The 132,332-nt window shown below is 44.2% G+C and overlaps 3 protein-coding genes, 1 long non-coding RNA gene and 2 other non-coding genes across 8 annotated transcripts; 1 reads left to right on the top strand and 5 right to left on the bottom strand.

Moving 5' to 3' along the window:
• Positions 1-25,280: 25,280 nt before the first annotated feature.
• Positions 25,281-46,931, top strand: TUBB (tubulin beta class I). The gene is made up of 4 exons (XM_070936670.1): positions 25,281-25,486; positions 41,001-41,109; positions 42,287-42,397; positions 44,171-46,931. The coding sequence occupies exons 1-4, from the start codon at positions 25,430-25,432 to the stop codon at positions 45,226-45,228; spliced, it is 1,335 nt and encodes a 444-aa protein (XP_070792771.1). The 5' UTR covers positions 25,281-25,429; the 3' UTR covers positions 45,229-46,931.
• Positions 46,932-56,723: 9,792 nt separating this feature from the next.
• On the bottom strand, positions 56,724-56,811 carry TRNAY-GUA (transfer RNA tyrosine (anticodon GUA)). Its single transcript is given in 2 exon segments — positions 56,724-56,759; positions 56,775-56,811. It is a non-coding gene; the product is annotated as a tRNA-Tyr (tRNA).
• A 7,697-nt stretch (positions 56,812-64,508) lies between these two features.
• On the bottom strand, positions 64,509-89,900 carry FLOT1 (flotillin 1). 3 transcript variants are annotated; one of them, XM_070936667.1, is made up of 13 exons: positions 89,884-89,900; positions 85,715-85,774; positions 83,134-83,209; positions 82,488-82,578; positions 78,988-79,131; positions 77,999-78,118; positions 76,329-76,424; positions 75,377-75,529; positions 74,393-74,574; positions 71,045-71,090; positions 70,811-70,948; positions 67,130-67,294; positions 64,509-66,049 (listed from the first exon to the last, which is right to left on the bottom strand). In XM_070936667.1, the coding sequence occupies exons 2-13, from the start codon at positions 85,755-85,757 to the stop codon at positions 66,014-66,016; spliced, it is 1,290 nt and encodes a 429-aa protein (XP_070792768.1). In that variant the 5' UTR covers positions 85,758-85,774; positions 89,884-89,900; the 3' UTR covers positions 64,509-66,013. The 3 variants fall into 3 exon arrangements, with proteins under 3 accessions (XP_070792768.1, XP_070792770.1, XP_070792769.1); XM_070936669.1 differs by having other exon boundaries at positions 64,509-66,046; XM_070936668.1 differs by lacking the exon at positions 89,884-89,900 and adding an exon at positions 88,986-89,024.
• A 1,816-nt stretch (positions 89,901-91,716) lies between these two features.
• TRNAV-AAC (transfer RNA valine (anticodon AAC)) lies at positions 91,717-91,789 on the bottom strand. The gene has a single exon. It is a non-coding gene; the product is annotated as a tRNA-Val (tRNA).
• A 9,809-nt stretch (positions 91,790-101,598) lies between these two features.
• Positions 101,599-103,037, bottom strand: LOC139309380 (uncharacterized). The gene is made up of 3 exons (XR_011599860.1): positions 102,961-103,037; positions 102,607-102,812; positions 101,599-101,677 (listed from the first exon to the last, which is right to left on the bottom strand). It is a non-coding gene; the product is annotated as an uncharacterized lncRNA (long non-coding RNA).
• Positions 103,038-121,852: 18,815 nt separating this feature from the next.
• Positions 121,853-124,518, bottom strand: IER3 (immediate early response 3). Its single transcript, XM_070933442.1, has 2 exons — positions 124,308-124,518; positions 121,853-123,039 (listed from the first exon to the last, which is right to left on the bottom strand). The coding sequence occupies exons 1-2, from the start codon at positions 124,497-124,499 to the stop codon at positions 122,710-122,712; spliced, it is 522 nt and encodes a 173-aa protein (XP_070789543.1). The 5' UTR covers positions 124,500-124,518; the 3' UTR covers positions 121,853-122,709.
• Positions 124,519-132,332: the final 7,814 nt, after the last annotated feature.

Raw genomic sequence — 132,332 nt, 5'->3', positions numbered from 1 at the left:
TAATAATCCTCATTAAGTTGACAGGGTTAGAGATGAAGTTGTACATACGCATATAATTACAGGAATGCATTTTTTCCATTTGCAGTGATTCCTTCCACCGATCCTTCCTTCCGCCACCTACCTGAAATTTATGACTCTCGGCAGCTAACAATATTAAAAGAAAATATAAAGTATATATATAAAAAAACTATAGACAAAAAACAACAGCAGAGGTAAAAACAATTCAACAATCATAAATTAACATAACCAATATATTGACTCAGCCACAGCGCCTAAGCCCTAGGTCTGGTTATCTCTTGAACTTCTATCATAAACTTTAAAGAACTTAGAAATTTACATACAATACAATCCACTTTTACTTGCTTCCAGTTGTGTGGAAGACAAAACAATTGTGGGAAGAAATTTCCCTGGTTCCTTCCCAGCTGGGAAACAGTCACAGATGCTGAGAAGAAATAGGCATGGAAGCAGCTGCCAGAAAAGGGATCCTTTTAATTCAGGAAGGCAAAAAGGGTGGTGACAAGCTCAAGGGTTCCTGGGTTGCAAGTAGAGTGGCCTGATAAGTGTATGGATTTTTATACCCATCTTCCCTTTGAAGTTGGTTGTGATTTGATGAGATTTTGTATGTGCCTTTAGTTAAGGTGATTGCCTGGATCCTGTCTTCCTGCCTTAATGGGTTAATCCTGTTCCCTGGAGCTTTGTCTTTCCTATCCTGGGGGTTAATTCTGCCAGGAAAGAGGAAAAGCGGAGTTCCAGGTGAGCCTGATTCCCCTTATTTTAAAGGCTCTACTTAAGTATTTCTATTGTCAGCTCTGTTAGCAGGGCTGCTCTGTATTTTTTCTTTCAGCTGGTGCTTCTTGGTTTTTTTAAAGGGGGAAGGGCTGGTTTGAGTCTCTTGGCACTGTTTTCTGAGGTTTCTGGTTCTATGAGATCCCTGGCACTGTCCCCCTGGGGTACACTTCCCACACCCACTTCCCACACTTCCCATATACAGTACAGGTAATCCTCGACTTACAACAGTTTGTTTAGTGACCGTTCAAAGTTACAATGGCACTGAAAAAAGTGATTTATGACTGTTTCTCACTGTTGCAACATCCCTAATGTCACATGATCAAAATTCAGATGCCTGGTTCGTATTTATGACAGTTGCAGCATCCTGGGGTCATCCTGATGCCCTTTAGACCAGGGGTCTCCAACCTTGACAAGAATTCTGGGAGTTGAAGTCCACAAGTCTTAAAGTTGCCAAGGTTGGAGACCCCTGCTTTAGACAACCTTCTGACAAGCAAAGTCAATGGAGAAGCCAGATAGACTTGACAACTGTTTTATTAACTTAATAAGAGCAGTTATTCGCTTAACAACTGTGGCAAGAAAAGTTGTAAAAGGGGGCAAAATTTGTTTAACAACTGTCTCACTTAGCAAGAGAAATGTGAGGCTCAATTGTGGCCGTAAATCGAGGATTACCTGCACTAATCCTTTCAGATGTTGTGTGAGAGCCAGTTTGGAGTTGGAGTTAAGGCCTCAAGCTAGAAACTGGGAGACCATGAGTTCTACTCCCACCTTGGGCAGAACTCCAGCTGGGTGACCTTGGGTCAGTCACTTAGCTCTAGGAAGGAGACAATTGTAAACCACTTCTGATAAACTTTGCCAAGAAAATCTGCAGGGACTTGTTCAGTCTTGACGCACAGCCCTGGGCTGATGGGAGGCTCGGACAGGCTACAAAGTGAGGTAGTTTAGAGAACAAATCTCTTAAGCCTTGGTTGCGCAGCAGACTAAAGCACTGTTAAGTAACACCAGCTGCCTGAAATTACTGCAAGTTCAAATCTCACCAGGCTCAAGGTTGACTCAGCCTTCCATCCTTTCCAGGTAGGTAAAATGAGGACCCGGTTTGTGGGGGCAATAAGCTGACTTTGTATAAAAAGAACACCGCTTGGGGGGGCCAAAAAGCCCTACTAAGCAGGGATATACAAAAGTATGAAGGCTATTGCTTAACGCATTGTAAGCCCCCCTGAGTCTCCGGAAAAGGGCGGCATATAAATCGAACCAATAAATAAATAAATAAAATCAACTACAGTCCAGATTACAGTATTCCCCCCACTTTCTGGGAGTTTGACTATGAAGTCCTTAGCTATTTCCTCCCAAAGCTAGGTTGGCTCAGCCACTTGCTATAACATTCCCAGGGTCTTCCCTGGTCTCTGATTCATGGAAGCACACAGAGCGCAACTTTTTACATAGCTCTCTCTGACCTTTTTCATGCCTGGCCACCAGAATTGCCGTTTGGTCAGGTGTAAGGTTTTTAGTAGCCCAAAGTGGCTTAGCATTGTGACTTCATTGCAAGACTTTAATCCATAGAGTTTCAGGAACATAGAGTTTGTCCCCCTTCCAGGCCATCCCCACTCCCTCAAAGGCACCATCTCCAAGGATCAAGTTTAACAGAAGGAAAAAAACTGTGTTTGATATGCTATGAGAATAAACCATTTGTGTTTTCTAGAATCATCCAACTTTGGTTAAATTTACACAACACAGGCCATAAGCCAAGCCAACCATATAAAGGCTTAGCATATTCTTGAGTATCCAGCTATTATTTTGAATTCCTGCTCAAAATGAGGTATTTTGAAGAACTGGAGCCATGATGGAAAATATGTAACATCCATCCTGTTTTGATTTAGAAAACCACTGGTGTTATAAACTGTAGTGTAATGTCAAATGTGAACCCCACCCTTTTGAATCTGAGAGGGAAGCAACAGTATATGCCTTTTGGCATATAAATATGCCTTTTTTTAAAATAAAAAGAATTCCATAAGAATTTATCTCTCATATATCAATCAAAAATAGTTTTATTTTATATTCAGGTTAGACATGCTACATTTCATTTGTTGCAGTCATAAGTGTGAAAAATAGTCATAAATCACTTGTTTCAGTGGCATTGTACTTTTTTTTTGCAAAAAGTTTTTTATTTTTTAAAACAAAAACAACATAAAAACATCATCCTTCCAAACAATTACAGACAGTGTTTCGATCGGTTAAAATCATTTCGTGCTCTCAAAATTTTCAAAATTTGTCATCTCATATATTGAGATGACAAATGTTCTTTCCTCTAACAAAAAACAAGTGTTTACCCATTTAATCCAAATTTCATTTCATATATAGTATTTCATCTCCATGCTTTGTTATCTATCCATTGATAAAATAGCTCCCATATCAAATAATATTGTTTATCTTTCTGTTCTCTTATTTCAAATGTCAATCTACTCATTTCAGCACAATCCAACATTTTGTTAATAATTTCTTCATCAGTAATTATCTTCTCTCCTTTCCAATTTTTAGCAAATACAATTCTAGCCGCTGTCAAAATATTCACAATTAAATATTGCAATTCTTTATTGAATGTCTCTGGTAAGATCCCTAATAAAAATATCTCTGGTTTAAGGTCAATATGTCTCTTCTTCATTTTTTCCAACCACGTGTGTATCTTAGTCCAAAATCTCCTTGCTTCTACGCATGTCCACCACATATGGTAATAAGATCCTGGAGTCTGATGACACTTCCAACACTTCAGTGGCATTGTACTTTTGAAAGGTCACTAAATGAAGACTTGTAAGACTACCTGTATTTTTCTAATCCTTACATAGAAAAGGGATAACCAACTAATCTTGTATTCTCAGAAAATGTTTTGAAATAATATAAATGCATAATCTGTTCTGCAGTTTTTCTGTTAAATTTCCAAACCACTGACATATACTGTAAATAAAAGAATGGGAATAAATCTAATAATAAGTCTTCCAGAATAAAATCAATATGGATAAAATAATGCCTGTCCTGAATGGAGCACATGACTACATTCTTTGAACTTCTATTGCTTTTTGTTCACTCGAAGGGTTAACTAAAATTGTCAATTTCTCCTTTAAAAAAACATAGTGGTGTCCAATAATCGGAAGGAAAGGGAAGGGGAAGGGAAGACAGAATGGTTATGCATATGCAGCCTTGGGTTTTCAGCAATGGCGCCAATCTCGGGTGTCTCAGGGTTCTACACACTCTCCGCTTTAAATCCATATGCAGGTTGCTTAGTAAGATCATGAGTTGGTACTGCTTAAAGTATCATCAGTATTATCAGTTCTCAAGGTAGGCTGAGTCAAGAAAAGGATTCCAGCAATTCTATGTTATTGTTATAGGACAATGATGGCTAACCTTTTAGCCATCACGTGCCAAGAGCGGGCGGGGGGGTCGCGTACGCATGTGCCCACACGCATAATTCTATGCGTGACACCCCCCTGCTCCCCCCGCTCCTGGCTCACAGTGGAAAACTGTTACAAGGAATGGTGGATCAGGCCCAATAAAGAGACTTGAGTCATCAAGTAAAATATCTCTCCTTTATTTGCAGGTTCATCATATCATCACTCGGTTACATTAGGATCTGAGGAACAAGGAGGAGCGTGCACACCTTTTATATCTGTGGGCGGGGATTCAGGTAAGGAGGGGTCTATGGGAGGAGCTGGCCAGGTGGGTGTCTGGGTTAACCCCTGCACTACTGAGCTATAGCTGATCCTAGGCACGGGTAGGGCATTTATACCTGACAAATCCCCCTCTAAATGCCTGACCTGTGTCTGTAAACCTGACTGACTGTTTGGTACCCTGAGGCGAATGTTGAGCTTAGAAACTAAGTGTGAGTGTTGTTTGCCTTGTAGAGGTTTTGTAAGTATGTCTGCGGTCTGTTCTTCTGTGTCGCAGTGTATGGCCTTTATGAAGCCGATTCTGGAGAGCTGTCTCACGTGTTTATATTTTATGTCTATGTGCCTTGACCTTTGCCCTACAGCGTCGGACATGGATATTTCTATGGCGGCCTTGTTATCCTCGTAGGTATTTATTGGGTAAGCTGGTTCTCTCCACACGCTGGCGAGTAGGTCGTCGAACCAGATGAGATTGTTGGCAGCTTTGGAGAGGCATATGTATTCGGCCTCAGTGGTCGAGGTTGCCACCAAGATTTGTTTGCCTGTGTACCAGTACACGGGACTGTTATTTAAGTAGAATATGTACCCAGACGTGCTTTTCCGCCCTTTGGCATCTCCGGCCCAGTCAGCATCAGCGTAGCAGGAGAGGATGGGTTCGCTGGATTTTTCAGGCTCTAGGGTTAGGCATGCATTGGCGCTTTGTTTCAGGTATCTTAGCACTCTCTTCACCGCGTCCCAGTGGTATGTGGTGGGTTTGCTCACGTGCCTGGACAGTAAATTAACGGATAGAGCAATGTCCGGTCTTGTCCAGTTAGCGATATACAGGAGGGACCCTATGACTGACCTGTACAGCGTGTTGTCTCCAAATTCGGGTGATTCATCATGCATGTTTTTTAGGAAGTCCGCCTGCATGGGTGAATCACATCCCTTGGCGTCTGCCATGTTGCACTTATGGAGTAACTCTTCTATTTTCTCTTTCTGTGACAGTTGGAAACCTTTTGGTGTTTGGTTGACTTGTACTCCCAGGTACCGGTTTATCCTTCCAAGGTATTTTAGGGTGAAATGCTCGCTCAGCCTGCTGGCGAAGGTGTTGCGGTTGGCTTCGTGTTTGCTGATGTATAAAATGTCATCCACGTAAACTAGGATGTATTCTGGTGAGTCCCCCTCTTTCCTGGTGAAGAAACAGTTGTCAGCTATGGTCGCCGTGAATCCCATAGACTTCAGGGCCTCTACCAGGCATTCGTACCAGCGTTTGCCTGATTGCTTTAGTCCGTACAGGCTCTTATGAAGTAACCAGGTGTCCCCTCTGTTGGTTTCTTTGCTGTGGGGGGGTCTGATGTATATCTCTTTGTCCAATTTGGCGTGCAGGTAGGCGGTCTGCACATCGAACTGGTGCACCTCCAGCCCTAGCAAGGATGCGATGACCAAGGCGCTTTTGACGCTCTCTGTTCTTACGGTGGGCGAATAGGTGTCTGTGTAGTCCTCCGGAAACCTTTGAGCAAAACCCTGGGCAACTAACCTTGCTTTGTATAGGCTTTGGCCGCCCTCTAAGTTCTTGACTTTGAAGATCCATCGGGTGCCTATTGTGTTCTTGCCCTCTGGGACTTTGGTGGGGGTGTATACCTCCAGCTTCCTCAGGCTGTCCAGTTCTTTGGCCATGGCTAACTCCCACTTTGCCCTCTCCCCCTGGGGTAGTCTCAGTACCTCTTCGTAGGAGTTTGGCATAACGTGGTTCGTATGCACGTGCATCACGTAATCATTTAGCCTTTTTGGCAGCTGGTTTCTGGTTGACCTGACTGGTCTGGTTGCTGTCTGCTCAGTGTCATGCAGATATCTGGCCTCTCTTTGTGTCAGTGATTCGACACTTATCTTGGGATGATTCTCTTTCCATCCCTCAACCTTGATGCCTTGGAGGTCGGGCTTGGGCCTGCTCCCTTCCTGTCTACCCACTGTCTCGTTTCTGTTTTGAGTTTGCTTGGTTGGGCTATCCTCCCGTTCGGTGGGTACCTCATTTAAGTGTATTCTGGACCAGTTGGCTTGCTCATGGAATGCCGCTGTTCTAGAGATCACAAACCTATTATTACTGTCCACAAACCTGAAGCCCTTGGTTCCTGGCTCGTATCCCATAAACCTGAGCCTTCTGGATACCTTATCCCCTTTCTTGTGCAACTGCTTGGGTATGTGTACATCAGCAGTTACACCGAACACATGTAGGTGTGCTATCTGTGGCTTCTTGTTATACATGATCTCGTATGGTGTTTTGTCTATCACACTGGACCATGTTCTATTTAGAGTGTAGTTGGAGTAGACCAGGGCTTCAGACCAGAAATGTTGGCCAATGCCCGCGTCCTCTAAGGCGCACCTGATCATCGTTTGCAGCGTGGAATTCCGTCGTTCTACGACCCCGTTCTGAAAGGCGGAAAACGGGGATGACGTAAAATGAATCACGCCTTTGGACCTGAGCCAATGTGAGAAGTCCTTGGATAGAAACTCAGACCCTCTGTCGGTCATGATTTGTTTGATCTGTTTGTTGTTTTGGATTTCTACTCTTTTATAAAACTCTTTGAATTTTTGGAAGGCCTCATCCTTTTTTCTTAAGGTATAGACGAAGCCATATCGACTATAGTCATCCACTATGGTGAGGAAGTACTTTTTCTTATAATTTATGGATGGCCTTAGTGGCCCTACCAGGTCCATGTGCACTAAGTCGAATATTTGTTTGGCGGCACGTAACGACTTCTTGGGTCTGGGTTTTACCTTTAATTTTGAACACTTGCACACCGAGCACTCGAGGTAGTTTTCACAGTTTTTTATTATGACACCCTCGGTACAATTGGCCATTTTCTGTATCACGGGAAAACTGGCGTGTCCAAGCTTCCGGTGCAGCAGATGGGCACAGTTGTCATGCATTGGTTTGCCTATTGAGGGCCTCTTTTGGGTGTGTTTGTTGTGTTGTGTTTCTGGTGTCGTGTTATCATCGTTGTCTATCTCTCCCCCGCCTACCTGTTCACCCTCAGTTCTGCTTTGGTCAGTGTCTTCTGCGTTCTCTGAACTGGTGTTTATGCTGTGGGTGCAATCCTCATAGAAAGTTATGTAAGGTAACCCTTGGTTAACAGTTACTCTTCCTACATCTTCCCCGTCCTTGCTAACTTTGACATTTCCTTTTGTGAATATCACCTCAACCCCTGATTCCTTGCTAAGCTTTACTGCGGCCAGGATGTTGTGGGGTATCTCCGGGACTAGCAGTACCCCCTCTATTTTCCCTACGCCTGGTAATGTAATTGTCCCTTTGCCTGTTACTTTAACCTGGTTTTGGTCTGCAACTTTGATCGAAAAATCCTCCCTCTTGAATGATGAGAGTAGTTTCTGGTTGTATGTGGTGTGGTTGGAGGCTCCCGAGTCCAGGAGCCATGAGCTGGTGTCTTTGTCGTGGTGTGTGGTGTGTGTGTGCTCCCCTATCCCATATAGGGACCCTGTCCTGCTGTCGCGTGAGCTGTCCCTGTTCCCCCTCTTATCCCTGGGAATGGGTGAGTCTCTACGCCTATACCTTTCTTCGGATGTGTGCCTTTCTGTTTGTCTGTACCTATGCTCTGGCCTGCCTCTCTCCCTATAGTTCTTGGGGCAGTCCCTTTTTATGTGTCCCCTTGACCCGCAGATGTAGCACTCGGGTGTGTTGTGTAGTTTCTCTTGGAAGACTACTCTCTTCTCACTCTTGTGTTCTCTGGGAGGGCCGGGGCAGTTCCTCCTCAGATTATCTTCTGCGATAAGCTTGTTGGATAGCTTCTCCACAGATAGCATCCCTAGACTAATGGTGTCTAAGTGTGTCAAGAAGTTATTCCATGAGTGGTCTAAAGAGTTGATCATCACGCTTTTCATGATCTGATCGGAAATAACTTCCCCCCTAAGGTGTAGCTCTGCTCTGGTACCGCTCAATGACACTAGGTGCTCACTCATGGGGGTCCCTGGTTTTAGCCTGGTGGAAAAGAAGTCTTTGGAAATTTGGGTAGTGGTGGACACACTCTCACTGTAAAACAACCCAAACATTTTCCCTATAATTTCTGAAACCGTGAGGTTATGGCCTATACAGTGGTAAATTGTGGGAGATATGCTGGCAATCAAAAGATAGAATGCCCTATGGTGCATGCAATCCAGCTCTAAAGTCCATGGTCTCTCTGGGGGGTCATTAATAAAATGAGACATATTTTCTTTCAGGAATACTACCTGGAGCTGCTGTGACCACTCTAGGATATTACCCCCATCCATCCTCAACTTGGGGAAGTCAACAGGTAAGTTCCCAGCACCATTAGTAAAATTACTTACTGCTGGTTGCTGTCCATGGTTCCTTATGTGCCTATAGCAGCAGTAAGGCATGGGAACGCTTGCCGGTAGTTTAAAAGTCCCGCTTTGTAATTTTTTTCTTTTTTCTTCCTCTAGGCAGAAGAGCGCATGCGCGAAGTTCATTTCAGCTTCGCCGTCGCCGAGGAAGGACCTGTTCATCGCGGCTCCGCTGTAGAGGCCTCTGCCGGTCGGGTAGGCCTCGGCTTCGGCCTTGGGGGTCCAGGTGTGCTCCGGAAGGCGTCGTCCAGCAGCTGCTTCTCCGAAATGAAGATCCTGGCGGTGCTGGGGCTCCGGCGATGGATGTAAGTAGCTGCCCCAATCCATGCGGTCCGGGGTGCGCGGCCTGGGCGATCGGAGGCGCGGTGTCCCTGGGGTGCGAAGGTGGGCTGGCGAATCGTCACGGGCGTCGGTGGCTCTCAGGTGGGTGCTTCGTTGCCCCTCTCCTCGTCTTCCCTTTTGTTTTGGCCTCTCCGGCCTCTCCTTGGTGATTTTGAGGCCTGGGCCGAAGGCGGTGGCAAGGGTCTTCATGGCCCTATCCACTTGCCGCTCGCTGGGGGTGTACCAGGGGTCAGAGTCGGATTCAGTCCCCTCTCCCCGGTCACTTTCATCATTGTTTATGGTCCGGCATTTTTCGCGCGCCGGCCATTTTGAATTCTGTTCTCTGATTGGTTGGGGGTCGGCCATCTTGTCCGAGCACATGGACAAAGATGGCCACCGTTTCAAATTTTGAGCGGGGCTTTGGGGCTCGGTGGCCGTTGGAGGTGTCCTTTTGGGCGATCCACTCACCGAGTCCAGCTCCTCGAGTTCTGAGTCCGAGCCCTCTTCGCTCCTTGCCACCTCGCGGTCGATTATGAAGCTCCGCAGGTCGGCAAGGAGGTTCTTGTCGCCGGCTCGCTCTTTCAATAGCTGCAGGACGTCGAGTCGCAGCTTCTCTTCCTCTTGATCGTAGTGGTGGGCCCTTTTCCCTTTCTCGATCTCCCCCCTTTCCTCCGTCGCGGTGGCTTTGGGGGTGGTTGAGATCCCTGCCTTCCCTGGCGAGTCCGATGAGTTGCTTTCCCGTTGCTTCGGGGGTGTCGCCATTCTGCAGGTAGGTATGGGTCCTTGTCTTGTGGCTTGGGATCTCTGGGCCTTACCAACCATCCTCTGCTACCATTTTGTTACAAGGAATGGTGGATCAGGCCCAATAAAGAGACTTGAGTCATCAAGTAAAATATCTCTCCTTTATTTGCAGGTTCATCATATCATCACTCGGTTACATTAGGATCTGAGGAACAAGGAGGAGCGTGCACACCTTTTATATCTGTGGGCGGGGATTCAGGTAAGGAGGGGTCTATGGGAGGATCTGGCCAGGCGGGTGTCTGGGTTAACCCCTGCACTACTGAGCTATAGCTGATCCTAGGCACGGGTAGGGCATTTATACCTGACAAAAACGGGTAGGCCTGTTTTTCTCTCTCACCAGGTTCCAGAGCCTTTCTAGGAGTCTGGGGAAGGCGAAAGTGGCCTTCCCCACCTCCACCCCCCGGAGGCTCTCTGGAGGCCGGAAACGGCCCATTTGCCAACTTCCAGTGGGACTGGAAAGCCTGTTTTTTACTGTCCCCATGCTCCAGAGCCTCTCTAGTAGTCTGGGGAGGGCGAAAATGGCCTTCCGCACACACACCCCTGGAGACCTTCCGGAGGCCGAAAACACCGTCACGGTTATAGGATATATTAGTACTATAGGGACGCTGTGGCTCAGTGGCTAAGATGCTGAGTTTGTCAATCGAAAGGTCGTCAGTTCAGTTATTCGAATCCCTAGTGCTGCGTAACGGGGTGAGCTCCCGATATTTGTTCCAGCTTCTGCCAACCTAGCAGTTCGAAAGCACATAAAAAATGCAAGTAGGGGAGCATCTTTGGTGGGAAGGTAACAGCGCTCCGGGCACCTTTGGCGTTTAGTCATGCCGGCCACATGACCACAGAGATGTCTTCGGACAGCGCTGGCTCTTTGGCTTTGAAACAGAGATAAGCACTGACCCCTAGAGTCGGGAACGACTAGCACATATCTGCGAGAGATGATCCAAGATGGGGGATGATCCAAGATGGCACCACCGAAGGCAAAATGCTAATGGTTTTTTTCATTTTTTATTATTCTCTGCGACTCACTACAGATTTCATACTCACGAGACCATCTGCTAAGAATTAAGCAACGTTTCTTTAAGGAGCAGCTTTCTGTGATCTCACCCCTCCCTCTGTCTTTTTGATTGCTTATTTGTGCCCTATGAAGTGTTGTACCTTATGATTCTTGATGAACGTATCTTTTTTTTAATGCACACTGAGAGCATATGCACCAAGACAAATTCCTTATGTGTCCAATCACATTTGGCCAATAAAAAATTCTATTCTATCTATTCTATTCTATTCTTGATCTTTATATTAGTACTAGAAACACTCTCCAAATTCACAACAGCACTGTTTAAGGACACCAATGTTGTGGTGGGGCTTGCTCTGGGGGTCTCTTTCTCATCTTTCTATCTTTTCTATCTTGCCATGGCTGTGCTAATTGTTTTCCCTCTTCCCCTTCTTCCTCCAGGCAGAACTAAATCCCTCCTTTAACTAGATTAATGATAACCAGATGCATATTTTCAGCCTAAAGCAGGCCAAGTGACCTTGTCAAATTCCTTTCCAAGTGTCTGGAGTTTATGGCAACCTGGAACAGGCATGAACTGCTTAGGGCATCTCTGAACTTGGAACTGGAGATTTGGTACCGTTGGTTCTGAAGCGGGGGAGGGGGGTTATTCCCACTCAGAACCAAGGCACAATAAATACAACAAATTTTATTTATTTTAAAATAATTAATTAATTAATTAAAATAAAATAAATAATAATAAAATCTTATGGTATTTCTGGACTCCTGCATAAATTGATAGCTGCTTTCCTGTCAAACAGGCAATAAGTGGTCAAAATAGGAAGCGCTCTGTCAAATCCTGTACCTGTTAACAGTGGTGTCCCCCAAGGCAGCGTTTTAGGACCCATACTCTTTATACTTTACATAAATGACCTTTGTGATCATATTAAAAGCAGTTGCTTTCTCTTCGCTGATGATGTAAAACTATTCAACACCACCGACAATGCTACTACCCTTCAAAAAGACCTTGACTATGTGTCAGATTGGTCAAACAAGTGGCAACTTCAAATCTCAGCCAACAAATGCTCTGTTTTAGACATTGTCCCTTTTTATTTGTATCCATTTCACGTATTCATAATCAATTCGATGAATTGGCCTTTTTAGTCACACTAGAGGCTGTTTTAGGACCACTTGCCAGAGCACGATACCATAGTCTCTTGAGACTGAAGGATGCCAGTGATTCATAATCATGTTTATACTTTTATCTGTTATCTTATATATGGGCTTGACAAACAAACAAAATAAATAAACAAATATTAAAGAAAAAAACAATTTGGTGCCTTGTGCTGTGCCCCTGGTGTCACAGCTTTTGCTCCTCAATTTTGGTTGCTATTGTAAAGTTATTACAGACAGTCTTTGACTTACAACCACAATTGAGCCCAAAATTTCTGTTGTCAATTGAGACATTTGTTAGGGGAATTTTGCTCCATTTTATGACCTTTCTTGCCACAGTTGTTAAGTGAATCACTGCAGTGGATAAGTTAGTAACCCACTTGTTAAGTGAATCTGGCTTCCTTATTGACTTTGCTTGGCAAACGTTTGCAAAGGTGATCACATGACCTTGGGACGTAGCAATGGTCATAAGTATGAACCAGTTGCCAAGTGTCTGGATTTTGATCATGTGACCACAGGGATGTTGCAATGATCATAAGTGTGAAAAATGGTCATAAATCATTTTTTTCAGTGCGGTTGTAAGTTTGAGCCATCACTAAATGAAGTCGAGGACTCCCTGTACTATATTTTTTAAAAATTTGAGGTACACTGCTTATAATCTGTATGACAAAATTGCTCAGATTCGTGAACAGCTAGACTCTGACTGGATTGATCCAGAGGAGATGACAGGGGCAGGTCCTGAGAATATTATTTGGGAAGAGTTTGATCCTGTGACTCCCGAAAACATGGACAGGATACTGAACAGACTAAATGCGACCACATGTTTATTGGACCCGTGTCCATCCTGGTTGGTACTGGCCTCCCGGGAGGTGACGCGAGGCTGGCTCCAGGAGATTATAAATGCTTCTTTGAGTGAGGGTGTCTTTCCCACTGTCTTGAAAGAGGCGGTGGTGAGGCCCCTCCTCAAGAAGCCCTCCCTGGATCTAGCTGTATTAGCAAATTATCGTCCTGTCTCCAACCTTCGCTTTGTTGCAAAGGTTGTTGAGAGTGTGGTTGCACGACAACTGCCTCAGTACCTGGATGAATCGAATTATCTAGATCCGTTCCAGTCAGGATTCAGGCCCGGGTACAGCACAGAGACAGCATTGGTCGCATTGATTGATGATCTCTGGAGGGCTCGGGACAGGGGTTGCTCCTCTGTCCTGGTCCTACTAGACCTCTCAGCGGCTTTTGATACCATCGATCATGATATCATGCTGCACCGGTTGGAAGGGTTGGGGGTGGGGGGCACTGTTCTACAGTGGTTCTCCTCCTTTCTCTCTGACCGGTCGCAGTCTGTGTTGACAGGGGGGCAAAGGTCGACCCCGAGGCCCCTTATATGTGGGGTGCCACAAGGATCGGTCCTCTCGCCCCTTCTATTCAACATTTATGTGAAGCCGCTGGGTGAGATCATCCGTGGTTTTGGGGTGAAGTACCATCAGTATGCTGATGACACCCAGCTGTACATCTCCACCCCAGACCACCCCAATGATGCCCTCGAGGTGATGTCCCGGTGCCTGGAGGCCGTACGGATCTGGATGGGGAGGAACAAACTGAGACTCAACCCATCCAAGACCGAGTGGCTGTGGTTTCCGTCGTCCCGATATAGTCAGTTGGCGCCATCTCTGACTATTGGGGGCGAGTCGTTGGCCCCCACAGATAGGGTTCGCAACTTGGGCATCCTCCTGGACTCACGGCTGTCTTTTGAAGAGCATATGACGGCCGTAGCCAGGAGGACTTTTTATCAGGTTCGCCTGATTCGCCAATTGCATCCCTTTCTGGATCGGGACTCGTTACGCATGGTCACTCACGCCCTGTCACCTCACGCCTGGATTATTGTAATGCTCTCTACATGGGGCTCCCCTTGAGAAGCACCCGAAGGCTCCAACTGGTACAGAATGCGGCCGCGCGGGTAGTAATGGGAGCAATGTGGCGCTCTCATGTAGCCCCCCTCCTGCGCGAGCTGCACTGGCTCCCAGTGGTCTTCCGGGTGCGCTTCAAGGTTTTGGTTACTATCTTTAGAGCGCTCCATAGCTCAGGACCAGGATACTTATGAGACCGCCTCCTGCCACCAATAGCCTCTCACCGACCAGTTCGCTCCCATAGAGAGGGACTCCTCAGGGTGCCGTCAGCCAAACAATGTCGACTGACGGCCCCCAGGGGGAGAGCCTTTTCTGTGGGGGCACCTACCATCTGGAACGGGCTTCCCCCGGAGTTACGAAACATCCAAGACTTACGCATTTTCTGCCGAGCCCTGAAAACATTTCTGTTCCAACAAGCTGGTCTGGCCTAACTCTCCCTTTTTAATTGGCTTTTAAACTGGCTTTTAAATTGGGTTTTAAACCTCTTTAGATAAATTTGGATGTTTTTAATCTTTGAGCCTAAATTACTTAATCTGTTTCTTAATAGTTTTTAACTTCTATATGTATTTGTATTTATTATGGCTGTTCACCGCCCTGAGTCCTTCGGGAGTAGGGCGGTATACAAATATGAAAAATAAATAAATAAATAAATAAAATAATTATCATTGAGTTCAGCAGCTCCCTCCATCTTCCAAACCAGTGTTTCTAACCTTTATTATTTAAATATGTATGGATTTCAACTCCCAAAGTTCTCCAGTGAACATGCTGGCTGGGGAATTCTGGGAATTGAAGTCCACACATCTTTAAATTGCCAACACTGAGAAACACCGTTTAAATAATTCACAGGAAGGTATATGTTTCCTGCTCTGAGAGGCTAACATGTAAAACAGAAAACTTCTCTACCTTTGAAAGATGTGTTTAAAAAACCTTCAAAATTTCATTTAAATTGCACAACTCCTTCACCATTTAATACACAGCTAAGCTATCTCTCTTTTTTATAAACCAGAGACAGCAAAAGATATTTAAATAAAAGTTTGGATGGCTCCTTGAAGGCTGGCCTTGAAGGCAAAAGTTTGGAGCTTCACTCAAATAAAATAAAGAGGGGAGTTTTCAATACAGTGAAAAATCAAATAATGATCCTTATAATGATACCGCATAGTCTGGTAAACCCATTATGTCTAGAAACCAACATTGCTTAAGTGCATTAGTAGAAGGCCTACATCACTCTTTCTCGTATGCAAGCTCTGAAGATGGCATGTGAATCCATTTCAGAGAGGATCAAATTCCAACAATAATGAAAACCAACCTTCCAGCAGAACAAATGATACGTATCCAAAGCTATGTTCTGGAAGGAGGCCAAATGGATACACATCCTAAGTGCTTTTAAAAGCGCAGAGGAACAAAATGGACATTGCTGGGTGCCTAAATTATTCAGAGGTAAAGTACATAAATGCCCCCGATGTCAGCTTGCATTCGGATATAAAAAAAAAAAATCTCAGTGAGAGCTGCCTTTCATTGATCTGACCTCTGTTTCGCTCCCACAGATGACACATCTCAACTTCTGAAACCCATTTCTTGAGCGAAAGAAAAACTTTCTAACCTGCCCTTTTAATGTTCAGCATCCCTCTCAGCAGTTGACTGTGAATTAAAACATTTAAAGCATTTTTGAGAGCCTTTGGGGAACGAACCGGAGAAGTTTCCCCTGCAGTCTGGCATTGTTTGTATGGAGGGAGAGAGAAGCAGTGGTGGGATTCAATTTTTTTTACTACTGGTTCTGTGGGCGTGGCTTGGTGGGCATGGCTGGGGAAGGATACTGTAAAATCTCCATTCCCACCCCACTCCAGGGGAAGGATACTGTAAAATCTCCATTTCCTCCCGATCAGCTGGGAACTCAGGAGGCAGAGAATAGATGGGGACGGGGCCAGTCAGAGGTGGTATTTGCTGGTTCGCCGAACTACTCGAAATTTCCGCTATCAGTTCTCCAGAACTGGTCAGAACCTGCTGAATACCACCTCTGGAGAGTAGCCAATTTGATCTAGGGCTTAAGGCATCAAGCTAGAAACCAGGAGACCATGAGTTCAAATTCCACCTGAGCCATGAAAGCCAGTTGGATGACCTTGGACCAGACACCCTTTCTCAGCCCAATTCACCTCACAGGGTTTTTGTTGTTATGGGGAAAATAGGAGGAGGAAGGAGTATTAAGTGTGTTTGTGTTATGTGTATAAACAATAAAGCCAGGATATAAATAAATTAATTAAAAGCATTTAGTGTGAAGGAAGTTAGCACCCACCCCTCTCCTAGAAGAATGAAATATTTTAGGAAATATTAAAAAGGCAGAATATTATATTTTCCTGGATGAGAAATAAACATGTTTTTTTAGGCAGGAAGCAGACCCACCCTCCTCAATAGCCCACAGCAGATGTCAGCATTTAAGAGATAAAGAGATAGCTAGGTCTATTCATAGGCAAATGCCCTCACCCAAGATCCAATAAAAGTAGAATTAGCCCTCTACCTATCTAGCAACAGAACTCACCACTTGGCACCTGGGAAGATTACATCTCCCAGCAAGACTCAACCAACCTTGGGACTAAAAAACACAGCCTATAGAGTTGCTCCTGCATGGCCCCCTGGGAGTCTGACAACCAATCAGAATACAAGCTCAAATTCAATGCATAAAACTCAGGCACTCTCAGCATCTCTGCCCTTTTTCTTCTTCACCCAAGAATTTCAAGGCATGTGATCCTGTCCACCATTTCCAAACAGCCACCATGTTTCGTGTCTTTCTCCCCACTTGGAACTGAGCCCAGAAGGATATTTCTTCCAACTACAGCTTAAAACTTTACAATGCTGCCACATTGTAAAATAATGTATCAGATCAAGTTAACTGTAGGAAGTTAGCACCCACCCCTTTCCTAGAAGAATGAAATATTTTGGGAAATATTAAAAAGGCATAATATTATGTTTCCCTGGATAAGAAATGGAGAAGCATGTTTTAAAGACAAAGCAGCTCCCACCTTCCTGCCCACCACCCTTTATTAATGGGCCAGAGGCAGAAACCCAATCCTTTGTCAAAGGATATCTGCAACACAATGGGGCCCATCTAGCAGCAGAAACTCACCACATGACACCTGGGAAGATTACATTAGCCAACAAGGCTAGCTAAGATCCCCACTCCCTGGGAGTCTAATAACCAATCAGGATACTCTTTCGGGGGCCCAGGAAGTTCAAAGCCAGAGAGAGCATAAAACCCGGGGACTCGCTGTATCTCGGCCCTTTTCTGTTCAGGAACTCAAGCCATATGATCCTGTCCACCATTAAACCATCTTTCCAAGCAGTCTCCATGTTTCTAGTGTCTTTTTCCCCACTTGGAGCTGAACCCAGAAGGATATTTCTTCCTACACAACTATGGACATTGTTGTAGTTGCAAGAAATATTAAGTTTGGGTTAATAAAAGAGCTGGGGTTTATAATTTTTGTTCCATAATTTCTCCCCTTTATCTAATTCAATATTGTATCTGAATTTTTTTGCCCAAATTATCATATTTTCTTTAACTACCTCCTCTTCCAATTTGTATCTTAATAAATAATTGTAATTTTTTTTTGATCAATTTATCTTCTGTACCTTGGAGGATTTTACCTAATTCATATACTTTTCTTTGGAATCCGTATTGTGTCAAATCTGTTTTATATCTCAATTTTATTTGCATATAAGGCCACCAATCAATGTCTGCACCAGGCTCAAGGTTGACTCAGCCTTCCATCCTTACAAGGTCGGTAAAATGAGGACTCAGATTGTTTGTGGGGGCAATATGCTGACTCTAAACTGCTTAGAGAGAGCTCTGAAGCGGTATATAAGTCTAAGTGCTATTGCTGCACATGGCACTTACCTGCTCCAAAATAGGTTGTGTATTTCCACGATATGGTCACTTTTGGCTCAGTTGTCACACATTTCAAGTTGCTACATCAGCTGATTTTTTTTTTTTTTTTAAGATGCTGTGGATGAGATGCTTTGTCCAAATTTGAGGGAGCGGATGACTAACCTCCCAATGGCTTTTTACAGCAACTGCATATATATTCCTCGATTGATTACATCCGTTTGTTTAGGGACCATTCAAAGTTACAAATGGCATCGAAAGAAGTGAGTTACAGCTGGTCCTCGCACTTACAACGGTTGCAACCATGATCAAAACTCAGCGACTTTTCTTTACAAAACTCAGCATGTATTTACGATGCTTGCAGCATCCCAGGGTCATGTGATCACCATTTGAATAGAATAGAATTGGAAGGGATCTTGAAGGTCTTCTAGTCCAGCCCCTCCTGAAGCAGAAGAACCTATCAAAGTCAATGGAGGAATCTGGATTTGTTTAACAACTGCATGACTCACAACTGCAGTGATTCACTTAACAACTGTAGCAAAAAAAAAAAGTCATAAAATTGCACACAACTCAACAACTGCCTTGTTTAACAATGGAATATCTTGTCGCAATTTAATACAGATGGCCACATCAGATCAGATTATAAGGCCCATGCAAAAGAGTTTTCAACAGATCAAGGAGGGGATTTACAGTATATTACTTGCTTTTAACACGCAGATTGTGGCAAACTGCTCCAGAGAGACTGGAGAATGGAACAGATGACAGTCGGGAAGTGGCCAAATGTATAGATAATGCCATCTTAATCAACATTATGTATAACTCTTTAACTAAAGAGTTTCAGTGTTATCCAGATCTGGACTGGCAGTCATTTTAAATTTACTGAATCGGGCAGCTGTAATCTAGGCTTCTGTAGTGGGTACGGGAGGTATCTAGTGAGAGAGACTGACTGGCTCAAAATATATGCAACAGATTGTTGGAAGAAATGTCCCCCTGGGTTCAGTTCCAAGTGGGGAAAAAGACACTGGAAACCATTGGAAAGATGGTTTTAATGGATCACATGTCTTGAAGATGTTGGGTGAAGGGGGAGAAAAAGGGAGATGATCAGGGGTGGGTTCTAATTTTTTTTACTACTGGTTCTGTGGGCGTGGCTTATTTTGTGGGCGTGGCTTGATGGTCATGTGACAATTCTTTAGGATTTAGCAGAGGTACCAGGCTTTTAACTGCTTGCAGAGCTGTACCGGTCTACTCATTTGTTTTTGGAGGCACTGGTCTACCCATTTATTTTTGCAGGCACTGATCTACTCATGTATTTTTGCAGGGACCAGTCTACCACCAAATTGCCTTTTACCACTGATCAGCTGTAGGGCGGCCCTTGGAAGCCCCGCAGCAAGAGTTTAAACAGTTTTTTTCCTTATAGCCCATCAGCTGGGACTCAGGAGGCAGCAATAGATTGGGGGTGGGGCCAAATAAAAGGTAAGAATAACGAGGGCGGGGGGCCGGAATCGGTTCGGTGACGTCATATCGTCACCGCTACCAGCTCGGCGGAACTGGGAGGAACCCACCACTGGAGGAGATGCTGAGAGTCTCTGGCTTTTATACCCTCTCTGGCTCTGAACTTCCTGGAGCACAGGAAGAGTATCCTGATTGGTTGCTGTCAGAGGTCATAGCTAGCCTTTCACCTTGTCTGTGTGCTAAGTTTGGTTGAAACTTGGTGGGTGGTGCAATGAAGGGCAATTAAATGGCTCTGCCTGCAGGAGGTAAATCTTTGTTATGTAGAATGGACTGGCCCAGGCCTTAATGGCCTTTTGACAAAGGTGTGGGGGAGCTGAGTTTCTGCTTCTCTAAGTTTCTTCCTCCCTTTTAGGGGAAATATTCTGCCCTTTTAGTATATCCTAAAATATTTCATATTTCTAGGAGAGGGGTAGATTTTAACTTCCAACAAGATAAAGCTTAATTAATGTTAAATAAAATATTACAAATGTTGAAAACCAATATAATAGAGATTAAGAATTAGCTCTCTGTTTGTGCTTTAACAGTAACAGAGTTGGAAGGGACCTTGGAGGTCATCTAGTCCAACCCTCTGCTCACCCAGTAGACCTGTATTAGGGATTTGAAACTGCCAAACTGCCAACCTTTCTGATTGACAAGCTCAGTGTCTTAGCCACTGAGCCACCAAAATGCTTGTTTAGGCCAAAATGTCCTAGTTAAAAAAGAAATCAGAACATGTGTTGTGATTTCCCTATTCTTTTGTTTTAAGCCATCTTCCATCTGTTTCAGTGCTAGGTACAGCCAGAGGTGCAGGGGTGAGGAATGAGAACACAAAAGACATCAAAAGTTCTAATTATACGACTTTTCTTCCTGTGATATTAAGGTTTATTTCAGGAAAGAAAAGATCCCTTATCACAATGTTATGATTTGCTTTGATTTTGTTTGTAGGGTATAATAAGCAAAAGGGATGTGAACATGGATACACCCAGGCCTTGGTGCCTGATGAAAGCCACCACAAGGGCAAGATAATAAGAGCTTTTGATTTTCCTTTTTCCTCTGACCCGTATGATCCAGAGAGCAAAATTCAGGGCTCTTTGGAACTTCAGCAGTAAAAATGCCACTGTCATTCAGCATGGGAACTGGCAAGAAACTGTGCCAGCTTAAAGAAATGCTGACCTCAATTTCAACTCTTACAGCTAAGCAGATGGGATGTGTGTGTGTGTGTGTGAGAGAGAGAGAGAGAGGGAGAGAGAGGGAGGGAGAGGGAGAGAAAGAATAGTATTGCTGTCTGAAAAAGAAGGAATGTGTCAGGCGCAAGGAATCAAGAACCACATCTCGAATTGCTGAGTAGTTTCTTTTCTGCTGTTCACTCCTAGGCAGGAATCTTGCCGGTCTAAAGCACATTTTGCAAAATTATCAGATATATTAAGGTTTAGGGAGGATTCCTCCTCCTGGCCCTCCTTCTGCACACCAAGGGCCTGGTGGCTCAGCAGACTAAAAAAGCATTGTGATTAACACCAGCTGTCTGCAATTACTGTAAGTTCGAATCTCACCAGGCTCAAGGTTGACTCAGCCTTCCATCCTTTCTAAGGTAGGTAAAATGAGGACCCAGTTTGTGGGGGCAATAAGCTGACTTTGTATAATATACAAAAGTATGAAGGCTATTGCTTAACGCATGTAAGCCGCCCTGAGTCTCCGGAGAAGGGCGGCATATAAAAATAAATTTTAAAAAAAGAAAAAAAAAAGGACAAGACTAATTTGTCTCTTAGCACCTTGGGAAAGACACCCCACCCCCACCCACCTCCTCCTGCAACTCACAGTCAGATTCCATCACAAATGAGAGTGGAAAACACCTCTTTTGGTGACAGTCACTTACAGCAGCAGATACAAAGGTGCCAGGACTGCCACTTGAAAAGTCTTCCTCCTCTTCCTGCTTCTCCTGACATTCAGGGTGGTCAGAGAATTGAAGACATAGCCTTGTGGCCCAGTAGAAAAACCCAGTTCTCCCATTTCCCAAAGACAAATGGCCCTGAAAGTCAGTGGCCAGGAGCCAGAGGGTTGGCAGGCTCAGGTTGGTAGCCCCTGGAAGCAAAGGGGTTTATCACAGCGCACTCTTGTCAGAAGCATTAAGAGTTGTTAACCTAATCTTGCGTAGCTTCTTCTCCGGTAATATTGAACTGCAAACTAGGGCATACAAAACATTTGCTAGACCAATTCTTGAATACAGCTCATCTGTCTGGAACCCGCACTGCATGCCGGACATTAATAGAATTGAGAGAGTCCAGAGGTATTTCATGGGAAGAGTCCTCCACTCCTCTGCTCGCAACAAAATACCTTATGCCACCAGGCTTGAGATTTTGGCCTTAGACAACTTAGAACTTCGCCGCCTTCGGTCTGACTTAAGGGTAGTACACAAAATTATCTGCTACAATGTCCTACCTGTCAATGACTGCTTCAGCTTCAACCACAACAATACACGAGCATACAATAGATACAGACTCAAGGTAAACCGTTCCAAACTTGATTGCAGGAAATACGACTTCAGCAACAGAGTGGTCAATGCCTGGAATGCACTACCTGACTCTGTGGTTTCTTCCCCAAACCCCCAAACTTTAACCTTAGACTGTCTACTGTTGACCTCACCCCATTCCTAAGAGGTCTTTAAGGGCCGTGCATAAGTGCACCAGCGTGCTTACTGTCCCTGTCCTAATGTTTTCTATTATTTATATCCTTTTCATGTATTCATAAACATGTTTATACTTATATCTGCTATCTAATGCATGCTTGATGAAATAAAATAAATATCTCCAAATATCAAATACCAGTTGTAGAGGAACAAGAGTGTTGATTGGTCCTTCCCCTTGCACATATGTGCTAGTTGTTCCCGACTCTAGGGGGTGGTGCTCATCTCCGTTTCAAAGCTGAAGAGCCAGCGCTGTCCAAAAATGTCTCCATGGTCATGTGGCCGGCATGACTAAATGCCAAAGGCGCACAGAATGCTGTTACCTTCCCACCAAAGGTGGTCCCTATTTTTCTACTTGCATTTTTTATGTGCTTTCGAACTGCTAGGTTGGCAGAAGCGGGGACTAATAACAGGAGCTCAACCTGTTACGCGGCGCTAGGGATTTGAACTGAACTGCCGACCTTTCGATTGACAAGCTCAGTGTCTTAGCCACTGAGCCACCATGTCCCTTAAGTTCCTTGACTTACAACCATTCATTTAATGACTGAAGTTACAAAGGCACTGAAAAAAGTGACTTATGACCATTTTTCACACTTACGACCATTGCAACATCCCCGGGGTCACGTGATTTACATTTGGATGCTTGACAACCGGTTCACATGTATGATGGTTGCAGTGTCCCGGAGTCACGAGATCTGACAAGCCAAGTCAGTGGGGAAGCCATATTCACTTAACAACGGTGTTACTAACTTAACAACGGCAGCGATGCACTTAACAATGGTGGCAAGAAAGGTCATAAAATGGGGCTTAATATATTTTTCACTTAGCAACATCAATTTTGGACTCAAGTGTGGTCATTAAATTGAGGACTACCTGTATATTGACTGAGATGGGCTTTCATTATCCAGCAGGCTTATGCATCTTTCCCCCCAAAAAAACTATGGGGAATGGAGCAAGGACAGGCATATGTATAAAAATAGAGAAAGCTCAAAGTAAGTGATGAGTCAGGAAAGATGAGCTTAACATGTGCAGAAGGAAACTGCTGCAAAAAAAAAAAAACATAAAACCACTGCAGGTAGTAACTTAGGGACTTTAAAAGAAAAAGCAATTTAGAAGCTTGGAAAAAGAACATGCCATGAAAATTTATGGGCTGAGGAAACAAAGAGAAATTTGAGCAGAGAGGAAGAAGCTCCTGGGGGAAATCAACAGAGAAATTCTTTTGATAGCTGAGGGAATTGGTTGGTCTTCTAAGGTAGGCAGCCTCACAAATCAAGAATTAGTGTCTGAATGGTAAGCTATTTCTTCCTTAATGGTTTGACTGTTTAGGGAAGGGGCTGCATCTGAACTGTTTGGGGACCTCCCGCTCTACTTGGCTTAGTTCTATTGTACATCATCAGGTATATACTGTGAAAAATAACAAAGAAAAATCCTTCCTCTCAGGAGTAAGTGGAAGCAATGTAAAACCTCATATATGGTGACATAGTGGAATGTCAGATTTCTTTCTTTCTAAAAGCTTAAGAGAAACTAGAAAAGATTAAGACCCCCCAAAAAAAGTAAACCCAGAAATAAACAAGATTCCTCACTATACAAAAACACTGTACAAAACATGAATTGCTAATCTTGCATGTTAAAAATTAGTGTACACCAAGGAAAAGTGTAACATTTTGATTTTGCTTCTGAAATGTGTTTCTTTTTGCTGGCCTCTCTCTCTCTCCCCCCCCACTAGATTTTATTAAAAGATATAATGTTTCAAGGAGCTACAGTTCACTCTAACATTTTTTAAATAATATAGGTAGGTCTAAAAAGTCACTACCGTCTCCTTGATTTTTGGCTAACCTAGACTATTGCAGCTCTCCTCCTGCAGTTTTCCCCAACTGCATTTTCGATCTTATTTTGGGGAGGAATCATAAATAAGCGTCAATCTGTATTAATTAAATCCCGCCCAATCTTTTCCCCATAATACTATTACTGGTTCATTGTCAGCAACCTTATCTCTTTTACACATTGTCCCTTCCTTAGCAAGATATGCCCTCAAGGGTCCATATTAAAATACAATGCATTAATGCAAAAAACTATGACATTTCCAAAATAATTAATGCAATTAGCAGTACATATTGCACAATTCACATTAGTAGTATAAAACATTTTATTGTTCACCATAAGTGGCACCTAGCTAAATATTATCCTGCTACCCCAAAACCAATTTCTTAACACTTTTTTTTCTCTCAGGGCTCCTGCTCATTTTTAAAGATTATGGGTAAAGAGCCTTAGAGCCTTTTGTCGGTAAGGGTGATATTTATAAATATTTCCTGTCTAAAATTAACATTGACACATTCACAGTCACAACTGCATCTCAGGATTGTTTGATGGGATTTTAATATATTATTTTTTCAACATTGGCTGGCAAATACTTTTGATGGCAGAGGGGTGGGTGGGTCCTAGGACCACACTGTAGAAAATTAGAGTACTTTAGTACTCTACACTACTGCATTAAGCCCAACTTTACAGCAGTAATACAAAAGAGAGGGTAAACAGCATGAAAATAAGAAATTAGGTAAAGCCAGGAATAAGATCATTGTATAAAGAGGTTAACTCCTAATCTTTCATGGTAACCCTTAGTACCAAGGAATAATGCATTTTTGCAGGTTAAATAAATACTTTGATTGGGGGGACCCACCATCCAACTATATTCTTTCTGCCACCTCCGTTTTCAAACGCTGAAAAGACCCCTCCCTATTCCTGATAGGTATAAGCAACACGCCACAAAGGAAGGGCATTTCGCTAGCTAGGCATTTTGAGAGACCACGAAGCCTTTTAAAAATGCAGTCATTACAGCAAATGCGTTTTGCACTCATATTATGGCCGAAACTCTTTAAAACAGAGGGCGGAAAGAATCACCCATTGAAACGTAACACAAAAGCGGACGAGATCTCGTGGCGTATTACTGTAATGCGGAGGACGCACGATGCTGTTTTTTGTTTTTTTTATCATTTCTCGCCCATTAGACAAGCCTTCCAACGCCCCTTCCCATTTTATCACCGCCACAAAAAGAAAAGGGAGGAAAAAATCGCATTTTTCTCCCCGACTCCCTCCTGTCACCGACCACACCCCAACTCTGCCTTCTCCCCCCTCCCTTTTTTTACCACGTGGCTCCTTCGGGCCCCCCCTCCGCCCTATCAGCGCGCGCTCCTGATCCCTTTCGACCAATCAGAGCGCGAGCCGACCGCCAGTTTATAAAAGCTTTGTCTGGTTCTCCGCAGGCTACCTTCCTTAGAACGTTTCGCTGTTGCCGCCGCGTTCGGAGAAGAGAACCTTGAGCTCCGCAACGTTCTATAATATACTTAAAGGAGCAGCGGCGTCCGGCTAGCGCAATCTTTTTTATATATATATATTAACACCAGAAGTGCGGGCGAGGCACTAAGAAGCAAAATGAGGGAAATCGTACACATTCAAGCTGGGCAATGTGGTAACCAGATCGGAGCAAAGGTGAGGATGGCAATTTTTCTCTCTTTCCTCCCCCCCCCCACCCCAGTCCACGCGGGTTCCAGCGTTAAACTTTATAATATAGCCAAGATGAAAAACAGCGGGAGGTGGAACGGCTCGGTTTAAACGCTTTGCCATGCTGCTCCTTCTCATCCATTGCCACGGTGGCAAAACGGAAGTGCTCCCGCGGCGAGAAGCACGTGGCTGCGTTAAATTTTGAAATTTATAAGGGCTGCGGGGCAAACCTTTTGTTCGATCGCCGTTGCAAAAAAAAAAAAAAAAAAAAACCAAACAAACCCGGTGTGATCGCTATCAAACCCGGTTACAGCGGTGCTTTCCTTTTTATATATATATCTAATAAATATATACACATATAAATATATGTACCGTATATAAAGGGATCGCCTCTAGATTAACGCCATTATCCGAGGAGAAAAGATGGGGACAAGAGGCTCCCCCTTATCTTCTCCCCCCCCCCGCTAAAACCATCTTAACTTAATTTTCCTTCTAAAGCGAGGGGCCCTTGCCTTTGTTCGTCCTTCCCTTTTAATCCTGTGATTTAGAAATGAATGGGATTAGAAGATCCTTAATGGCAGAGGACTGTCCGTGGACACCACTCTAGTCGGGGGGAGGGGAGGGGAGGGGGGCGGAGGAGAGGGGGAGTCAAATGCCCGCCAGATATAATCCGCCGTAGGCTGTAAATTCTAGCGCCAAAGCGGCCGAGGAAAGGAAGTGCAATTTCGAAAGAGATCCGAATCGAGTGACAAAACGAGAACAAAAGCGCCGAGATGGGAAGGGCGGCTGTGTGTGCGCGTGTGTAGCCGACATATATATATATATATATATATATATATATATAGAGAGAGAGAGAGAGAGAGAGAGAGAGAGAGAGAGAGAGAGAGAGAGCTGGGTCAAGTGGGCTTGAAATTGAACTCAACCGGAGGAAGAAAAAAAAAGACGGGAGGATTCGAACACAGGGTTCGAAACCCCCCGTCCCCGTCTAAATCCAACGACGCCGTATCGGTTTTGTGTGTGTGTGTGTGTGTGTGTGTGTGTGTGTGTGTGTGTGTTTTGCGACTAGCGAATCCCGGTTTCTTCTGAACCGATTTAAATTCCTTGGGATCGACTGTGTCCACGCGGTCGATCCCTCCTTTTTTTAATCCGAGCCCCACCCCGCTTTCCTGATCCGTTAGAGATGGGATCGAGGCAAAAGGAGAGAAGGATCCAAAAGGGGCTTTCGGCCAAGAGGCGCGGCTCACCGATTTAGGAGACTAAATTGAATCCCTTTCCGTAGTAAAGCACGGTTGGGGGTTGCAAGGCGTGTAAACCAAACTCCGGGTAGGTTTACTCGGGAGTAAATCCCACGAAGCGCTCTTCCCGTTTTAAAATTTAGCCCCTCCCCTCCGGATATGTTTTGAAAGAGGTGTAAATGCCTTGAAACGCGTTTAAAAAGCAAATCCTTTTATTTCCGTAAATAAAACTTCCAAAATCTCCACAAACGGAATTCAGTTTGAATATTTTCTCCCACCAAGACCCCGTTTTTGTTAGGATTTAATAAAACAGCATTTAAATTAGGGGGAAATCCTCCCCCCCCTTTTTTTTTAATTTAGGAAAGGTCCTAAATTTATTTATTTATATTTAATATATTTATTTAGGAGTGTTTAGAGGCTCCGTGGCTTCTACGTCCCTATTTGACATTTAGATCCCGGCTTGAAATTAAATCCTCCTTAACGCCATCCCGCACCAAACCGCGGGAGCTGCACCTCTTTAGTATAATAACCTCGGATTAAGCCAGGAGAAAGAAAAGAAAAGAAAAAAAAAACCGCGGCCTCCAGTAATTTTGTTGCAACCCCGAGGCCTGAAAATGTTACAAAAGGGGGGGAAAAGGTTGCTTTGGAAAGGGAAATCCTAGTGTAAAAAAAAAAAAAAAACTTGTAACGAGTTTTCAGACCTCTTGGGCTTCTTTCCCTCGTCCCTTATAGGCAAACATGCTTGAGAGGGTGTTTGTGGGTGTGGATGATGGGAGCTGGAGTCGACAGTATTGGTGGGGGCGCCAAGTTGAGGGAAAGCTTGGCTTGCAAAGCTCGATCAGTACAATAGTTTTTTTTTTTTTTAAATCGACTTCCTCTACTGCAGAACGGATGCCATTACTGGCGCCAAATCTTCCTTCCCCCACCATTTTTTTTTAAAAAACCCGCCCACCATTTCAAGCCGTCTTTGTCTGCAGTCGGGGAAGCACATGGCCGCCGGGCGCGCTCGCGTCTCTCTCTTTCTCTCCCTTTCACTCTTTCCCTCCTTTCTTCCTTCCTTCCTTCCCTCCCTCCATCCTCTTCCTGTCTATCTGGCCCAGCTCTCCTTCCAACCCCAATGGTCGCGTTTCTGCCCGGCTGCAGCAGCAGCTGCACACACGGGGTTTTGTGGGCGCGTGTAATGGCCGCTGTAATGGCCGGGTGGGTCTCTCAAAGCAGGGAAAAAAAGGGGTGGGTGGGAGAGAAACAACGCCCCGGTGGGGGGCGGAGATGGCACCAAGGCGTTTTTCTAGCAGCAGTGTGGTTGAAGTGGAGATTTCGCAGGGAAACTGTTAAATTTTACATAGCAGATCGGTCTTTTTATTCAGCACACATTTTAACTTTTTTATGGGGTTCACGTGCAGTAAATCCCGATTATAGGAAAAAAGCCTTCCACAAAGCTGTTGACATCGTCCCAGTTGCTCTCTCCCTTGAATTAGCCTGTAGAAAGGAATAAAATAAAAACCTTGAGTTGCATTTCAGTTTAGCAGGCTTTAAAAAAGACTGGGAGATCAGAACTAGAGACAATGGCAGATAGTCAGTGCCCACCCATCTCCCAGCGTAGATGCCCTCCATCTTTCTGTGGGACACTCAAACGGGATGAACCATCAAAGGGCTTCTGAAAGCAGCATAAAAACTTTAAAAAAAAAAAAGAACGACCTTTTTAAAAAAATCCTTGCTTTCTTAAATCTCTCTGGATGTGTGAGAAATTCTGATTGCCTGCCTCAGCCAGGGGTTGGACTCCAAACCTCCAAGATCCCTTCCAACTGCTCTACATCCATGTTGAAAAGGCAGAAAGGATGCCCAGCCAGGCCTTCAGAGAAAAAAGCCTTTTTGAGAAGGTCAAACTTTTTAACAGTTGTGTGTTCCTACACTTCAGAAGCTTCTTGGTTATGCTCTACTCCACATCCTCAGTGAAACTGGGTTTTTGCCACATGTTAAGCCCACCCCCCTTAACATTGGGACATTGTACCAAGCAGACAATGGGGTATATCCATTGTGATGGTAGTCAGTTTTTTCTCCATTGTGCTACTTGCATCCAAAGACTGGAGAGGAATATTCACCTGTATCCTTAGGGCAGGAGCTAAAATTGGCTTTCCTATCTTGGAGATTGTCCCCTGACCTAGATCATGCTATAATTTTAGACATTATGGAATAGGGGATTGCCAGTGGATTTAGGAGTAGTAAAAATAATCCAGCACCTGCACTTGTGTTTGTGGTAAACGATAGCGATGCAATGAGAAAGCAGAATCCTACAGTGTGTAGAATTGGCTTCTGGACCTATATGCTTTGTTCTCTTTCTGGTACACTCTCTTCTGTGGTGCATTTGATGTTGGGGGGGGGGGAGCAAAATCAAGATCATTATTCATTTTCCAAAATGCTGCATTGTTCCTAGAAGGCTGTTGTAAGCTTTTAAGACGGTATTCCGGGATCCATCGGTACTAATCCAGTGTCTGCTCCTTCCCAGCTGCCCCACCCTGATCACCTCTACATGACCTATGTTGCGGTATACGCATCCACTTCGGCATGCGTGAGGGTGTGTCTGCAGCTTTTTGCTGGCACCTGATGAATTAAAAGCAGACTAACTGAGCTGCAGGCTTTCTCAATTAGATAAAGAGCAGCAGCATTTTTGAAAGAAAAGAAAGAAAAAAAAAGAATCCCCACTCATGATACTTTAGAACAATATCTTCCCACTGGAACGCTAGAATTCCTACCTTTGGAATCCATGCACATTCCAATGGTTTGCATTGGCTTTTTTGGACCACTGCATGCAGTCTCCCCCGATTAGATCTGCAGTCAGGGTGGGGCTAGACCCAATTCCCCACCTTCCTCCCCACTAGTGTATTTAAAAATTTATGTATCTGCAATGCCTTGGGTGTGTTTGGCCAGCAAGTAAGGAGAGCCTGGGAGCCAAGGTTTTTTCCCCCCCCCTTCAAATACTGCCTGTAAAAACATCTGAAATTGAAGACAAAGTGATTTATATTGGGAAGAATATTGTGGGAAGAACAAGCCCATTGGAAGCAATCATCTCTTAGGCACAGATTACAACAATTTTGTTCTGTGCTTTGTCAGCAGTCTTTGCCCACAAACTACGAAGGAACTTTACTTATCTGTGGGTTATGTCTCTTGCGTTTCTTATAAAAATGATACCATTATTATCTGTCGGGGGAGGGAGGAGAGAATATATCCCTATGAAGGCAAAATTGTGCTTCTAAAACTACAACACACAATTCTTCCTAATTGAAGCTCATATAACTGAATGAGGATTTTTAAAATCGGTATACAACCAATAGAAACTTTTTTAAAAAAAATTATTAATTGAACACAAACAATCTTTATAAAAAGTTATATAGAAATTGGGGAGGGGGGAAAAACCTAACAGAAAACTACAAAAAGAAAGAAATGCCTACAGGGCATATATTCATACATAAATATACATGAGCAAAATGTTATAAGCATTACAATGAATGAAAGCTATATTTCATTATAATCCTTAATATGTATATATATGTAAATGCAGCCAGTGGGCCACACCCCCTCATTCATTGCTCCTGCCAGTGACAGGCTTATGCTAGAAGCTGGATAACTATAAATGGGCTATTGATTCAGCTACCCACAAGGAAGACATTTGAAGCCAAGTCTGCTTCTTGGAAGTATCTACTCTGTTCTTCCCACATCGCTATGAAAAGAGCACATTCCTTTTTGATGCTTTGGGGAACACCATTTATCATGTTTGACTCTGAGCTTTCTTTCTCCACTGCTTTGGAAGTTACTAGACCAAAGAAAATCTGAGAAGAACATGGGTAAGAGTCATGATTACCTTTGGCTGCTCCCAACTTTACATTTTCCTAGTTCTGGGGGCTATAGGGTGAGATTAGCTTATTGCAACAGAAGGCAAGACAAGAAACAATGGATGGAAATGAATCAAGGAGGGAAGCAACCTAGAACTCGGGAGAAATTTCCTAACAGTGAGAACAATTAACCAGTGGAACAACTGGCCTCCAGAAGTGGGTGCTCCATCACTGGAAGCTTTTAAAAAGAGATTGGACTGCCACTTGTCTGGAATAGTATAGGGTCTCCTGCTTCAACAGGAGGTTGGACTAGAAGACCTCCAAGGTCCCTTCCAACTCTGATATTCTGTTAACTTATTTGACTTGCCAAGCTCCAAATGGGATTTTGAACCTGAAGGAGAAGTGGCCACCTAAATGCTCCCCTTTATTCAGGACTACTAGGAACTGAACTTAGAGTGGTATTTCATTTCCTTGCAAAGAACTGGAAACTAGGAAAACAAGGGGGGGTGTTATTCATAGGCTTCTGAGCGTCTTGAACTTTTTAAAAAATTGGTGGGAGGTTATGAAGAGCCAGTGTGAAGTTGAAATAAATAATTTAAGTTAAATGCTGGGCTAGAAATGGGGACATCCAGGTTTCCAGTATGAAAGATAGTCCAGTCATTCACCCTTGGCAGTCTTTAGTTTTTCAAGAAATTGAAAAGACATTTACATCCTAACCCAAATTGGTGGATTTCAATGGAAATCATCAATGGAAAGATTCTGGAGTGAATTGATTTGGCCTGGTGGTACTAGTAATCAGTGTTTCTCAGACTTGGCACCTTTAAGACATGTAGACTTCAACTCCCAGAATTCCCCAGCCCGGGAATTGAAATCCACACATCTCAAAAGAGGTTCAAGGTTGATAAACACTAGTAGCAGTGAGGATAATTATGACGATAATGGTCACAATGAAAAACTTCTTATTCATTTTAAAATGTTCACAATGGATCCTGACGATACCTCTTTAAAGCAATGGTGGGGATACTGTGGGTATTTCCTAATGATACAGGATGGCAAATCTGAAAATGTTCCTTTTTTAGTCTCTACACAATAATGTAAACTGGAGTGGGAAGATGTAGGATTTACAGTAAAAGAAAACTTTGGCAGAGAATGTTAATGATAAGCCTGTAACCTAAAACCCTGATGTCAGCACTTCAACCTGCATTTACTCTAGTGCTGACATAAGGAGAAGAGGGGGCAGCTGGCAAGAGGACGCTTGACATTTCACATACTTATTTTCTTTGAAGATAATATCCCCTAGGAGATGAGAGGGAGGGATGACATTCCTGGGAGCTTAAGTAGTAGATATGGGGAGAGTGATTTGGAAGAAGGCCAATGAGACGCAGAGATTTGGGGAACAGAAAGGGAGGGTTTGGGGTCAGGAAGTCAGAGTTGGCTACGCCACAATCGGGGGCAGATTGTCATGCTTAATAAAATGAAAGATTTCTTCAAAGACTATCTGTTTGGAAATGCAATTTATTTTATTTGAGACGATATCGAAACCTGACATCTGAATGTTAAGGATATGCAGAATTCATTGATCCAAGATAGGAACGTTCTGGACCTGCAGTTTTTGTCCAGACTTCTTCCTGAACTGTACCATTTTGGGACCAGATAAGGAGTTTCTGACAGTAAATGATTCCCGGTTGGGAGCGTCTACTTCTGAAAACCATCAAAATGCACCTGCAACAGACTGTGTTTTTTATTTTAATTTTGATTTATATGCCGCCCTTCTCCGGAGACTCAGGGTGGCTTACAATGCGTTAAGCAATAGCCTTCATACTTTTGTATATTTATACAAAGTCAGCTTATTGCCCCCACAAACTGGGTCCTCAATTTACCTACCTTAGAAAGGATGGAAGGCTGAGTCAACCTTGAGCCTGGTGAGGTTCGAACTTACAGTAATTGCAGACAGCTGGTGTTAATCACAATGCTTTTAGTCTGCTGAGCTACCAGGCCCGTTTTGAAGGTAAAAAAAAATATTTCTAACTTCTCTGGTACATTCTTAACTTGGATCCATGAATGTTGCACTTCCGTACTAAATACTGTCTTGAATTGCTGTCCGCGTAGTAGCCACAGTCAACCCCATCACTAGCCTTATTCACCACATTGTAACTGTCTCGATTGTCTGCTCCCATAGCAACACTGTCAATGAAAGAAAGTTATTGTGCCAGGCTGTACGGTGCCTTAGATTGGATTCCAAAATGGTGTTTTTGGAATAAGGGGAGTGGGCTATGAGTCTAGCTCCTTTGTGCAGCTCTTTAAAGCAGCTGTATCCATGTCCAGAAGTGATCGCAAAGGCTGTCATGCATAATCCCAGGGAAATGTGAGGCTGTTTTAAAAGAATTACTAATGGATGCAGCACACACATTTTCCAAATTTCCAGGTAAGTGCTAGGTTTTGCAAAGAGGAGCATTTCACGTTATTCCAAGCTCTCTGTTTTGAGATGTAAAGTCTGCTTGAAGAGTATATACTGTAATGACGGTTCGCAGTTAAGAATTCCTCAGAAAAAGTGCTTTATGGCCCATAATGCACTTCCAGTCTTCCGGAAATGTCACATACCCCTGGCAATCCAACTTTTGTGACCTGTCACATACAGTCAATGGAGAAGCCAGATTTACTTAACCGTGTTACAATTTCTGTGATTCACTTAACATGGCAAGAAATGTTAAGTGGGACAAAACTCACTTAACAAGTGTCATGTTTAGCAGCTGAAATTTTGGGATCAATTATGGTCTTAAATCGAGGTCTACATGTACTCTTCTCTCATACCTCTTAAATTACCATTCTAAAACACTTTATACTTTGGATCCCCACATTTTAACGTCATAGAAAAAGACAATTTTCTGATCATTTGTCCTGACTAGATGGCTCAGAGGCTAAGACACTGAGTTTGTCAATTAGAAAGGTTTGGCGGTTTGAAACCCTAGTATAGGTCTCCTGTGTGAGAAGGGGGTTGGACTAGATGACCTCCAAGGTCCCTTCCAACTCTGTTACATGTTACAATTCGACCTTTGTCACAGTCCCCCCTTTGCCTGAGAGGACTTGGGAACCTCTAAGATGAAGTTTTCTGGGTCCAAATAATTATTGGAAGAACACATGAAAATTAACTTATAATTCACACAAGATAACTGAATTCTCCTAGGAATAATTGTCTACACACATTGGTAATTTATGTTAACTATTAACCAACATGACATTACTCTAGAGATGACGTATGCGTAATGCGAGTTTCAAGAATTTGGAAGACCCATGCAAAGAAAAGAATAGTTGATTGGATTGTCTCTTGCCTGTATTGTCTCAAAAATCTAACCTTACCTGGGGTTGGAATATTATTGGGGCTAGACTTAGTGAATTCATAGATAATAAACCTAATAAATTCCTGGCCTGTTAAGTAGATTAGAAAGTTGGGGGGAAAAAAACCTCAAATAATATACCGCTCCATAGTGCTTTTACAGCCCTCTCTAAGGTTTATAGAGTCAGTATATTGCCTCTAACAATCAAGAGTCCTCATTTTACTGACCTTGGAAGGATGGAAGCCTGAGTTAACCTAGAGCTAGTCAGAATCGAACTGCTGGCAGTGGGCAGAGTTAGCCTTCAATACTGCATTCTAACCACTGCGCCACTATGGCTCTTGAAGTGAGTGGCACCTAATTTTATGAAATTGTGGTATGGTCATTTTTTTAAAAAAAAAAATCATATGGTTGTTAAGCAAATCCTGCTTCCTCCATTGTCTTGGCTTGTCAGAAATCCTGGGAAAAGTCACAAGTGACCTCAGGATGTTACAACCACCATAAATATATTGGCAAGTGCCTGAATTTTGATTACGTAACTGTAGTGGTCATAAGTGCGAGAACCAGTTTTAAGTCACTTTTCTCAGTGCTGTCATAACAGCTCCTAAATAAATGGTCATAAGTCAAGGACTGATTGTAAAAAAATTCTATATTGTCAGCCACAAAATTACATGGGCATATTCATGAAATGGCCAAGAGTCAACTTACATTGAAGGAGACTTTATCTTTTATTCTTTAAAAACTTTGTGGGATAGCTTGGTTTTATTAATCCTTACATTTAGAGAGAAGGAAGACAGGTGCCATCTCCTTAAGAGGGAGCTGGACTGGGTTAGAGCTGCATTTGTATGAATCTCTTCTTACATTTTCCTGAATAGATAGATTAGTGCAGCTTTTATACCAGTCTGTCATTTGGGGATTGACAAATTTCCTGAATTTGGGGAATTGAAAGTCTCATTTATCTGAAAAAAACATTGGGTTGGGGATCTCTAAAGGAGGATTTTTGATTATGAGACTTCTAAGAATTTGTGGGAAGGAACACATTGGATTTGCTTGTGGCCTTTTAATAGAATTTTCCGCTTTTACTTCTTCATTGATTTGCTTACTGACCCCTTCTGTACAATCTGTAGTTCAAAGGTTTCTGGATTTGCTTAAATACTTCCTCCTTTTACTGTTTGGCTTCATGGATGAAGTGATTTCAGAGAAGGACACAGCAATTTATTTGAGGAAGAGGAATTTCTGCCCAGAGAGCAAGGCATATCTTGAGAGCATTATAGTGCCGATAAATCTTTCTGCTGGGGCCTACATGTTTCCTCCTCCCAGCTAGTTCTGCATTTTATGCTCTGGATTCTTTTAATGAAAATTAATTGGTTGTCAACCAAGTGTTTCTGGCAGCTTTATTTTCAAAAAGATTTTGGTATATCACACCATCCCAAGGGACATTTATAGAAAATAAAAATGTTGGATGGAAACAGTACAGTGCAAACATTATGTGTCTGTCTGTCCAGAAATGCAAAAAAAGTGAAGAATATCTCCAAAGGGTTCTGGGGAACAAATTCACCTGTTTGCCTTCTGATAAATGGGTGTTTTGGGACAAAGATGCTTGCTATGGCAGCCATTTTGTGAATAGACACAACCATGGCAGGCATTTTGAGAAAGTATTGGATCAACGTGGTCTGAACATTCCAAATTGTCTACAAACCCTAAGACAGGACTCCAACGTTGGCAATTTTAAGGCTTGTGGACTTCAACTCCCAGAAGTCATCAGCCAGCCATTTTAAAATCCAGAAGTCTTAAAGTTGCCAAGGTTGGAGTCCCCTGCCTTAAAACGGGTGTCAAACTTGCATCGTCATGTGATGTATCGTGACTTTTCCCCCTTCCACTAAAAAGTAGGTGGGCGTGGCCAACGTTTGACGCATCCGGCCTGCAGGCTGCGAGTTTGACACTCCTATCCTAAGAGGTTTTGTGCCCCTTTGTATGCTCTTATAAGGAGGAACTTTGCATATATTAAGAGTGGAGAAAGTAGGTTGGAGTCTGAAGACATGCTATGAACTAGTATGGAAGCCTTCAAGCTTAGGCTGGTCTCCTGGACCGATGGATTTTTCTGTACACTTAGAAGACACCAGACTTGGGAAGGTCCCCATAGCATTGTCTGAAATTCGTATCTTTTTTTGAAAAGATTGTCTGGGCAGGTACTTCATTAAGGAGCTAGATTTTGCACAGGTCAATAATTACAGGCTAAAACATGTTAGCCATGTTGTTTTGCAAGGTTAAGTTAAAGTTTGCACGAACCTTGTAAGACTGTTTTGACATCTCGAGAGACAGGACATTCCACTGGACATTATTAAGCAAGTTTTGCCTTTCAGATGCTGCAGGATGATTCTTTGCCCTTTCAGATGCAAGAAGCAAAAACAATCCCTCCAGAAAGTGTGTCTTTCCTTCCAAGTCTTTGTAAAATGTTCCTTCGAGGGACATAAGGGCAGGGATGAATGGAGGCTGTTCATGGGGCCCAGTGTCTTTTAAATCAACCATTACTAGTTTTAGAAAAATGCTTGGAATGTTTCTTTTCCTCACCACTGGCTCCCTTGGCCAAGAAATGGAGATAAGCACCATGCTCTAGAGACAGTCGGACACAACTGGACAAATGATGAACAGCAACTTTTTCCTTTTGGATCCAATTGCTTTAGTGTTACCTAAAAGAAAATTTAGAAGTGAGGGAATCTGGGCTTTACACTTAAGCGGACACTAGGTAATACCATCTAATCATAGTTGGGTAGTGACACATCTACAAGAAAACAACCAAGCTTGAGGAGCATCAAGGACCCCACAACCAGCGTGGCTGATTGTTTAGCTAATATGTCATTGCCAACTCTTGCTCTACACTCCCTACTTTGCCCCAGTAGAGCCAGCTTAGATGAGGTGACTCATCTTTAAATAGATAGGACAGGACACTTAGGAGAAGTATGAGACAGTCCTTAATAATCCATGAGTTAATCTATGGATACAATATAGGAAATAGCACACAAATACAGATACGTTACACTTTAATGCAAATGAGTTGCAAATAACCTGCAATTTCATTGTGGGATTGGAAAACAGTCCAATGCTTAGAAGATGCTTCTGTATTGTTAGCATTTTTGTCAGCTACACACCCATCTTTGCCATTGATGTTGAATTGTTGCAGAATTAGATTCTCCCCACGCTCTTCGGGGGAATTGGAACATCAAGACTATTTTCTCTTCATGCTATAATTATAATTTCCAGCCAATAGAGAGGCACTAAATTGGAAATGGGTATTTTTAGTTCTTTAATTATCCCCTATTCTATCAAAGCAGGCATACAGATGTATGATAAATTCCAAGTCTGTAATTTCCAGAGGTTGTCTCTTAAAGAGAAGCTTCTTAAATAGAAGCGGCATATAAATTGAACTAATTAAATTAAATCAAATTAAATTCTGGCTGTTGGCCTGTTTCAGTCTCATAAGATGCCTCATCACTCTGCTCTTTCTTTCTCTTGCTGTGGACCTTGGGTATTTGGGTTAATCAAAACATTAACAATGCCTTGCAGAGAATTTATCTCCGGAGATACAGATAAAAGCCGTCTATGGAATAAAAGCTGGTAAGCTAATGAGAACCATCTCTCTTCCCAATCTCCAAAGAGAGGAGGTATTTAAAGGGCATGTTTCCTGCCAGGTTAAGAAATGTGTTTATTGTGGGTTTAATGCGCACAAGTAGACTGGCGTGGGGAATGACTCTTAAGCCAAAATGTGATTTATTTGGGGTTAGCGTTAGATAAATGCTGTCATTTAAAAAAAAAAATAATAGTGGGCATCTAGCAAAAAAAAAAAAAAATCTCTATGGCCCAAAGGAAGGACACTTCCTTGTTCTCTACCTGGTAGTCCTTGACTTACGACCACCATGGAACCCCAATATTTCTGCTGTTAAGCGAGACATTTGTTAAAGTGAACTTTGCCCCATTTTACAATCTTCCTTGCCACAGTTAAGTGAATCTGGCTTTTCCATTGACTTTGTCAGAAGGTCTCAAAAGGGCATCACATGACACAGGGACTCTGTAACCGTCATAAATATGAGTCAGTTGCCAAGCATCTGAATTTTGATCATGTGACCATGGGGATGCTGCAATGGTCATAAGTGTAAAAGTGTCAGTTACTTTTCAGTGCTGTTGTAACTTTGGTCACTAAACGAACGATTGTAAGTCGAGGATTACCTGTTATATGGATTCATTCATGTAATCTTTCTAACTTTAGCATATCATGGTACATGTTAAGCCAGGTTTATTAAAAACTGGAGCTGGGCTTGCACGACATACGAAGCCAAACATAACGTTAAATTAATAACTAACTGCATTAAACTAATAATAACTAGCTGGCTTGTAACACGTCTTCCTAAGAAACATACCACCCATTATGATGGACCGTTAGCCAATTTAGTTTTATTGCTGTAGTTGGGTTAATTGACTGAAATATTATATGTGAGTGTTGGTGAATATTCGAAGGTTTGGGATTTATTTTACTAAGCGGTGAAACCGATTAGTAAATCAAACCTGTTTGAGCCGAGGCTGTGGAAAAAGGACAGAAAGAGTGAGAATCCTGGACTGTTGAGCAGAGCTTATACAATCTTAAAACCTTCCTTAGAAATGCCCATACAGTTTCTGAAGGGAGAAGATTACACTCGATGGGCAATCTGCCCTAAGAGACCATCCCTTCTCTGAAATATGTCATCTCTTAGGATTGTTCTAAGGCTGGTATTCCCCAGCCTGACGTCCACGAAGATCTTCTCCATCATAACCAAAAAATAGAGTATAGGCATTAGCATTCATTTAATGCCCCTGGGTAGTGGGATGAAATGCTGAGCTCAATCCTTGCTTGCTACCCACCCTTTCTAGGAATTTCCGCCAAAACTTGGCAGTGAATTGTACGCCCCTGTCCGATATTATTTGCTGAGGAATGCCATGCAGCCTATATACATGTATAATAAATAATTTCGCCAGTCTCCTAGCTGATGGTAGGCCGGGGCAGGCGATGAAATGTGCCTGCTTAGAGAAGAGTTATTAGGGCACCCTCCAGAGATAAGATGTCTATAGCTCCTAAGACTCATGACCTCTCCCCCAAGAAAGGGGATGGGGCGAGGCTAAGATTAAAATGGATGAAGATGTGGTTCAAAACACTAGAAGCGCCAATTTGTATTGTTTTGTGATGGATCACCATATAAATGGCAGCCATTTTGTGAAGGCAACTTATTTTCTGCCCTCAGAATCGCACATTTTTCCTTTCTAGCATCAGCCAAAGGCTGGGGCCTCTTCCAAGTCTGCCTTCTGGGTACTTGGAGCTAAATCAGCTTTGAATCCTCCTGAATCCTGTTGTAAGCTGAGATGCAAACTATTGAGAAATTCTGCCCAGAATACCTCCTTAAGATTGAAGGCATTATTTTTTTTTCCAGTGAAAACAACGCAGAACAAACGGAATCAATGAAAACAAGCTGTAAGCTAATTTAGGGAAGTCTTTTTGCTAATGACAAAGCACCCTGCAGAAAAGGGCAGTCTTCAAGACATTCTTAAGGACCTCAGCTCATATACTTCATAGGAGATAGTGATAAGAGACCATTTCAAACTGAAGGTTTGGTCCTGCTTAGGAATTCTGGCAGGTCCATCAGATCTTCTAGTACTGGGATCTCCAACCTTGGCAACTTTAAGACTTATGGAGTCTTAAGAATTAAGAATTCTGGGAGTTGAAGTCCACAAGTCTTAAAGTTGCCAAGGTTGGAGACCCCTTTTCTAGGAGGTGGAAGAAGCCCTCTGATGAATAAGCAAGGAAAAGTTGTTTTCTAAAGAGGGGATGTTGGGAGATGTAGTCCGCACCTGTAAAATGGATTGGGGGGGGGGAGAGAGAGAAAGCTAACAGACATGATTACACTGCAGCTAAGAGCTACTTTATGAAGCCTGGCCTTCAGGAGAACAAAGCAGAGCTTGTATGTCTGTTGCAGCTGCTTAGTCAACTCCTCTGTCCTTTGAGAGGGAAGTTTTGTTGCTGCTTTAAAAAAGGGGGGGACTGTGATTAATGTGAAGATCATTGGTGCCTTAGGATGGTTGGGCCTTTTGAAATTGGCATAAATCCTTCTCACTTGCATTCATGTTGTTTTCCCCCATAATGGCATGTCCAAGCCTGGATGGGAGTGGAGCCCTGAAGTCTGCCCAGATTCCAGCTTGGAACTGTAAAGGGATAGCAATGAATTCTAACCATATCTTGAATTCACTCATCTTGCCTTTGAGGACGGAGAGCTTCAGGCTCAAAGGTGCTGCAGCCAATTAGGTCTATGCAAAAATACATGATTTGGTTCAGTGTCAGTGCCAGAGATTCTTGTATTTTCTCCCACCCTATCCTCTAAGAAGACCTCTCTTGGGGGTTCTTTGATGGTCTGTTGTTCTCCAGATGGTTTATCATCCTCAGAATTCCTTACCAATAGCACTGTGCTGACTAGAGATCCCATCCCAGCTGGGCACCAGATTAGGGAAGAGGGGGGTAGTTTCTAATTAGGGTAGAGATTTTGTGGACTTTGTTCCTTCTTTCATACTGGAGATAGATATCAAGCATTTAAAGGGGGTCTTCCGAATAGAAAACATGTATGGCATCTCTTCACAGCTTCCTTACTCTGTGTCCAAAATGTTTGGGCCCTGTATAGAACTAAGCAGCTCATAAATTGGCTAGTAGCACAGGATGTATAAAATGTTGAGAGGTTCTCTAAGATAATGACATTTCTGTGGAGAAACCCATCAGCCTCAGCCGGTGTTGCTGTGGGGGAGGTATATGGGGAGTTGTAGTCTACCGCAGAAGAGACTACCAAGTTTGGGGAAAACTTGGGACTTTTTAAGGGTGTGTCTCTCAGTGTTGGGCAGATTAATTTCTTGACAGATTGTTCTAAGAATGTATGTCTCTTAGTCTAAGAATGGAAAATTGGCATATAACCTGGAAAGGGAGGGGAAAAAAATCATACTTCCTTTTGTAAATAAGTTGGAATGTGCTGCTGGATATACAGCTTCCCCCTGCCCCCATCCTAACCCAAATCTTTCTCTTTTTATTTATCTTTGGAAGTTCTGGGAAGTGATCAGTGATGAACATGGAATCGACCCAACTGGAACCTACCATGGTGACAGTGATCTACAACTGGATCGCATCAGTGTTTACTACAATGAGGCCACTGGTAAGCCTTCCTCTCCTTCTCTTCTTCCTCGTCCCTCACTGTATTGGCATTATTTGATCCAAATGTTTTCCAACAAATAAATATGAACCCTTGTGGAGTTTCCTCATTGTTTCCTCTAGAATCCTTCCTTCTATTATGTCCTTGTATATTAAAATTGAATATCAGAGGAATGTAGAAATAAGTATATGGGCAGGAAGTTATAGTCTGAGCTTGCTAAGAATTTCAATATTCGTTTCATGAACTTAAAAGTAAGCTTCTAAGAGTTAAAAGGGGACTTATGACCCAGATCCAAAACTCGGCTTTCCTGTGGTGACGTGACCACTGCATTTGGCAACACAGCTGCATTTAAGACTTTGCAGCATCTCATAGTCGTGTGGTTGCATTTTATGACAGTTTTGCTGAAAATTTGGTAGTTCCGATTTTTGGCAAAACCACGCCTCCATAGCAAACCCTGGGTTTGCTTAATGACCATGGCATTTGCTTTACGACTGCCCTATTCACTTAACAACTGTTGCAAAAAGTTTGTTAAATTGGGTCCATTATGTGATATAAAACTAGTTGTAGAACCTGTGACCATAATGGGCGGGCTCCATTACGGCTGTAATTTGAGGACTACCTGTATTAAATGAAAAGGCCTGGCTCAGGATTAAATCTCATTTTACCCTACAAAGATAGTCTAATAAATTGGATTGAGAAAGGTGTATGCCAACAAATATTGGAAAGATGACTATTTTGTAATATTTTTAATACCATATGGAAATGCCTCTTTTTTTCTCTCTTCCTCTTTTTTGTACCTCTGATATCCGCTTCTGTGTTCACTTCCTCCCATCCTATATATTGAGGATCTCCAAACTTGGCAACTTTAAAGCTTCTGCACTTCAACTCCCAGAGTTCCTCAGCTAGCCATATTGTGTTGGCTGTGGAATTCTGGGAGTTGAAGTCCACAAAGTTGCCATGTTTGGAGATCCCTGCTATAGATAATGTCTGACATCCTTTAATTCATTGACTGCCTTACCAACGCTCAGCCTCTCCTCTGAAATCTTAACAACTAGGCAAAAGCAAGATGCTTGATAGCTAGAACTCAACTGTAATTTGGTTTTTCATCAGAGGAACCTTAGTTTGCTACTGCAATGGCAATGGACTTTCTGTTACACCTGTTTTTTGTTTCGTTCTCTAGGTGGCAAATATGTCCCTCGTGCCATCTTGGTTGATTTAGAGCCAGGAACTATGGACTCCGTGCGTTCTGGACCTTTTGGACAGATATTTCGACCAGATAACTTTGTTTTTGGTAAGAATCTTACCTCTTTCCCTGCACCCTTTTACTACTTGTAACTACATTTGATGGGGGAAAATATAGGAGGACTAGATTAGGTTTGAACAACCAGCGTCTTTCGTCAAATTGGGAATGTGTCTTGATAATTTATGTTGCTATTGAAGAAGGAAGAGAAGAAGACTTTGCAGAGCATTGACACAATGGGAGGGGCAAGAATAGATAAGTGATTTCAGAGCAAGCTGGAATAGCTATTTCTTCTGGAATGTTCGGTTTTTGCCTTCCAGGTTTTGGATCTCTCTGCTTGTGTGGACTTCAACTCCCAGAATTCCTGAGCTGGCACAAAAAGGATTCTGGGAATTGAAGCCCACCCAATTTTCAGGGGACCATTGCAGTTCACTGATGCCTAAACTGCTGGTGCCCTCCAGATGTGCTAGGACAGGGGTCTCCAACCTAAGCAACTTTTAAGACTTGTGGACTTTCAACTCCCAGAATTCCTCAGTCAGCTTTGGCTTAGAGTGGGTGTCTGTGGCTCCAGATCCACATACGGTTCTTTGGGCTCTCTGCTGTGGCTCCCTATCGTGTGATCCCACCACTGGCTGGCCCCGCCCCTTGCCCTCCCTTCCCAGTCACTCCTCAGCTGGCGTGAGAAGGTAAGAGGAACGGTGGGGGATGGAGAAGCAGCCGGGGCAGAGAAAGAGAGATGTGGGGGAGAGACATAGAGAGATAGAGGAGGGAGAGATGTCGAAAGGATTTTGTGCTTCCCGGTGTTTTTTAACAACTGCTTCTCTGCCCTAATGACCGGCTGGGTAGGCGTGGCTATGGGGTTAATGTTACTGGTGGAAGTGAGTGACATTGAGTTGGCCATGCCCACCCAGGTCTTGTGGCTCCCAGTGTTTTCTTTTCTGTGGGAAACGGGTCCAAATGGCTCTTTGAGTGTTTAAGGTTGCAGACCCCTGGCTTAGAATCTGCAGTGGACGAGTCTGGTATGATAAACCAAACAAAGGTTGCTGTCAGGTTTTGAGGTCGTCTCAAATAAATTGCATTTCAAACAAAGTCTTTGAAGAAAAACTCCTATTTATTAAGCATGACATTCTAAAACCTGACTCCGTTCCCCACTCCCCTGCACTCATTGGCCATCTTCCAAGTCATTCTACCCCTAATCTACCGCTCCAGCTCAAAGGAATTTCCCCCCTCCCATCCCATCTCCTAGGGGATATTATCTCCAGGGAAAATAAGTAGGTAAAAAGTCAAACGTCCCTTTCCAGACGACTCCACTTCTTCTTATGTCAGCACTAGAGTAAATGCAGCTTGAAGTGCTGACAGTTGCATTGTCATCACCCAGAGCCCCTCTAAGAGAAAGATAGGCAGTTAAGAAAAGTTTCAGAAGAAAACAGAACGTTTAATTCAACTACATATGCTAGTTTTGTGGCTGCTCAGGAAATAGTCAGACACAGGAAGGGTTTTGTGGCTCCCGGTGTTTTCTTTCGGAAATGGGTCCAAATGACTCTGAGTGTTTAAGGTTGCCGACCCCTGACCTATACTATTTCAGATAAGTGGCTGTTCATTGTCCTCACTGTTAGGAAGTTTTCTCTTATGAGTGTGAAGAGTTTGAAGGTTCCTTCTATGGTGAGTTTGAAGAATAGTGGTTGCACGTTCAAGAAAATCATCTGTATAAATCTGATGGGAAAAGGCCAGGAAAGTAGAAGTACAGCTAGCAGTCTAAAGGGAAAGGTGGCTTCCTAACCCAATTTAATGATTTTATCTCCCATCTTCTTCTGTACCTTTCAGGCCAGAGTGGAGCTGGTAACAACTGGGCCAAAGGTCATTACACAGAAGGAGCCGAGCTGGTGGATTCAGTCCTAGATGTTGTGAGGAAGGAAGCCGAGAGTTGTGACTGCCTGCAAGGATTCCAGCTGACCCATTCTCTAGGGGGTGGAACCGGTTCTGGAATGGGCACCTTACTGATCAGCAAGATCCGTGAAGAGTACCCTGACCGTATCATGAATACCTTCAGCGTGGTGCCCTCTCCCAAGGTCTCAGATACCGTGGTGGAGCCTTACAATGCTACCCTCTCCGTCCACCAGCTGGTGGAGAACACAGATGAGACCTACTGCATCGACAACGAAGCCCTCTACGACATCTGTTTCCGCACCCTCAAGCTGACCACTCCAACCTACGGGGATCTTAACCACCTGGTCTCTGCCACCATGAGTGGTGTCACGACCTGTCTCCGCTTTCCCGGACAGCTGAACGCCGATCTCCGCAAGCTTGCTGTAAACATGGTTCCGTTCCCTCGGCTCCACTTTTTCATGCCTGGTTTCGCTCCCTTGACCAGCCGTGGCAGCCAACAATACCGGGCTCTAACAGTCCCCGAGTTAACACAGCAAGTTTTCGATGCCAAGAACATGATGGCAGCCTGCGATCCCCGCCATGGACGCTACCTCACGGTGGCCGCCGTCTTCCGAGGCCGTATGTCCATGAAGGAGGTGGACGAGCAGATGCTGAACGTGCAGAACAAGAATAGCAGCTACTTCGTTGAATGGATCCCCAACAACGTCAAGACAGCCGTGTGCGACATCCCTCCCCGTGGCTTGAAAATGGCGGTCACCTTCATCGGCAACAGCACGGCCATCCAGGAGCTCTTCAAGCGCATCTCCGAGCAGTTCACAGCCATGTTCCGCCGTAAAGCTTTCCTGCATTGGTACACAGGCGAGGGCATGGACGAGATGGAGTTCACGGAAGCGGAGAGCAACATGAATGACCTCGTCTCTGAATATCAACAATACCAGGATGCCACGGCTGAGGAAGAGGAGGATTTTGGAGAAGAGGCGGAGGAAGAAGCTTGAGGTTAAAACCTCATGCCCTTTCGACTCCTGTTCAATAAGTCCTCACAAAATAAAAATTTTAAAAAAATTGCATCTCCACCCTCTGTTTCCTTCTCCTTCTTCTCAAAACCTAACCTGTCAGCTCTCTTTTCTCAGACTTTTCTTACAGGGCAGCCTCTAATGATGGTTTAAAGTTGGCTTGGCTTTTATGTGTAGTACATTTTTTCTTTTTTAAGTTGTGGCAGGTACCCAGTAAAATCAGGTCAAGGGAGGCTGTGTGAGACACTGGGAAAAGATATGCAGTTCCTTCCTTGCCTATAATTCTTACTGTATTTATTATTCCCCAACCTTCAATATCTCTTATTGCCAACTTAAGTGAAACTGCAGCTTCAAGGGGTCTCCAGCTATGACAAGGAAGTAAGGCAGTTTGGAGCAGACTTATTTTTAGGGGGAAACCCGATACCTTTAAAATGGAACCACTTCCTTGTTCTGCCAAATGCTCCTTTTCATCTTCCTGGCTTTGCCTTAAAGGCATTCGTCCTTTTGATATCTGTAACGGAAAAATCCTTGCCTGGCCTGGGTTGGATTTGGCTCCTTTTTTCTTTCATCAGTGTTCATATCCCATCTGTCCACCCCACTCGGATTATTCCACTCGGGGTTGACATGTTTCAAATCTCTTGACTAAATCTAAGGATATTTATCACAGCTTCGGGTCTTGCCAAAACTTAAAACAAACAAACAAAAAAACAGCCTAGCCTCAAAGTACTATTTTGCTCCCTAAAGTGGGCATTCGTTCAGACTTTAGCTTTAATCTTAACTCCTAATCTTAGTTGAATTATTAATTGAACATTGCTAACCTCTCTTCTTTTGATTACAATTCCACCCACGTTCCAAAGAAGTGTCCCATTTGCAAATTGTCCTAAACATTTGAGACTTGTCTTAGTAATGAAGGCAGAAAAGCTAAAGGCCTTTCTAAGGGACAGTGTCGGTTTTGGACCATAAAGGTACATGCATGTTTTAAGAATGAATTTTCACATAGGAGGGCATAAGATGCACTAAAAAGGAAGCTCACTTCCACCTCATTCAAATTAGGTGCTTGTAAAAAAAAAGATACATCTCTTGATTGCTGCTCAAAGAAGCAATTCTATTAAATCTGAAGGAGGGAAGGTGCCATGTTAAGTTCTAATGATTTAAATTTGTTTTAGGGAGAGCTGTAGAGATAGATGTGTTGAGGGGTACGTCTGCTCCAAAAGAAATATGAAGGAAGTTCAAATGTTCCAGGATGTGCAAAGGGGCAATGCATGATGGGATGGATCTTTTTACCTATTCAAATATTTGCTTCAGGTTTACTTAATAATACATGACTTGCCATCTTGTTGCAAATGTAGTATGTAAGTGGTAGCAAGCATCAAATATAGGGAGGCCATTTAGTTAGTGTGGCTAAGTGGAAGAGCATAAAGCACATTCGCTCTTTGCCCCCAAATACTAGATGGAGTATTTTTGGCTAGATGGGTTACCCCTAGAAAGATTGCCTTATATCAGTATTTCTCAACTCGGCAACCTCCAAGATGCGTGGACTCTGTCCTGCTTTTCTCTTGCTTGTTGATCCAACTTTTTTCTCACCTGTTCCACTCCTTTGCCTTCTTTGCTTTTTCTTCTAAAAAAAATCCCTGTTCATATTTGAAAAGTCCTGTGAACAAATAAAAGTTTTTGTTAAAAATGTTTTCTTTGCGTTGAGTGAATCTGATCGTTCACCTTGTGGGGAAAGCCTCATTTCATCCATTAAAAAATTTCCTAACTGGTTAGATCTGGAAATCTGATCAGCAAAGACTGACTGGAAAATATATTACCAGCTAAAAAGGTAAAGGTTCCCCTCACACATGTGTGCTAGTCGTTCCTGACTCTAGGGGGCGGTGCTCATCTCTGTTTCAAAGCTGAAGAGCCAGCACTGTCCGAAGACGTCTCCGTGGTCATGTGGCCAGCATGACTAAACGCCAAAGGTGCACGGAACGCTGTTTATCTTCCCACCAAAGGTGGTCCCTATTTTTCTACTTGCATTTTATACGTGCTTTGAACTGCTAGGTTGGCAGAAGCTGGGACAAGTAATGGGAGCTCACCCCGTTAACACGGCACTAGGGATTCGAATCGCTGAACTAGCTGACCTTTCGCTTGACAAGCTCAGCATCTGAGCCACCACGTCCCCACCATGTTACCAGCTACAGAAGTGTAAATTATTTATATGGGAAAATGCCAGAAAGGAGGGAATGCGGTCCTTTTATTACAGAAAAGACCACAGTACTGTCTGTTCTTAGTCACCCACCACTTGGGAGACAATATTGGGAAAAAATTTTTTTTAAACAAAACATAAAAATAATCATCATCCATTACAATCACAGAAAGTATCAATCGGTTACAATTCTTTTGTGCTTAATCTCATATCCAAAATTTTACAAATTATTTATCACATTATTATATCTCATATTATTCTCTTTAACATTTCTTTAACAATGGCATTTATCTTCATATATTTTTGGGGAGACAATATTGATGCACTAAACAATACACCGTAATTTATTCTCATTTCATTCAGCAGCCTTGTTCCCTATTCCTTGCCTTGTTAGATCAATTTTGTTGGCCAGCTGAGGTGACCCATCATGAGTGGTAGAACTTTCTAGAAGCAATTTATCAGAAGCTGTTGGCTTAATGGGCCTCTGCCCTGATTAACTCCACTGACATTTTCATTAATATTACATTGGTATTTTAGATAATATTCACATATTTTTTATTGAGTCACTATCTGCTTCCCCTGTGCTGGCAGAAACCTAGATTTCAGGAGGAAAAAAAAATTTTTTTTAATGCACTGGTGTGAGACTTAAAATTCCCAGATGAACTACTCGGGAGACTCCATGAACAATACAGATTGGACACACAAGGAATTTGTCTTGGTGCATACGCTCTCAGAGTACATCAGCCAAGATTTATTCATTTTTATCCCATCTTCATTACTTTATAAGTAACTCAAAGCAGCAAACATACCTAATACGCCCTGAGTCCCGCAGGAGAAGGGCGGTATAGAAATAAAATAAAATAAATAAATACTCCTTCCTCTGATTTTCCAAAAAAAACGATGGTGGATTGGCTTGAGAGAGAGAGTAACTGGCCCAAATTCACCCAATGGGCTTGCTTTCATGCCTAAGGCAGGACTTGAACTCACAGCCTCCTGGTTTCTAAGCCAGCCCCTTTTAATTACTATACCAAACATGCACTCTCTTCAATACAATTTTGAATGCCCTCCAAACATCTCCGATTGCAATTCCACTTATAACCAAACCATGAAAAAGAGCCTAGCACATATGGAAGACATCAGTTAAGGTGTCAAATGAACTGTGACAAGATTGGCACCATGTCAAAACGGACTGCTTTCTGGGTTTGCTGAGGGGTATAGTGGGGAAAAACACACTATATTTCCTTCTGGTGTACACTTTTTTCCCCTCTTTGTAAACAAAGGCTGTAAAAAGCAGACGGAGGAAGTGCTAAGCAGGCTGTTTCATGTGGCCAGATGAGAAAGAGGCTGCCAGAGAAGGAAGGGAGATGGGGTTGGGCTCAGCCTTTCTATACATGGTAGCAGCCAGGCTCCAGTGCGTCATGCTGTGTGTGGAGCTATCATATTTCCTGTGTGCTTCACCAGATTTATTTTCTAACCACATGACTGGAGAGGCCGGCTCTCTCTTGCTTGCAGGAGCAACTAATAGATTGAGAATGGAAAGGAAGGCAAGACAAAGAAACAACGGATGGAAACTCCATCAAGGAGAGAAGCAACCTGGAATTAAGGAAAAACTTCCTAACTGAGGATGATTAACCAGCGCAGGGGTGAAATCCAGCAGGTTCTGACAGGTTCTGGAGAACCGGTAGCGGACATTTTGAGCAGTTCGGAGAACCGGCAAATACCACCTCTGGCTGGCCCCAGAGTGGGGCGGGAATGGAGATTTTGCAATATCCTTCCCCCAGGAGTGGGGAGGGAATGGGGATTTTGCAGTATCCTTCCCCTGCCACGCCCACCCAAGCCACCAAGCCACGCCCACAGAATCGGTAGTGAAAAAATTTGGATTTCACCACTATGTCAAACTCAAGGCCAGCGGGCCAGATTCAGCCCGCAGGGTGCTTAGATCTGGCCTTCAGGGATGGATGGCCTGGAAACAGCAAAGGACCAGCCTGTGGTGCCTCTGCTAGCGAAAACGGGGCACAGGGGGCCCACACGCGCTCCCCTGCACCACATTTTGGCTGTCAGGATGCTGCAGGAACCTGTCCAGGCTGAGAATGGGGTGTGTGGGGGTCTCAGGGAAGTCCTGCCTTAGCACTTGGCCACCACAGGTGCCCCCCCGACACGAGTGCCGTGTCACACCCACCATGGCCACACCCACCATGACCCCCCTTGGCCCTCTGAGGTCAAACACAACCTGATGCGGCCCTCAATGAAATCGAGTTTGACACCCCTGAATCAGTGGGACAGATTGCCTTCAGAAGTTGTGGGCGCTCCATCACTGAAGGTTTTTAAGAAAAGACTGGGCAACCACCTATCTGAAATGGTATAGGGGGTCTCCTTCTTGAGCAGGGGGTTGGATTGGAAAACCTCCAAGGTCCCTTCCAGCTCTATTCTGATTTATACTTCCAATTTGCTGAGGAGATCAAAAAGCTAAGACTGTACACAGGGGTGGGTTCTAAAAATTTTTACTGCTGGTTCTGTGACTGTGGCTTATTTTGTGGGCGTGGCTTGATGGTCATGTGACAATTCTTTAGGCTTTAGCAGAGGTACTGGTCTACCAGGCTTTTAACTGCTTTCAGAGCTGTACCAGTCTACCCATTTATTTTTGCAGGCACTGATCTACTCATGTATTTTTGCAGGCACTGGTTTACCCATTTATTTTTGCAGGCACTGGTCTATTCATGTATCTTTGTAGACATTGATCTATTCATGTATTTTTGCAGGCACTAGTCTATCCATTTATTTTTGCAGGTATTAATCTACTCATGTATTTTTGCAGGCACTGGTCTACTCATGTATCTTTGCAGGCATTGATCTACTCATGTACCTTTGCAGACATTGATCTATTCATGTATTTTTGCAGGCACTAGTGTACCCATTTATTTTTGCAGGTATTAATCTACTCATGTATTTTTGCAGGCACTGATCTACCCATTTATTTTTGCAGGCACTGGTCTACTCATTTGTTTTCTTTTAACACTGATCAGCTGTAGGGCGGCCCTTTGAAGCCCCACATTTAAACAGTTTTTTTCCCTCTAGCCATCAGCTGGGACTCAGGAGGCAGCAATAAATTGGGGGTGGGGCCAAATAAAAGGTAAGAATAACGCGGGGGGTGGGTGGGTGGGGGTGGGGAGTGGGGGAGGTGGGTGGGAGCCGGGGGGGGCAGAACCGGTTCGGTGACATCATATTGTCACCGCTACCGGCTCGGGAGAACCGGGCTGAACCAGGAGGAACCCACCACTGGCTGTACAGCAGCATCCTTTCGCCTGCCATAGCACATGTGCTACATACTGGCTCACTTCTCCGGATCTTGGTCTTGGCTCTTGTATAATGAATAGGTCACCAACCTTTCGGACCTTAGGGACTACTAAATTCATAATTTTAAATCCCATGGACCACTAATAAGATCTGCCTAATGACCGGCTGGGTGGGCGTGGCTAGGTGGTCATGTGACTTGGTGGGCATGGCCAACTCGATGGCCAACTCAATGTCACTCACATCAAGGAGTGCCATGCTGGCCTCTACTCACCCCTCCCCTGCCAGCCACTCCTCGCCTCCCCATCCGGGCTCCTTAGGGCCCCAACAGGAAGCAGTTGTTGGAGCTAAGCAGCCACCATGAGAAAGAGTTGGCAAAACAGCTGGCTCTGTTCAAATTGGATCTGACCGAGGAGGCTCAGCAGAAGCACCTCACTGAGGACTAGGAGCATAGGCTTTCCAAGCAGAGGGAAGACCCGCAGGAGTGCAAGGCCAGGTACTGGCGCCGGGAGGCTCAGCGGGCTGAGATGGTCAGCCAGTTCCAGGCCATGATGCAGTCCCACTGGAACGAGGCCCTCCGTCTCCTTACCACCAGTGGCACTTCCCTTCAGCCTTCAGCCTTCGCCCAAAGCCCCACACCAGGAGGCCGAAGCAGACCCCAAGTCGGAATTTCTGCCCCCCTCTGCCCCACACAAAAAGACCCCAAAGGGGGAGACTCTCTGCAGCAACACAAACGTTCATTGCACGTATCCCACCCAGGGGCCGTAGTTTGAGGACCCCTGATTTAGTTCAATATAAAAAAAATGCAAATAATTTTTCTGCGGACCACCAACATTTTCTCACGGACCACCAGTTGGTGACCGCTGCTCCATATACAACAATTCATTTAGAGACCCTTCGAAGTTACATGAAAAAATGACTTATGACTATTTTTCACAAACTCTTGCAGCATCCCCATGGTCACAGGATCAGACTTCAGAGGCTTGGCAACTGGTTCCTATTTATGACGGTCGCAGTGCCCCTGGGGTCATGTGATCAACTTTTGTGACTTTCTGACAAGCCGAGTCCATGGGGAAACGAGAATCACTTAGCTGAGTTACAGGTAGTTCTTGACTTACGATCACAATTGAACCCAGAATTTATGTTGCTAAGTGAGAAATTTTGTCCCATTTTACGACTTTTCTTGCCATATTTGTTAAGGGACTCACTGCACTTGTTAAAAGTTAGTAACACGGTTGTTAAGTGAATCTGTCTTCCCCATTGATTTTGCTCGTCAGACGGTCGCAAAAGATGGTCACATGACCCCCTCCCCAAGGACACGGCAATCGTCATAAGCATGAACAAGTTGTCAAGCATCCAAATGTAAATCACGTGACCATGGGGATGCTGCAACGGTCGTAAGTGTGAAAAATGGTCATATGTCACTTTTTTCAATGCTGTAACTTTGAACGGTCACTAAGCGAACTGTTGTAAGTTGAGGACTATCTGTGCTAACTTTATAACTGCTGTGATTCACTTAACAACTGTGTCAAGAAAGGTCATAAAATAGGGCAAAACCAGGGTTGAAATCCAGCAGGTTCTGACAGGTTCTGGAGAACCAGTAGCGGATATTTTGAGTAGTTCGGAGAACAGGCAAATACCACTTCTGGCTGGTCCCAGAGTGGGGTGGGAATGGAGATTTTGCAATATCCTTCCCCCAGGAGTGGGGAGGGAATGGGGATTTTGCAGTATCCTTCCCCTGGAGTGGGCAGGGAATGGGGATTTGGCAGTATCCTTCCCCTGGAGTGGGCAGGGAATGGGGATTTGGCAGTATCCTTCCCCTGGAGTGGGGAGGGAATGGGGATTTGGCAGTATTCTTCCTCTGCCATGTCCACCAAGCCACGCCCACCAAGCCACACCATGCCCACCAAGCCACACCCATAAAACCAGTAGTAAAAAAATTTGAATTTCACCACTGGGCAAAACTCACTTAACTGTCTCACTTAGCAACAGAAATTTTGGACTCAACTGTGGTCATATTTTGAGGATTACCTGTATATTGGTTAAATCTTTGCTAGAGAACTGGGGAGTCAGTGGAGAGCCCCACACGACTTACATACCTTCCATGCCACAAATGTTGAATTTCCCTGCTTGCAACTGCATAATCTTAGCATTTCTTCTACCGGAACAAGCTGGTGAAGTCGTATCTTTGGAACTGACCCTCTCTAGACAGATGCTAAAGCAAAAATCCCAGCCAGGAGGGTGTGTTAAGAGGGGAGTGAAGCTAATTCATATTACTAAGAGGCTGGAATGCAATGAACAGTTTGTGTCATATAAGGCAGCCCTAATTCTTTTGGTATTAGCGAGCCATTTCATATGCTTCTAGTGTTGAGATGTTGAGACTCTGGAAAGAGTGCAGAAGAGAATGGCAAAGATTATTAGAGGGTTGGAGGCTAAAACATATGAAAAATGGTTGCAGGAATTGGCTATGTCTAGTGAAAAGAAAAACTAGAGATGACATGATAGCAGTGTTCCAATATTTGAGGGGCTGCCACAAAGAAGAGGGAGTCAAGCTATTCTCCAAAGCACCAGAAGGCAGGACAAGAAACAACGAATGGAAACTGATCAAGGAGAGAACCAACCTAAAACTAAGGAGAACTTTCCTGACAGTGAGAACAAGTAACCAGTGGAATCGCTTGCCTTCAGAAGTCATGGATGCTTCATCACTGGAGGCTTTTAAGAAGAGATTGGACAACCATTTGTCTGAAATAGTATAAGGTCTCCTGCTTGAACAGGGAGTTGGACTAGAAGACGTCCCTTCCAATTATGTTATTTTGTTATGTATTTTTCAACCTTGATAACTTTAAGATAGGTGGACATCACCTTAAATATGGATCTATTTAAGGCACATATCCTGGTCTATGTTTTTTTTAAATCAAAATGATTAATCAATAGAGCCTTCGAATGTGGGATGACATGATAGCAGTATTCCAGTATTTGAGAGGCTTCCACAAAGAAGAGTGAGGGTCAAATTATTCTCAAAAGCACCAGAGGGCAAGACAAGAAATAATGGTTGGAGACTAATCAAAGAGAGAAGCAACCTGAAATTAAGGAGGAACTTCCTAACAGAGAGGACAATTAACCAGTGGAACAACCTGCCTCCAGAAATTGTGGGTGCTCCATCACTGGAGGTTTTTAAGAAGAGACTGGACAGTCACTTGTCTGAAATGGTATAGGTTCTCCTGGTTCGGCAGGGGGCTGGACTAGAAGACCTCCAAGGTCCCTTCCAGCTCTATTCTATTCAAAATGAAGGTAAATGGCAAACATCTGTAAGCATAAATAAAGCTTTGCCATTTAAATATTTCATTTTAAACTTGGGGAAATTTGATTGCATAGTCTTGGTCCAAGTAGGCTCAGTGTGTTGGAAAATGCAAAGAAAGCTTTATTTTGACATAATTCGGTTAATGGATTGCAGAATCAACTCTGCTGACCCATGCCTTTTCATGCTAAGAAATGCTTTACAGAACTTTGGAGTCTGTCTATGGAGATTCTCAATCATCCAGGTCATGGTTGTCCCAAAGGTGCTTTTTCCAAAAGGCAACTGGATTTTCTTGATTTTTTTTTCCCCCTTGAAAATATTTCGCTTCTCATCCAAGAAGCTGGCTGGGAGAATTCTGGGAGTTGAAAAGTCCACGTCTCTTAAACTTGCCAAGTTTAAAAAAACTGGGTCAGATTATCTTCCCAGTGGTCTAGAAAAAGGACATGTTGCATATTTAATTTGACATAGAAATAAAGTTCATAGTGTCCTGAATACTACTGCTTTGCATAGAAAGATAGATTCCACTTTACAGAAAGAAGGAGGAAAGGGGGGAAGCCCTATAGGATGTGTTAGGATAGGTTACTGCAATGGCCCCCAATCTTTTGGGCACCAGAGACCAGTTCTGTGGAGAGAAGTTTTTCCGTGGCGTGGTTTCATGTGCTATGGCAGCGTTCCGAGTAACACACCCATTGAAAGCAGAACTCCGAGGCAGGTAGATTCCTCAAAGAACATGTTTATTGGATACATCATATCGGCACAGCCAGTGAAAACCAACTCTGATAGTTCCTGCAGTTTTCACCTAATTAAAAGAGTAAAATCCCTCCTCCCAGGTATCATCGGTCACATAGTCCAATTAGGATGGATGGCAGGCTCGTCTCCTCCTCCAACCAGCCACCTGTTACAATGATCTTGGTTCCCACAGGAAACTTTTTGTTTTGACTGTTAACTGAGCTATCTACTTTCCCCCTCCCTTCCCCCTCTCATGCTTCGTGGCAACTATGAGGCAGCACAAGATGGCTTCAGCCAGGTTCGCTTCAGAGTTGACATGCTGCCTGCATCCCACGGATGGGGTTTCGCTTGTTTGCGCGGAAACATTTCTAGCATGTCGCGGACCAGTGTTGGTCCATGGACTGGGGGTTGGGAATCCCTGGGTTAGTTTAAAAAAATAATCAATGTATGCATGTTCGACCACTTCAATACTTTGATCAACTTTATCATGTATACAGGTAATCCTCAATGTACAACCCACCTTTGAGCCCAAAATTTATTAAGTGAGTTTTGCCCCATTTTTACGACTTTTTTTGCCACATTTTTAAAGCCAAGCACTGCAGTTGTTAAATCAGTAAAATGGTTGTTAAGTGAATCTGGCTTTCCCCGTTGACTTTTTTTATTATTATTTATATGCCGCCCTTCTCCGGAGACTCAGGGCGGCTTACAATGCGTTAAGCAATAGCCTTCATACTTTCGTATATTTATACAAAGTCAGTTTATTGCCCCCACAATCCGGGTCCTCATTTTACCTACTTTAGAAAGGATGGAAGGCTGAGTCAACCTTGAGCCTGGTGAGATTTGAACTTACAGTAATTTCAGGCAGCTGATGTTAATAACAGTGCTTTAGTCTGCTGCGCCACCAGGGCTCTTTGCTTGTCAGAAGGTTGCAAAAGGGGATTACATGACCCAGGGACTCTGCAACCATCGTAAATGTGAGTCAAATGTCAACCATCTGAAGGTAAACCATGTGGCCGATGAAAAAATGTCTTTTAGGGAAGAAGGTTCAACTTAATTGAGTCATCTGGCAGCATCGGAGCTACCGGACTTTACTTCTATATTAAAGACAGTATTCTCGAATTTGATTCTTTGTTTGTATCCTGCCTTTATTTTTACTAATCACTTGCCAAAGATTTATTTAATTTATTTGTGTTTCACATTTCTGAACCGCCCTTCTCCCTCCTATCCAACACACCTTCCTCCTCCTATTTTCCCTAGAACAACCAGGGGTGGGCTCCTGGGGGTTCACAGGGGTTCGGGAGAACCTCTAGCTAAGATTCTGTGCAGTTCGGAGAACCCCCAAATCCCATTCCTAGCTGGCCCTGCCCACCCAACCCCACCCCTCCCAGGAGTCTCCACGCGGCCCGTTTTGGATGCAGGAAAGTGCCGGGCGCGCGCAGAGTCTTGAGGAGGGCAAAAAAATGGGCCTACTGCAAGTTTGGGAAGGCCGGCCTCCAGAGGGCCGCTGGAGCCTGGAGAGGCCATTTTCGTCCTCCCAGAGGCTTGAGAAAAGCCTCCGGAGCCCGGGGAGGACAAAACCACCACCCCTTGTGGTGCAGGAGGCTGACTACTAGGCCATGCCCACATGGCCACGCCCACCCAGCAACCGGGCAGAGAACCCCTTGCTAACATTTTTGAAGCCCACCCCTGACAATAACCCTATGAGGTAGGTTGGGCTGAGAGACAGTGGTTGGCCCAAAGTCATCCAGCTGGCTTTGTGCCTAATGCAGAACTAGAACTCACTGATTATTTATTTTATTTTATTTTATTTTATTTATTAAATTTTTATACCGCCCCCTCTCCCGAAGGACTCGGGGCGGTGAACAGCCAAAATTAAAAACACACAATACAAATATTAAAATACATTAAAACGTTTCCTGTTTTCCAGACAGGTGCCTTAACCACGAGAACAAAATGGCTCCAAAAACAATTTCCTTCGAGCCGGAATCGAACCAGCGACCTAAGGATGACTCAAGCAGGCTTCTACAGTCCTCCGCTCTACCAGCTGAGCTATCGAAGGAAAGCTGCCTGTTCTTGTTCTCTCTCTCTCTCTCTCTTTTTGTTTCTTTTGATAGATAAGATTATCTGTTGATGCCAACAGTATAATATGAGCTGGTTTTGCATTCCTTGAAATAGCCTGGAGTGAGTTCTACGCAGGTGCAACACGAGAGGTGCTGTGACTTATGGAAACTGTGATTAGACCCGAACTAGGCCAAGTGCCAGAGAGCAGCATAAGGAACAGAATTCTGATGATCCTAGATGGGCGGGAATTTAGAAAGTTTACTTTCAAGAATGATTAAACGGAAGCACATCGCTTTCTAATCTGGATTCCCCCCTCTCTCCCCCCCCCCCCCCGTTCCCCTCACAGACTGGGAAAAAAAATAATTTCATGCAGGCTAAATAGCTAATGGCAAGCAGCCAACTCTGCACTTAAGCCTGATGGATTTTTGTCCCTTTGCAGGCAGGATGTGTGAGTCTCGCGTCATCCTGGAGAGGAAACGGCCCTGAGTCATAGGAAGGGGGGCCCAGCAGACGTTCCTTTTGTTCTCTGCCATTCTTTTGCCAACCAGGCATCTGTCACGTCGTGTCTCACAGGGCTGCTGTGAAATCCGCTGCCCCTTGCAGCTGGCGTTTTCAGTGTTGAATTGTACTCACACACAGCTGCACAGCCTCGGATCAGCTCACTTCATTTCCCCACTTAAATCAACACACGGGGATTGGAGTTCGGGAAGGGCTGCTTAGTGTCTGGATCCAATAAATTTTGTGAGAATATTGGGGGTGGGGAGGATTAAAAAACCTGCTGAATTAAATGAGAAGCCCGTTTCAGCTGCAGCCTGTTAAAAGAGTGGGAAAGGAGGGAATCAAAACCAAGACATAATCCTATCCAGAAGGAGTCATGAACAGAATAGCAGAGTTGGACGCAACCTTGGAGATTATCTATCTATCTATCTATCTATCTATCTATCTATCTATCTATCTATCTATCAAGAAAGTATTAGGTAATAAGTATAAATATGGATTGGATACATAAAATAGATACAAATAGAGCAGGGGTGAAATCTAAAATTTGTTACTACCGGTTCTGTGGGCATGGCTTGGTGGTGGTGGGGTAATGTGACTGGGTGGGCGTGGCCAATTTTTTTTTTTAACTTTTAAAACCATTTTTTCTACAACCTCTTCAGGGAAGAGGTTGTAAAAAAATGCTTTCAAAAGGCTCTGACGATCCCAGCTGAGTTGCCTGATCGGCAGAGGCTTTTTTTTTCTTTTAAATGCCTCTGACGATCAGGCAACTCAGCTTGGATTGTCAGAGGCATTTAAAAGAAAAAAAAAAGGTTTTTTTTCTTTTAAAAGCCTTTGATTATCCCAGCTGAGCCGCGCGATCATCAGAGGCTTTTTTTTTTTTTACTTTTAAAAGCATTTTTTCAGCCGAAGAGGTTGTAGAAAAAATGTTTTTAAAAGTAAAAAAAAATCCTCTGATGATTGTGCGGCTCAGCTGGGCATGAGGGGGGGGCAGGGATTTTTGCTACCGGTTCTCCAAACCACCCGCCTCCGTCGCTAACGGATCAGGCGATCCAGTCTGAACCTGGAGCTTTCACCCCTGAAATAGAGGAAACAATAGGTAGGACAGGGATGGTAAGCATACTGGTGCTCTTATGCACGCCCCTTACAGATCTCTTAGCAATGGGGTGAGGTCAACAGTAGACAGTCTTAGGTTAAAATTTTGGGGGTTTGGGATGAAACCACAGAGTCAGGTAGTGCATTCCAGGCACTGACACTCTGTTGTCAACGCCCTCTGCTCAAGCAGGAAACACTATACCAGTGATAGCTAACCTTTTCCGGACCGAGTGACCAAAGCGCACACACACCCAAAATGCAATGCACCCCAGCCCCCCTGCACATCTTCACGTACCCACACATGCCCACCCCCTCTCCGCATGTACACGGGCCCCTGCACATGCCCGCCCCCATGCGTGTGCAGCAGAGACCCGAAGACCAGGTGGCTGGCGGGAGGCACGCATGCATGCGCAGCAGAGCTGAACTGGGGCTTGCGTGCCATCAGAGTGAGTGCTGTGTGCCACCTCTGGCACGCATGCTATAGGTTCGCCATCACGGCGCTATACCATTTCTGTTGTGACTCCAACCCCCGAGCCCGTCTTATCGGAGGGAGAAGACTCCGAAAGTGAAGGAGAGGAGTTGGCAAGGCCTCCCTCTCCAGGACCCTCCTCTCTGGCAATGCCTCAGGTGTCTTCCGAAGGAGAAAAGATAGGCCAGGAGCCAGGCATTTCCGAGCAGCCGCAGTTAGACAGCGACAGAGATAAGTCTTGGCTGGATCCCCGACAGTATCGGAAAGACAAGCGTGCGCAGCAGAGAAGGAGGCGTGCCAGAGATTAAGCTGAGTCACTGGACCACACCCCACAGGGGATAAAAGGGGGTGTGGTGGCCATTCAGGCTTTGTGACGGACAAAACTGAAAGCTAGCAAGTCATTCTGCATTTCTGGAACTTTGTTATATGCTCTGCTTGGACTGATTTTTTGGACTGGACTTGACTATTCTTTGGGCTTTTTGTCAAAGTTTGTGGACTTTGATGTTTTCGGTCGGAGGAGATAAACCTCCCTTTGTAAGTAAAAACTGTTGACAAGCAGCCACCGGGTTGCCACCAATTCTGTTATCAAAGGAAATTCTTGTCTGCTGGTTTATTTTAACTCTTGGTCGACTGCTGGTGTGCGTGTGTGAGACGGGGACAGAACAATGGTCATCCAATCTCTTTTTAAAAACCTCCAGTGTTTTGTTTCACTGGTTAACCCTCTTCACTGTCAGGAAATTTCTCTTTAGTTCTAGGTTGGTTCTCTCCTTGATAAGCTTCCATCCGTTACTTCTTGTCCTGCCTTCAGGGCTTTGGAGAACAATCTGTCCCCTTCTTTGCATTAGCTAACCTCTCAAATATTGGAAGACTGCTATCGGACCTGGTATCCCTAATCCTTCTCTCCTTCCAAACCCTGTATCTGTTGTGGTCTGCCAGCAACCTGTGGAACTGGCAACGGAGTCGGACAGTGAGGAGGCTGTGGAGGACCATGGGCCAGTCCTGGACTCAGGGGAAGGCCCAGACAAGGGCTCTGCATGGAGGCAGAGAAAGGGCCAGGGCAATCTGGGAGTGATGCACGGACTCTGGAGCCTCCAGAGGCAGATAGCAGAGAGGCAGAGGAACAGGAGGAGCCTGTTCCTAGTGCGGGGGTCAGCAACCCGCTGCTCCGGAGCCGCATGCGACTCTTTCACCCTTCACCTGTGGCTCTCTGTCGCACCCACCGGTAGTTAACTTTTTCACCAGTAGTACCGGCTGATTTCATCCATCCATTCATCCCGGGCCCAGTGACTCCTCGCGTGGCTTGAGAAGAGACTTGCTCCCCACCCAGTCACTCCTCACGTGGTTGGCCCCGCCTGTCGCCCCAGTCACTCCTCACGTGGCTTGAGAAAAGAAGAGACTGCTCACCTGGTTGGCCCCGTCTGTCCCCCACTCCTCCTCCCTTCACCGGATAAGAGAAGGAAGAAGAGAGTCCCAGTCACTCCTTGCCTTGCTATTCAGGAAGTCACTGCTACTCGGTGAGAAGCTAAGTAAGAGATTCGCTCCGTGCACAGCCGAAAGGGGTGGGGGGGAACCTCCCAAATGCAAGCCAAACTGCTCGGCCGAAGAAATTGTAAATGCTTTTAAAAGCCTCTGAGATCCCAGCTGAGTTGCCTGATCGTCAGAGGCTTTTAAAAGCATTTTTTTCTGCAACCTCTTTGACCAATAAAGAATTCTATTCTATTCTATTCTATTTTTTATTTAGTTTGACAGCTGACTGCATCCTACCCTCCAATTCACACGTTCGAAATGTTTTGTGGCTGGGTGGGAGTGATGCTGAGTTGGCCATGCCCACCAGGCGTGGCGGGGGGGGTGTCATGTGACCAGGGGGAGTGTCAAGTTGGCCACGCCCACCCAGGCATTGCGGCTCCCAGTGTTTTGTTTTCTGTGGGAAACGGGTCCAAGTGGCTCTTTGAGTATTAAAGGTTGCAGACCCCTGTCCTAGTGCATGCATGCGAAGAGCTGTCAGAAGGCAAGACTAGCTAAAGCAAAAAGGACAACTTGGGAGTAAGGCCAGGAGATGATTGGCCTTCTCCCAGCAAAGGCTCTTTGTAGGAAAGCAACGTTGCTACATTTGTTTCTTGTCAGAGTCTCTTGCTTCTGAACTTCATGGAGTTTTGCCAAGAAAAGCCTTTGGCGGGGTGCCAAAGAAGACAAAGGTTGGTGATAAGGCCGAAGGACAGTTTATGAAGGATTTGTTTTGGAATTAATTTGGACTAAGCTGAGAATGAAGTAAGCTGTTCTAATAAAATATGTTCGTTTAGGACTGATTGTGTCAGGTAATAACTACTTGGGCCTAGGTCACAACAGTTTCTTGTGTCTCAACATCCTTTGTGTATCGCGGTGAAATCCAGATGCAATATTCCAAGGGTGACCTTACCAGTGCAGTATAAAGCAATACTAACGCTTCTCGTGATCTTGATACTATCCCTCTGTTGAAATACAATCCTTGCATATGCATCAATATTTTGAAAACTTCTTGGCCACTAGACCAACTGTAATCAACTATCTACGTATCTATGGAGAATCTCAGTCATCCAGTTCATGGTTGTCCCAAAAGTGCTTTTTCAAGAGGCAATTGGACTCAACAGAAGGGGCAGGATGCATCATCTATCTCCAATCTACAACACAGTCCTTTCAACAGTTCCAAGAAAGCTCCACACCCATTTGCACCACTCAGGTGACCCTGAGGACACAGGTAAACCTCCAGGTAGCCTTAACAACTTGCTGAAATGCAAATGGCCAGCTGTCTGCAAGGAGTATAAATCCTTCCCTTCTCCTCCATCCAGTCAGAGCTGAAGAAGCTTCTTAGATGAGAGGCGAAATGTCTTCAAAGAAAAAACCAGAAAGTCCAGTTGCCTCTTGAAAAAAGCACCTTTGGGACTATCTGTGTATCATGGATTGGCAGGCATTGTGAAATCATACATTATTTGCCCCCTTTGGGGCAGGAAACTAATATTTCAAGCCGGTTGAAAGCTTCTTAGGTTCTTATGGAGACAGCACCCACCTTGTTACAGAGAATAAAAGGATAAATGAGTTCATTGGGATTTTATTTCGCTAGTCGTTGCCGACTATAGGGGCTGGTACCCATTCTCCGTTTCAAGGCCATTGAACCAGTGCTATCCGAAGAAATTTCCATCGTCATGCGGCCACATGACGTCACAGAGTGCTGTTACCTTCCCAACGAAGTGGTACCTATTTATCTACTTGCATTTGTATGCTTTCAAACTGCTAGGTTGGCAGAGCTGAGGTGAGGATGGGAGCTCGCCCCATCGTGTGGCGCTCGGGTCTCAAACGTGTCTCAGCGTCTTACCCGCTGAGCCATCTCGTTGCCCGCTTGTTACAGAGAATACTCTGAAATAAAATGCGACAAGAAGAAATCCACTTGGAGTCCTCTAATGCAAATCGTTCCCAAGAGGGCACCTTCCAACTGTGTGGAGGCCTCGAGAACAGGGGTCCCCGACCCCTGGTCCATGGACAGGCACCAGGCAGCGGCATGCCAGAAACCCGGCTGCGCAAACAAGCGAGGCCCCATCCATGGGATGCAGGCAGCACACCAAACCTCATCCCCTCCTGTCTATGGAAAAAACTCTCTCTATGGAACCAGTCCCTGGTGCCCAAAAGGTTGGGGGCCACTGTTCCAGAACATTCAGTGCCATCAAATGTGGAAGCTGTAATCTCAACTCACCAGCATGAACAAAATTGCTTTTTAAACAACCAGATTCAGACTGCAACTTTAGACCGAGAATTTGGTTATGTATGCATCAACAGTTTGGGACGTTTGGATGAAGTTGGATGAAGCTGGTAAGCATCCCCATTTGTGTCCAATGCCTTGTATTTCTATTTAAATCAGTTGTGCGCTCTGAATTTGCATTGTGCTTGGAAAGGTGCCCTTCTGTCTCCTCTTTTGGAGTTACACAGCAAGGTGTAAACGGCCCACTTGCTAGATGGAGTATTTTTGGCTAGATGGGTCACCCATAGAAGGTTGCCTTATTCCAGCTATGCTGGCTGGGTTATTCTGGGGGTTGAAGTCCAGACATCTTGAAGTTGCTGAGGTTCAACACTGCCTTGTACCAAGCCCAGCTGCATTTATGGATCACGCAAAACCAAGGTTTATTTTAATGGCTTAAATCTATATATTTTGCCATACACTTTGATTTACAAACAAGGAACTGGGTTCATACATACTGAACAAAAAGCAAATGAAGCAATACGTATTATGCCTCCACAGAATATGTGAAACCATCCACTAAATTAGCTGTATGATCTCTTTATTATCCACAGTAAAAATTCCTGACAGCTCAAACCTCTCTTTACATAGCAGCTTGCATGGCTTTGACCAGGGGTGTCAAATTCGTGACGTCATCATGTGACATATCACAACTTTCCCCCCCTTTGCTAAAATGGGGTTGGGGATGGCCAACGCATGATGCATCCGGCCCGCGGACCACAAGTTTGACACCCCTGGCTTAGACACTGAGAGAAATACAATTTGGGGCTCCTAGATACTCATGGTTAGAACCAGTTTGGTGTAGTGGTTATGATGCTGGCCTGGAAGCCAAGAAACGGTGAGTTCCAATCCTGTCTTAGGCACGAAAGGCGGCTGGGTGATTTTGGGGCCAGTGACTCTCTCTTAGCCCAACCCTCCTCACAGGATTGTTGTTATGGGGAATATAAAAAGCAGGAGTATTACATAGGTTCTCTCCCTTGCATTGACCATCAACGTGTGATATAATAACAACAACAATCTCAAGCAACGTTGAACATCATTGGCATTGACAAAAATCGCTATCGGTCAATTGCAAAAGGCAGCTTTACTTGGAACAGCTTACATTCTGTGATGATAAATTTAATATTCCACAACAATGTGTGCCTATCTCAGGTCTTTGGGAGGAACTTGATAGGTGGATTAAAAAAATGCCAACCTCAGCCTAATCATCTGGATGACTGTGTAACCAACCATAATAAATAATCACTCCAACTGCAATCCAAAGGAATGTTAGAGATTATGCAGACAAAATTCGTATTATATCTATACTGATAAAGCAGGATCGCATGTGAAAACAGAAGAAATGCAGCTTGCGCCATGTATTTTCTATACAGGTAGTCCTCGACTTACAACAGTTCATTTAGTGACTGTTCAAAGTTACAACGGGACTGAAAAAAGTGACTTGTGACCATTTTTCACACTTACGACCATTACAGTGACACAGAGCACACTGCAGTGACTTAGTGCACATAGTCACGTGATTTACGTTCAGATGCTTGACAACTGACTCACATTTATGACGGTTGCAATGTCCCGGGGGTGGTGGTGATCATGTGATCCCCTTTTGCAAACTCCCAACAAGCCAAGTCAGTGGGAAAACCAGATTCGCTTAACAAATGTGTTACTAACTGCAGTGATTCACTTAAGAAATGTGGCAAGAAAAATTGTAAAATAGGGGCAAAACTCACTTAACGAATTCCTCATTTAGCAACAGAAATGTTGGGCTCAACTGTGGTCGTAAGTTGAGGACTACCTGTACTCAAGCAAGTTTCAAATATTAGATGGTGAAAACATGGACCAGAAAGTAGAAATGGATACACAGAAGGCATTAATTAATCTTGGCCTTTATTCTTAGTAGTATGAAGAATGGACTGTCCTTCTCTTCAGACGAACATAGACAAGGCACCATGCTGAGGCCATAACACACAAGCAAGCAAGTAGGCCAAACACGGCATATGTGAATCCAAAAGCACAGGTCCAGGGGTGATAGTTAAGCCACTGTAGAAGGGCTACCGTCTGACTGAGTGTGCTTCGTGAAGATATGAGCAGGTGGCCTCCTTTAACAATTTGGGACAACAAGCATCAGCAGTTACCGTACAAAACTGAAAAGCTTCAGGGAGCGTTCAAAAACTTGGGGCAGAGATAATAATAACTAGACAGTGAAAATGAGGGCCTTTTATATTTTCCCTTTTAGGGAAATGATGATATATATATCTAATCCGTTAGTTCAAACAGATATAAGGCACATTCAGATGACAATTTTAAAAGGAAATGAACATGCAGGCAGAAGAGAGGCCTATTAGAACATTCATATCCTGAGGGAGTCTCTTGTTGCCGTGTGGATTGTCTTCTTGGCAGGGAGAGCTTTCTGATTTAACACAGGAAAGCTGCTATGGACACAGGCTCCCCCTCCAAAAGTGAGATTAAGGACTGGGAAGGTGGTGGCGAGGCGAGGACAGAAGAAAAAGACAAAAGACCCAAAAGGAAAAAGTTTGCTAAGTTGAGGAATCTTAGCTACAAGTAGCACCAAACACTATGGCACACACATGGAGATGTTGATATATGAAGCAAGTTGGGAAGGGTTAGATCAGGGGTGGGGAAAGATGGCCTCTTTTAGGACTTGTGGACTTCAACTCCCAGAATTCATGCGCCAGCATGGCTGAACTCAGCATGGCTGGCTCAGGAATTCTGGGAGTTGAAGTCCACAAGTCCTAAAAGGGGCCATCGTTTCCCACCCTTGGTTTAGATCAACAGAACTGGGCTACCCACCCATCACTAGGTTTGATAAGAACTGTAAAACCGAATTCCTCTCTGTACATAGGCGGCAACTCTTTAGGGAAACGACTGAACAAAACCCTAAATTACCTCACCTTGCTAGAAATCCCTGTCACCCACCTGGCCTTTAAAAAGAACAGATCTTGGGTTTCAACCTTCATCCTTACTCCATCCTTATATCCTTCCCAGCCTTTTTAGAACTAGACCCATTGTTAGATCCTTGAGGATAGCTTGCTTATAGGAAAAAGGTATCTAGTGACCAGCAGGCTCAGGTAGCAAAAACAGTATCAAGGAAAGGAACAACAGGATCCTGTTTTACGGTGGAAATCAGTATACACAGGTCCACCCTGCGACATCACCAGCTATCCCGGTGCTACAGCAGAGTAACAAGACCTCAACATTTGCAGATACTGGTCGACATGCAACAATCTTGTCCATAAGAAAGGTTTGGCATTCACAGGAGGGCACCGATAGGAGGAATGCTAAATATGGGTGCATATTGATGATGATTCATGGGTGTTCACCCTCAAGACGACTTTTCCTTCTCCTTCTGAGCCGTCAGTTCATCCGTCCTGGTTTCCTCTGATTCATCTGCTGGAGAGACAGCGCCCACCCCAAAAATTAAATTTCAGTCATCACTTCCAGGAACATGGACACTTTCCCCACTGAAATATGAATTAAAGCCGCGGTGGCGCAGTGGTTAGAGTGCAGTACACTTCTGCTGACTTGCCAGCTGACTGCAATTTGGCAGTTCGAATCTCACCAGGCTCAAGGTTGGACTCAGCCTTCCATCCTTCTGAGGTGGGTAAAATGAAGACCCAGATTGTTTGGGGGCAATAGGCTGACTCTGTAAACCGCTTAGAGAGGGCTGTAAAAGCACTGTGAAGCGGTACATATGTCTAAGTGCTATTGCTATTAGGTGTTTTGCTTCTTCATCCCCAAGAGATCTCAATAATACTCATGCTCGCTGGGGAATTCTGGAAATTAAAGAGCTCTCATCTGGAAGATGTTTAGATTGGGCAAGGTTGATTGAGACGAAACAGCTGCTAGAACAGAGAAGTTCTCCACTGGCATAGGGCATAGGCAATCTGTGGCACACTAAATTTTTATTTTATTTTTATTTTTATTTTTATTTATATGCCGCCCTTCTCCGGAGACTCAGGGTGGCTTACAATGCGTTAAGCAATAGCCTTCATCCTTTTGTATATTTATACAAAGTCAGCTTATTGCCCCCACAAACTGGGTCCTCATTTTACCCACCTTAGAAAGGATGGAAGGCTGAGTCAACCTTGAGCCTGGGGAGATTCGAACTTGCAGTAATTGCAGGCAGCTGAATGTTAATAACAGGCTATTAGTCTGCTGCGCCACCAGGCTCCTGTTGAAAAATTACAACTCCCAGCATTCCTAGCAAGCACACTCATTAAAAGTATCTCAGCCTACCTACGTCCAGATGAAACCTAGAAATAACAACAAGGTATTGCTCATCTTTGTCTCCAACCAATTATTATTCCTCCTTCCATACAGCTCAAATTTTGGGTTCTATTTAATCCACTAAATATGGAATGGAAGCTAGGATAGGTAACTACATATTTACTCTAGCTAGTTTCTACTGAGAAGGGCTTTATATTTGCTCCACCCCTTCCTCCCCACAGCTCAGCAATCCTTGAGCGATACCTGAGAGATGCTAACACCGGTCAGTTTCTCAACAGTGTCAGGCAGTTTATTCATGATTTCCAGGACTTCCCCAGTCATCTTCGCGGCACCCACATCTCCGTTCCCGCTCGACACCATGGTGATCTTACTCACGGAAGCCAATGGTTTGCTGATCTCGTCGGCTATCTGTGAAGGGAAGGTCAAAGACAGAGGGTAGCCTAATGATTTAAGATAGCAAACGGGAATATAGAAATGATGATGATGATGATGATGATGATGATTATTATTATTATTATTATTATTATTATTATTATTATTATTATTATTATTATTTATTCAATTTATATACCGCCCTTCTCCTATTGGACTCAGGGCGGTGCACAGCCAAGGATAAAAACATACCAATACAAAATTTAAAGTCAATTAAAAGAATTATACAGCTTTGGCCCAGAATTTAAAACAATCCAATTAAAACCCAATTTACACTTAAAAAGCTAAAAAGAGCTAAAAAAAATTAAATAAAAAAAATTGCCGTTCAAGTCAGGAGAGCGGGAGGAGATGACTTTGGTCTTCTCTCTCTGATCAATCTACCTTACAAGGTTCTTGGGGTGGGGAAAAAAAAATTAGGGAAAGTTCTAATTGAAGACTTTTCCAGCGCAAAATAGCATATGAAAGCAAAATATTATTACCATCAAAGGGACCATTTAGACCAGGGGTGTCAAACTCAATTTCATTGAGGGCTGAATCAGGGTGATGTTTGATTTTGGGGCAGCTGGGGGGCATGGCCGTGGTGGCCGTGTGTGGCCATCTCGATGTCACTCGTGCCGGTGGTGCACCAGTGGTGGCCAAGTGCTAAGGCAAGACTTCCCTCAGACCCTTCCTCACTCTCATTATAGTCTCTCTCTCCTTCCTTCCTTCCTTCCTTCCTTCCTTCCTTCCTTCCTTCCTTCCTTCCTTCCTTCCTTCCCTTTTCTTTTTCCTTCCCTCTTCATTCTACTTTCTTCTTCCTTCCCCCCTTTCCTTATTTTTCCTTCCTTGCTTTCTTCCCATCTTCCTCTTTGTCTTTCCTCTTTCCCTTTCTCCTTTCCTGTCCCTTCTTGCATGCTCAAATGCAAACATTTCTTCTTTTGTTTTTAGTTTGTTTTGCTAGCCCTTTGCCAGCGAAAACAGAGCTGGGGGGAGGCCGGGCCCCATTTTCGCTGGCAGAGGCACCGCAGGCTGGTTCTTTGCTGTTTCCAGGGCAGCCTTGCAGGCCATATCTAAGCATCCCGCAGGCCAAATCTGGCCTGCAGGCCTTGAATTTGACACCTCTGACTTAGATTACGGATATCTGCAAAAGGCCTGCGGCCCACAACCATATCCACCAGTCAAATGGCAGGCCGCATCTGGTTCTCCCGAATTACAGGTAGTCCTTGACTTACATTTGAACTTACAACACCGCTGAAAAAAGTGACTTATGACCATTTCTTACGACCGTTGTAGCATCCCCATGGTTCATGGGATCAAAATTCAGATGCTTGGCAACTGGTTCATACTTATGACGGTTGCGGTGTCCCGGGGTCATGTGATTATCTTTTGTGACCTTCTAACCAGCAAAGTCAATGGGGGAAGCCAGATTCACTTAACAACCATGTTGCTAAGTGAACAACTGCAGCGGTTGACTTAACGGACGGTGGCAAGAGAGGTTGTAAAATGGGTCAAAATTCACTTAACAACTGTCTCGCTTAGCAACAGAAATTTTGGGCTCAATAAGTCGAAGACTGTCTGTACAGTTAGTCCTCACCTTATGATGGCAATTGCAAGCAGACATTACATGACCACATTGCTCAGTAACAGCAATCCTGGGCAATGCTGGTTGCTGTTGTAAACCAGGACACGTGGGTCATTAAGCAGGAAGAGGCAGAAATCCTAAATCAGGGGTGTGAAGCAGCGGTGAAATCCAAATTTTTTTACTACTGGTTCTGTGGCGTGGCTTGGTAGGCATGGCAGGGGAAGGATACTGCAAAATCTCCATTCCCACACCACTTTGGGGCCAGCCAGAGATGGTGTTTGCTGGTTCTCCAAACTGCTCAAAATTTCTGCTACCGGTTCTCCAGAACCTGTCAGAACCTGCTGGATTTCACCCCTGGTGTGAAGGTGCCCTGAGGGGCAGCCTGAGGGATAGCTTGGGAGAGCCAGTGGAGGCTGAATGTAGGTAAGGGATGGGCTGTGGGCTGGAGAAAAAGTGGGAATGACTTTCTGGAGCAACTTGCAACTTTTCCTGCTGGCTTCCCCACTGAATTTGTTTCTGTGAAGCCGCCAAAAAGATAATAAATGATGATAACATGACAACGGTTTTCCGAGATATCAAAATTATAAGTTGGGTACACGAGCAGCCAGTTCGCAATCGTCTTGACTGCAGGAATGCTGTGATGGCTGAAACTTTTAAGGACTGGTTAATAGGTCCATTTTTTCCCCCCAACACTGCTATAACTTTGAACTGTCGCTGAACAAATGGACGTAAGCCGAGGACTATCTGTAAAAGGACAATTCTGGGATGTGGAGTCACAAATGTGTGCCAAAGTCAGAAGGAATCAGTATGGAGAACGAACTCCATAAATATGTGTTTGTTTTGGGGTTCCTAGGGAAAGCTTTTGGAAACATCACTTTTCATATTTTTTTTTAAAAAAAATATTATTTACAAACATTACAGAACATAACCAGGACCAAATTTCAAAGTTCTGATAATGCTAGCACCCTCCTCTTACGATTTCATTTTGGGACGCTTGGCAACCAACCCGCGTTTACAGCTGTTTCCAACATCCTCTGGTCATGTGACTGTGATTTTTGGCATTTTTTTGCTGGTTTTTGCCATATTCTTCTGGTTTCCAGCAAAAAAAAACATCCATTGGATAAAATTGGTCATGTGTTAACCGCTTAACAACTGCGATGACTTACAACCGTAATTCCAGACTTAATTATTAAGTCATAAGCCGAGGACTAACTGCACTAGAAGTGAGGAGGTCCTTGGTGCTTTCCGAGTCTGGTTGTTTTGTTGCATGTTACCTAATTTGGGTAATGAAATGTCTTCAAGAAAACCACCAGACTCGGAAAGCACCAAAGACCCCCTCACTTCAACCCTGAAATGCAAATATTCTCCTTTATCTATACTAGAAGTTAGTTGGCAGCTTTGTCCAATTAACATATCCCACGGTGATTTTGTGGTGATTTTGTTCAGATGTCGATAGTACCATTCTTTTATGTCAAGGCCTTCAAGCCTTGAGGCACAAAGAAACTACAATTAGTGACTTAATAGCCAGCCAGCACTTGGAGGTTTGTGTGTGTCCTCAGACTTTTAGCTAAACAATTTGGGATGAACACTAATTTGGGTGTGGGAGTAGGAATGGATTTCCAGAGGAAAAAAAAAAAATGCAGATTACAGGAATCAGGAGCACTACTCAGGTGACCCTGAGGACACAAATAAACCTCCAAGTGCTTCAAGGACCCTCTAAAAGGATGAAAATGTCCAGCTGTCTGCAAGGAATATAAATCCTTCCATTCCCCACTGTCCTGTCAGAGCTGAAGAAGCTTCTTGGATAAGAAGTGAAACGTCTTCAAAAGAAGAAAAAAATAAGAAAGTCCAGTTGCCTCCTGAAAAAGCACCTTTGGGACTTTCATCTCCCTTCTTTTCTCCTTGGGATTACACAGGGAGGACGTGCTTACCTCTGGAAGCTTCTCCAAAAGCATGTCCACCATGGCAACTTCTTGATACTGCTTAAAAGCTTCTGCCTTCTTAGACATCTGCTCAGCATCAGCCCGAGCTTTGGCCTCAACTGCGTACGCCTGAGCCTCGCCCTTCACCTAAAAAACGAAAACAGGATTTCACGATAAGCTAAGTTCTCATCCACCTCTTCCTGCTCTTCATTCCCATGAGGTAGAGAAGAAGAAATGGCTCACCCGGATGGCTTCGGCCTCCGCCTCCGCCTGCATGATGAGCTGAGTCCTGTTTGGGAAGAAAACAGGGACATGGTCTGCCCAGCATCCAACAGTCAAAGGCCACTTTTGGCCTCCCAAAATGGAGGGGAAGGCCAGGAATTGAATTGAATACTTTACTGTCATTGCACCTCGTACAACGAAATTAAATGCTATCTTCAGTGTACATTATACATAAAAAAGACTATAAAAATAAAACAAGAACACACATTCTTCATATTCTATACAATTAGCACAAGCAGCTGATTGGCAGATGGATCTACCTCCTGGAATACCGCTTATCAGCTGTTCCAGGCTGCGAGGATCGCCACCGCCCATCACCTCTGCCACCTATCGCCACCTCTGCACATCCCATTTTTGGCCTCCGCACGTCCCGTTTTCAGCCTCCGCGCGTCCCGATTTCAGCCTCCACGCGCCCCATTTTCAGCCTCCACACGTCCCATTTTTGGCCGGTTCCCGACGGCAGGGATAGGCAGCAGTGGCAATCCCTGCTGCCTGGAATGGGCCAAAATGGGATGCAGAGAGGCCGAAAATGGGGCCCACGGAGGTGGTGATAGGCGGCAGTGGCAATGGGCACAACGGTAGCGATCCCCGCAGCCTGGAACAGCTGATAGGCAGTATTGCAGGAGGCAGATCCAACCGCTAACCAGCTGCTCATGCTAAATCAGGCTGTGCTGAAGCTGACCAGGCTGTTTGCTATTTGCTGCAAGGCGACAAATTGCTGGGAGGCAGAGGCAGATTTTTTTTTTCCTTTTTCCTCCCCAAAAGCTAGGTGCGTCCTATAGTCCGAAAAATACGGTAAATTGAAAACCCCCGATATTGCATTAGTGTCACACTATAAAGTAGAATTCAATATAGTTATTGCCCTGGGATAGAAGCTGTTTTTCAGCCTATTTGTCTGTTTTTATTGTCCTGTACCGTCTGCCAGATGGTAATAGTTCAAAATAAGGGTGCCCAGGATGAGATGGATTTTTAAGGATGTTTTGAACTTTCTTAAGGCAGCGGGAGCTATAAAGCTCTTCCAAGGAGGGGAGAAGGCCTCTGGGCGATGACATTAACCCTTTGGAGTGCTGTCCTATCTGCCACTGTGCAATTGGCAAACCATACACAGGTGCAGTAAGTTAAAATATGACAAGGTTTGAAAAACGACAGGGTTTGACAGCAGTTTGAGGTGACAAACCTGGAGCAAGAAAACAGGCTTATTATTCTAGGGCCCGGCATGGTAATCCTGGTTTGCAACTGGAGAGTTAGTTGCAGGAAATCAAAAAGGATTATATGCGTGGAAGCCATGCTGGGAAGTCTTTTCTGCATCAAACAGCAAAGGCTAAAGAATGCCTGTGGAGATTCTCAGTCATCTACAATTGTCTCAAAGATGCTTTTTCAAAAGGCAACTGGACTCGTTTTTTTTTTTTTTTTTCTTCAGAAACAAAAATAACTGTCTTTCTCCAGGAAAAAAACAACCATTCAGTTGCCTTTTGAGGCAAAAGGATGGGAAATTTATGGGCTGACAATTGCAAAATGGGACTGAACGGTGTTCCAAAGGATGAAAGTTAGACCTCTTTGAAGTTAGAAAAAAATAGCAGCCTGGTAGTTTAGTGGTGAAGGCGCTCGCCTCCCACTCGGAAGGTTGTGAGTTCAATCCCAGGTAGTGGCAGATGTTTCTCTCCTAGGTTGCGGAGAAAATATATATCTGCTGGGAATAAATAGTTCACTTATGGTGTGTGAGAAGAGCATCTGGCCTGTAAACAGTCAATATATTCAATCACCCTGACTCTATCCCAAATAGGGAAGGGAAGGAATAAACAGAGTTTGAAGTAACCTTGGAGGTCTTGTAGTCCAACCCCCTGCTCCAAGGCTACAGGGTTCTAAAAAGAGTTTTGAAGTTAGAAAAAGTATCTCAACTGTGATAACTGTCTTCCTGACACAATGCATTGCTGGGCAGGAATCCCGAGACATGTGATTGAAAATTAAGCATTCAGCCACGCAAACCATCCTTAAATGAATTCTCAAATGGTGCAGTCCAAGGAGTTTTGCCACAGGTCAGTTCTCTGCATAGCCCAGATACATCAGCGCCTAGTATGATGAGTTATTTTTGGATTTTACTATTTCAGATTACGCATCGTATGTGACAGTGGTGAGTTTCAAATTTTTTTTACTACTGGTTCTGTGGGCGTGGCATGGCTTGGTGGGCGTGGCTTGATGGGCGTGCCAGGGGAAAGATATACTGCAAAATCTCCATTCCCTCCCCAATCCAGGGGAAGGCTACTGCAAAATCCCCATTTCCTCCCGATCAGCTGGGACTTGGGAGGCAGAGAATAGATGGGGGCGGGGCCAGTCAGAGGTGGTATTTACCGGTTCTCCGAACTATTCAAAAGTTCCGCTACCGGTTCTCCAGAACTGGTCAGAACCTGCTGAAACCCATCTCTGGTATGTGAGTGGGGAGTACAGGTAGTCCTCGACTTATGACCAGTCGCTTAGTGGCTTGGACAGACCTATCTGTGGGATACCTACCACCCGGATTTGAAATTCTGACAGTTGCCCATCGCCACCTTCTACAGTTACGTGACTGGCATGTAGCATTCAAGTCACATTTATAGCAGTTTGAAGTGTCCTGACTCCATTATACTAGTTTTGCCCCCCAAAAGAGGGAATTTACTTTGGGCTTTTGGCAAAAACAGCCCCCGTTGCATACCACTGGTTTGCTTAATGACCAGACAGGTTCCATTATGGTCATAACTCAAGGACTATCAGTATTATTTTTGTGGAGATTCATTCCATTATTTGACCCTTCAGCTTTACAGGTAGTCCTCAACTTACAACATTTCACTTAGGGACTGTTCAAAGTTACAACGGCACTGAAAAAAAGTGACTTGTGACCGTTTTTCGCACTTACAACGGTTGCAGCATCCCCATGATCAAAATTCAGATGCTTAGCAACTGACTCATATTTATGATGGTTGCAGCGTCACGGGGAGTCATGCGATCACATTTTATGACCTTCTGACAAGCAAAATCAATGGGGGAAGCCAGATTCACTTAACAACCGTGGCAAGAAAGGTCGTAAAATGGGTCGCAAAATTCACTTAGCAAACATTTCACTTAGCAACAGGAATTTTGGGCTCAATTATGGCCATAAGTCAAGGATTCCCTGTACTCTAAAGGGGTATAGCCAGCATCAGTTTCCTCCTTGAAAAATGCTTTTCTATGATGAATAACAGCAGATTCTGGATAGAAAGGAAAAAAGAGGGGGATAGGAGCAGATTCTGGACAGGAAGGAAAAAAGAGGGGGATATGGGAGTCTAATGCCTGTACCTTTCAGCCTCGGCTAATTTCTCCAACCGGTAACGTTCTGCTTCGGCTGGTTTCTTGACCTGGGCCTCCAGCTCCCGTTCCTTACGGATCATCTCCTGCTCCTGGATCTGAATCTGCTGAGTTCGCTCCACAACCAAGACTTGCATCTTCTCCTCTTCAATTTTCTGCTTGGTCTTGGCCACCTGCGTGAAGGATACAGAAAAACACTCTGAAACAGTGGTGGAATTCAGCCGGTTCGGGTAAACCTGTAGTTAAATTGCTGGCTGGCTCCACCCCTCCCCTCTCCTCCCAGGAGTCTCCATGTGCCCGATTTTGGCTCTCAGGTAAGTGTCAGGAGGCCTACTAGGACCAAAATGGGGCGTGGGAGTGTGTGGTGCGCCCCCGCCCCCCCGTGGCCGGTTTCATGACCCGGAGGCTTCAGAGAGGCCTCCTAGGCCCAAAACCAGAGTGGCCGCTCCCACGGCCCATTTTTGCTTCCAGGAGGCTGCAGGGAGGCCTCCTAGGCCCAAAAAAGGGGCGCGGGGGGGCGCATCTCCCCCATGGGCCATTTTTGCTCCCAGGGGGGTGCAGGGAGCTGAGTGCTGCCTGTCACATAACCTGGCCACGCCCACCCAGCTGGTCATTAGGAGAAAGAACCAATTGTTAAATTATTTGAATCCCACCACTGCTCTGAAGTGTTCAGAAACTTCCTCGTGAAGCTTGTTCACGGTTCAATATGTCAACATCCAGCAAATTTAGAGATGATGATGCTCTAGATCAGGGCTGTCGAACCTTGCTGGCTGGGGAATTCTGGGAGTTGAAGTCCACAGGTCTTAAGGTTGCCATGGTTGGACAGAGACCTGCTCTAAATGAAGGATGTGACCAGGGGCAGGAATCACAAACATTTTTCTGCACATGTTTCATTTGAGAATAAAATAGGCTATGACTTATTCCGTCTCTGCCATCTGCCAATCCCTTTGACTGGCTACGCGGTGGGTAGCTCACCTGGAGCTGATAGGCCAAGTCCGATTCTGCTTTCCGTGTGTTCACCTCGATGTCGTAAGCAGCCTTCTTCAGCTCGAAATCTCGGTGGGCTTTGGCCATCTCAATATCGTTCATAAACTGAGCCGACAATTTCTCTTGCTTGGCCTTGGCTTCCTAGAGGCGGAAAGATGGGAGAACTCAAGAGGCAGTGCCCAATGGGAAGAGAGAGGCAAGAGCTCAGAGATAGTGCAAAAGCTATGAGCATCAAAGAAGTTTTGATTAAAAAGATTCTCAAGTTTTTGTTTGACTCCTGGTGAGTTCATGGGAAAGTCTATTTGGTTGTTGATAATCGTTGGGCAGTCACGGCCTTCCTTTCTACAGCTCTGGGGTTTCCAAGTGGTCTCCCATCCAATTAATATCCAGATCTGAACCTGCTTAGAATCATAGTGCATGAAGGGACCTTAGAGGTCTTCTGGTCCAACCCCCTGCCCAAGTCAGACCACCTTATTCCATGCCAGAGAAATGGCTGTCCAATCATTCCTTAAAAACCTCTAGAAGTTCTTCAAAGTTCCATTTTATTAGAGATGTCATATTGGCACATCTGGGAAAACCCGAATCTGAAAGCTTCCAGGTTTTCCCCACCCATAGAGAAGTCCAAGTCCCTGCCCAGCACCCATATGTCCATCAAAGCACCGTCCAATCAAAGCACCGTCCCAACTGGAGATGCCTCCCAGTTCCAGCCCTCCAGGTGCAGAGCAAGATGTCCTTGACTTTCTGAGAAAAGAATGTTATTATGGCTAGATATCTCCCCTACGCCATACAATCCCCCCTCCCAGTTTCCAACAGTAGTAGATGTGGCAGGCCTGAAGATCCAATGCAAAAGATGGTTTCCAGGCCTGACACTCCAGCAATCTCTAAAACCAGGTAGATAGTCACATAGGCAAAGACCTTCCACAATTGCCCAAGAGCTCACCTTGATGCCAGCATCCCTTTTGGCTTCAGCTTCTCCAATCCTGGCATCCTTCTGTACCTGAGCAGTTCGGGCTTTTCCCAGAGAATGAAGATAATCCTACAATTGACAAAAGGGGACAATGATGGTCAGAAAAAGCAATCCAGAATACAGAAAATACTCATTGTGCAAATAAAATCTGGTAATGCCTGAATTAAGGGATGTGGTGGCTCAGTGGCTAAGACACTGAGCTTGTCGATCGAAAGGTCGGCAGTTCAGCGGTTCGAATCCCTAGTGCCGCGTAACGGGGTGAGCTCCGTTACTTGTCCCAGCTTCTGCCAACCTAGCAGTTTGAAAGCACATGAAAAATGCAAGTAGAAAAATAGGGACCACTTTTGGTGGGAAGGTAACAGCGTTCCGTGCGCTCTTGGCATTTAGTCTTGCCGGTCACATGACCATGGAGACGTCTTCGGACAGTGTTGGCTCTTTGGCTTTGAAACGGAGATGAGCACCACCCCCTAGAGTCGGGAACGACTAGCACATACTGTATGTGTGAGGGGAACCTTTACGTTTTAATGCCTGAATTCTGACTTTTTTTTCTTGGGTGACTGAACAACTGCAGAATGGACAGGCTCTAATCCTGTCCCAGATGAGGAAACCCAGGTTCTAATCCTCTCCCTGAAGTACTTTGAACTCATCATTCTCTCTCAACCCAACCTATGTCATAAGATTGTTGTGGAGAAAAATAGGAAGAGAGTAATATGTATGCTACCTTAAAATGTCCTTGGAGAAACAATGTGGAAATGATTGTTGCAACAACAAAACACGTTAACCCCAGGAAACTGTGAAAAAAATTCATTTTGGTTCCACCTTAATTCACTATAGGAACACTTTCAAGATTTTGTTACTGTAGCCTACAACCAGGGGTGAAATGTTCCCGGTTCGGACCGGATCACCCGATCCGGTAGCGATGGCGGCGGGTGGTTCGGAGAACTGGTAGCATAAATCCCTGCGCCCCCCCCCACTATGCCCAGCTGAGCCGCGGGATCATCAGAGGCTTTTTTTTTTTTTTACTTTTAAAAGAAAGCCTCTGCAGTTCAGACAGGTCAGCTGTGATCGTCAGAGGCTTTAAAAAAAGAAAGAAAGCCTCTGCCAATCAGGCAAGTCAGCTGGGATTGTCAGAGGCTTTTCAAAGCATTTTTTCTGCAACCTCTTCGGCCGAAAAGGTTGTAGAAAAAATGCTTTGAAAAATTAAAAAAAAAAAAAAAAGTTGGCCACGCCCACCGTCACATTACCCCCCCCTCACCAAGCCACGCCCACAGAACCGATAGTAACAAATTTTACATTTCACCCCTGCCTACAACCATAGTTCCGATCAAACTTAATATAATTATTTCTTGACTTGGCCGATGTTGGAAGGACTGACAAATATAAATCCAATCAATCAATCAATACGTTCAGCCCAAAACTTGATTGTCAGTATCAGAAAGAACCTCGTATCATTTTTTCATTAGGAAAAAAAAAACCAATCAAGTAATTCTATTTTATGTTGGGACAGGTTGATGCTGGTTTTCTATTTCTATTGCTGAATCAGACATCCTTGGTAATCTCTTGCGTAAAATATCTCTGTGATTGAACTTTCTCAGTGACATGGAAAATGGTTTGCATCGATACAAAACAGCACATATGTGCACCTGGTCATCGTGAATGTCCTTGAGGGTATAACTGACCACACTGATCCCCATGTTGACCAAGTCAGACGAGGCAACTTTGAAGACCTGCTCTGAAAACTTCTGGCGGTCCTTGTAGATTTCCTGTTTAACAAAGAGAGGTAACTATGTCAGTAAACAAGCACAGATTCTGTTCACCAGTTTTTAAGCCCATCTAGAAGCAGCATCAGCTAGAGTGGTGGTGCAGTAGCCTAGAGGTGGAGCTCTCGTCTCACAATCAGGAAGCTGTGAGTTCGAGCCTAGATAAGAGGCTGATATTTCTCTCTTTGGGCACAGTGAGAATATATCTGCTGAAAAAACCTCCACATTGGTGACAGGAAGGGCATCCGGCTAGTAAACACTCAGCTCCATTCAGTAGCCCAGATTCCACCCCGCAAGGGATTATGGGGTCATTAAAAGATGATGATAAAAGCAGCACAAACTCTTCTTTTTATCCTATAGCCTAGGGCAGGGATGGACAAATGTGGCTCTTTTACAATCTATGGACTTCAACTCCCAGAATTCCTGAGACAGCCAAGCTGCTCAGGAATTCTGGGAGTTGAAGTCCATAGGGCAGTGATGGCTAACCTTTTTGCCGTTGTGTGCCAAAAGGGGGGGTTGCGGGGGGGGGGGATCACGGGTGTATGTGCCCACACCCAAATTCATTGCCCCCCCGCGCTTCTCCCACCTTTGGCCTGCGACAGCAAAAAGGTTACTGGTAGGCCCAGTAGGCACATTTTTCACCCTCCCCAGGCTCCAGAGGCTTTCTTGGAGCCTGTGGAGGGCAAAAATGGCCTCCCCCCCCCCCCATCCAGAGGCCCTCTGGAGGCCAGAAACGGCCCCTTTCCCGACTTCCAGAAGGCTCGAAAATTAGCTGGCCGGCGTGCACATGCGCGCTGGAGCTGAGCTAGGGCAACACTTGCGTGCCCACAGATATGGCTCCGTGTGCCACGGAGAGCGGTAGAGAGCCTTACCTCTACTGTCATATGGGCCATGATGGCTCTCTGATGCCCTTCCAAGGTCTCCAGAGCAATATGTGTAATTTCTGCTTCAGACTTGCCCAGGAACATTTGACAAGCAGCTGCCAGCATCTCCTTGTTCTGGCCCTGGATCTTCACCTAGGTGGGAAAAAATGGTGTAGATTAGAAAGTGAAAGAAGGAAGGATGGGAAGCGCTTCCTGCTCATATCTGATCTCCCCTCCCTCCATATGGGGTTTGTCAGACTAAGGTGGTTTTTTTTCTCTAAGCAACTAGTGATTGTACTCTCCGTCTCAAAAGAGAGTTCCATCACATCAAATCAAGCAACGCTTCATTTGTCAGAATTATGAGAATTCTGTCCTAGGTTGAAGGCTGAAAACCTCTTAAGGTCCCCCCAACATTAAACAGGTAAAGGTAAAGGTTCCCCTCACACATATGTGCTAGTCGTTCCCAACTCTAAGGGGCAGTGCTCATCTCTGTTTCAAAGCTGAAGAGCCAGCGCTGTCCAAAGATGCTGGCATGACTAAAGGCCAAAGGCGCACGGAAAGCTGTTACCTTCCCACCAAAGGTGGTTCCTATTTTTCTACTTGCATTTTTTACGTGCTTTCGAACTGCTAGGTTGCCAGAAGCTGGGACAAGTAACGGGAGCTCACCCCGTTACATGGCACTGGGGATTCAAACCGATTAACTGCCGACTTTCGATCAACAAGCTCAGCATCTTAGCCACTGAGCGACGGCATCCCTTCATTAAACAGGTAGTGGTCGACTTATGACCAGTCACTTAGCAATCATTAAGGTTCTGACATATCTATCTTGGGGTTACAGACTTAAAATAACTTTAGACTTAGAATAACTTTATTGTCACTTTGAATGTACACTGATCGGCATACATTAAAATGAAATTTCGTTGCATGCAATTCTCAAAGGGTCACCACTTCCAATATATACTACATAAACATGACAAAATAAATAAATACAAAATTTTGCATATACCCAAATAAATTATATGACATAGAGAAACAACAGTCTAGTTCCAATGTATACATGACTTATAACTACAACTGAGCCCAGAACGTATGTTGCTAAGTGAAACAATTGTTAAGTGAGTTTTGCCCCATTTTACAACAGTTTTTGCCATAGTTGTTAAGTGAATCACTGCAGTTGTTAAATTAGTAACACGGTTGTTAAGAGTGTCGAGCCCGAAATTGACATATGTGTAGCCATTTTTGTTAGCTTTATATTACATTCATTTATTCCTTTTCTTTCTCTGTTTTATAAGTTTTTTTTCGGGCTTGCCACATTCTTAAGGTGGAAGGAGGGAATAGATAGTGAGCATTATTTTGGCTAGGTGATCTTCTTTCCCGTGGGAACTTTGGCTGTCCTTGCTGAGAGCTGAAGGTGGAGTTTGAAGAGACTGGGCAATGTTGATTTTACTTTTATTGGGGAGTGTGACTTTTGTGGGATGTTTCTAATTTTCAATATTATGTGGTGTAATTCCGGTTTGTGTCAGATCCGGAATTACAACAGTCTTTGCCAATTTGATGCCTACCTAAATAAAAGAAATTTGTTTTGGAAGATGGACTTTGCCTATTTCTTTTCTGAATGGGGTTCATCACTTGGAAACCTGACATTGGGAATCTGGCTGCCCCATTGACTTTGTTTGTCCTAAGGTCACAAATGGGGATCACATGACCCCAAGACATTGCAAACGTCATAAATATGAACCCAGTTGCCAAGGAGCTGGATTTTGATCCTGGGGATGCTGCAGTGGTCGTAAGCAGTGGTGGGATTCAGCCAGTTCGCACTACTTCGGGAGAACCGGTTGTTAACTTTCTGAGCAATTTGGAAAACTGGTTGTTGGAAGAAATCATTAGGGCAGAGAACCGGTTGTTAAATTACTTGAATCCCATCACTGGTTGTAAGTGTGAAAAAGGGCCATTATAACTTTGAACCGCCACTAAATAAAGGGTTGTAAGTTGAGGACTACCTGTACTTAAAATCAGGATTCAAAGCTCTGAATCCTGTCCTCACGCCCCCCCCCCAAATCAGCTGACTGCACTTCAGCTGCTTGGCAACCAGGCCAAAACTACGGTGTCCTATATTCATATGATCAGTTTACAATTTTGCCCAACCTGGCATTGAGTCCTGCTTTTGGGCAAAACCATGTCCATAGTGAACAAATGGTTCATTTGACGATTCGCTTAACGACATCCACTAAAAAAAGGTTGTAAAATTGGGTCAGGCACAGGACCAACCCACTTTAGAATAATTAGAACTGCAGAAAAAACAATTGCTACCAACCTGCCTTCCATTGAGGACCTGTATACTGCACGAGTCAAAAAGAGGGCTGTAAAAATATTTACAGACCTCTCGCATCCTGGACATAAACTGTTTCAACTCCTACCCTCAAAACAACGCTCTAGAGCACTGCACACCAGAACAACTAGACACAAGAACAATTTTTCCCGAACGCCATCACTCTGCTAAACAAATAATTCCCTCACACTGTCAAACTATTTATTAAGTCTGCACTACTATTAATCTTCTCATCTTCTCATCGTCCCCATCACTTATCTCCTCCTACTTATGACTGTAACCTTGTTGCTGGTATCCTTATGATTTATATTGATATTGTTTCCTGATTGCTTATTTGTAACCTATGACTATCGTTAAGTGTTGTACCTTATGATTCTTGATGAACATATCTTTTATTTTATGTACTCCGAGAGCGTATGCACCAGAACAAATTCCTTGTGTGTCCAATCGCACTTGGCCAATAAAAAATCTATTCTATTCTATTCTATTCTATTCTATTCTATTCTATTCTATTCTATTCTATTCTATTCTATTCTATTCTATTCTATTCTATTCTATTCTATTCTATTCTATTCTATTCTATTCTATTCTATTCTTTACAACTGTCCTGATTTACAACCATGATGGGCAAGACTCTATTACCATCGTTTGTAATTTGAGGACTACCTGTATTCGATGATTTTAACGCTGGGCACAACTGAGGCCCAGTTGGATGCATTTTGCACAAGGAAGCAAGTGGAAGATAATACATCATTTCAGGGATGGCCGAAACGTTACCTAAAAATCCACCAGAGGAATAGGAAAATAAAATGAATTCAGTTGGGATTGTAGTCTGCTTTTCCCCAGTGGTTAGGTTGTTTCTCAGAACAGAACAGAATAACAGAGTTGGAAGGGGCCTTGGAGATCTTCTAGTCCAACCACTTGTTCAAGCAGGAAACCCTATACCATTTCAGACAAGGGACTGTCCAGTCTCTTCTTAAAAACCTCCAGTGCTGGAGCACCACAATTTCTGGAGGCAGGTTGTTCCACTGGTTAATTGTCCTCACTGTCAGGAAATTTCTCTTTAGTTCTAGGTTGCTTCTCTCCTTGATTAGTTTCCACCCATTGCTTCTTGCCCTGCCTTCAGGTGTTTTGATATTCCCACGATATCCTTCAGTGTCCTGCTGAATAAAAATATTACCTGTGCGATGCCAGTGACTGAAATGGGGACTCCATGCCGGGTGTAAACTTTCTCACTCTTCACATTCAGGGTCAGAGTGTTAAGTGAAATCCTGTAAGAGGGGAAAGAAAAGGGTTAAAACACATACAAACAACCAGGGCCAGATTTTCCTATAGGCTAACTAGGCTTCAGCCTAGGGCCTCAAGATCAAGAGGGGGCCTCAAGATCAAGAGGGGCCTACATTCAAATTGTTAGCAAAATTAAAATTACACTTGCACTATAGGTGAAAGGGCCTCATAAGTGGAATAGCCTAGGGCCTCTTTTCATCTAAATCCAGCCCTGCAAACAACACATCCATGAAGTTTTAGATCTAACAAACATGTCACCTGGTGTTTCTATCTATTGAGAGCAAAATAGGGCAAACTTGAATTCCACTTGTAATCCACAACACCCTATAAGATTAATGTTTTAAAGATGCCAGCATGGCTGAATGCCTCAGCATCCTACCAACCCTGACTGTTCTCAGAAGCTAAGCAAGGTCAGCCCTGGTTAGTTTTTGGATGGGCAACTATGAAACCAACAGGATACCATTGCTCATTGAAAAGACTAGTCCAACTTTGGTGAGATCCTGGATATCTTTAAATAGAGCCTCCACAGAAAGATTTACCTCTGGATCTGTTGTACGCACGGTACCACAAACACCCGGCCCCCAGCGATCATCACTGGGGGACTGCGGCAGAAACCTGGGGAAAGAGATAAAACAGTGCAGAATCTACCCAAGACAATCAGATCCCTCAATCAGCCCAGTCAATCAGATTCCTCGGTCAACTGTTCATTTTGGGTTTTTTTTTTTTTTGAAAACTGATAATAAAAAACAAAAGGAGCTCAACAGAAAACCGTTTCGGAGGCACAGAAACTGGTCATTTCTTTGGGAAAATGAAGAAATATGGCCAATTAATGCAGGGGTCTCCAAACTTGGGAACTTTTAAGACTTACGGACTTCAACTCCCAGAATTCCATGTTGGCTGGGAAATTCTCAGAGTTGAAGTCCGTAAGTCTTAAAAGTTGCCAAGTTTGGAGATCCCTGAATTAAAGGAATAGGAAACTGATTGTAATACAAGTAGTCCTCGATTTACAACTATTGGTTTAGTGACCGTTTTGAAGTTACAACGGCACTGGAAAAAGAGTGATCTAGAATAGAATAGTATAACAGAGTTGGAAGGGTCCTTGGAGGTCTTCTAGTCCAACCCTCTGCTTAGGCAGGAAACGCAATACCCTTTCAGACAAGTGGCTGTCCAGTCTCTTCTTAAAGACTCCCAATGTTGGCGCATTTACAACTTCTGGAGGCAAGTTGTTCCACTGGTTAATTATTCCGTCAGGGAATTTCTCCTTAGTTCTAGGCTGCTTCTCTCCTTGATTAGTTTCCACCCATTGCTTCTTGTCCTGCCCTCAGGTGCTTTGGAGAATAGCTTGACTCCCTCTTCTTTGTGGCAGCCCCTGAGATACTGGAACACTGCTATCATGTCACCCCAGTCCTTCTTTTCATGAAACTAGGCATACCCAATTCCAGCAACCATTCTTTATATGTTTTAGCCTCCAGTCTCCATCTATGACTGATCCTCACAGTTACGACCGTTGCAGTATCCCCATGGTCATGTGATCAAAATTCAGGCACTTTGCAAGTGGCATGTAATTATGACAGTCGCAGCCTCCCAGAGGCTGACCTTCCCAGCCAGCTTCCAACAAGCAAAGTCAATGAGGGAAGCCGGATTTGCTTCATGACCACGTGATTCATTTAACAACTGCAGTTATTTGCTTAATAACTGCGGCATAAAAATTAGGCACAAGTCACATAAGAACAACCTCGCTTGTGTCAGCGTCTCAGCGCTGACATAGAAGAGGGAGATAAAGCCTGAACTTTTGCCTGCTAAATCCCTTTGAAGCTCGGTCTCCTTGGAAATGAAGAGGGGGGGAAACATTCCTGTGAACTGACGAGAAAAGAAGTCAGGAAAGTGACTTGGAAGATAGCCAATGAAAAGCAGAGAATTGGGGATCGGAAAGGGAGGGATTGGGGGGCAAAGGTCAGTCCTGACCGCACAAGCCATGATCCGGTTGCTGTACTCGAATAAAGAGAAAATTTCCTTAAAGATTGGCAGTTCGGAAATTCATTTATTTTGAGATAGCATCGAAGTCTGACAGCTTGGCAATGAGAATTCTGGTCCCTTTTGTGATCATAAGTCAAGGACTCCCTGTATTCTACAAAGAAGCACGGGGATTGGTGATCAAGACTATCCAATAGGGTATGATTTTGTTATAGATTTCCTTCATAAACTATTCCAAAGGAATAGTTTATGAAGTGAAGCACTTTGGCTTCTGTTCCAAAAATCTGCTTTAGAAATGATCTTTAACACTCTTCAATAACTCTTTAAAGCAGCTGTGTCTTTTCCTAGGACTATACAGTTGCCCTATGCTGCACAGCCCTATTAATAAAAAGTTTGAGCCTGTGCTTGTGCAGCCAAAATATGATTGTTAGGAAACGGGAAGCCGGCACAACCAGAGGGACAGCCCTTGATGGAAGAAATCCACTTTGTGAAAATAAAAGCACTGAATAGTTAAAAAGAGGAGAAAACGGTTTCTCCAAACGAAATCCTAAAGAGCCAACTTCATCTGAACAGCCCAAAGATGGTTGAATGTACAAAGCGATCCATGCGTTCTGGAACAGAGCAATCTGAAAGAAATCATGGCTAGCTTGAACAAAGGTGTCAGGCCTGGAAGCCAACTTTTGCATTGGGCCTTCAGGCCTGCCACAATTACTACTGTGGGAAACTGGGAGGGGGGATTGTATGGAGCAAGGGTGATATGTAGTCATAATAACATTCTTTTCTCAGAGAGTCAAGGACATCTTGCCCTGCACCTGGAGGGGAGTGGCTGGGAGGCATCTCCAGCTGGGATGGTGCTTTGATTGGACCATGTGATGGATTTGTGGGTGCTGGGCAGGGGCTTGGACTTTCCTTTGGGTGGGGAAAACCTGGAAACTTTCAGATTCGGGTTTTCCCAGATGTACCAATATGACATCTCTAATAAAATGGAACTTTGAGGAAACTCAAGCCTCGGAGTCTTCTTTCGTTGGGGGGGGGGTTACTTGGAACCCTGACATTAAGCATACTGCCACATTTTGTGGCCACCCTGAAGGCTGATCCAATTGGATAAGAAAGCTAAGAAAAAGGAACAAGAAATGGAGCACTTACCCGAGACAACCATAGCTTCATTGGGGCCACAGGTAAAGAACATCTTGACGGCTAGAGAGTCTGGAAAAGAAAAAGGAAACTGGATATTTCAGAATAGCAGGGCTGGAAGCAGGCTGGAGCTCTTCTAATCCAACCCCTTGCTCAAACTGGAGACCTTATATCATTTCAGACAAATGGTTGTCCAACCTCTTAAAAATCTCCAGTGTTGGAGCACCTGTAACTTTTGAAGGCAAGCTGTTCCACTGATTAATTGTGCTCGCTGTAAGAAAATTTCTCTTTATTTCTAGGTTTGTTCTCTCGGATAAGTTCCCACCCATTGCTTCTTGTCCCGCCTTCAGATGCTTTGGAGAATAAGTTGACTCCCTCTTCTTTGTGGCAGCCCCTGAGATATTGGATGGCTGCTATCATGTCACCCCTAGTCCTTCTTTTCATTAAACCAGACATACCCAATTCCAGCAACCATTCTTTATATGTTTTAGCCTCCAGTCCCCTAATCTTCTTTGCTGCTCTTGTTTCATATCTTATTTCATATCTGGCCTTTCTGTTTCCCCTGTTGTGATAGGGGAATGAGGTCCCGGTTTGTGGGGGCAATAAGCTGACTTTGTATAAAACAGAACACCGCTCGGGGGGGCCAAAAAGCCCTACTAAGCAGGTATATACAAAAGTATGAAGGCTATTGCTTAATGCATTGTAAGCTGCCCTGAGTCTCCGGAGAAGGGTGGCATATATAAATCAATCAATCAATCAATCAATCAAACAAACAAACAAATAAATAAATACATCCTGCTTGCATCAGGGTAGAACAATGTGAAGCCCTCCAGATGTTGCTGGATAGTGGGAGATGGCCAATAGTGGGAGATATAGTTCACTCCAGAACTAGAAGTTTTTTCATCCTCACTCAGAATTAAAATACACTACACCAGGGGTGAAATCTAAAATTTGTTACTACTGGTTCAGTGAGCATGGCTTGGTGAGGAGGGGGGGGGGGAATGTGACTGGGTGGGCTTGGCCAACTTTTTTTTTTTTTTTACTTTTAAAAGCATTTTTTCTACAACCTCTTCGGCCGAAGAGGTTGCAGAAAAAAATGCTTTTAGAAGCCTCTGACGATCAGGCAACTCAGCTGGGATCGCCAGAGGCTTTTAAAGGCATTTTTTTTCTTACAACCTCTTCGGCTGAAGAGGTTGCAGAAAAAATGCTTTTAGAAGCTTCTGACGATCCCAGCTGAGTCGCGCAATCATCAGAGGCTGTTAAGGAATTCGCAGAGCAACCCTAGAGTAGCAAGGGTATGCACATGAAAGCGACTGAGAGCAGTTGCGAATAACTACAACCAACACACAGATACACTGAGTTGTGTTTACTTTTAGGAAATAGTAATAAAGCACAGTCTAATAAACAGTCCAGGTCATACACAGATAAAGCAATAGATAGTAAAACAATAGTCCAGGGATATTCCAATAACAAAGTCTTCTTACTAGTCGTCATAGTCAACCCAGGAATTTTGGCAAGTTCCAAATATATGGATTCCATCTCCTGGAATTTCACACAGTCCACACATCTGGAAGTTGTCAAGATTGGGAAATCCTGGTGTAGCCGAAGCTGCTCATTTCTATGAACATTCACACGGCACCTTCCTTAACCTGGTGCTCTCCAGATGTGCTAGAGTCCATTCCCACAGTTTCTACATGAACTGGAGATGGAGGTCAAAAGATGGAGGTCAGAAACTCCCAACACACCTGAAAGGCACCTAATCCAGAGAATCTCCTAGATCACAAATCTGGCAACTTTTGAGTTCTGCTACTTAGGCATGTCTCTGGAATCCTCAGAGCTGAAATAACCAATTTTTTAAAAACAAAGCACAAGCAAGTGGATCAGAGTTTGTCCACTGCTCCTAAACTTCTATTGCAGGGATCTCCAAATTTGGCAACTTTATAAGATTTTTGGATCTCAACTCCCAGAATTTCTCAGCCATGCTTGTGTTTCCTTAGTTGCCAAAGACTTCTCAGATGTGGAGATGCTTGGAACTTGACTTTGATCAATATGAAAAGGGACATATATACAAATTCCAAGTCTTACAGAGCTTTGAAGTTCATGATTGATTGATTGATTGATTGATTGATTTGTTTGTTTGTTTGTTTGTTCGATTTATATGCCGCCCTTCTCCGGAAACTCAGGGTGGCTTACAATGCATTAAGCAATAGCCTTCATACTTTTGTTTAGTAGGGCTTTTTGGCCCCTCCTGAGCGGTGTTCTATTTTATACAAAGTCAGCTTATTGCCCCCACAAACCGGGGTCCTCATTTTACCTACCTCGAAAGGATGGAAGGCTGAGTCAACCTTGAGCCTGATGAGAATTGAACTCGCAGTAATTGCAGGCAGCTGGCAGCTAAGTGCTACTTTTAACAGTAGTTTAGTCCACTGCGCCACCAAGGCTCCTATGATTGACTTTTGGATTCATCTCCAAGACAGGGCAAGGAAGTTATATAGCTATTTCAGAACTGGTGAGTGATCTCCACCCCAGGTCTGGTTAATTAAGTTTGCCTTTGAATTATCTAAACTTTCCAGAACACTTTTGAAGGCAGCCACACCTTCGACACCTTCCAGCCAATTACACATCCTGACACAAAACTATGACAAAAGTCACAACGCATGTGCTTGGATGAAGAACATCATTCTACAAGAGCACTTGTTAATTGTTAACACAATAGATACTTGCGTCTAACACATAACCAAAGAGCAGTGATTCTCAACCTTCCTAACTTTTAAGATATGGACTTCAACTCCCAGAATTTCCCCAGCCAGCATGGCCATTGATTGCTAAGAATTCTGAGAGTTGAAGTCCACATATCTTAAGGTTGAGAAACCCTAATCTAAGATTGTTTTGAAGGTCAGAAGGTTATTTTAGAATGTTGGATGGTTTTAGAATGTTGAATGTTACATAAAATACAGGTAGTCCTTGACTTACAACCATTCATTTAGTGACCGTTCAAAGTTACAGTAGCAATGAAAAAAGTCACTTATAACCGGTTTTCACATTTACAACCATTGTATATCCCCATGGACACATGATCAAAATTTGGGTGCTGGGCAACTGGCATGTATTTCTGATAGTTGCACTATCCCCAAGTCATGTGATCAGCATGTCACCTTCCCACCTGGCTTCCGACGAAGAGAGCGGGGAAGCCAGGTTCGCTTAATGACGGCGTGATTCATTGAATAACTGCAGTAATTCACTTAACAGGGGCAAAAAGGTAATGAAATGGGCCACAACTCACTTCTTACTCAGCAACCAAAATCTTGGGCTCCATTATGGTCGTACGTTGAGGACTATCTGTAATGTAAATTGCCCGGAGCTTTTGCAATGGGTGACATGCATTTATACATAAAAATGGAAGGGATCAAAGAGGTCACCTAGTCCAACCCCTTCTCAGGACAAGGTTCTGTGAAAGGAATCCATCCAGCACTATTATTCTAAGCAGAGCATTTCAATGCTCAATAATGCCAATTCTTCCTAATTACTGATATTCATCCCTTTTAATTGCCACCCTCTGCTCCCCATCAAGTCTTGCTTCTGGCTGTATATTTTTTCTAAGTACAATGTACATCAATCAATGGCAGAGACTATATTTTCCCCTCCCTCTGGCAAAACCCAACCCTGGAGCCATTTCCCACAGAAAGATTAAATTCTTTAAGCAGTGCATTTAGCCACGGGGTGTTTAGATCAAAAGCAGAGCTTTTCTAAGGCGGGTAGAATCATGAGGACTAGTGAGTTATCTGTAATTCAAAATAAGCACCCACCCACACCCAAGGAGGAAGATGATCCGGGAAATTTCCACACTACAGGATGACAACCTCACATCCTGTAGTGTGGAAATCTTCTACGGTAATACGAAGCTTTTTTAAAAAAAATTCCTAGGGGTTTATTAGCCCCGCGACGGTTTAATTAGGCTAACAATTTCTCTGAGGATACAAGCGCCGCTCTCTGAAAAAAAAGCAGCAGCCCAGGCCTGTTTTTATTATTCGTGTGTATTTTGCAAAAAGCGCAAAGGGGGAAAAGGATACGCTCCCCAACGGGAGTTGCGTGCAATCTTGAAACTGCCCGCTTCTCATCAGCCCGCTGCTCGTTGGCGCAAGGCACCCTCCCCGCCCGGGTCCCCGACGCCCAGGCCCTACCTGCCTTCCCAGGACCCGCTGCCTTCTGCTCCGAACAGGCACACACCCTTCCTGCCGACGCCTTTCCCGGCAGCCCTCGCTGGCTGCTCACTTTCGCTTTTCCACAAGCGCAGCCCCTGCTGGAGGCGGCCGGGCGGCACAGGGGCGGCTAATGGCGGGAATTGGGGAGCAACGCCGCTACCGCCGCCTCGCCCGCGCTCGCTTTGGGCCGGCCGGCAGAATGGCTGCGTTCTCCGTCGGTCCTCACCTGGAGATCCATCTGGTGGCCGCCAAGAACAGGGGAGGCTGAGGGAGGCTGAAAAAGCGGGATGGGATGGAAGGAGAGGAGAGGAGAGAGGAAGGAAAGAAGGAACGCAGAAGGGGAAGAAAAGAAAGGGAGGGAGTAAAGAAGGGAGGAAGGGAGGGGGGAAGAAAGGCAGAAGGGGAATAGAATAGAATAGAATAGAATAGAATAGAATAGAATAGAATAATAAAAATAATGAATAGAATAGAAAAGAATGAACAGAATAGAATAATAAAAATAATGAATTGAATAGAATAGAATGAATAGAATAGAATAAAAATAATGAATAGAATAGAATAGAATAGAAAAGAATGAATAGAAAAGAATAAAAAATAATGAATAGAATAGAATAGAATTCTTTATTGGCCAAGTGTGATTGAACACACAAAGAATTTGTCTTGGTGCCTATGCTCTTGGTGTACATAAAAGACAAGATAGGTTGGTCAAGAATCATAAGGTACAACACTTAATGATAGTCAGAGGGAACAAATAAGCAATCAAATCCTATTAGGAAACAGTCAATATAAATCTTAAGGATACCAGCAACAAGGTTACAGTCATACGGTCATAAGTGGGAGGAGAAGGAAAGAAGGGAGGGACTAAAGGGAGGGAGGGAGGAAGAAAGGAAGGCAGAAAGAGAAGGAAGGGAGGGAGGCAGAAGGGAGTAAAGAAGGGAGGAAGGCAGAAGGAAGAAAAGGGAGGGAGGGAGGCAGAAGGAAGGAAAGGGAGGGAGGGAGTAAAGAAGGGAGGAAGGAGAAGGAAAGAAGGGAGGGAGTAAAGGAAGGGAGGAAGGAGAAGGAAAGAAGGGAGGGAGTAAAGGGAGGGAGGAAGAAAGGAAGGCAGAAAGGGAAGGAAAGAAGGGAGGGAGGGAAGCAGAAGGGGAAGAAAAGGGAGGGAGGGAGAAAGGCAGAAGGAAGGAAAGAAAGAAGGGAGGAAGGAAGGGAGATGGAAAATGGAGTAAAGAAAGGGAAGAAGGAAAAGGAAAAGAGCTGGAGGAGGAACGGAAAGAAAAGAAAGGAGTTAGAGGAAGAAGGAAGGAAGGAGAAAGGAAGGGTGGAAAAGAGAAAACAGCTCGAGAGGAAAGGAAATGAGGGAGATGGAGATGGAGATGGAAGGAGGGAGAGAGAGAGAGAGAGAGAGAGAGGAGAAGGGAAAAGAGATGAAGAAAGGAGCTTAAAGAATGCAAATGACCAGCTGTCTGCAAGGAATATAAATCCTTCCATTCCCCACCATCCAGTCAGAGCTGAAGAAGCTTCTTGGATGAGAAGTGAAACGTCTTCAAAGAAAAAACCAGAAAGTCCAGTTGCCTCTTGAGATAGCACCTTTGGGACACAATGCAAAAATGTCCTTATTTTCTCCATCATCCCCAGGTCGTGTCCTCTCCAACCCACGAGTGGTACCTTTTGGTCATTGATAGCTGCAAGGTAAAAATGTAAAAATTGTCTCCCCTCCCCACCACTTACTCCTGCACTGTTGAAGGACAGTCCCCAGATGTTTTCAATCTCTGGGGCTTTGAATGACTGGGGAATTCTTGAAAAAGACCAAAGAGCTGTTTCTGCCTGGTTTCGAACCAGGGACCTTTCGCGTGTTAGGCGAACGTGATAACCACTACACTACAGAAACTCCTTTGAAAGGAAAAGTCACTCCCTGACCAGGAATTGAATCCAGCTGTGGGCGGTGCAGTGCTGAATCCTTAACCACTAGACCACCAGGGAACCCTATGTTAGACCAATTGCCATAATTTCCAACAGGGGTAAGGAATTACTGAGATTGAATTTCATTGCAATCTGGGAAATGCTACTTTGAACGTGTTCAACGTTTGCAAAATGCTTTGCAAACAGCGTTTCTTTTTAAAATCCAGAGGCAGGTGACAACGCACTTTGCAGCCAGTAGATGGCGCGCACAGATCAGCTAAGGCAGATGGGAGCACATATAATAGTACACCACCTGGTGATTGTAAAGTATATGGTGACCTATCAACCAATCAGAATAGAGCTGAAATAGAGCTTGGAAGTCTTCTAGTCCAAAAGTGGGATACAATCAAGATCTCCTGAAGTGTTAATATCACCTTATAATGCCCTGGTAAGGCCACACTTGGAATACCTGCATTCAGTTTTGGTCACCACAATGTAAAAAAGATGTGGAGACTCTAGAAAGAGTGCAGAGAAGAGCAACAAAGATGATTGGGGGACTGGAGGCTAAAACATATGAAGAACGGTTGCTGGAATTGGGTATGTCTAGTTGAATGAAAAGAAGGACTAGGGGTGACATGATATCAGTGTTCCAATATCTCAGGGGCTGCCACAAAGAAGAGGGACTCAAGCTATTCTCCAAAGCACCTGAAGGTAGAACAAGAAGCAATGGATGGAAACTAATCAAGGAGAGAAGCAACCTAGAATTAAGGAGAAATTTCTGACAGAACAATTAATCAGTAGAACAACTTGCCTCCAGAAGTTGTGGCTGCTCCAACACTGGAAGTTTTTAAAAAGAGGTTGGACAACCATTTGTCTGAAATGGTATAGGGTTCCCTGTCTGAGCAGGGGGTTGGATAGAAGTCCTCCAAGGTCCCTTCCAACTCTGTTACTGTGTTATTCTAACCCCATCCTGAAGCAGAAAACCCTATAATATTTCAGACAAGTGACTGTCCAGTCTCTTCTTAAAAACCTCCAGTGGTGAAGCACCCACGACTTCTGTTGGCAAGTTCTTCCACTGGTTAATTGTCCTCACTGTTAGGAAGTTTCTGCTCAATTCCAGGTTGCTTCTCTCCTTGATTAGTTTCCATCCGTTGTTTCTTGTCCTGCCCTCCTAGTGTTTTGGAAAATAAATTGACCCTTCCTCTTTGTGGCAGCCCCTCAAATACTGGAACAAGGCTATCATGTCCACCCCATGTCCTTGTTTTCTCTAGACTGGCCATACCCAATTCCTGCAACTGTTCCTCCTATGTTTTAGCTTCTGGATTACAAATTTTGTCCATTATGTACCGTGAGAGGCAAAAAGTCAACCTCCTCAGAATCTCAGAAACTCAAGTTACTCGGACTACAGTATTTGGATTTCTTGATAGAAATGCAGCGGGGTTTGCCGTGGCCTTCTTTCGAAATATTAGTTTGCTTCCCTAGCCTGTTCTGTAATCCTGGGATTTCCTTGGGATCTCCCATTCATGTGCTAACAATCACAAGTAGGAACTGTGGAAGCAGATTAACAGCCTCCTTCTGCTAGAGATTTGAAAAGAAGTCATTGCAGTACATTTGCAATGCAATCTGGAGGATGTTACTCTCAAGAAGGCTTAGCTATTAGTCATATTTCCTTGTTTCACAGAAAACTGCACGCAAGATGCAAGTGTGTTAGTGCCACATCATATATGGTACGTAATTCAGATTTGCCAGCTTGGCACCACCTAAAAGTTGGATGACCTCAAAATTCAAGCATACCAAAACCAGGATTTGGGACACCTCAATACTTGGGTTCATATTGGTGTTGGAAGATTGAGAATTACGACTTGCATATGGCTGAGAAATAATACCCTGATAGAATTATTCATTCCTGTATAATATTGGAGGATGAGAAGGTGGCTTAAGGAGTGAGGCTCCAGTGAGTAAGCGGTAGTATTTCTGCATATCCTTCCACCTCTTCCCTCCACCGTCCCTGAGGCATGACATCATATTCTCTGTCTTGATGAGCGTGTCCTCACCTGCAGAGGATAGTAATTTTATGCTGTTAAGTAATTCGGAGAGCCAGTTTTGCTCTAATGCAGAGGTCAGCAACCTGCAGCTCTGGAGCCGCATGTGGCTCTTTCATCCCTCTGCTGCGGCTCCCTGTTGCTGGTCGGCTCCACAATTGATAGGGCTTTCGGTTAGGACAGGTAGAGGAAAAAGGATGCCACACTAGGAGGAGACTCTATGGTGGAGGGAACCGGACTTCCGATCAGCAGAGGAAAAAGGACGCTGTGCTAGGAGGAGATTATGATGGGGGAACCATCCGGTTGGCTCCAGAATTGAATGGGGGCTTCTGGTTAGGACCTTTGTGGCTCTTTGAGTGTTTAAAGTTGCTGACCCCTGCTCTAGTGTGAATGAATCAGGTTAGAAACCAGGAGTTGTGAGTTCTAGTCCTGCAATAGGTATGAAAGCCAGCTGGGTGACTTTGAGCCAATCACCAAGAGATGGTGAGTTCTAGTTCCGCCTTAGGCATGAAAGCCAACTGGGTGACTTTGAGTCAATCTATCTGAAGCTTGACTCCTTCACTGAGAGAACAGCCACCAAAAACCAATGGATCTATAAAAGTGTGTAGAAGAGTTTTATGTTCTGATTCTTGGGCTACCTAGATTACCCTCATATGAAGAATATTACAATTGGTCCTTCCGGTGTCATAAAGAAAAAAACTTCTATTAATATCCTCTCCTTTCTTTCCTTTTGATTCCTTTTCCTGCTTTTCTCTGGTTCTCAGAAGTAAAGAACTTGTGATCTTCCAGATATTACTAAAACTACAGAACCTGGAAACCACAAACAGCTTGGCGAGCAGTGGGGGATGCTGGGCCTTGTAGTTGAAAAAAATCTGAATGGATTACATTTGGGATAAGGGTTGAACTCTGTTGAGTGGCTCAGACTTAGGGGACGACGTTAGCTGGGCTGCAAATCCCTTATCACTCAGACATTTTAGACTAAAAATGATAATTCTTTTCAGAATAATGTGAGAGGTTTTACTTGTGCTGTTACAAATGGTAAAGAGGGAATGAAAAGACTGCAGATTTTCCAGGCATGTGGGTAAGGGGACAGGATTCTATGCCGTTTCCTGTTGATTAAATACAGTACTTAAAGGAAACTCTGGGATTTCCCTGAGCAATGTTACACTAAGATGCAGTGGCGCTAAAATTATGCTAAGCCTAAGCAAAATTCGGGAGGGTAATCAGCCCCAGATTGAGTAATCCTATGGACTGACTCAGGATGCTATTTGTAGATGTTCCTTGAGTTATGATCATAATGGAGCTTGCCCCTCACAGTTGTAATTTTATGGCCTTTTATAATTTATGTACATTTTTACAATTTTACAGTCCTTTTTTTTTTTTTTTTGCAAGGGTCGTTAAGCAAACACTGGTCGTTAACCGAAGCAATGGAGCTGAATGCCAGTTTTCGGCAAAAACGTAAAACATAGTGACATGACCATAGAACGCTGCGAACGGCCATAAAGTGAGATCTGGTTGCCAAGTGCATGAAGTGCAGTCACATGACTGTGGGGGAGGGGCTGACTGTCAGAACTTTGAATCTGGGTTGTACCCTAAGTAGGTCTGTCAGAACTTTAAATGCTCATTAAGTGACCAGTCGTAGGTCGAGGACATCCTGTAAATGAAATCGATCAGTCGGTCTGGAATTGTGCACATCAGCTTTCAAAGTGGCCCTGTTTCTTTGTGGCACAGAATAATATGCAATCATTAATATTTTTATTTATACATTAATCAAATCTACGCTGCTGCCCATCACCTAGAAACTGGCTTTGGGTGGCATACAGCAATCCAATCAAAAGAGTAAAATATATAAATAATCATTACCTAAAGTAATTATATAATATGTCTATGGAGATTCTCAGTCAATGGTTGTCCCAAAGATGCTTTTTCAAGAGGCAACTGGACTTTATGGTTTTTCTTTGAAGACGTTTCGCTTCTCATCCAAGAAGTTTTTTCAATTCTGACAGTCAGAACTGAAGAAGCTTCTTGGATGAGAAATGAAATGTCTTCACATAAAAAAGCATCCGTGGGACCACCGTTCTATAAATATTATTTTTAAAAAAGCATTAAAAAGCAGAACTGAAACAGGAAAAGAAAATCATAGATGGAGGGATGTTAATAGTGGAGCCACCTCATAAATTAACCTGTCCTCAGCCTCCGCTCTTTCAATGCTTGCTTGTCGGCTGCCATGGTAACGGCATGAAAATGGAAATCTATGAAAATGGAGTCGGGGTCATTCTTTCTTGAAATCTGAAATCTGAAAGGAGGCACGCCTGACACTTATTTTCCCCAACTCATTGTTTTGGATGTTAATACACACAAAACATAAAATGTAAATTCTAGCTGGCTACAGTGGTATTTATGCAATTCAAACTAATAACCGTTAACACTATTTTGGTTGAGATCTTAAACCTTTGAAATAAAATTTTTAAAATGTTGGTATTTTTAAATATGGTTTATAAAATGTTAATAAACATAACATTTTTACATGAATTGTACAGTTAAAAGTTAAGTGCAGCATCGATAGACAACTGCAAAATGCACTAAATTATTTTACAATATTTAATGTGAGCTTCACACTAAAGTCTCCATATTTATTGTTATTTAGCTGACCAGAGACACTTTGCAACGAGATGGGCGGCAAACAAATTTAGTATATGAATAAAAGTAAATAAATATTTATGAATGCTATAAAGAAGGGAAAAAGAAAAAAAAGGAGCTGCTTGGAAAAAAATAGGTATTTAATTTCTGACTTTCTCTTTCTTTATATTCTGACTGATTTGTAGTATACAGGTAGTCCTCCACTTACAACAGTTCATTTAGTGACCATTCAAAGTTACAACGGCACTGAAAAAAGTGATTTATGACCGTTTCTCACACTTATGACCATTGCAGCATTCCCCCGGATGAAAATTCAGACTGTTGGCAACTGACTTATATGTATGACGGTCACAGTGTCTCGAGGTAACGTGATCATTTTTTGCAATCCTCTGACAAGCAAAGTCAACGGGGAAGCGCTATCCGCTTAATGACCCATGTTACTAACTTAATAACTGCAGAGATTCACTTAACAACAGTGGCCAGAAAGGTCATTAAATGGAGCAAAACTCACTTAACAGATGTTTCGCTTCGCAACACAAATTTTGGGCTTAATTGTGGTTGTAAGTCAAGGGCTACCTGTATATAGTTACAAGTAATCCTCAATTTATGACTGGTCACTTAACGATGATTTGAAGTCATGAAGGACCTCGCCAGAGCTACTTATGACCTGTTTGCGGAATTACAATGGATGTGCATGTGTATACACACACACACACACACACACACCCCCACACACACACACACCCCTAGGGTCACATGATTGCATTTCTGATGCTTGGCAGCCTGCACCTCTTGATGGCCGTTTGCTGTGTCCTGTGATCATCAAACTGGTTTGTGATGTTTTTGCCTGTTCTTGGAATTTACTTCCGGTTTTTGGTGAAAAACACCCCTACGGGAAAACGCATTCGCCTAACCACAGCCATGATTGCTTACCAGCTGTCATTAAAAAATGGTCGTAACTTCGAATCTGGTCTTGTGATGCCTTGACTTACAACCGCAATGACTTATGACCGTAATTCCAGGCTCAGTTATGGTTGTAGTTCATCTTGTCTTAGGACTCAAATCTGCCATTCCATATTGGTCTGTGGAAGCACCAGGATGGGATGGATCGTCCTGGAAAAATCTAGGTGGTTGGTAAGAGCTGACATCAATTTGATAAAAATCAACCCATATACAGTATTCTCTTTCTCTCTCTCTCTCTGTCTCCCTCTCTCTCCATCTATATCTCTATCATATACCGTAATTATATTTATCTATCCAATATCTATCTATCTATCTATCTATCTATCTATCTATCTATCTATCTATCTATCTATCTATCCATTCATCTCTATCCATCTCTTATCTATCTATCTATCTATCTATCTATCTATCTATCTATCTATCATCTATCTATCTATCTATCTATCTATCATCTATCCATCTTTCTCTACCCTTCTATCCATCTATCCATATCTATCTTTCTATCTATCCATTCATCTCTATCCATCTCTATCCATCTCTTATCTATGTATCTATGTATCTATGTATCTATGTATCTATGTATCTATCATCAATCTCTCTCTCTTTCCATCCATCCATCCATCCATCCATCCATCCATCCATCCATCCATCCAATCTCTGCTCACAGAACGAGAAAGAATTTTTAAAAATGACATAGCGTAGGCCAGTGATGGCAAACCTATGGCACGCTTGCCACAGGTGGCACGCAGAGCCATATCTGTGGGCATGCAAACGTTGCCCTAGCTCAGCTCCAGCACGCATGCGTGCACTGGCCAGCTGATTTTTGGCCTTCTGGGCCCACTGGAAGTCAGGAAATAGGCCGTTTCTGGCCTCCGGAGGGGGGGGGGAGGCCGATTTTGCCCTCCGCAGGCTCCTAGAAAGCCTCTGGAGCCTGGGGAGGGTGAAAAACGGACCTTCCGGTCCCACCAGAAGTCGGGAAATGGGCTGTTTCCAGTCTCCGGGAGGTGGGCGGGCTGGGGAAGGCTGTTTTCGTCCTCCCCAGGCTCCAAGAAAGCCTCTGGAGCCTGGGGAGGGCGAAAAACAGGCCTACTGGGCCCACTGTGCCATCAGTGCCAAAAGCGGGGGTCGCGCGGGGGGGGGGTCGTGCACGCATGCATGGGGGGTTTGCATTGAATTATGGGTGTGGGCACACGTGCACGTGACCCCCCTGTGTGACCCTTGCTTTTGGCACGTGAGAGCAAAAAGTTTAGCCATCACTGGCATAGGCTATGCATCATGCTTCTACATTCATTTTTCTTCTCTGAAAAAGCTGAATTGTAGGTGGATGGTGACAAGTCACATATTCCTTCCCTTCCTTCTCTCTACATTGCCCTTTTGAGTTCTGCTTCCTTAGAATGAATGCCTGCTCTGTGGTTAGAAGACAGATGTCATTTTGGACATCTTCCGCTTCCCTTTCGTGCCATGACAGTTCTGCTTTTCCTGCAATTCTTAGTTAATCTAAGAGTGATGCACACCCAGGAAACTGACAGATGGAGAAACAACAAAGCCGTTCCTTCCTTAATACAGTAAAGCCAACAATAACAATCTTTTTGGGCCATCTTTTGTAAATCTTAGTAATCTTTCCACTTTCTTCTGCTTTTCCACTTTTTCACCCTCCACCTCTGCCTTGTATATCATCCTTGAGGCATCAGGATAACCAGTGGCTTGTCCATTCTGCAATGGGTCCTTCCCTCTTTTCCATCCCTCTTTTGCAGTATCTTTCCCCACCAAGCCACGCCACGCCCACCAAGCCACGCCCACAGAACCAGTAGTAAAAAATTGGATTTCACCACTGAGTTTTATTCCAGAAACCCCTTTGTTATCGAATCCCTCAACCCTGTTTGAAAAGAGTAATGAGAGCCAAGAGCTAGCTAGTATCTATATCTATCTATCATCTATCATTTATTATTTTCCTGCCATTATTACTTTTATAAATAACTCAAGGTGGAAGTCATATCTAGTTCTCCTTCCTCCTCCTATTTACCTCACAACAAAAATCCCTGTGAGGTGGGTTGAGGTGAGAGAGAGAGAGAGGGAGATCAACTGGCCCAAACACACCCAGCTAACTTTCAATGCCTAAGGCAGGACTAGAATTCCCGGTCTCCTGGTTTCTAGCCAGGTGTCTTAATCATTAGACCAAACTGGCTCTCTCCCTTTTCTTCTGGAAATATCCTATAGCCATGATATCCTCTGAGATTTATGGGAGTGCACAACTCAGATGGAGTCTTATCGGCTGCTCTTGATGTCCATTAATCTGGGAGAGTTTAACCAGATGAACGCTTGCCTCACTGGATTATGCCACTACAGGTAGTCCTTGATTTATGACCACAACTGGGACCAGAATTTCCATTGCTAAGCAAGGCTGTTGTTAACTGAGTCACATCCAATTTTACAAACTTTTTTGTCATGGTTGTTCAGCGAATCAGATGGTTGTTAAGCGAATCACATGGTTGTTAAGCGAATCACATGGTTGTTAAGCGAATCCAATTTCCCCCATTGAGTTTGCTTGTTGGAAATAAGGTCGCAAATAATGACCCAGGGACACTGCAACCGTCGTAAATACATGCTGATTGCCAAGTGTCCAAAATTTTGATCGTGCGACTGTGGGGACACTGGAACAGGGGTAAGTGCGAGAACTGGTTGTAAGTCACTTTTTTTCAGTGCCATTGCAATTTCAAAGGGTTACTAAGTGAATTGTAAATTATATGGACTACCTGTAATTGTGAGAAGGAAGAAGCTGATGGACATTACGGAAAGTGTGGATTTTCCAGAGAAAATAGAATGATTTATCCATTTATCCACCTATCTATCTATCTATCTATCTATCTATCTATCTATCTATCATCTCTCTCCCTCCCTCCCTCTCTATCATCTTTCTCATCTCTCCCTCGCTCCCTCCCTCCCTCCCTCTCTCTAATCTCCCTCTCTCTCATCTCTCTTTCTCCCCCTCCCTCTCTCTATCATCTCTCATCTCTCATCTCTCTATCTCTCTCTCATCTCTTTCTCTCTCATCTCTTATCTCTCTCTCTCTCTCATCTCTCTCTCTCATCTCTTTCTCTCTCATCTCTCTCTCATCTCTCTCTCTCTCATCTCTTTCTCTCTCATCTCTCTCTCATCTCTTATCTCTCTCTCTCTCTCATCTCTCTCTCTCATCTCTTTCTCTCTCATCTCTCTCTCTCCCTCCCTCTCTATCATCTCTCATCTCTCTCTCTCTCTCATCTCTCTCTCTCTCATCTCTCTCTCTCCCTCCCTCCCTCTCTCATCTCTCTCTCTCCCTCCCTCCTTCTCTCTCTCTCTCATCTCTCTCTCATCTCTTTCTCTCTCATCTCTCTCTCTCCCTCCCTCCCTCTCTCTCATCTCTCATCTCTCTCTCTCATCTCTCTCTCTTTCTCTCATCTCTTTCTCTCCCTCCCTCTCTCTATCATCTCTCATCTCTCTCTCTCTCTCTCATCTCTCTCTCTCTCTCCCTCCCTCTTTCTCTCTCTCTCATCTCTCTCTCTCCCTCCCTCCCTCCCTCCCTCCCTCCCTCCCTATTTAGAAAATTATATTGCTGCCTACTCGCTCACTGCAACTCAAGGCGGCTTACAGGAAATGATTAAGGCAATACTGTCAGGCAAGGAAACGAAAGGGAAGACTCTTCAATTCTTGCCTCTGATCATATTCTGGGACAGGGGACGTCCATGGGAATGTGCAGAGGGTCATGCCTTGTGCCTCCATCCCAGGTGATGAAATATAAATCTCACTGAAGCTTAACCTCCAAAGAGGTTCGGGGTGGTCTTTAAAAAAGGCTTCTATCTAGGAAGTGGACTCTGGATCATGAGAACAGGCGTGTCCAACCTGCGGCCCACATGTGGCCCTGGACAGCCAGTAATGCAGCCCCACAAGACCGTTAACATTTAACATTATTATGTTCATTTATATACATGAAATATAGTATGCATTTTATATGGGCCCCCAGACAATTCCTTCTTCACTCAATGCGGCCCAGCTCAGCTAAGGGTGTCAGGTATAAATGCTCTGCCCGTGCCAGGGATCAGCTATAGTGCAGTAGTGCAGGGGTTAACCCAGACTCCCACCTGGTCAGCTCCTCCCATAGGTCCCTCCTTACCTGAATCCCCGCCCACAGGTATAAAAGGTGGGCACACCTCTCCTCACCCCAGTTCCTGATGCATTCAAGTGATGATGTGATGAACCTGCAAATAAAAGAGTTATATTTTACCAGATGACTCAAGTCTCTTTATTGGGCCTGATCCACCATTCCTTGTAACAAAATGGTAGCAGAGGATGGTTGGTAAGGCCCAAAGATCCCAAGCCACAAAACAAGGACCCATACCTACCTGCAGAATGGCGACACCTCCGAAGCAACGGGAGAGCAACCCATCGGACTCGCCAGGGAAGGCAGGAACCTCAGCCACCCCCAAAGCCACAGCGACGGAAGAAAGGGGGGAGATCGAAAAAGGAAAAAGGGCCCACCACCACGACCAAGAGGAAGAGAAGCTGCGACTCGACGTCCTGCAGCTGCTGAAAGAGCGAGCCGGTGACAAGAACCTCCTTGCCGACCTGCGGAGCTTCATAATCGACCGCGAAGTGGCAAGGAGCGAAGAGGGCTCGGAATCTGAACTTGAGGAGCTGGACTCGGTGAGTGGATCGCCCAAAAGGGCACTTCCAACGGCCACCGAGCCCCAAAGCCCCGCTCTAAATTTGAAACGGCGGCCATCTTTGTCCACATGGTCAGACAAGATGGCCGACCCCCAACCAATCAGCGATCAGAATTCAAAATGGCCGGCGCGCGAAAAATGCCGGGCCATAAACAATGATGAAAGTGACCAGGGAGAGGGAACCGAATCTGACTCCGACCCCTGGTACACCCCCAGCGAGCGGCAAGTCGATAGGGCCATGAAGACCCTTGCCGCCGCCTTCGGCCCAGGCCTCAAAATTACCAAAGAGAAGCCGGAGAGGCCAAAGCAGAAGGGAAGACGAGGAGAGGGACAGCGGAGCGCCCACCCAAGAGCCACCGACGCCCGCGACGATTCGCCAGCCCACCTTCGCACCCCAGGGACACCGCGCCCCCGATCGCCCAGGCCGCGCACCCCGGACCGTATGGATTGGGGCAGCTACTTACAGCCGTCACCGGAGCCCCAACGCCGCCAGGATCTTCACTCGGGAGAAGCAGCCGCTGGACGACGCCCCCAGGAGCACATCTGGACCCCCAAGTACGAAGCCGAGGCCTACCCGACCGGCAGAGGCCTCCACAGCGGAGCCGCGATGAACAGGTCCTTCCTCGGCGACGGCGGAGCTGAAATGGACTTCGCGCATGCGCTCTTCCGCCTAGAAGAAGAAAAAAGAAAAAAATTACAAAGCGGGACTTTTAAATTACCGGCAAGCGTTCCTATGCCCTATTGCTGCTATAGAGACATAAGGAACCATGGACAGCAGCCAGCAGTAAGTAATTTTACTACTAGTGCTGGGAACTTACCTGTTGACTTTCCCAAGTTGAGGATGGATGGGGGCAATATCCTAGAGTGGTCACAGCAGCTCCAGGTGGTATTTCTGAAAGAAAACATGTCTCATTTTATTAATGACCCCCCTGAGAGACCATGGACTTTAGAGCTAGATTGCATGCACCATAAGGCATTCTACCTTTTAATTGCCAGTATTTCCCCCACCATTTACCACTGTATTGGCCACAACCTCACAGTATCCGAAATCATAGGGAAAATGTTTGGGTTGTTTTATAGTGAGAGTGTGTCCACCACCACACAAATTTCCAAGGAATTCTTTTCCGCCAGACTTAAGCCAGGGACACCCATGAGTGAGCACCTAGTGTCCTTAAGCGGTACCAGAGCAGAGCTACATCTTAGGGGAGAAGTTATTTCTGACCAAATCATGAAGAGTGTGATAATCAACTCTTTAGATCACTCATGGAATAGCTTCCTGACACACTTAGACACCGTCAGCCTAGGGATGCTGTCTGTGGAGAGGCTATCCAACAGGCTCATCGCAGAAGATAATCTGAGGAGGGGCCGCCCCGGCCCTCCCAGAGAACACAAGAGTGAGAAGAGAGTAGTCTTCCAAGAGAAACAACACAACACGCCCGAGTGCTACATCTGCGGGTCGAGGGGACACATCAAAAGGGACTGCCCCAAGAACTATAGGGAGAGAGGCAGGCCAGAGCATAGGCACAGACAAACAGAAAGGCACACATCCGAAGATAGGTATAGGCGTAGAGACTCACCCATCCCCAGGGATAGGAAGGGAAACAGGGACAGCTCACGCGACAGCAGGACAGGGTCCCTATATGGGATAGGGGAGCACACACACACCACACACCAAAACAAAGACACCAGCTCTTGGCTCCTGGACTCGGGAGCCTCCAACCACACCACATACAATCAGGAACTACTCTCATCATTCAAGAGAGAGGATTTTTCTATCAAAGTTGCAGACCAAAACCAAGTTAGAGTAACAGGCAAAGGGGCAATTACATTACCAGGCGTAGGGAAAATAGAGGGGGTACTACTAGTCCCGGAGATACCCCACAACATCCTGGCTGCAGTAAAACTTAGCAGGGAATCAGGGATTGAGATGATATTCTCAAAAGGCAACGTGAAGGTTAGCAAGGACGGGAAGGATATAGGGAGAGTAACCATTGACCAAGGGTTACCATACATAACTTTCTGTGAGGATTACGCCCACAGCATAAACACCAGCTCAGAGAATGCAGAAGACACTGACCAAGGCAGGGCTGAGGGTGAACAGGTAGACGGGAGGGAGGTAGATAACAATGACAACACGACACCAGAGACACAACACAACAAATACACCCAAAGGAGACCCTCAATAGGCAAACCAATGCACGACAACTGTGCCCACCTGCTGCATCGCAAGCTTGGACACGCCAGTTTTCCTGTGATACAAAAAATGGCCAATTGTACCGAGGGTGCCATAATAAAAAACTGTGAAAACTACCTCGAGTGCTCGGTGTGCAAGTGTTCAAAACTAAAAGTAAAACCCAGACCCAAGAAGTCATTACGCGCCGCCAACCAAATATTCGACCTAGTACACATGGACCTGGTAGGGCCCCTAAGGCCATCCATAACTTATAAAAAAAGGTACTTCCTCACCATAGTGGATGACCATAGTCGATATGGCTTCGTCTACACCTTAAGAAAAAAGGATGAGGCCTTCCAGAAATTCAAAGAATTCTATAAAAGAGTAGAGATCCAAAACAACAAACAGATCAAACAGATCATGACCGACAGAGGGTCTGAGTTTCTATCTAAGGACTTCTCACATTGGCTCAGGTCCAAAGGCGTGATTCACTTTACGTCGTCCCCGTTTTCCGCCTTTCAGAACGGGGTCGCAGAACGACGGAACTCCACGCTGCAAACGATGGTCAGGTGCGCCCTAGAGGACGCGGGAATTGGCCAACACTTCTGGTCTGAAGCCCTGGTCTACTCCAACTATACATTAAATAGAACATGGTCCAGTGTGATAGACAAAACACCCTACGAGGTCATGTATAACAAGAAGCCGCAGATAGCACACCTACATGTGTTCGGTGTAACGGCTGATGTACACATACCCAAGCAGTTGCGCAAGAAAGGGGATAAGGTGTCCAGAAGGCTCAGGTTTATGGGGTACGAGCCAGGAACCAAGGGCTTCAGGTTTGTGGACAATAATAATAGGTTTGTGGTCTCCAGAACAGCGGCATTCCATGAGCAAGCCAACTGGTCCAGGTTACACCTAAATGAGGTACCCACCAAGCAGGAGGATAGCCCAATCGAGCAAACCCAAAACAAAAACAAGACAGTGAGTAAGCAGGAAGGGAGCAGGCCCAAGCCCGACCTCCAAGGCATCAAGGTTGAGGGATGGAAAGAGAATCATCCCAAGATAAGTGTCGAATCACTGACACAAAGAGAAGCCAGATATCTGCATGACACTGAGCAGGCAGCAACCAGGCCGGTCAGATCGACCAGAAACCAGCTGCCAAAAAGGTTAAATGATTACGTGATGCACGTGCATGCAAACCACGTTACGCCAAACTCATACGAAGAGGTGCTAAGACTACCCCAGGGGGAGAGGGCAAAGTGGGAGTTAGCCATGGCCAAGGAACTGGACAGCCTGAGGAAGCTGGAGGTGTACACCCCCACCAAAGTCCCAGAGGGCAAGAACACAATAGGCACCCGATGGATATTCAAAGTCAAGAACTTAGAGGGGGGCCAAAGCCTATACAAGGCAAGATTAGTTGCCCAGGGGTTTGCTCAAAGGTTTCCGGAGGATTACACAGACACCTATTCGCCCACCGTAAGAACAGAGAGCGTCAAGAGCGCCCTGGTCATCGCATCCTTGCTAGGGCTGGAAGTACACCAGTTCGATGTGCAGACCGCTTACCTGCACGCCAACCTAGACAAGGAGATATACATCAGAGCCCCCCACAGCAAAGAAACCAACAGAGGGGACACCTGGTTACTTCATAAGAGCCTGTATGGACTAAAGCAATCAGGCAAACGGTGGTACGAATGCCTGGTAGAGGCCCTGAAGTCTATGGGATTCACGGCGACCATAGCTGACAACTGTTTCTTCACCAGGAAAGAGGGGGACTCACCAGAATACATCCTAGTTTACGTGGATGACATTCTATACATCAGCAAACACGAAGCCAACCGCAACACCTTCGCCAGCAGGCTGAGCGAGCATTTCACCCTAAAGTACCTTGGGAGGATAAACCGATACCTGGGAGTACAAGTCAACCAGATGCCAAAGGGTTTCCAACTGTCGCAGAAAGAGAAGATAGAAGAGTTGCTCCACAAATGCAACATGGCAGACGCCAAGGGATGTGATTCACCCATGCAGGCGGACTTTCTAAAAAACATGCATGATGAATCACCCGAATTTGGAGACAACACGCTGTACAGGTCAATCATAGGCTCCCTCCTGTATATCGCCAACTGGACCAGACCGGACATTGCCCTATCCGTTAATTTACTATCCAGGCACGTGAGCAAACCCACCACATACCACTGGGACGCAGTGAAAAGGGTACTAAGATACCTGAAACAGAGTGTCAATGCATGCTTAACCCTAGAGCCTGAAAAATCCGAAGAACCCATCCTCTCATGCTACGCTGATGCTGACTGGGCCGGAGACGCCAAAGGCCGCAAAAGCACATCTGGGTACATATTCTACTTAAATAACTGCCCAGTGCATTGGTACTCAGGCAAACAAATCCTGGTGGCAACTTCGACTACCGAAGCCGAATACATATGCCTCTCCAAAGCCGCCAACAACCTCATCTGGTTCGACGACCTACTTGCCAGCGTGTGGAGAGAACCAGCTTACCCAATAAATATATATGAAGATAACAAAGCCGCCATAGAGATATCCATGTCCGACGCTGTAGGACAAAGGTCAAGGCACATAGACATAAAATATAAGCACGTTAGACAGCTCTCCAGAATTGGTTTCATAAAAGCCATACACTGCGATACAGAGGAACAGACCGCAGACATACTCACGAAACCCCTACAAGGCAAACAACACTCACACTTAGTTTCCAAGCTCAACATCCACCCCAGGGTACCAACTAGTCAGTCAGGCCTACAGACACGGGTCAGGCATTTAGAGGGGGATTTGTCAGGTATAAATGCTCTGCCCGTGCCAGGGATCAGCTATAGTGCAGTAGTGCAGGGGTTAACCCAGACTCCCACCTGGTCAGCTCCTCCCATAGGTCCCTCCTTACCTGAATCCCCGCCCACAGGTATAAAAGGTGGGCACACCTCTCCTCACCCCAGTTCCTGATGCATTCAAGTGATGATGTGATGAACCTGCAAATAAAAGAGTTATATTTTACCAGATGACTCAAGTCTCTTTATTGGGCCTGATCCACCATTCCTTGTAACAAAGGGCATGCCTGACGTGAGCTTAAATGGACTCCAGAGAATGTTAGAGGAGAAGAAGGCCTGGAGGAACGTTGTCCATGGGGTCACGATGGGTCGGACACAGCTTTGCAACTAACAACAACAAAATCAAAATTTTGAAAAAGGGTAAACTCACAGAATTGTGAAATCTTTGCAACTCTTTGACAACTCATCCACCGGATCTTATAAGATGCTGGCATTCTTGCACAACAAACGTGTTGTCCAGAATCAGGAGAAACATCAGCATTTCATGAGGGGTTTTTTCCCCACCCCTTAAGAACCTTGCAGAAAATCAACCTTTGAACACATTTTGGGATTCTGTAGAAGCCATCTACAGAATGGCGAGTTGAGAGTGTTACAGTATGGCTGCAAAGCAGTTGGAATTGCCTTCGGAAATTTCTGTTGTAACCCTTCAACACCAGGGGTGGGTTTCAAAAATTTTATCAAGGGGTTCTCTGCCCTGTTCCTGGATGGGCATGGCCATGGTGGGCGTGGCCTAGTCGGCCTCCTGCACCATTGGGGGGGGCATTTTTGACCTCCCTGGGCTCCAGAGGCTTTCTTCGAGCACCAAGAGGGTGAAAACAGCCTCCCCAGGCTCCGGAGGCCCTCTGGAGGCCGGAAACAGGCCTGTTTCTGCCCTTCCCGAACTTCCGGTAGGCCTGTTTTTTGCCCTCCTCAAGCCCTCACGCGCGCCCTGCACTTACCTGCATCCAAAACAGGCCGCGTAGGACTCCTGAGAGGGGTGGGCCGGGGTGGGGTGGGCAGGGCCAGCCAGGAGTGGGATTTGGGGGTTCTCTGAACTGCACAGGATCTTAGCTAGAGGTTCTCTTGAACCCCTGCGAACCCCCACCCCTGTTCAACACAATGACATTGTTGAATGAAGATGGCATATGGGATGAAGAGAAAAATGTTTGTAGCTTTAGAGATGGTGAAGAGTCACTAAATTTGTTTATACTCGTCATGAACGTTGGAGGCCATGTCTTCATATATTTATTTTCTCTTTGTTATATTGTTCTTTTCCCGTCTTCTCTCCTTTTTTCTTGCATTTTTACTCCTACTTTCTTTTATGATTTTTTTTACGTTTAGGCTGTGTATTAGATTTTATTATTATAATCCAAGAGCCAATTTGTTGTCATGGTTAAGGCAGCAAGCTAGAAACCAGTTAGTTCAGCTGGGTGAACTTTAGCCAGTCGTTCTGTCCCAGTCCTAGGAAGGAAGCAATGCAAGCTGCTTTGAAAACCTCGCCATGAAAATTGCAGAGATTGTCCAGGCAGTCTCTGAGAATTGGAAACTATTGAACAGAAGAAGACAACAGAAGACATTATTCTGAACACTTTATACCCCTTTCAGATATTCTTGGCAGCTTCCTTAGACCCAACTGAAAAAAGCTCATAATTAAAACTCTACCAATATTGGTAGACGAATAAATAAATTGTTGACAAATGTATAAATTTGTTGACTGACTGATAATAAATAAATAAATAAATATCCTCTTCCTTTTCTCTTTTTGGCCAATCTGCCCAAGGACAATTTGTACTCTTGTCTGCAACTTTGTTTTCGCTGGGATTAGTGCTCTACGATAAGAGCCGATTAACCGCTTGATATAAAGTTGCACCAATAAAATTCCCCCCCCCTCAAATGTCTTAATAGTTGTCCTTATTGTGATTGGGAAATGAAGCGTTAAATATTCCCTTCTTGCACACTGCGTTGCCAGTAAGAGTCAACTCCAGCACTAGTAATTCATTTTTTTTAAAAAAAGTTACACTTCATATTTCACATTAACTGTCGCTTATAGTCTGCTTTAAAGGAACTAAATTAAACTATTGTTCCCGGAAACAGCTCATGTCTTTTCAAGAAACAGATTTCACAAACTCCTGAAGGAGAAAAGTATTTGCACATTCCTAAAGAACAAAAGTAAGCCTTTGTCCAGCGGATTTTATTATAAGGATGTCTTTTTTTTTTTTTTAATTTCCTGAAGCTGAGCTCTCAATCATGACATTTGATGCAGGTGTGACCTTTTGTACTTCTGAAATTGCCTTTGCACGTATTTCTTCTCTATCTCCTTTGAGGTGTCAGGTGTTGTGAGATCATATCCCTGCTTAATCTCCGAGGCAAATAATTTCACTTCCTTGCTTCCCTCCTTCTCTGGTTTGTTGCGAAACAAGTGGGGACCGAGGTGTGAAGATCACAAGGCCTGTTTTCCATATTGTAGTAGAATAACAGAATTGGAAGGGACTTGGAGGTTCCTTGGAGGTTCCGTGAAGAGAGGTACTTCCGCGGACCCAGAGGGGAGGTGGTTTTGTGTGCTGCTTGCGTCCCACGGATAGGGCTTCGCTTGTTTGTGTGGCCCAGTTTCTGGCATGCCCGGTGCCAGTCCATGGACTGGGGGGTTGAGGACCCCTGTTCTAGTCCAACCCACAGTGGTGGGATTCAAATTTTTTTACTACCGGTTCTGTGGGCGTGGCTTGGTGGGCGTGGTTTGCTTCTAGTCCAACCCCCTGCTCAGGCAGAAGACCCTATACCAGTGATGGCTAACCTTTTTGTCGTCATGTGCCAAAAGCGGGGGTAGTGGGGGGAGATTGTGCGCACATGTGCCCACACCCATAATTCAATGCGTCCCGTCCCCCCACGCATGCGTGCGTGACCCCCCCCGCTTCCCCCCGCTTTTGGCATGCGATCGTCCGGTGGACCTGGTAGGCCCATTTTTTTGCTCTCCCCAGGCTCCAGAGCCTTTCTAGGAGCCTGGGGAGGGCGAAAACAGCCTTCCCCACTCCCCCAGAGACCCTCCGGAGGCCCGGAAACAGCTCATTTCCTGACTTTCGGTGGGTCCGGAAGGCCTGAAAATCAGTTGGCCAGCGCACACATGCATGCTGGACTGAGGTAGGGCAACGCTCACATGCCTACAGATATGGCTCCTTGTGCCACCTGTGGCACCCGTGCCATAGGTTCGCCATCACGGCCCTATACCATTTCAGACAAATGGTTGTCCAATCTCTTCTTTAAAACCTCCAGTGTTCGAGCACCTACAACTTCTGGAAACAAGCCGTTCCACTGGTTAATTGTTCTCACTGTCAGAAAAGTTCTCCTTAATTCTAGGTTGCTTCACTCCTTGATTAGTTTCCATCCATTGCTTCTTGCCCAGCCTTCAAGTGGAGAATAGGTTGATTCCCTCTTCTCTGTGACAGCCTCTTAGATAGTGGAAGACGGCTATCACATCTTCCCTAGCTTTGGTTTCCGCTTCAATCACATCTGTGAACTTGCCTCACAGTTAAAACAAAAAAACAAAAACCAAGATTCCCACCATCATGAGATCATCCTCTGAAATGAAATCAAATGTCCTCCTATAAAAACATCATGATATTTACTTAGGCTGTAAAATTAAAACTCCCTAGTTCACACACAGGACACCATCTTCTCTTTTTGACTTGAAGAAGAAAATACCTTAGGGAAGAACTTGGCTGACTTTGGTTATATTATATTTAAGAAGGGCCCAATATAGGAGTGTGTTTTAAGAGAGAAATTTTACTGGCCTTCAATTAAATGGCGGGTTTTTTTCACCACATAATCATTGGCAGAAGCAGCCACAGGGAAGTCAGGATGGTATCTATGCAATTAAAGTTGCACCCCACCTCCTTTTTCCACACGCAGGTGCTTTGATCACACAGCCATGGAGCTGTTTTGCCTCAACTTCCACACCAGACACCCTTGGTCATTTTGAAAACATGGAGGAGAAGATCCAAGGCTGCCTTCAGTTCTTCGCAGCTTGTTGTTGACCCTAAAATCAGCACTCCAGAGTTCATTGCAGGATGCTATCTTCCCACAAGAACCATCTGACTTACGAGCTCAAAGACAAACAGTGACCAAGGATGTGAGTTGTGAGTTGATAACATCAGAAGTGATCCTCCTTGAGGGGAGCCTTGTCAAGAGAGGTGGAATGGTGGTATTGCAGAGGTGAAATTCAGCAGGTTCTAACAGGTTCTGGAGAACCGGTAGAGGAAATTTTGAGTAGTTCGGAGAACCGGCAAATACCACCTCTGCCTGGCCCCAGAGTGGGGTGGGAATCGAGATTTTGCAATATCCTTCCTCCAGGAGGGAAGGGAATGGAGAGTTTGCAATATCCTTCCCCTGCCACCCCCACCAAGCCATGCCCACAAAACCGGTAGGGAAAAAATTTGGATTTCACCCCAGTGGTACTGTGTATTTGAGGTGGAAGCTTTATCACCAGATTACTCCACATAACAACGCACAAAGAAATATCAGTTGTTTCAGATGGTATCATGAGTCTTTTTTCCATCACTAACAGCCTAGAAACGTGAGATCATCATCTTCTCCAGATTTCACTCAATGCTCAAGAATGAAGGCAACGACCTGTGTGGCGATGGAAATGTTGACAGGATTTCATTTTTGAAAAATTTAGGTTTAAATATAAAATAAAAGGAGCACTAATTCGGTGAAGTGGTTAAGTATCAGGTTAGACAGAAATATATCTGTTGGGCATAATACCGGAGGGTTTTGATAAAGGGACCACATATTTAGTTTTACATATATTGACAGCAGCAAGGATTATATTTGCTAAATACTGGAAAAAATGAGAAAACCCCGCCAGATGAGGAAGCAGTTTGAAAAATTTTAGCCTGTGCTGAAATGGACAGGCTAACTTTAAAAATAAAAGATAAAGAAGACACAGAATATTATCTGATATGGAATAGATTTTATGAGTGGTTAGAGACAAGAGGTAGAAATTAGAGGAAGAAAGACTACGAATGTTTGTATTAACAATAGAGAAGATTTATAACTACAATCATCATAATTAACAAAAATGTAAATAAGCCAATATAAAAAGAAACTTAGTTGAAAATTTTTTGGGTTATAGTATTACTATTATTTTTAGTACATGTGTTATTATATCATTATTATTGTTATTAGTTCATGTGTTAATATTTATTACTATTTTCTATTTGACCTCCCCCCCCTTTTTCTCTTGTAAATGGTATACCCTGACAATACACTGTATTCAAAAATATTTATGAATAAAATTATATATATAGCATCAGGTTAAAAACCAGGAGATTGTGAGTTCTAGTTCTGACTTAGGCACAAAGCTAGCTGGGTGACCTTGAGCCAATCACTCTCTCTCAGCACTAGGAAAAAGGCAGTGACAAGTCACGGCTAAAATACATTGCTAAGAAAACTGCAAGGGATAGTCCTCAATTTACAAAATTCGTGGTAAAGCCATATGTAAGAAACAGGTCTAGTGCTCTTTTACAAGAGCACTCAACTTAGATTTACATAAACCAGCATCAGATCTGACAGGTTTGTAAGAAACCTGACACTGTTTCCAAGAAACAATGGAGGGAAACTAATCAAGGAGAGAAGCAATCTAGAACTAAGGAGAAATTTCCTAATAGTGAGAACAATTCATCAGTGGAACGACTTGCCTTCAGAAGTTGTAGATGCTCCATCGCTGGAGGCTTTTAAAGAAGAGACTGGGCATCCACTTGTTTGAAATGGTATAGGGTCTCCTGCAGGGGTGGGTTCTAACCGGCTTTACTACCGGTTCTCTTTGTGCGCGCGCTTTGCGCGCAATCGCCTCTTCGGTCACGTGCTTTGCGCACGATCACCGTGCGCATGCTTGGTTTGCTTGCCTGCGCACCAAACGTGCGCTTTGCGCAAGCGCATTGCAAATCTGCCCAGCTGAGATGCGGCAATCCGCTCTGCCGCACCTCTCAGCTGGGCGAAAAAAGAAGAAATATAAGGTCGGCATAACGCCGGGGTGGGTGGGAGGGCCCAGCTCCCGAAGACAGAGAACCGGTTCGGTGACGTCATATTGTCACCACTACCGGCTCTCGCGAACCGGGCCGAACCGGGAGGAACCCACCACTGGTCTCCTGCTTTAACACGGGGTTGGACTAGAACACTAGATGACCTCCAAAATCCCTTCCAACTCTGTTATTCTGCTAAGTGCTAAGAAAAAATGTTGGTCAGGCATTAGGGAAGCTGAAATCTCTGTAGAAGGCAGATGTCCAACCTCTTTGAAGGCCAAGTTGAAGTCAGGGGTGCTATTCAGCAGGTTCTCACTGATTCTGGAGAACCAGTAGTGGAAATTTTGAGTAGATTGGAGAACCAGCAAATACCACCTCTGTCTGGCCCTAGAGGGAGGTGAGAATGGAGATGTTGCAGTATCCTTCCCCTGGAGTGGGCTGGGAATGGAGATTTTGCAGTATCCTTCTCCTGCCATGCCCCCCAAGCCACAGCCACAGAACCGGTAGTAAAAAAAATTGAATTCCACCACTTGTTGAAGTGTCTCTGAAGGACAAAGTCTGAGAACTGGAGGCTGTAGCTTACAAGAGGCCAATAAGAGATGGACAAATCCCAACCCTGGATCATACCAGTAACTAAATGGTTGGTGAAGCATGCCAGGCTCTTTCAACAAGATTGAATTGGGATAAGAGGGAAAGCACCAATTTAAGACTAGAACAGCTAAGAAGGATTTTAAGGTGCCATTAAGGACGAGCTGGAGCTATGACAAGGACAGTGTCATGGAGACATGGCAGAAACAAGAAGCTGCTATGGTATATTCAAGACCAAATCAGAAAGACCCCTCTGTAAATTTCTCTAGTGTTTTGGCAGATGACGTCAATGAGGCTCCTCTGAAGGAACCTCCAGATTTACATGCTCTCTTGCTGAGAATAGAGGGACGCGGTGGCTCAGTGGCTAAGATGCTAAGCTTGTCGATCGAAAGGCCGGCAGTTCAGCGGTTTGAATCCCTAGTCCCGTGTAATGGAGTGAGCACCTGTTACTTCTCCCAGCTTCTGCCAACCTAGCAGTTCAAAAGCACGTAAAATATGCAAGTAGAAAAATAGGGACCATCTTTGATGGGAAGGTAACAGCTTTCCATGCGCCTTTGGCATTTAATCATGCCGGCCACATGACCACGGAGACATCTCTTTTTTTTTATTAAAAAGTTTTATCAAATGTTACGACAATTTTTTTCAATGAGCATCGAAATATTGACTGAATGGAGAAAAACCATAGATGCTTCCCCAGCCAGTTTAGTTCTCAGGTATCATACACCAAACAGCATTTCACTCCAGAAGAACCTTGGTAAAGTAGGCCGTAAAGTGAGATTTGGATATAAGAGTGAAATGATATGGGGTTGGCCTAGATGCCTTTACAACGTGGAGGGCATTTCCAATTTCCTAAGATTCCCTCCCCACACTTTTTTCCCCCCTATGACTAATTCCCAATATGCTTGGTTGAAAGTCAAACTGGGAGTAATCTTGGAGCATGCACCCAAGGCCCGATAATTTTGGGCATAACCTATCTTCTTTGCTTCTGATTATGACACAGTGTTATGAGTGATTATGGAGGGTTAATCTGCAATGTTTGTTGATTGTTGCATTCCATAGCTCTGCCTAGGAGTGGTGTGGCCGTTGGGGTGTGATTTTGAAGGTGAAAAATGCTTTCAAATCCACCAAGAGCATAGATAACATCATTCGTGTGTGAAGACGGGGCTTGTGTAGAGACATTTAGTTTTAAAGATACAGATAATCCTTGATTTATGATTAGAACTGAGCCTAGAATTTCTATTGCTAAGTGAGAAATTTGTTAAATGAGTTTTGCCTCATTTTAGGGTTTTTCTTGCCACATTTTGTTAAGTGAATCACTGCAGCTGTTAAGTTAACAACCCGGTTGTTAAGTGAATCTGGCTTCCCCATTGATTTTGCTTGTCAGAAGATTGCAAAGTCTTCGGAGAGGGGCAGCATATAAATTAAATTAAATTAAATTAAATTAAATTAAATTAAATTAAATTAAATTAAATTAAATTAAATTAAATTAAATTAAATTAAATTAAATTAAATTAAATCACATAACCTTGGGACACTGCAACCGTCATAAGTGTGAGACAGTTGTCGAGCATCCAAATGTAAATCATGTGACCATGGGGATGCTGCCAAAGTCATAAGTGGAAAAAATGCTCATAAATCACTTTTTCAGTGCCGTTGTTGTAACTTCAAACGATCACCAAATGAACTGTTGTAAGTTGAGGACTACCTATATAGTTATAACAATATGGAGACTGTGGAATGAAAAGAATTGGATTTCTTTTTTTGTATCTTGCATTTGAACTTTACTCTGATCAAAGACAGGACTGCAGTCACTGAAGGTTCTGGCTACCCGAATAAACAGAGACCTCCTTTCCTGCAGCCTGCCTTCATTTTATTTCGGGGTCTTTTTCCCAGCTTGGTTTTTCTTCCAACACCATAATTACAATGAAATGCATAAAATGAAGAAATCACATGAAGTGTTAGTACCACTTTATAATGCCTTGATAAGATGCATGAATATTGCATCCAGTTTTGGTTGCCATAATGTAAAAAAAGATGTTGAGACTCCAGAAAAAGTGCAGAGAAGAGCAACAAAGATGATTAGGAGACTGGAGGCTAAAACATATGAAGAACGGTTGCAGGAACTGGATATGTCTAGTTTAATGAAAATAAGGACTAAGGGAGACATGATAGCAGTGTTCCAATATTTCAGGGGCTGCCACAAAGAAGAGGGAGTCAAGCTATTCTCCAAAGCACCTGAGGGCAGGACAAGAAGCAATGGGTGGAAACCAATTAAGATCCAACCTAGAACTGAGGAGAAATTTCCTGATAGTTAGAACAATTAATCAGTGGAATGGCTTGCCTTCAAAAGTTGTGGGTGCTTCAGCACTGGAGGTTTTTAAGAAGAGATTGGACAACGATTTGTCTGAAATGGCATAAGATCTCCTGTTTGAGCAGGGGGTTGTACTAGATGACCTCGTCCTTTCCAACTCTGTTATTCTGTTCTCTTATGTGAAATGCTCCTCTAGAATGGATGTGGTCTGGTGGAAAATACCCCACTAAATTCAGGCAATTAGGAAAATAGTGAACAAAGCATTTCAAAGAAGCTATTAGGGAAAATGGAAACTTTATCTGGCCAGTGGATCACCTTCAAAAAGACAATTCATCAGACGTTTTGTTTTTTGCATCACTTCTGCATGGTAACTTTCCGGGAAAGTAAAGGCTGGAGGCAAGTTATCTTTGTGAATTACTCACAACTCCTGGGCTGGTTGCCGATGACAAATTCTTAATGGGCCACGCCTTATCCTAGATAGCCAATATTGTACACACAGATAGCAACACAGAAGGCGTAGAAGGGTAAATCAGGCTCAAACAAGACTCCTGTTGTAGATTTTGGCAAAGACCCTCAAAATGCTTTTCACCGATTATCTCTTCATGCAGACATAAGGGGGTGGTGGTGCACCAACTATTAATTCCCTTAAGCACATACCGTATTTTTTGGACTATAAGACGCACGGACTATAAGATGCACCTAAATTTACAGGAGGAAAACAAGAAAAAAATAGTTTTTGGCCTCCGCACGTCGGATTTCTGCCCTCCCAGGCTCCCAGAAGCACTCTGCAGTGCTCTGCATGGCCTGTTTTTGCCAACAACAGGCCTATTTTTGCCAAAAATGGGCTTATTTTTGGGCTCCCAAGCCCTCCGTGCATTGGGTTTTCGCCCTCCCATGCCCCCAGAAGCACTCTGCAGTGCTCTGCACGGCCCGTTTTTGCCCTGCAGAGTGCTTCTGGGGGCCAGGGAGGGTGAAAATGTGACATGCAGAGGGCTTTGGAGCCAAAAAACGGGCTTGTTTTTGGTGAAAATGGGCCACGTGGAGCACCGCAGAGTGCTTCTGGGCGCCGGAGAGGGCAAAAACGTCTGTATTCAGTCTATAAGAAGCACCTAAATTTTCACCTACTTTTAAGGGGGAAAAAGGTGCATCTTATACTCCGAAAAATACGGTATATGTTAAAACAAAAACAAAACACCTCCTTGCCAGCAATCAACATGCAGATAAACGGGGATTAATACCAGAGCAACAAACAAGCAGTCAAAAAAAAAAAAAAAAAGAATCCTCAGTCACAGAATCAGACAAATAGTCAAACTGTAAACAACATCTAATCGTGGAACTAGCAAGAAGAAAACAACACTCTCATCAACAATGACAGGGCAAACCACTATATATAAACAGAGACCAAATCCCACTCGCTTCTAGCACTGATGATGTTACCTAGTTGGGTAATGAAATATCTGCAAGAAAACAACCAAGCTCAGAGAGCGCCAAGGACCCCACAAAAATTGTAAACAGAAAGAATCAAACACAATATGAAAATAACTTTTTCTTCAATTTATTTCCCCCCACATCAACTGTGCATAAGGCTGGGCATATATTGATATGGGGCAGGGGTGGGTTCTACTTACCTTTACTACTGGTTTGCAGCAGGGCTGAGCACTCTTCTGTGCATGCGCAAAAGCGTTTTGATGATGTTGGGGTCGGTGGGCGGAGCCTCCTGCCGGTTTTACTACTGGTTCTATAGAACCTGTGCGAACCGGGGGCAACCCACCACTGATATGAGGTTATAGGTAGTTCTCAAGTTATGACCACAGTTGAACCCAAAATTTTGGTTAAGTGAGACATTTGTTAAATGAGTTTTGCTCCATTTTACGGATCTTTGTTGCCACAGTTGTTAAGTGAATCACTGCTGTTGATAACTTAGTAACATGGTTGTTAAGTGAATCTGGCTTCCCTATTGATCTTTCTTGTCAAAAGGTCGCAAAAGGGATCACATGACTGTGGAACACAGCAAGTATGAGTATGAACCAGTTGTCGAGTGTCTGAATTTTGATCACACATGATCATGGGGCTGCTACAAAGGTCGTAATGCGAAAAATGGTCATAAATCACTTTTGCCGTTGTAATTTTGAATGGTCACTAAATGAACCTTGGTAAATCTGTATATTGAAGTGTAAGTCTTAGAACTGGTAAATGGATGGGAAGTATCAGAAAGCTTGCTATTTGCTCTAGTGTGCATTATTTCCCTGTATTACTTTCTTGAAATATTCATGATTCTTTTTGTAAAGTGCTCCCCAAAAGAGAAATGCATTTATTTCTGCTTCTCTCATGCAGCCAGGATGAGCTTCAGCCTGAATGGCTATGAACTAGTTTTCTGGTATCCTGATGTTGTTCCAGAAGTTGTGGCTGGCAATTTCCGAGGCTGGAAATTCAGCTGTTTTGTATTGAATTTATCGCCACAGGCAACTGAAGCAGAGATGGCTGGACTCTTGTAACTAATCCCTGATTGGTCCATGTCATGGGAATCTAAGAAATCTGGTTCCTCATGGGTTCTTCATCTAGGTAGGCCTCTGATTGGTCTGTTTTGAAGAAACTTCAAGAGAATTCATCAGTGAAGACTCAAACATCCAGGCCAAAGGCGTCTAAAGGTTGAATCATGGCAAACTGGACCAAACTTTGTTAATCTGAGATCTTTCATCCAAGCAGCTTCATCAGTCAGAGCAAAAAATCAGAAAGAGTCAGAAAGTCATTGAATACCAACTTCAGGGGTTTCCCCCCCAAAATGATTTGCAAGAGAATTCATTTGTCACTGATTGACTGATGCTGCCATCACCACTCTGATATATTCAAGTCAAATTTGTGGAAAGGATGACTAAACAGAAAAAAAAAATCACGCTGTATTAAAAAAGGTCACTTTTTTTAAAAGAAAAAGCAATATATTTTGAAAGTTGATGGACCACCTGCATGTATATAAAGTTTACTGAAGTTTACTCAAGTTTATTAATTATTTTTTAAGTGATGACCCTCATCAAAATTGGCAAACCATATTATTAGTCATGAAATAATAAGAAAGGACAGAAGTTTAGGGGGAAAAGAGCTAAAAACATGGGGATGACTCAGAAAATGTGATATTGGAAGGGCAATTACAAATAACTGCAATAAGGAAAAAATGGAGAAGGAAACAAGAGGGGAACAAGAGGCTAAGTGAGGATCTGATAAGGGAAAAGGGTACATAGAAGAACAGAGAGTCACAGATCTCCATTCGTATTCATTATTTATTTATTCATAGAGCACCAACCTAAAACAAAACAGAAATTTCCTGATAGTTTGAATGATTAATCAATGGAACGATTTGCCTTCAGAAATTGTGGGTGCCCCATAACTGGAGGTTTTTAAGAAGAGATTAGACAGCCGTTTGTCCAGAATGGTCTACGGCTGTGATGGTGAACCTATGGCACGCGTGCCACAGGTGGCACACGCAGCCATATCGGTGGGCACGCGAGCTCAGCTCCAGCGCGCGTGTGTGTGCCGGCCAGCTGATTTTCGGGCCTTCTGGGCCCACCAGAAGTAGGGAAACAGGCTGTTTCCGGAGGACCGGGGGGGGGGGGGCTGATTTCTCTCTCCCCAGCCTCCAGAGCCTTTCTAGGAGTCTGGGGAGGGAGAAAATGGCCTTCCCCATCCCCCCCCCCGGAGGCCCTCTGGAGGCTGGAAACAGCCCGTTTACCAACTTCTGGTGGGACCGGAAGGCCCATTTTTGGCTCTCCTCAGCCTCCAGAGCCTTTCTAGGAGTCTGCAGAGGGTGAAAACGGCCTTCCCCCCCCCGAGGGCCTACCATGCGGGGGGGAGCAGGGGCGGTCACGCACGCAGAGGCAGGGCGCATAGAATTATGCATGTGGGCACACGCGTACGACCCACTCCCCGCTCCTGGCACACGATGGCAAAAAGGTTAGCCATCACTGGTCTAAGGTGTCCTTCTTGAGCAGGGGGTTGGACTAGAAGACCTCGAAGGTTCCTTCCAACTCTGTTATTCTATTCTAAGGTGAGAAATCCCAAGGTTTGCTGGCCAGTTTTGGGGAAGCTGAGCAGGTCATTATCAGTATACCTATAGTTATTTCTATTGTTAGACAAAGTGGCCCTTTCATAGGACAGAACAGAAGTTTCCTCACTCCTTACTCCTCACTCAGTTCAGTCTGAGGGAATTGCAACCTAGAAGAAACCCAGCCGTCCATCCTCAATCAGTTTGATGGCCTCAACATTCCATCTCCTTTAACAACAGTCATAAGAGTGAAAAATGGTCATAAGTGCCATTTTCAGTGCCACTGTAACTTTGAACAGTCACTAAATGAACTAAATAAGTCAAGGACTACCTGTATGCAATATCTTTGGGAAATCCTGACAAATTGATGAAATGTCATAGTAATTTCAAAATGAGATGGGTGGCAAATAAATTTAATAATAAATTTAAAAAAGTATAGGAGAACCAGTGCTTAAAAAGTGGAAAAAGGGAAACCTCTGGCCAGTTTGACAGACATCAATACCTGGCAAACTCTAGAGCAGATCATGAAGAAGTTGATCTGTAAGTATCTTGATTATAATGCAGTAATTAATAAAAGTCAAGCAAAATTTACCAAGAGCAAAATTTATCTGTCAGACTAACCTCATCTGAATTTTCGACAGGTAACCTCCTTGATAGACTGTGGGAATGCTGCAGTCATAATATATCTTGATTTCCTTAAAGCATTTGAGAACTATAATTCGTTTGGATTAGCAAGCTAGTTAGATGTGGGCTTGAAAACTAACGGTGTAAAAGGTTCCTTGAAAATCATACTCGAAAGTGCTCGTGTATGGTTGGAGAGGTACTGAGATGTGGGATGCCTCAGTAAATGGTTTGAGTCCATAGTTCATCATGAAGTAAAGGGAATAATTAACCAGATCTGCAAAAAATATAACATGGGGTGGGGTAGCTAGAACTACAATAATGAACCAGTGCCTGGAGTTGTGAGGGCAGGAAAGGACAAAACAAACTTGGATTAAATATAGCGAGGCAAAAGTCCTGTTCTTCCAAAATCACCTGGGCTACAGAAACGTTGGTTCTAGTGATGGAACCAGATGGCCTTACAAGTTCCCTGAATGAGCAAGCGCACTCCTCAATTCATGAGCTTCTACTAGTACAGCTGATGTAATCATAAATCAGGAGTGCAATTGAGTGAATGTGGCTCTATATGGACCAGGAAACCCAAGTGGTGGTAACCCATATTCATTGCCGTGTGTGGGTCAATTATTGCAGCACATTCTAGGTGGGGCAACATTTGAGGCTGACTCAGAAGCCACAACTGAAACAGAACTCATTGGACTCATTCTTCTTGTTGGTCCAAATTGTAGAAAATAAATGTAATTTTGGGTTAAACAGTTGAGTTCTTGGTCTTCTCTGAGCTTGGCTTAATGGTGAACCAAGCTGCCACTGTTTGTGTTCTTTCATATGTAATTTTTTGCATGTGTGAAGGAATTTTGTGAATTTAGAATGCAGGACCAGGATGTGTATGCGTTGGTTGATTCAACAAAAATTTTCTTAAAGGTTTATGACCAATCCAAGACCAGGTTACAGACACACACAGCTTTCAGAAATCCCAGCCAGCCAAAAATTAAAACATCCATTTTTTTTATTGATTTGTTCACAGAACATACAGAGTTGAGCCAGTTCATCTGGAATAGTGTTAACATGTAAAGTGCAGTTCACAAAAAGTGAGTTACTAAAGTTTTGGAAATGCTAGTAGTATGGATGCACCAACCCTCGCAAACCACTCCTTGTTACACAGCAAGCAAACACTGTAACAAAAAATGTTCTGGCTAACAAAGCAGGAACCCAAAAAAAAATCAGATGTTTTTACAATAAATAAAAAGGAGCATCCTTAACTTTTATTGTGCCAGTTATTACGAAGCTAAGAAGTCCTGTCCATCAGCTTCAATAACAATTTTTTTACTTGTCAGTTTTTCTATTTTTTTTTTGTCACACAACTTTCCCCCCTTTATTGAAGTATCACAACACTGCAAAATTCTGATCATAATTCAATCTTCACTAAAACCTTGCTCCTTCGCCAAAGTACAAATCATAAAAAGATTCTTGGTTTCTTAAAATCTACCCGCCTTCCTATCAGAGATTTATGACCCACAAAACCGTAGCGTTAATTCTACCTCGCTAGAGAAACATAAAACATAATTCTTTCCAAATGCATAGTGCAGCACAAGAGCAGCAATTTCCCTTCCTATCTCCCAGTTTTACACATAAATAAAAGTCAGTTTAAATTACATAGATATTATTATTATTATTATTATTAATAAATATTAAATATCCCCTTTCCCCCTCCTTCAATTGCAGCAACGAAGAATGTCCCCTTCCTGTTGCATAATGCCGTGTCAGTTGAGTTTAAGTTTCTATGACGTCAGCCTTGCTTGGCAACCTCCAGGCAGGAACGCACAAGGCTGAACTCCAAACCTCCTTGGTCCCTTTCTGCATCTTTTACTTCTGCTTTACAAAGAGACTTTTTCTAAAGGCCCACGAGCATGGCAGTCCCTCCGCCTGACTTCCCAGTTTAGACTCTTGTTCAGTTTCTCCCCTCCGGTGAGAGGGGGAGGTCGTTCGATCTTCAGAAAGCAGCTGGATTCTGCTGCAAAAAATGGGTAATGTCAAGAGCAGATTCCAAAGATCTGTCCTCTCCCCAGGACCACTCAGAAACATTGGCCACCGTGGCAATTTCCAAGGAGGATGTTGATACAATGGGTTGCTCTGGGATTACGGGCTGTTCTAAAGGGACAGGCGGGACCTGCAGAGAGCAGCCAGATGTGTTGTCTTCCAGTGTGGCTCCAACAAGGAGGTCGTCTTCTGCATTATAGATTTGGAAGAAGACAACGGCAAGGAGGATGAAGAGGAGGGTCTTAGCATAGCTGCGCTCCTCAGTGGGATAGTAACGCTTCACCTGGGAAAGAGAACCAAGAAAAGGGATTAGTAACACAGCGCCCAAGGATAATCTCTGCATTTAGTTCAGTGCCTTTGCAATGAAATGATGTAGGGTCTCCTGTTTGAGTGGGGGGGGGGTTGGACTAGATGACCTACAAGGTCCCTTCCAACTCTGTTATTCTGTTCTGAAATAACGCCCTTTCTCTTGCCATGTACTGGTGTGTAGGGAAGAACCCTCCACTTTCAGGAATGATTCTGATTCTAAAACACAAAATGCACCATGTCCATGCTGGCTATGGAATTATAGGGATGGAAGGCCACACATCTTAAAGTTGCCAAGTTCAAAAAAATACGGCGTTAGAATGACTTATTGCTGCTGTCCCCTGCCGGTATTAATCAGGGATGATGATGGTTACACAGTCCCACAAAGCAGACAACATGCCTCCAGAAATTGTGAATTCTCCAGCCTGGGAAGTTTTTAAAGAAGAGATTGGACAACCATTGGTCAGAAATGGTATAAGGTTTCCGGTCCGAGCATGGGATTGGACTAGAAAACCTCCAAGGTCCCTTCCAACTCTGTTATTCTAGGTTGAGGGTAGCTAACTCAGAATAGTATTTTTCATCCATGGTGGCTTTTAAGAGATGTGGACTTCAATTCCCAAGCCAGAATTCAGGGACTTGAAGTCCACACCTCTTAAAGCTGCCAAGGTGAGAAACACTGATTTAGGGGACCCCTCCTAAACCTTGCACAATTACTGGGAAATAATCCCTACTGAATACGTTAGGCTGCTGAATAGGTGTGAGCAGCACACCTGAATGTGCAATGTGCTAGAAGCCAGAATGCTTTCCTCACTGTTCCAATCCCCCTCCTTGTCAGCCCAGGCCAAGGAGCAAAAAGGGTGGAAACTAATGAAGGAGAGAAGCAACTTGGATCTAAGGAGAAATTTCCTGACAGTGAGAACAATTAATCAGTGGAACAACTTGCCTCCAGAAGTTGTGAATGCTCCAACACTGGAAATTTTGAAGAAGATGTTGGACAACCATTTGTCTGAAGTGGTGTAGGGTTTCCTGCCTAAGCAGGGGGTTGGACTAGAAGACCTCCAAGGTCCCTTCCAACTTTACCAACCAGAGGACGTGGGGACTTCAACTCCTAGAGTCCCCCACCCACCCACAGCCAGCGAGCATCTTAAAAGGGGTCAAGACCTGAGCAAGACAAGCCTTGGATGGACCCAGTTATTCCCCCGTTTTCTCGGACCAGGCTGCAAAATCATCCCCCCCACGACTTACCACTGGAGGGTAGAGGACTTTCCGGGAACGTCTCTTGGACTTGCTGGCCTTGGTGTGGCTCCGATGGGCAGGACTCTTCTCGTCCTCCGGGAGAGGATCGAAAGTGAAGTATTGGGGCCCGGTAGGCGCGGCCCTGGGGGAGATTTGGGGCATGCTGAGCGGCGGCAAGGTCGGCTTGCAGGCGTAGCACATGGTCGTCCAGCAGAGAGAAGGCAAAAAGCAGCTGAAAAGCACTCAGACTGAGGAGCCGCTCGGCCGGATCCGAATTTATGAATGGGAGAGGCCACGCCTACCCCGCCATCCCATTGGCTAAGCGGCTGTATCAGCAAAGACAGCTCAGACTGGAAACTCCGAACTTCGACAGTTTTAATTCATGCAGGTGTAGGGATGTCACGCAACAAGCAAGCCCGCGGGGGAGGGGGAGGGGGGAGGGGAAGGAGTTTGGTGCCAGGGGAAGCGGAGAAAGGGCATTGTTTGCAAAACACGCGTCCCCCCCCGCCCTTTTTTATACAACCGCGCCCACTAAAAATAATAATAATAATAATACACAGGGAGCTCGGTTCCCTTTCCCAGCTCCAAGGATTTACCTTGCAATCTTTGCAATCTCTTCCTGCTGCAAAGATCTGAACGCGAGAGAGATGGGTAGGCAGTAAGAGTAACAGATTTGTAAGGGACCTTGGAGGTCATGTAGTCCCACCCAGGGGGGGGGTGAAATCCAGCAGGTTCTGACAGGTTCTGGAGAACCGGTAGTGGAAATTTTGAGCAGTTCGGAGAACCGGCAAATGCCACCTCTGGCTGGCCCCAGAGTGGGGTGGGAATAGAGATTTTGCAGTATCCTTCCCTCAGGAGTGGGGTGGGAATGGAGATTTTGCAGTATCCTTCCCTCAGGAGTTGGGTGGGAACGGAGATTTTGCAGTATCCTTCCCTCAGGAGTGGGGTTGGAACGGAGATTTTGCAGTATCCTTCCCTCAGGAGTGGGGTGGGAATGGAGATTTTGCAGTATCCTTCCCTCAGGAGTGGGATGGGAACAGAGATTTTGCAGTATCCTTCCCTCAGGATTGGGGTGGGAATGGAGATTTTGCAGTATCCTTCCCTCAGGAGTGGGGTGGGAACGGAGATTTTGCAGTATCCTTCCCTCAGGAGTGGGGTGGGAATGGAGATTTTGCTGTATTCTTCCCCTGCCACGCCCACCAAGCCATGCCATGCCCACCAAGCCACGCCCACAGAACCAGTAGTAAAAAAATTTGACTGATCCAACCCCCTGCTTGCGCAGGAGACCTGTATTAGTGATATCGAACCGCCAAACTGCCGACCTTTCTGATCCACAAGCTCGTTGTCTTAGCCAATGAGCCACCTAGTAATCTTTGAAGCCCGTTGACAGTCTCTCTCTCCCCCGCCCCAAACACACACATACATTTAATTTTTTTGTGGCATGGTGCCCAGCTGCATCCAATGCAATCTTAAGCCGCAGCCAGAATGACTTGCCCTTGTGAAGGTGTCCAAGATCTGCTTTTGCTTTTAGCTGCAGTGTAATTACTTTATTTATTTATTTATTTCTCACTTTTATTATTTTTGTAAATAACTCAAGGCAGGGGTCTGGGTGGGGAACATACCTAGATACCTCTTTCTATTTTCCCCAGAACAACTCTGTGAGGTGAGTTGGAGGCTGAGGAAGAGTAACTGGCCTGGTGTCACCTAGCTGGCTTTCATGCCTAAGGCGGGACTAGAATGCTCACACGTTTTTTCAGAAAAAAATGGGCCAAAAAAAGCCTCGAAAACAGGCTGAAAAAAGCCTCGAAAACAGGTGGAAAAAGCCTCGAAAAGAGGCTGAAAAAAGCCTAGTAAACAGGCCAAAAAGCCCCCAAAACAGGCTGAAAAAAGCCTAGAAAACAGGCCAAAAAGCCCCCAAAACAGGCTGAAAAAAAGCCTCGAAAACAGGCCAAAAAAGCCCCCAAAACAGGCTGAAAAAAGCCTAGAAAACAGGCTGAAAAAGCCCCCAAAACAGGCTGAAAAAAGCCTCGAAAACAGGCTGAAAAAAGCCTTGAAAACAGGCCAAAAAAGCCCCCAAAACAGGCCGAAAAGAGCCTCAAAATGGGCCAAGAAAAGCCTCAAAAACGGGCTGAAAAAAGCCCCCAAAACAGGGTGAAAAAAGGCCTGAAAAAAGCCAAAGAAAGGCCCAAAAACGGGGCGTGTGGAGGCCAAAAAATGGCAAGCAGGTGGGTGGAGCTTCAGCTATATTTGGTCTATAAGACGCATAGATATTTTTACCTCCTTTTGGAAAAGAAAAAAGTGTGTCTTATAGTCTGAAAAATATGGTAACCTTGGGAGGTCTGTTGTAACTTTGAATGGTCACTAAGCCCCCCCCCCCATAAGTCGAGGGCTACCTGACTGTCATCTGCAGATGTCCTTTTGTCAATGATGTCCTGCTCTCCTTTGCCTTAATGGAACCCTGAAGCCTCTATCCATTTTGGCTGCACAAAGAACATTTGCTAATGAACTGGCACTCTCGTTGTTGATGTCCTTGTTCCCGTTCTGAAGAATATCATTCAGGGATTCTCTCACACGCTCACTGCTGCTCTGCTCTATTTCTAAATGCGTTTTAGTTAATAGGTGGGAAGGGCATAATCTATTGTGGAGCAGAACATTCTCTTGCATCGTCCCCTGTTCCACCTCTCTCCTCACCTCTTTTCTCTCCCTCCATCCTTTGTCTTCCAGCTTCTGGGAAGAGAATTTGTTCTTGAAGTTTATTTCAAAGTTAAATGAACTTTTCCACCCATTTACATGGAATGGAATAGAATAGAATAGAATAGAATAGAATAGAATAGAATAGAATAGAATAGAATGAGTTGGAAGGGACCTTGGAGGTCTTCTAGTCCAACCCCCTGCTTAGGCAGGAAACCCTACACCACTTCAGACAAATGGTTATCCAACATCTTCTTAAAAATGTCCAGTGTTGGAGCATTTACAACTTCTGGACGCAAGTTGTTCCACTGATTAATTGTTCTAACTGTCAGGAAATTTGTCCTTAGTTCCAGGTTGCTTCTTTCCTTCATTAGTTTCCACCCATTGCTTCTTGTCCTGCCCTCAGGTGCTTTGGAGAATAGCTTGACTCCCTCTTCTTTGTGGCAGCCCCTGAGAAATTGGAACACTGCTATCATGTCTTCCCTAGTCCTTCTTTTCATTAAACTAGACATATCCAGTTCCTGCAACCGTTCTTCATATGTTTTAGCCTCCAGTCCCCCAATCATCTTTGTTGCTCTTCTCTGCACTCTTTCTAGAGTCTCCACATCTTTTTTACATCGTGGTGACCAAAACTGGATGCAGTATTCCAAGTGTGGCCTTACCAAGGCATTATAAAGTGGTATTAACATTTCATGTGATCTTGATTCTATCCCTCTGCTTATGCAGTCTAGAACTGTGTTGGCATTTTTGGCAGCTGCTGCACACTGCTGGCTCACATTTAAATGATTTTCCTTTAGGACTTGATTGCTAAGGGATCAAGGTTTGTTTGTGGGTGAATATCTGGCTCTCAGGACACCACTATAAGGGCACTGCAGGCCAAAACAACTAGACACAAAGACAGTTTTTTCATTCTACTAAATACCGAATTCCTACAGTGCTGTCTTATACCTAAGGATATTTACCCATGTAGTAGATAGGGGTGTTAGATCTTTCCTAATTACCTTCTCCTATTGGTATCTTATGATTTACCACTTTATTGTTTGTACGTACCGGTAATCCTCAGCTTATATCCACAATTGAGCCCAAAATTTATGTTGCTAAGTGAGAAATTTGTTAAGTGAGTTTTGCTGCCCCGTTGACTTTTCTTGCCACATTGTTAAGTGAATCAATGCAGTTGTTAAATTAGTAACACGGTTGCGAAGTGAATCTACTTTCTCCAGTGACTTTGCAAGTCAGAAGTTTGCAAAAGTGGATCACATGACCCCGTCGTAAATGTGAGTCAGCTGTCAAACATACGAATGTAAATCCTGTGACCATGGGGGATGCTGCAACCGTCGTAAGTGTGAAAAATTGGTCACAAGTCACTATTTTTAGTGCCATTGTAACTTTGAATGGTCACTGTGAACTGTTGTAAGTCGAGTCCAAGAGCTTATGCACTAGAGAAAAATCCTTTTGTGTGTCTAATTGCACTTGGCCAATAAAAAATATTTTATTCTTCTATTCTCTTCATTTCTCCAGGGCTATTTTATAACATCAAGACTCTTTGGTTTTTCCAGGATCCCTCTAAATCCCAAAGGAACGATCAGCCTTTCAAGGTTAGGCCAAATCAGGAAACAGATTCTTAATTGTGACTTTATTGTAATACGGCATAATAACAGGATCTTGAAAGGCAGTCAGATTTTGCTATATCAACAGAATCAAGACGGGCTTAGTCTGAATTTCTTCTTCATATTTTCCATTTTTCTAAGACTTCATCGCAGTTTCACTTCTCTTAATGGTTCTTCCCTTCTAAGATCGTTTTCAAAATTCTTTACAAGAAACTATTTGAACCAATATCTTCCAGTGAACTTTTGCTAGTCTGAGAAAAAGAGCAGACCAATTTTGAGGTATGGTGTGGAAGGATTTCTCGTTTGCCCTGCGAAACTCTGAAAAATAAAATTGACACCCTGTTTCTCTTTCCTTGAATTTAGGAGAGAATTTCAAAAAGTCGTTTGCAGCCAAAGCAACTTCCACTGAATGTGATAACAATGGAAGCAAGAGCAAATATAGGGGATACAAAATATTTCAGTTACTCCCACTTAATTAAAATAGAGTTGGCCCTTGGTTAATCTTGAAAAGCTAAGCAGGATTAGATTCAGTTAGTATTTGGATAGGAGACCACAAGGAGAGCTCGTGACTAATGAGAGGAGAAAGAGGAAGGGCATCCTGACTTTGAAGGAGAAAAATCACCCTGTCAGAAAAACATAGGAAGGAGAATCAGGTACAGATATTCCTTGATTTATGACCACAATTGACCCCCAAAATTTCTGTTGCTAATTAAGACAATTGTCAAGTGAGTTTTGCCCCCATTTTACGGCCTTTCTTGCCACAGTTGTTAAGTGAATCACCGCAATTGTTACATGAGTAACACGGTTGTTAAGTGAGTCTGGTTTCCCCACTGACTTCGCTCATCAGAGTAAGTTGAATAAGTTGAGGACTACCATAAATAAGGATACAAAGGGGAAAACTGCCTATCAATTGCACTGTTTAAGTCTGCCAAAGTTTGGTAACTTTGCCGAAAATAATTATTTTACCAAAAGGACCTTGGGACCGGATATAGGTCAGGGGGCACCCTGTTGCTCTTCACCGTTGTTTTTTCGAGATGCGAAATCTCCCTGACACACTTGCTCCAAAGGCTTGCAACCCCATTGTAAACATCCTGCCTGGAATACACCCCCATAATTACCTTCCACTCACTAGTGATCTGCGAACCTTGAAGCAGATAAACAGTCCATGCAATCTCCCAAACAGATGGGCTAAATACAGATGTGGACACTTTAATTATTCCATTTCCAAACAAAATGGAGGGGGGGGGGAAATGTGATCCTTCAAGCCAAGGTTACATTATACAATTGCCGTGACTCACAAATGGGATTTTACCGAGCATTCCAAAAACCGCATTTATCTTCTCATATCTTCCCATCATTTAAAAAAATCTATCCCTGCTCCATCGCCACAAAAACATTGGTCACAAAAGCTAACAGGGGCATAGTTGTGCAATGTCTTTTGACTAATGGCCCTAAGATCCATCTGCCTGGAAATTTCCTAAATCACTTTGTGAATAAAACAGAGCTACCAAATTGGAAAGATTCTGCAGCCTGCTTGTTAATTCGTTGTTTTCATTTGTGGTCTTGCGTTCTGGTCTGTGTCTAGAAGCTTCGGGGCAGGCAGAGCCAAATGCAAGCAAATGTAGGATCCTGCAAAATTGCATAAAATAAGGAAGGGAAAAAAAAACAAATTTCGAGACCATGCAATGGCAAATAACAGAATAACGGAGTTAGAAGGGACCTTGGAGGTCTTCTATCTAGTCCAACCCCCTGCTTAGGCAGGAACCTCTACACCACTTCAGACAAATGGTTATCCATCATCTTCTTAAAAACTTCCAGTGTTGGAGCATTCACAACTTCTGGAGGCAAGTTGTTCCACTGATTAATTGTTCTCACTGTCAGGAAATTTCTCCTTAGTTCTAAGTTGCTTCTCTCCTTGATTAGTTTCCACCCATTGCTCCTTGTCCTGCCCTCAGGTGCTTTGGAGAATAGCTTGACTCTCTCTTCTTTGTGGCAGCCTCTGAAATATTGGAACACTGCTATTATCTCTCCCCTAGTCCTTCTCTTCATACCAGTTCCTGCAACTGTTCTTCGTGTGTTTTAGCCTCCAGTCCCCTAATCATCTTTGTTGCTCTTCTCTGCACTTTCTAGAGTCTCCACATCTTTTTTACATTGTGGCGACTGAAACTGGATGCAGTATTCCAAGTGTGGCCTTATAATGTAATCAAACATTGATGTTACAAACATCGTTAACAATTTACAATTGTTATAATTACAATTAACAATGTTACAATCAGTGGTGAGTTTCAAAATTTTTTACTACCGGTTCTGTGGGTGTGGTTTGGTGGGCGTGGCATGACTTGGTGGGCGTGGCAGGGAAAGGATACTGTAAAATCTCTATTCCCACCCCACTCCAGGGGAAGGATATTGTAAAATCTCCATTCCCTCTCCACTCCAGGTGAAGGATACTGCGAAATCCCCATTTCCTCCCGATCAGCTGGGACTCGGGAGGCAGAGAATAGATGGGGATAGGACCAGTCAGTGGTGGTATTTACCAGTTCTCCGAACTACTCAAAATTTCCACTACCGGTTCTCCAGAACTGGTCAGAACCTGCTGAAACCCACCTCTGGTTACAATTGATTTTAGACTACATTGTTGTCAAACGTTGATGGTCAGGAAGGATTACAGATTTTTTTTTCTTCTCAGAGTCAGTATTGAAGGAAACCAGCATCTGTCTTAAAAAAGAAAGAGCAAAACGCCCCAACATGAATTTTTAACCAGCTTAGAAATCATATGATTCCATAGGAATTTGAATGGAGAGGGGGAGGGGGAAAAATATCAGTTTCCCAGTGAGAGTAAGATTTTGAATGTTTGGCTTCTCTGTATAACATTTCAAAGATTCTAAGTTAGGGGAGATCGTTTTAAGCTGATGCAGAATCCACCACTTCACGCTTACCCAAAAATTGAGACAGGATATGAGCAGTTCACATTCCTATCCTAAATGATCTTTTTTAGGTAGAAGAGAGGAACTCAGTCATGAGAAACTGGCCATTATTTTACAGAGTTGTAGAAAAAGTTTGTGAGAAAAGAAAAACTTTTTGGAGCGATTAGGGTTATTGCTGGTGCTTAGCAGGAAGATAAATTGGGAAATTTTTTTTGCAGCCTCGTAGTTTGCCAGGAGAGTGGGAATGAAGTACAGGTAGTCCTCGACTTATGACCACAATTGAACCCAATATTTCTGTTGCTAAGCAAGACAGTTGTTGAGTAAATGTTGCCCAGTGGTGAAATGCAAATTTTTTTTGCTACTGGTTCTGTGGGTGTGGCTTGATGGGCGTGGCTTGGTGGGTGTGGGTCATATGACTGGGTGGGCATGGTCAACTCTTTTTTTGTACTTTTTAAAGCATTTTTTTACTACCTATTCTCCCGAACCGGTAGTAAAAAAATGCTTTAAAAAAGTAAAAAAAAAGTTTCCAATGATCACAGAACCTTTTTTAAAAACTTTTTTAAAGCATTTTTTTACTACCGGTTCAGGCAAATAGGTGGTAAAAAAAATGCTTTAAAAAAGTAAAACAAAGGTTCCGACGATAGTGCGGCACACAGTTTTTATCACCTGAACTGGTAGCATTTCACCCCTGGTGTTGCCCCATTTTTCTATCTTTCTTGCCACCGTTGTTAAGTGAATCACTGCAGTTGTTAAGTTAGAAACACGGTTGTTAAATGAATTTGGCTTCCCCATGAACTTTGCTTGTCTGATCT

The sequence above is a fragment of the Pituophis catenifer genome, unplaced genomic scaffold (assembly GCF_029215685.1).
Source record: "Pituophis catenifer annectens isolate HBS135680 unplaced genomic scaffold, rPitCat1.0.hap2 SCAF_2, whole genome shotgun sequence".
Lineage (NCBI taxonomy): Eukaryota > Metazoa > Chordata > Lepidosauria > Squamata > Colubridae > Pituophis > Pituophis catenifer.
Note: the sequence above shows the minus strand (reverse complement) of the source record. Positions and strands in the feature narration are given on the sequence as shown.

What these genes read in the sequence shown, in the direction of transcription:
- TUBB (XM_070936670.1), top strand. Translation starts at nt 25,430, where the DNA reads ATGAGGGAAATCGTACACATTCAAGCTGGGCAATGTGGTAACCAGATC. An exon ending in GTAACCAGATCGGAGCAAAG is followed by an intron (nt 25,487 to 41,000) that starts GTGAGGATGGCA and finishes TATCTTTGGAAG; the next exon opens with TTCTGGGAAGTGATCAGTGA. An exon ending in TTACTACAATGAGGCCACTG is followed by an intron (nt 41,110 to 42,286) that starts GTAAGCCTTCCT and finishes TTCGTTCTCTAG; the next exon opens with GTGGCAAATATGTCCCTCGT.
- FLOT1 (XM_070936667.1), bottom strand. Translation starts at nt 85,757, where the DNA reads ATGTTCTTTACCTGTGGCCCCAATGAAGCTATGGTTGTCTCGG. An exon ending in TGCGTACAACAGATCCAGAG is followed by an intron (nt 82,579 to 83,133) that starts GTAAATCTTTCT and finishes CCCCTCTTACAG; the next exon opens with GATTTCACTTAACACTCTGA. An exon ending in AAAGGGATGCTGGCATCAAG is followed by an intron (nt 75,530 to 76,328) that starts GTGAGCTCTTGG and finishes TTCCGCCTCTAG; the next exon opens with GAAGCCAAGGCCAAGCAAGA.
- IER3 (XM_070933442.1), bottom strand. Translation starts at nt 124,499, where the DNA reads ATGTGCTACGCCTGCAAGCCGACCTTGCCGCCGCTCAGCATGCCCCAA. An exon ending in AAGTCCTCTACCCTCCAGTG is followed by an intron (nt 123,040 to 124,307) that starts GTAAGTCGTGGG and finishes TCTCTTTCCCAG; the next exon opens with GTGAAGCGTTACTATCCCAC.